The following is a 144179-nucleotide window of genomic DNA, read 5'->3' as shown; positions in this document are numbered from 1 at the left end:
GCTCAGGATATCAGGAGGGAAGAGATTCAGTGGCATTGGGCAGTAACAAAGCAGATAAAGTGGCTCAGGAAATGGCTATGCAGGAGCCTATCCTGGTTGCAGGCCTGCAAGAGACAGCCACTGAGAACTAGGATCGGACTAAGGGATGGCCTCACTTAGAAAAGGCCCAAATTGCTTAAAAGATAAAGGACAATGGCACACTTGAGGGGAAAGCTATACTCCCCCAGAGAACAAAGAAAAGACTCACTTTGCCAAATACAGAAATGGACTCATTTAGGAGATAAAAAGTTTGTCCAAGTAGTTAAGTGTATGTAACAGACTTTAAGATTTTAGCCAGAGAGGCAGTAGAAAGTATAAGGTATGTCAATAAGTGAATGCTTAGCAAGCAAACAGGGCAAAGAGACCTAGAGAGTTTGGTGAAAAGTCGAAGTGAACTTCATTGAGATAAAACCAGAAAAATATAATCACAAGTATCTCCTAGTGCTTGTAGATACTTTTTCAGGTATAGATAGAAGCTTTCCTCACCAAACAAGAGACGGCCTCTGCAATCATCAAGAAGATACTGGAAGAAACCTTCCCCCGATTTGGAATGCCCAAGGTAATCTGGTCAGACAACGGCCCTACTTTCGTTGCCAAGATAAGCCAGGGTGTGGCCAAGTATTTAGAGGTCGATTGGAAATTACATTGTATTTACAGACCTCAAAGTTCAGGACAGGTAGAGTAAATAAATAGAACTCTAAAAGAGATCCTGACCAAATTAACCATGGAGACTGGCGCAGACTGGGTGACACTCTTTCCCTCTTGCTTTCTTCAGAGCAAGAAATACCCCTTCGAGATTCAGCCTTACCCCCTTTGAGATCTTAAATGGGGCCTCAGCCCCCCTGACTGTATTAGATGATGTTACTGAACCAACATGTCATAGTGCCATAGTAATAATGATTTGTGTGCCAGGCTAAAAGACCTACAGGTGATACAGAAAGAAATCTGCTCAGAGCTGGCAGCAGCCTATGCCCTGGGGACCCCTGAGACATCTCACCAGTTCCAGGTCGGAGACTCGACTACATACGATGGCACCGAACCCAGATACTCACTGGAAAGGACCGTACCTGGTGCTGCTGACCACCCTGACAGCCATCAACTCTCAGCCCTCACCAGCCGTGTACTAGCTGTTGGGGCTGAGAGCTGGGGCCTAGAGGGAAACTCAGATCTTCAAAAAGCTCCCTAGACTTAATTTCATGTTTGCCCCGGGGTTTTATCAAGATAGGTGTGGGGATAGGCTTGATTTCTATTACAAATGATGTAACATTGCATATGTTAGTACTCCTAACACTTCTTGGGACTGTGCCTCAGGGATCACAATCTGTATAAGTTTAGAAGTTCTAAAAGCTAGTCATGACCTTGGTGTGTAGGTTTAGATAGTGTCCAGATTGGAATCCTGATGCTAAAGACTTAGTAAAACACAAAAAAGGAGTTGAGAATTACTTAGGGCTAAGGCTATCTAGGTGCTGCAAGGGCAGCACAAGGACATCTGCTGTTGCAATGCAAGGCTTATAGAGAATTCAGAACTGCCATTCAGGAGTAATTAAAGACTCCATGAATAAACTTAGAGAAAGGTTAGACAAAAGGCAGACAGAGAAGCGCATCAGGGATGGTTTGAGAGCTGGTTTAGTAGATCTCCTTGGATGACTACTCTGGTATTTTCCCTTATGGGACCCTTCTTAGTTTTGCTTCTGCTTCTGATTATAGGTCCATGTGTGTTAGAGAAACTAGTTAATAGGTTTGACTCCTACAAAAAGATAGAGACGCTCAACAAGGTTGGTTTGAGTCTTGGTTCACTCGGTCTCCCTGGATGACTACCCTACTCTCTGCTATATGGCTGGGCCATTACTAATAATTTTCTTGGTTTTAGTTTTTGGACCCTGCGTGACAAACAGGTTAATTGCTTTTGTTACAAATCGAGTGAGTGCTGTGCGGTTGATGGTTCTGAGACAACAGTACCAGTCAGTTAGGACAACTGGTGAGACCAAATACGAGACTTGATATCAAAATTCTAAGATTAGAATTACTTAGTAGAAGAAGAGGGGAATGAAAGAAAAATTATATAGATTTAAGGTTTAAAAATATGAAGTTAAAAGAGTATGTTTCAACTCAGGACTAAACACTGTGAAAAGCAAGTCCAGGCAGCCCCGCCCTGCCGCTAGAACTAACAGACCATAAAAGGAAAGGAATGTAGAACAGACCAGGAGTACCGGACCTGACTTCACAGGCCACCTGGCAGGAAGAGATAAGCCCCCAGCCCCCGACATCCAGGATGCCCCAAACCTGCCAATGTGTGTAGTTATACCTTATTACCTCATCATGTGAAATAGCCAATCATATGTGAACATGTCTATGCGCCTCGTTTGAATCCACCAATCCCTGTAACTATGCATCTGCTTCTGTACGCCCGCTTCTGCTTCCCCAATCCCTATAAAAGCCCCATGCTGGAGCTGCTGGGCGCGCAAGTCCTCTGAAGAGACTGTGTGCCCGCAGGTACCTGTGTTTTCCAATAAACCCTCTTGCTGATTGCATCCGAGTGGACTCGGCTCGGTCATTGGGCGCTTGGGACTCCTCCTGAGGGAAAGGTCCTCTCCGGGGGTCTTTCACTATGACATATTGCCTCTCACTGCTCCTGATCAAGTACAACTGTTCTAAATATGAGTCAGAGTTTGTACCTGCTGAGATTTACAGATTTTTGTGTCCTGGAACAAAGAATTGGATCAGGAACACATTAAGATTATAGAAATAGACACATTTCATTAAGAAAGAGAAAGGCACTCCTGAGAATAGAAGTGGGCTAGATGGTCAGGACAGGTCAAAAATCCCTGGTCACATGAATCCAGGTATTTTATAGGTCATTTGAAGAGCTTCTGGCTTCTCCTGAAGCAGGGATCTCGGGCATTTCTCACACATGCTGTTCTGTTTTGTGCAGTCACCAGTTGGGGACGTTTCCAGGCTTTCTCAGCCAACCAAGCCAGCTTGATTCACAATGTTTTTATTTCTTCCAGGCCCTGATGACTTTCATCTTAAAGCCTCTTCCTTTCTCCATGTTCTACTCTGCTGTCCCATCACAGCTATTAGCCCATGTCTTTTCAACCCTTTGGCTAAGTGGGTTCCTCTACTCCTGCACAAAGAAAGCCAGATTCTTGTTCAACAAGATTCAAGTGAATCTTTTGTGTGTGTCAGGGTTGGGAGGAGCAAATATTTGCTCAGAGCCAATATAAAAATTTAGGTGAGTCATTACAGTATAAGGCAAATCAATTAACCAAGTGGTGGGTGGCTCACATCTATAGTCCCTGCACTTGGGAGGCAGAGGCAGGCAGATCTCTGAGTTATAAGACAGCCTGATCTATTTTGTGAGTTCCAAGACAGCCAGGGATACACAGAAAAACTCTGTCTCAAACAAACAATGAAAACAAAACAGAAAGACAAATTAATTCAAAAGCCTTTCCTATAATTTCCTTGTGATCAGTTTAGTGCCCTAAACTTCATTTCCACAGAAGTTGGAATATCCCCCAAACCAGTCTTCATACCCCCCAAACCAGTCTTCATACCCTCAAACCAGTCTTCATTGCACAAGAAGTGGTTTTCCCGTTTGCCTTTTGTCTATCTGGTCTACCTCTCAGGAGTCACAGGTGTTGAGAAGCTGTTCTCTCCTTTCCATCAATAATCCTGACCTCAGTTTCTATTTGCTTTTTGAACTTAAATATTACAAGCTCGATTGGACAGATGAGTGGGCTTGATTGCTTTTCAAATAAATAAATCCTGTCTTGGTGGAACTTGGATCTCTAATCTTTTACCAGTGTGCAGGTACCTAATGCTCAGACAAAAACACTAACAGTGCAAGAACTGAAACTGAGCTTTCTTCAGCTCTCACGTTAGTCTAATACTAGCTGAGGCTGAGGGGGAAAGGAATTTAAATTTAGAAGTTCTTTGCTGGAATCCTGGCTCCCACCAGCATCTCATAACGCATAGTGAGTCAGAAGGAAGTAGAAAGATAGAGTCAAGATGGGGTGAAGGTTTCAGATTCCATTCAAGGTGACAGGCTTTATGTTGCTAAATCATGGCCGATGCTGTAAATACCTCACTCCCTGTCTGCTCGGAAACCTCTAATTTTAACCACTGTACAGAGACAGTTTTATGCATACAACCCAATGCACCACAAGGTATAATTCTTGGGTTGCTTTGTTTCTTTGCTTTTGATCTTTCTCTAAATATAGAGCATCAAGATGCACTCGTGTGTAATCTGGGGATAAGGGGTGGAGGCTCCTTTCTCTGTGATAATTCCAGCTTGTGTCAAGTTGACACACAAAACCAGCCAGTAGAAAGGGCTAGAATATGGTGAACAATCCAGCTCCCAGGGGAAATTCTGTATAGCTCTTCTCAGAGGTTTCTGAGCTCCACATCTCTAGGCAGCTGTTTCCTCTAATAAACATCTGAGGGACTTTTCCATACTTTGCCCCACTGCTGTGTGGTTTTGGATCCCAGTGAAACTTTTGCACCCAAGGATGTCTTCTAGTGAACTCTTGGGACTTCAGAATCCAGATTTTCCTAGAAATCAGGGTGAGGAGTAGCCATCATCCTTGATCTTTGGAATCAGAGTTCCTCTTCCCCATATGACTCATCTGAAGCTTTGCCCTGGTGTTTCAGGTGAACACAGATTTCAGGGCATGGCTGCACAGTACTAGTCCAGGTTAGCACAAGGGGCAAGCAAGACCTGAATGGGTAAATACACATCTTTAAAGCCTGTGCTTTTCATAATGTCCTGATGCTTACTTGGAGATGTTATGAAGGAAGTCTGTGAAAAGGTTAACCTGGAAACACTGTGTGTTTCCGAGTGTTTGGAGAAGGGCAGTTGGGATGGAACAATATTTCCATGTTGTATTTCCAAGGTTGCTGCTAACGATTTGGCCACTTTAGCTCTTCATGGTTCCTGAAATAGCACTTGATGCCTCTTCTATTAATTGCTGGTTGAGAAAATGAGAACTGTAGTGTCTGGCAAATGCATAAATGAAGCCAAATGGCTGTTGAGACACGATTAGTGCTGAGACAGTGAGGAGCTCATATCTCTGGTTCCGTGAACTTGCTTGAGCTAAATAGAATCTGCTTTCTTTTAAAGTGGATCACCAATATATCCTGAGTTTGAGGGTCAGGCTCAGGTAGGGCCTGGCAGGTAGGCTCAGGGGTCTGACTCTTCATGCATGCTATGATTATATGCATGGACCTCTCTGTAGCACTAAACCACAAAATCTAAGGGGCTCCAATCTGAGCCTTCAACACCAGGTTACTGCTCTTGTGTCACCTGTCATTATCAAGTCATTGACACATCCCCAATGACCTAAGAAACACCCATTAGGTCCTAACTCTTAAAGTTCACAAAGCATCTCCCAATATCATTACCCTGGAGACCAAGCCCTTAACAAATGGGCCTTTGAGAGACACATATTCAAACCATAGCTCTTCTTTCAGTCAAACAGCTAAAGAAGGAAAGGATGGTGGCTCTGGGCTATGGACCTAGGTAATCTGACCTAAATGCTTCATCTTTTCTCAGCTAGCTTTAAGTAGGGTACCAATAAGTGGTGGATATTGCCATGTCTGATGCCATGCTTGCCAGCCTGAGAATGGTGAAGTTTCTAGAAGAGCATTTTCCCACCAAAATGTCTTATTCACTTGGGCAGCTAGAACAGACCACCATAGACCATGTGGTGTAAACAACAGGCACTGTAGTTTTTAAAGCTCTAGAGGTGATGTATGGCTACAGGAGATCGAAGGACACCAGGGCCCTAAAGGAGCATGTGATGCTGTCACTGAGGACTGGAGAGTTCTTATCCAAAGTCTATATGCCTGGGTCACCAACAGCCATTTTTGATCTGTGCTATGTGTTGACTTCAAAGTCTATAGATTGGAGCAAGAACAGACCAAAAGGGATAATTTGAATAAGATGACTACCAAAAAAGTGGCAGTCACATGCATCTATGTATGCCTGTGGGAGAATCAAAGGTAAGTTAGAAAACATTTTAAAGAAGCTAGAGAAGAAAAACATATTACCTCTAAGAGCAAATCTGTGTAACCAAATGTGAATGTATTGTTAGAAATGATGGGAGTCAAAGGGTGATGGAATTTCATCTTCAGGATTCCAAGGGACAGCCAACTGCAGACCTAGGATTCCATGTCTAAAGAAAAAAAAATCCCACTACTTTGAAAGCCATAGAAAAATGAAATCATTGTCAAGCAAACGAAATCAAAGAATATCACCGTCAAGAAGGATTAGCAAAGGAAATGCCAGGTTTTCTGTTGATAAAGGAACACAATCCCCAAAAAAAGCAGAGATACAAAAGAATGATAAGCACCAGAAAGAGAATGTGTGCCCCAGTATAAATAATGTCTCACTGTACAGCAGTGATAATGATGTTATTTGGATTTAAATAGGTATAGAATCAAAATACATGATAACAAGAGTATATAAGACAAGAAGGGTTGCCGCAACAAAGGAAAGCATCCTTATGTTGTACAGGAAGTGGTTAGGAAATTAATCCACATTAGGCACTAATGAGTCAGTGATGAATGTTCTAATCTCTAGAGGAGCCATCACAATTAGTACAATAATATATGAGAATTTACCAAGAAAGGAAAAGATGGAGTCATTTTTGAAAAACAAAACCCAAGAAAATAAGAAAGGAATAGAAAACGGATAATTATAAACCTAAATAGATTTGTAAATTCTGTAAGTATAGCCATAGTGAATATTTCTGTAAAGATACAGATAATTAGACTAAATGGTGAAAAATCTGCCCATAGAAGATACCTTCTGGGTGGGGTGGCACAGGACTGTTAAAAGTGACAGGATGGGTGGAAGGGCATGGGAGAATTCTAAGTGAATTGTACCAAGTGAAAGAAACCAGTGTTTCTGCACGCAGCCTGAGTCCAGTGACAAGACATTCTGAAAAGGACAAAACTATGAAGACAATAAAAAGGACCTATGGCTGCCAGGGTCTGGTGAGGTGTGAGAATAAAGAAAGGGAGCCCAAAGTATTCTTGGGGCAGGGACACTGTTGTGTGATCCTCTCCTGTTAGATATGATTTGCATCATTGTCAATTTATCAAAACTCACAGGGCAGCAATGCTAAGACTGACTCCTATTGAAAACCATAGGCTAGCATGGTGATAATGTACAGTCTCTACCTAACCAACGAATGTGTGAATATGGCCCCTACCTCAGCCCATGGGTGTGATTACATATCCAGAAACATGGATACACCTTTACCAAACACATGCTAGGATCCCTATCTAGTGCACGATATAACCACTCTCCTGATATTCTACACCCTTATTTTCTATATGTTATCAGAGGATGTCTCAAGTGCAGCAAATGTAGTACTAAGCCTCCCCCCACCTCATCCCAAATTTTCTTGGGAGAATGCAAGGGAAGGTACATCTTCCACCTGGCTCTTTCCACCTCAAACTTTTCCTTGCCTCAAACTGGAGTCTTTGCAGAGTCTTAGGGAAGGAATCAGAAATGTAAGAGACCAGATTATATCTGTTTCTTTCATTTGAGAAGTGGCTCTCAGATCCAGAGACTGGTGTCATGGTTCCCCGGTTCTACTTATCAAGCCTCACTATGGTGTAAGGCAGCCTTGTATTTCCCGAATATTAAATAGAAGAATAGAAGAAAAAAGGACACTTAAAATTGATTCCCTGTGCACCCAACACACATATCATGGCTCACGTGGGGAGTTAGTCCTGGTACCCTCAGCTGCACCTTATAAAGGTTTTTGTTGACACATCACCATTTTCTTGTCTGCTTAAAATGATTAGTCTCTCCTTTTCTATTGGATTATTGAAATGGTGTCATGGATGATCTTACAACAAACAAAACAACGTTGGCACCCCTGTTCACCTTTTATAGACCTGTCAGCAACACAATGGGTCACACATTTGTTCAGCAACATGTGCTGCATACCCCTTGGGTCCCACATTCTCCTAATGTCCTTCCCTCCTCACCATCTCTCTGTAGCCTCGGCTGCAAACAATCCACACTGTAGACACCAGCACCAAGGACATCTCCGGTGTATCTATCTTCTCTGAGGTCCACCTTCGTTGTGCTCTAACTGCTAATGGCTTTCATACTTAGACACAAAGCCAGCCATCCTCTTATCCAATCTTGACCTCTTTGCTTGAACTCCCAGCTGCTGTCTCAAAGATCTGAACAGAGATAGAAGCCTTGACTCACCTTTTCTCTGCTGTCTACATCTAGATCGTACCCATGCATGCCCCCCTTTAACCTGAGTGATATACAAGGCAATTCCTTCCCCTTAGCATATCATGTTACAACATCACAAAACACCCAGAGTCATCATGCTTCCCCAAGGCAACCTGTTCCTGGGACTACTCAATTCTCCACAACAGTTCTAGCTACTCTCACGTTGCTGAATAAGTTCTTCTCTAACCAACAACCACAGTGATTCATAACAGCTCATCATTAAATTCAAAGTGTGAACAGCCAGTCTGTGAATGATACTTCTTCAGTGATGATAAAACTTTATAATCTTATTTTATTCCATATACCAGGAAACAAAATTAAACAAATAAGTAAATATTTTCATACTGAATCTCAATTTTAAAATCCTCACTGGTAATGTTCCTTCATTTCTATTTTGTGGAACAGTTTGAAAATGTTGTTATTAAATCTTCCTTAAAAATTAGATACTGGACTGGGAAGACAGTTCCATTACTAAAGTGCTTGCTATACAAACATGTCAGCCTCCTTAGATGTCCAGAATACTTCCTTCCCCATCATACATGGGGTAGAAGAAAATGGATCCCATGATTTAACCTCCACATGTGCATTATGGCATGTATGCACATGTGTGCACGTACACACACACACACACACACACACACACACACACACACACACACACACCATATGTATACAATAATAATGTTTTAATTTGGAAGAATTCAGTAGTCAATCTGTCTAGTCCTAGGTTTTCTTTGTGGAGATATTTTTAATTACTACTTCTATCTCATTGTCCATTCTTTGGTCTGGATTTAGTTGTGTTGGTGGGTAGTACAAATTTAGAAGCTAATCCATTTCTTCCAGGTTTTCTAGTTTAGAGAAATATGTTTTCAAAGTATTACTCTCTAATAACCTTCTTGCTAGTTTTATTCATTTGGTCTTATTCTCATTGTTTTTGCAATTGTTCATAAGGGTTTGTCAGTCTTGCTAATATTTTCAAAGAACCACGTTTTTATCGATTCTATACTTAAAAAACTAAACCCATTTCTCCTCCTAGCTGCTTGATTTCCAACAATAACAACTCTGAGACTAGTTGTCTATTAATAAATGTCTAGGCATACACGTTGGCTTGTTCTCTAACTTGCTCTTAACTTATTGTCCTTTTTATTCTAACCTGGGTTCAGTTATGTGCCTGGCTTGCTCTCCTTGTCTTCTCACATCCCTCTCCCCAGAGTTACTGAAGTAAATCTTCCCTTCATTCTATCCTGAGTTCAAGTACCTCCAAGTTTATGTCTGTCTTCTCAGCATTCCAGGTAGACTCTTCCATGCCTCTCACTCTTTCCAAGAATTCTCTCTATCCCTGTTGGAAGTCCCGCCTCCTATTTCCTGCCTCAGCTCATTGACCATAAATGTTTTTATTGATAGGTGATGCATATAAGAGATTCTCTGTTTAGTACCCTTGTTCCTTTACTCTAGTTCATTAATTTATGTCCTGGTCTTCTTTGTTTATCGTTTTGAGTTTGGCTTCTTCTTGCTTTCTAGAGCCTTAAGTTGTATAATATCTCCACGATCTTTTTAAAATATAGGGAGTGTAAATTTCCCTCTTAGACTGACTGATCTGTGACCCATAGGTAGACTAGACTGTTGTCATTTGTAGCTAAGAATTAGAAAACCCTCTCTATGATTTCTGAGCTTTCTCTTGCTTCCTATCTTATTCTACTCTGGTTTGATAATAGTCTGACAAGGAATAATCTCCCCTTTTTAGATATTTAGTAAGTTTTGCTTATAGCCCATGATGTGATCAATTTTAGAGAAAATTCTATGTGCTGCTGGAAAAAATGTGTATTCTCTATCTGGTGGATGGAATATGCTAGAGATATTTGTTACTTATAGTTTATCTATAGCCTATTTGTCCTATGAAGCCAGTATTTCCCTAATACCAAACCAGCCAAAACTCTAACAGAACTGAAAATGGCAGACAAATTACCCTAATGAACATAGATGTAATTTTTCATCAAAATTCTTACAAACTGAATTCAAGAACACATTAAGAATATCATATCCAGGGCTAGAGAGATGGCTCAACTGTTAAGAGCACTGGCTGCTCTTTCAGAGGTTCTGCATTCAATTCCTGATAACTCCATGGTGGTTCACAAGTATCTATAATGGGATCTGACCCCCTCTTCTGGCCTGCAGGTATACATGCAGACAAAACACTTATATTCTTAAAATACATGGATAAATAAATATTTTTTTAAAAAGAAAGAAAACCATACACCATACTCAAGTGTGTTTCTTCCCAGAAATACAAGGTTGGTTCAACATACACATATCAATAAATTTAATATGCCACTTAAATAAACTTAAGGACAGAAACCACATGATCTTCTTAATATTTGCTTAAAAAACATTTGACAAAGCTCAACACACCCTCATCCTAAGTCCTGAAGGGATGGTATGGGTATGTGAATGGCTATGCAGAATGTTTACTCTGCATCTACCTAGCTTAAACCCCCCATACTGAAAACAAAACAAGTAAACAGCAAAAACCCTCCCACACTCATTGTGGTCCACCAAAAACAGTCCAGCAAACAAAGGTAATGCTGGTGGTGTGCGTGGTTTCGGCTGTTTCCCTACATTCTAGTATCATTCCTACGTTCAGCCTACAAAGTTCTCTAACACGGCCATGCAGACAAGTCCTTACAAGAGTTTTTCTGAGCATACTACCATAGTGGTAAATATTAATAAATGAACCTCTACCATCCCACGCTGCTGCCAGAACCCCTGGGCCACATGGCATCGGCAGGGGTATTTTCATTTCAGTCAGCAAAGCGTCTCACCCGCTGGGCTCCCAATCTCCATCCCATGCTAGTCTCTGAGCCCGGCAGCAACCTCTCCATCCATCTAGTTCCCAGGGCAGGTCACTGCCATGCCACTTTCATACAGAGACCACTTGTCTTGCGACTCTCTGTGGTGAACTCTGTTCACATTCCCAGTATTCGCCCACTCTGGGTATAGTCACAATTCCTAGAAACCTATCAAAATCAAAACTCAATAAGCTTATCATTTAGCAATCAGATTTATATCTTAAATTCTCATTCCACAAAACGTCCACATAATAAACTCACAACTAATTGATAATGATATAAACTGTCCGCCTAGGTAACACAAATTGCCCTATAAAATATATCTCTTATGAAATATTCATAACTACCTGTGGCCCTTTAAGACCATACAGATCTGGGTCGTCCTTCTCTGTCTCCATCTTGGTTCCCTCTTTTTTTATCCTCTCTCTTCTGCCTTACAAAAACTCTGTCCCTGCCTTACTTTTTCACTGCCCAATCACAGGCCTTGCCTTATCTTGTGGCTGCCCTCTTCTGCATAGAAACAACAATCTACACACTATGAACCTCGGAACCTCCCTCTGACTCCTGGGCACACCGTCCAGATGACGTTCTGATTCCACCCTAAGGGATACAGAAGAGCATTGGTGTAGATTGGGCTTGACAGCCAGTAGCTCCATTATAACGACTTCTCACAGATTAGAAAGATTCACAGCCAAGGTCTTTGGTGCTCTACGGATCAGGGTCAGAGGTGAAGTCTTCCCTGGATAGGTCAGTAAATAGGAGCCGCGCCACTGGTCAGGCTAACAGTGGGCTAGCTTGAGTCAAAGCCTTTCCCTGTGTGAGACTGAGCAGGGGTTACACCAATCTTGCCTATTGTGATCTGATTTTAGTATAAAAGCTGACAAAACAGGCCTTAGACACTCAGTATCTAGAAGAAATTTCACTGAGTGCTTAAGGTAAGGCATACCATATTAAAACACTCGTTTTCAAATAACGACAGTCAAAACACATTCATCTACGTATTGTTAGCCTTTCTTTCTTCAGGGACCCCACACCTGTGGCTTCATTCAACCAAGCACTAAACAGAGCTGTCCCACCTCCCATTTATTTTGTAGTTATATATGTCAGCCCTCAACTGCTTCTACTCCAGTGAATTTCATTAAATTTGAGTGGAAACTGTTTGAGGAAAAAGCATTTGAACTGAGCACACTCAAACTGTCTCTCTTGTTATTAATCCCTTAATAATGCACCATAGCAACGATCAACAACTGTACCCGGTATGATAAGAAAAGCCTCTACAGATGGTTTGAAGTGTATGGAAGGAAGAAGGTAGTTTCTCTGTAGTATTGTGCTGTTTTATTGAAGGGACTTGAGCATTCTCATATTTTAGTGTTCTTGGGAGATTCTGGAACCAGTCTTCTGTGGACAGTGAGAACAGCTCAAAGAGAGAGAAAACTGCACCTGAGGGAGAGAGAGAGAGAGGAGAGGGCTGTTGCCACAGTGATGAAAAGATACAGTGTGAGAGTGAGGCTTGATCACTGGAGAGACGCTGAGGAAACAGAGGGCGGGCTGCATGCGGGGCACAAGGAACTAGGCATGGACCCAGAAAAGTAAACAGTGGTGAGGCCATTTATTCTAAGGATACACAGGAAGAGAGTAAAGGAACATTCTATGTTAAATGTTGGCCTGTCCTCTGTGTACCAGTGAATCACAAAGGCTGAGCTCAAAGGAAACTCGAGGCCCCTAAAAAAACATGGGGAGGCATTACTTCATCAGAAAAAAAAAATACCAGTTTGTGCAATGCAATGGACCATACCCACAATGCAATGGACCATACCCACAATGCAATGGACCATACCCACAATGCAATGGACCATACCCACAATGCAATGGACCATACCCACAATCTGGAACTGTGGCCCGGGTCTCAAAGTAGTTTTAAGGGTTTGGTTCCTGGGAACTTAGTTTTTTTTCTCCCCAAAAGAGACTGGAGCTGTCAGCCTCAGGGTCACTGTGTGCTTGGTCGGTGACACCCTTGAGATAATCTGTGTTGCCTTGTACAACACTGCTTCATTAGCTTCCTACTGACTTCATCCCATGTTCCCCCTGGAAATGGTATATAAGATGTTATACTTCTTAGTAGTCTGGCTTGGCAGAGGATATAGCATGTGCAAGGTCTCCCAAGCCTATCTATCTTCTTCCTCTCTTGTCCCTTGAACCTTCTTTTTCAGGACCCAGTTACTGAAGAAGGACCTACTAGTCCAGATCAGATTAGTTCATCCAGAGGGTACATGTGCAACCCCTTTGCCATGGCTGTGATATTCCCGATGGGAATGTCGTCAAGAACCCGAGAAAGTCCTTGACCAACAAACATAGGCCTTGGACCTTGTGTTTCAGGAGAATGTTCTGGAACCCATCTGCTAAGTGTAGGATAAACCAATACTGTGCAGCCAGCGGCTCCCGGAGGGGACCGCCATTTGTATAGGAAAGGGGCTTCGCTTAAGGTTACTGCACATCAACATCCAGAGAGCCCACCTGTATCTGTATCCAGATGACTGCTGGATCCTTTCTTCCAAGCTGACGCCCCACCCTCATCCTCCGCTGGGTCTTCCCATCTTTCTCACAAGAGGCATCTTTCCGTGTGGGAAAGCAGTCGTTTTCCAGTAGATTTGGAGCACCAGGTAGCATGAATCAAACTTCTGGGCTGCTGGGGAGGCAGAACGGCTTCCGCTCCAAGAGCAAAGCCATTTGGTTTAAAATTCTCATAAAAGTAGCAATGTTCATTTCCTATATTAGGTTGTATTTCCTAATTACTGTCCCCAAGGAGAACCTAGGGAAGCGGAGAGGGGAAGAAGCTCGCCCTGCAGCCTTTGCTTGTACATTTAAATAAAGTGTAATTTAAAAGCACACCCTTTGCGTTTCCCGAAGTACTTACCTTCCGTCCACGGCCGCTGCCCGTGAACGCAAAATGGAATGGCTTGAGAAAAAAAAAATTATTAGTTCAGCTTGAAAGTAATTGCCACTTATTTTGTTTATAAGACAGACTCTGCTGGTGACATCAGATTAGACTTAACTGCATCCTGTTTTGATGGTAACTAATATTTGCCCTAATACTAAGCATAAATAAGTAGGAATTTCTCCTGAGACACCACACATAATACATCTTTAATGGGACCTAATAGTCAGAGGCAAGCCAACTGCCCTGCTGTGGGATTATAATTATGAGTGCTCCCCCCCCCCGCCCCTTTTAAATTTCATGAAGAGAAAGGAGTACTCGAAGCCATTAAGCTTTCTCCAGAAATACGGGGTAAAAATAAAACCGTCCGTGTGCAAACTCCTCTGTCATCTGTCCCGGAAGGGGAAGGCAGACATTTGAATGTGCCCTCAAATGCATTGCCTGTTCCCAAGGCTTCCCGGTACTAAACTAGTGCCACTGTCCCTGGAAGGAGGTGGCAGTTGGAAGCGTGCCCTCCCGCTGAGGCTAGCAGTCCAAGCATTCTGTAATCGCTTTGATGCCTCCGATCTTGCAGCACTAGTGTGCAAGAAAGGTTTTCCCGCTCTTGTCAGAAATTGCACATGTTTTAAATTTTATCTTGTTTTGTTTTGTTTTATTTATTTATTTATTTATTTATTTATTTATTTATTTATTTATTTATTTATTTGGAATATGAGGGTGCAGGGTGCTGGTATTGAGAACCCAGAAGTCCTACCTCAAAAGTCCTACCTCAAACGTGCTTTATTTGAATAAACCACTTGAATAAATAATGAAGAGCCCTAACTGGGCGCATGCTCAGGTTCCTCACCCAGAAGCTGTCCTTCAGCCCTGCCTGACCAGGCGACTAGGACCCTGGTTCCCAAAGACCATGAACATTATGAATCCTTGGGAAATAGAGAAGCACATGAAGCAAGTTGGTTCTAAAACTTCCTAATGTTACAACCCTTTAATACAGCTCCTCATGTTATGGTGACCCCCAACCAGAAGACTACTTTGCTGCTGCTTCATAGCTGTCATTTTGCTACTGCTATGAATCAAAACGTAAACGTCAGATATGCAGAATAGTCTGATAGGTAACCCTGTGGGGATCTCGACCCACAGGTTGAGAACCACCGCCGTGAAGGCAGTTAAGAGCTGACAGATATCACTTTAAGAAAGTGGGAAGCCGATGACATGATGAAGAAACGTGCTGGACTCTTGGCCCCAGAGGACTTCACTCACCTCAAACCGGAGAAGCGGTGTACCTAGGGGCCAGCATCTATCAGCCTGACAGATTGGAGCTGGGCCTGGAGGGCCATAGAAAGGCAACTAAACCCTGAAACACCTTGCTTTCAGGCCTGTTCCAGAGACGGTGTCTGGAGACAGTGAGTAGCCCTGAGATCAGCCACAGAGCTGCCCAAGCAGGAGCTTGGGGCCAACAGGGGAGAGCAGAGGATGGTGCTAGTGCCTGCTCCTTTCCCTCCACGGCTAGTGTCCCTTGGTCAGCTTGAAAATAGCTCTGGGGGGCACTGTTTCTGCAGCCAAGAGCAAGCTTCCATTTTGCCTTACTAAAGATTCCTGAAACTGACCTCCTGTCATCCCTACACTCTGCTCTGCCTGAGGAGTGCTGGTAACCCGACTTCCCTCATGATTTGGGTCCAGAGGAACTTACAAACTAAGTGAGCCCATTTCCAACCGGGGTCTTATAGATAGGACTTGGCTAACCTTTTCCTGGTTCTCTTTTCTCTAGCCCCCATCAAACTAGGCTCTGGTTACTGCATCGACTCGGTCTGTACCTGGCATCAAGGAGTTTGGTAAACATAACTATTGCTCAATTATCAGTATCAATATCAATAATCAATTATCAACTTGGAGAATCATACGTGACCCTGGCATTCAATCAGAAGGGAGGGGCTGGAGAGATGGCTCAGCCGTTAAGAGCACGGGCTGCTCTTCCAGAGGTCCTGAGTTCAAATCCCAGCAACCACATGGTGGCTCACAACCATCTGATGCCCTCTTCCAGTGTGTCTGAAGACAGCTAAAATGTACTCATATAAATAAAAATTAATAAAAAGATTTTTAAAAAATCAGAAGGGAGGCAGATTCCTAAGGTGGAGCTAGGCTCTGAGTGTGGCACAGGGTGAAGGAGAAAACATTCCAGAAGAGTTTGTCGGGGACAAAGACCTGGGCTTGTAGTGGGACTTGGTGGTGAGACAGAAGCCCAGTGTGTATGAGGCTCTGGATTCTGTCTCTAACACTGCAGAGCAAGCAGATAAGACCAGCAAAGGTGACAGAGGAAGAAGGAGGGGCAGGGAAGACACAAATGCTTGGCTCTTTGAAGTCTGGCCTGGACCTAGGAGGCGACCACAGAGTGACCACCTTTGCCCTGGGAACAGATGTGGCTGGCTGGGTGTTTAGAAAGGCTGACTGGAATCAGTGTTGGTTGGAGAGGTGGGGACAGAGTGGCCGCTGAGCACGGAGAGGCTGCAGCAGGGCTGGGGTGAGGGTGGGGGGGTGCTGCAAAATGCAGTTAAAACTGGATGAGTCGGAAGACCCGCTTACAGGAGCACAGCCTTGGGCCATCGAAGCTGGTGAGGAGCCTGGTGAGCCACCTTCCTAAGCTGTCCCCATCCAGTGAAACCAGTGAGAACTGCCGGCCCCTAATAGGCTGCTACATGCATCCCTTCTCACAGATGTCTTGATAGTTTGCCCTAAGCCAAGTGTTACCCCTATTCAGTGTTTAAAATTTCAAAATACTGAAAATCACAAGGAGCTGTGCTCACAGCCCAGACCCCAGAACCAATCTCTGTTGACAGATTTCCCCCGTCTGCTTTTGTGCTTATCTATACTTTTAAAAATTTGCACAAGTAACATTTTAAGCCAAATATAGAAAGTTTTAGCTAAAATTAAGTTCCTTTACCCTTACCCCAAGTCAATGGTCACATCTCTTATGAGTTCTGTCCTGCCGTTAACTTGAGTTTATGTAAGAACCAAGGACTTCACATCCACTCAACCAAGCACAGACGGAAACTAATTGAACACATACAGATTTATTTTCTTGTTGCTATTCCCTGAGCAGTACAGCAGAGCAATTATTTCCATAGCTGTCAATGTCCTGGGTATTACAGTCCTGCAGACCACGCACTATTTCAGACAAGGAACTTAAACCATAAGGGAGGGATCTGAGAGCCTATCCCCCACCAATACTGAAGGATAACTATATCTAGATACCTACGTATTCACGAAAAGCCAAAGCATCAATCAGAACATTTTTTTGTAGTTTTTTTCCTTTATTGGATTTTTAAATTTACATTTTAAATGTTATTCCCTTTTCCTGTTTCCCCTCCAGAAACCCTGCTATCCCATCCTGCCCCCCTACTTCTAGGAGGGTGCTCTCCCACCCACCCATTCCCTCCCACCTCCCCGCCCTGACATTCCCCTACACTGGGACATCGAGCCTTTATAGGACCAAGGGCCTCTTCTCCCACTGATGCCCGACAAGGCCATCCTATGCTACATATGCAGATGGAGCCGTGGGTCTGTCCATGTGTACTCTTCGGTTGATGGTTTAGTCCCTGGAAGCTCTGGAGGGTCTGGATGATTGATGTTGTTGTTCTTCTTATGGGGTTACAAACCCCTTCAGTTCCTTCAGTCCTTATGTATTTACAACTGGGCTACAAATGAGTTTTCTGGACCCGCTTTTTTATTTTTTCACTCAATGTTAGGCTGTTCGTTTTTCTGCATTGACTCTGGCAGCCTCACAGTCTTGTCTTTTGAAACCCTACAATGTGTTCCCAAGGATCATGTTGCTTTTACTCTTCCCCCACCCAGGCTGCCTGCAGGGCATTGCAGTTTACTGTGGCAGAGGTTGTTGCTATGTGTGTCCTGGGTGTCTCTTGTCTAATCTGCCCAATTGTTCCGCTTTCAGGGCTCTGAAAGCCACTACTCTGAGAAAGACAGCTATTCCATGGAAGATGATACCCAAAGAGAAATCATTGAGTGACGGGCTCCATGCACTTTAAATCCCCTCTCTCCTGTGAAGAGATTAAACTGGCCACACACATTCCCAAAATAAACCCCCTTAGAGTTTAGAAAGTTTAACTGTGCTCTCCAGAGGAGGTGGCCAAGGGGCTATCTGGGAAACTAGATTAAAAATCTGCTACAAGGATAAAGCCATTAGGCCACTGCTTACTGCTGGTGTGGGCATGAGAGCTCACTCTTATGCATTTATGCTTTTAATTGCAAGCACGATGTAATACGTTATCCAGTGTGGGAAGGGATAAAACACCATCCGCATAGAATTGGGAAATCATAGTTTTGTTGTATCAAGGCGAAGAGTCTTCTTTCTGTTAACTTGTCTTAAATTGACACACAGAAATTCTCCACATGTATGGGGTGCGGTGCATTTTGATACAAGTACGTAATGTGCAATAATCAGGTTGGAATGTCTGTCACTTCAGATAAACATCATTTCTTTAAGTTGCCACATTGAAAAGTATCAGGAAGGGCAATATTCAAACAGTTCTTTGTGGTCAGTCAATGGTCAGTCTACAAAAGGTAGAGGTGAAGAGATAATAGGGGAAAAAAGATGGAAAATTTTGAAACCTGATTAAAACAAGTCAAGTGGATAGGAAACCAGGGGAGACCGAATGTAGAGTGTTCGAAATGCTGCTTAGAAATTCTTATGCAGCCAACGTGACCAGGACTAAATCCAAAGTTCAACACAACTTCAAGATCAGGAAAGGGAAGAAAACCCGATTAGCCGATTGGTTCATTGACATGTGACTCAGCAGATTATTATCTATTAATGCCACTGTTTACTGGGATGCTTAATCATTTCAGATGACGATGTCAGTGAGACAAAAAGTTACACAAGGTCCGACACCGCGGTGCCCCAAGATATCTGGTAGACATCTTCATCTCGGTCTCACCCGCTTTGTTCTATCCCATATCACACTGCTGATGGCTTCTCTCTGAGCCTGGCAACAGTCTCTCTACCCATCTAGTTCCCAAGGCAGGTTGCCACCATGTAAGAAATATACATCCCAATGCCGTGGCGGCCCAGTGTCTCCAGCCACCACATACTCTCTTAGACTTAAATCGCCACATTAAAAACACACAACACAATAACCTCTGATCCAATTAGTAAGATATAATTGCTCACCTAGATAACATACAGTTTGCCCATCTAGACACACAAAGTCCTGTATACATCCATCCCTGAAGAATATTCATAACAACCTGTAAATGTGCAGAGAGGTATCAACATTTGCCTCCATGTTCTCTTGGCTGCTTCTCTCCTCCCCTCACTCCAGTCTCCTCCCTTTAAAAATTTTCTCCTGCCTATCCTGCCGTCTCATCCAATGACAGGCCTCATTCTACCTTGTACCTGCCTTCACCTGCATAATAACACCATCCTACATAGGAAGACCTTAAAAGGGAGATCTTAAAATTGTGATAAAGATGTAGACCTTCACAGTTGGCTCCTGGCATGGGGATGGGGTGGGCCTCAGTTTTCTTTAAAGAGTTGGCCCAATGAGTATATGGGCAACATAAGTTGGACTTGGTGTATTACTCTTTGGGGGTACAAGGGTAGAAGGGTGGACCTGGAAGGGATGGGAATTAAGTATGATGGGGTGCATTATATGAAATTCACAAGTAATTAATAAAAATTATGTTGGGGGAAAAACAAATAGGGAAGGGGGAAAGGAAACTGAGCCTTGCAATGTGAACTAGAATGAATTAGAGACAGCAGTGTAAGTTTCTGGTTACAGATTTCTCAGATAAATGAAAGAGCTAAGTAAATATATAGACACACTCACCCATGAGTGGGTGTGTACATTAGCATCCCAGTCTATGATACAGAAGCACGACATTCTTGTAGCAATGAGTGTACCTGGACCCACACCCTAATATCTGCATACCATGCGACTTACAGAACTAAACGAGCATTGCTTAGTTAATGAGTTGATTCCAAGGCCAGTATGATGAGACTGCAACACTGTAGGCTAGAAAGTACCAAGCAAGTATGGGGTGATATGTGTAAAGACACTGGGTTGAGTGTGATGGGCTTATACTAATGTAATAATCGGAAATGATTAAACATCCCAGTCAATAGCACTAGTAGATAATAACCTGTGGAGTCACGTGTCAGTGGTAAAGAGAAATCCCTTAAAGAAGAAAGCCAATGAATGTAATGATTGTAATGGCCATGAAGAAATGAAAGATAGTTGTCAAAAGTAGGAGACATTTTGACATTGGAAAAGATATTACTTGTCAATCATCATAATTCATCAGGCAGAATTTATCGGCTGATGCTAGAAACTACTGGGCGAGTTGGAAATGAAAAGATATTTAGATACTCAGTGTATCTCGGGGGGAAATAATATTTGACAGATTCCTGGGTGATCAAAGAACATTTCTATTCATGATATAAGTTCAGATTGTGTATATGCTGGTACAAAACACTAATAAAAACACACACTACTTCCACAATAATCCTATAAAATATGCTTCACCTAAATCTGGTAATGAGGAATATGAGAAGTCTCAAATTGAGGAACGTTCTCCTGTGTTCTTCAAAACTGTCAATGGTTTCACAGAAGATACGGGGAGATTGAGAAAATAATACTAACTAGCTGAATTGTCTAATAATTGAGTGTAACAGGTGGTTTTGAATTACTTTTAAAATAAATGCAGACAGGGTCACAAGGTCATTGTTCCAGTCACTTTAGCCACTAGTAGGGAACGATCTGAAAAATTAAAAAGGAAGCCTGAGGAGACAGTTCGGTTGGTAAAGTACTTGCTTCATAAGCATAAGGACCTAAGTTCTCATCCCAGTCACCCACATAAAAAGCAGGGCACAGTGATATGCCTGTCCTCCCCCTGGTGGGAAGCAAGTGCAAGACGTCCTCAGGAGCTTGTTGTTTGCCTAGCCAATCGGTGAGCTCCATGTTCACTGAGATGCCTTCTCTCCAAGATTAGGCTGGTAAGCAATTGAGGAACACAACCGATGTCAACCTCTGGCCTCCACCTTCATGCACGTATATGAACACCCATTCACACCCATTCACACCCATACACACCCATACAACATACACACACAAATAAGAATGGAACTTCTATGTTACCCAGGTTTACCACTTCTGGGTGATTCCTGAAGGATTTGAGTACAATACGGCAGTGCCTGCACACTTGTGTTTTTGTTCAACTACTTAGACTAGTCAAGATAAAGAGTCAAATCATCCCAGAACCCCATCAACAGATGAATGGGTTTTAAAATGTGCGTGTGTTTGTGTGTGTGTGTGTGTGTGTGTGTGTGTGTGTGTGTGTGTGTGTGTGTATGTGTATGTAGTAATGGCTAATCTTGATGTAAACTGGTGGTACATTTAGGAAACAATCCTCTAGGTGAGAGCTTTTCCACATAGGATGAGCTGAAGAGGAAGCTGCATCATAATTATGGGGTGCCACGATCCAGAAACTGGGGTCCCACACTAAATAGAGAGGAGAAAGCAAGCTAGCATCTGCATCCATCGCTCTCTGCTTCTTGGCAATGTGACCAAATAACTCACACTCCCACTTCCACAGCCATAGCTGCCCTTCCTCATGCTCCTCTGCCTGACAGACTATACTCTCACACTGAGCCAAAATACACCTTTCCTTCTTTATACTGCCTTGGTCAGTCATTGTGCCACAAGCAACATATTAATGTGTGTGTGTGTGTGTGTGTGTGTGTGTGTGTGTGTGTGTGTGTGTGTAGGAACACATATCCATGTGCATGATGTATGTGTATATACATATACAATGAATTTTCGCTATGAAAAAGAATACATTTTGAGGATTTTTTTTTTCAAGAAAGTAGAAAGAACTAGCGATCATCATGTCAAATGAAATGAGCCAAGTTTACAAAGACAGATGTCAATTTTTTTTCATATATGGGATCTAGGAGCAGGGAAGTTTGTGTGTAAGCTATTGGGATTAAATGATAATAAAGGAAAATAGAGGGGTGGGTGAAACTAAAGTACATTGTACCAATGTGTACACATGTATAAAAATGTTACGAGGCCCAGCAAGATGCCAAGCCTGACAAACCAAGTTGGATACCTGGGCTATTACCCACACAAAGGAAGGAAATAAATGACTCCTGAAGATTATCTTTTGACCTCCACATGCATACCACAGTGCACGCATGCCTACACACACACACACACACACACACACACACACACACACACACAAATGTAAAGAGAAAGAAATGTCATTAATGTGACCGTATTGTACAACTTCTTTGTTTGATTTCTTTAGATTTATTCATTGTATGTATCTAAGTGTCTGCCTGCAGGTACATATGTGCACCACATATGTGCCTGGTACCCAGGGAGATCAGAAGAGGATTAGATCCTTTAGAATTAGAGTTAAAGGTGATTGTAAGCAGCCATGTGGATTCTGCGACCAAACCTGGGTCTTCTGAGAGAAAAGCAAATATCTTACTACCAATCCAACTTTCAAGACCCCCATTTGTTTACTCTTTGAGATGGTCTCAATGGAATCCCTTGCTGGCATAGAACTCAATCTGTAGCCAGGCCAGCCTCCAAACTTGTAGCAACTCTCCTGCCTCAGCTTCTCAAGTGCACCACTATGCCAAGTTTTATGTGTTATCAAACCCAGGGTTTTGTGTAAGCTCAGCAAGAACTCTGCAGCCATACTACACTCTCAGTGACCATTTCTTGTGTAAAAAAAAAAAAGTCATCAAGTCTGATTAAAGGCTATATATTAAATTACCATGTCCAGACCAGCTTTAGAATTTGTAGGGCCCAGGGTGAAAATGTGAGCACCTTCTTCCAAACATATTAAGAACTTCAAAATTTTAACAAGAAGGCATTAAGTCAGACATGGAGTCCTTCTGAGTGCCAAGACACATATGACTTCAGGTCACATGACCACGGTGGTTATGGTGTTGACTTCCTGGTTGTAACCCATGGACAGAAGGTATACAAGAGAAAGGCTTCATTCCATGGAAATACTTGATGTAGAATTCGGGGGTTTAGAGATAGCATATCAGAAACTTATTTCCAAATGCTATAGATGAACGTGATCTGTATGAGGTGAAGGAGGTTGAAGAGAGCAATGGGGGAATCACGTCAAGTTCTGGGATCGTAGAGCAGGAAGAAAAAGAAGTCCCTGGCTTGTCTGTTTGTCTGAAATCACAGAAAATGTTTTTTGGTTTGGTGCGTGTGTGTGTGTGTGTGTGTGTGTGTGTGTGTGTGTGTGTGTGTGTGTGTGTATACACTGTTGCTGCCTTCAGACACCAGAAGAGGGCATCAGATCCCATTACAGATGGTCGTGAGTCACCATGTGGTTGCTGGAAATTGAACCCAAGACATCTGGAAGAGTAGTCAGAGCTCTTAACAACTGAGCCATCTCTCCAGCCCCTAAAAATGTTTTTTTAAAGATACATATGAGAAAAATTATTCATTTTGCTGACTGTGACTACGGCATGTTGAATTGAGTTTTAAGTGTTGGGAACCAGTAGGCCTTTTACATACATGTGAATTTTACATACGTGTGAAGCAATTGCTGTGAAGGTTGCTGATTCTGCTCACTTATCAGTAGTTTGTGAGTAGGAGGTCACTTACCTTGTCTGCTTCTGTGAGGTCTGTAGTGTTCCACAATACAGATGTTTTAAGCTATTCTTAATTCCATCTGGCTGTCATTTTGTGAATTCTTCTTCAGCCCTTGGAGTTATGTGCATATTTTGTGCTGGGTACACCATTTAAATCTACGGTTCTGATTTTGATGTTGTCAGTCTTCAAAGCCTGTATATTAGTTCATTAGCCAGTGTCCCAAATCATCCTTTCGCTGTTGTAACTGTAGCTCTCTTGTGTGGCACACTCATACATACAATGTTTTCCCCTCTGTACAATCTCCACTTAAGAAAGATTACCAGGTATAAAAACTTCCAATCATAGACATGATCTTTTTTTATGAATCTTGAAGCATTCTGCCAAATTGCTTTCCTGAAAGTGGTACCAATTCACACCGTATGGGACCAGGAGTTTGTACTGATGTTTCAACTGGAGCTGGGGTTCACTCCATGCACCCTCCTCATTCCTCTTTTGTGCATTGTTCTGTCTCTCCACCTCTTCTGGGGGTGGTGGCTGATGTACTCCCAAATCTGCACCAGGTCCTTGAGTAATAAAAATATTACACCGGAGCACTATGCTTGCCTCCCCACATTTATCCGGGGACCTCACCTCCAGTGGAAGGACAATGCAGGGAAAATCCAGGACGTCCTTAGGCATGCTACCTCTCACAGGCCAAGAACGACTTCATAAGCAGGTGAGGCAATCAATTGTTTAGAAACAATTGAGTTTATCTAGAACATAAAATATTATAAAACAATCTCTTGAGGTAATTTTCCAGAGATGAAAAAAAAAAAAAAAGACTAGAAGCCTGGACTATGTCTTTATCACTGAAATCATTAGCTTTTAAAACAGCCGAACCAGTTTTCCCACTGCTTTGTTTCAGTCGAGTCAGAAAGGCTCGTGACTTAAAAAAAAAAAAAAAGTCATTATGATAACTTAGTGAAGTTAATTCATAGAGGAAAATGACCTGGCTTCTATTTCTACAGGGAAACGATTTGGCTGTGCTTCTGTGGGGTGGATTAATGTTTAAATCACCCAAGCTGGAACAGGCAGAGAGATTGCAGACATGGTCTCTGGCATCCACATGAGTCTCAATAAGTAGTGGGCATTGACTAAGTATGCTATGTACGCCTAAGCCATAGACCCTGATGGCCATCCCTCCACTCCAGGGTCCCTCCTCATCCTCACTTCCTATCTCCACAGTGCTTACTACTTTAGCATGTACCAGTGTGCGGCAGAGTGAGTGCTGGCGGGAGAAGCAGAGTTCTGTCTGTCTGAAGTGTTTGATAGGCAAATGGTGGTCTTCTTAAGACCAGCAATTCCGGGCTGGAGAGATGGCTCAGCGGTTAAGAGCACCCGACTGCTCTTCCAGAGGTCCTGAGTTCAATTCCCAGCAACCACATGGTGGCTCACAACCATCTGTAAGGAGATCCGATGCCCTCTTCTGGTGTGTCTGAAGACAGCTACAGTGTACTTATATATAATAAATGAATAAATAAATCTTTAAAAAAAAAAAAAAGACCAGCAATTCCTATACCCTCTGTTGCATCCCAAAAGGCAATAGAGATTACTGGAGACCACCCACCTTCTGCCACTTGGAATGCAATGCTTCTTTTGTTAGTCAGATGGTGTCCCGCACGACCTCTCGCCAGCAAGAATACGCGGGAACACACGAATCCTTCTGTAGCCAAAATGCTTATTATTTATTAATAATAGAGAGGGCCGCGGGACGCCAGCATGGCACGGCTTATATACACCTTAGCGCGGCGCATCCACACCTGATTGGTTGCTTACCCATGATCTCATTAGGCACGCCCTGGAGTGGGCAAAGACCTGGCACAAAGGCACTCTTGCACATGCGCACACAGTTAACTTCCTGAAAGGAAGTCGGCTGGCGCAGCGGAGGCCAGCGCCATCTTGTAATGGTGAAACTATCTCGGCCTACCACGTGGGGTGCAGTGGAAGCCAGCGCCATCTTGTGGTGGCGAATGTTATTGCGGCCCTCTACAAGATGGCTGCCATGTTAGGGGTTGCTTGAGTGCCAGTTAGGAGGCTGGGCACTATTCAGAGCTAGGAACTCTCTCACTGGCTGCTCAAGGCACAGGATCTCTCTGCCATGAGGAGCACAAGTCCATTCATACTCGAATTGTTTTATGAACCTCATGGAAGCAGCCCATATGTGATACAACCCAGCATGTGAAACCCTTGTCCTCTGGGAAAATCCTCTTTTCTCCCAGTCCACTCCACATTCAACCATCCAGGGTCAGGAGATGTAGTCATCTGTTTTCCTGGGTACAGCCACACTCATATGTGTACATATTATCTCGGGCTGCTGTTACAACTTAGAGACAAGTGAGAAGAATACATAACCCACACCTTAAAAGATGGATTCCCTGACCCCTTGAAATAATGTGTCAACCTTGGCTCCCGATGTCCTCTGATAGAAGTTCTACTTCTGAACTTTCCTCCAGGCAACTCTACTTTCACAGCTCAGGTACCAAAGAAAGCCATTTGCTGTTTTCCGGCTTCTGGCTTTAAACTTACACACTCAAAGACATTCCTGTGTTCTAACTTGTAGAGTAATTTCCATTAAGTAGAAAGACTGTGCATTCATCAAGCAAAGACCTATACCAGCAAGCCTATCCTCCTTTGAAGGCAGCACAGAGGGGTCAAATAGAATAAAGAGACACTTTAGTTGGCTTAACCTCTGGATCCCTCCCTTCAGCCTTCTTGATACCAGTAGAGTGGTTCTAGGTGTCCTCACTTGGAAATAGATGTGAAGAGGCCAAGTTGGAGTGCAGAAGAAGCAAAAGCCCCAGAACTAGAAGAATTAACCTGAGAGGTGAGTAACTGTGCAACTCTGAGGCATCCAGCTACATGAGGAAAGGTTCTAAATACATGATCTCTATAGGGAAACCCTGAAAGGAAAGCTAACTCTTATGTGCTTGGCCTTTCTAGCAAAGAAAAGTAGAGTTTACCTCAGCCAAATATTCTGTCCCAGATGGAATTCAAAAATGCCCAAAAGGATGTTTGACATCTCTAACCATTGTGGACATGCAAGACCCCAGTGAGACACTGGGTCAAGCCTGCTGGGATGGCTGCTAGTCAGGACAAATGCTGGTGTGAGTATGGAGAACGGGGGAACTCTGGTACAGTGCTCATAGGAATGTTCAGTAGTACAACCACCTCAGAGGACAAACTGGAATTTTCTCAAATGATCACTCATGTATTGGTGATGTGAATCAGCAATTCCACCCTGAATTATCTACCAATGATGGACTGTGTTCCTGCAAAAAGAAAAAAAGCCTTGTATACAATCATTCATAGAAACATTGTTCACAATAACCCAAAGTGGAAGGAACTCAAATATCCTACAACTAATGAATAAACAGAGATGATCTAGTATGTCCATACAATGGACTATTATTCAGCTATGAAATATTAAAGCCTGTTGCTACAAGGCACTCTGGAGCTGATCTTGCAAACAAGCTCCTGGATGGTATTTCTTCACACATCTCCCATTCTAGAGAGTCCTGTGGGCTGGAAACTGTATCTCTGAGGCTCCTTTGTAGATGAAGTTTCCTGTGTGACTTAGTATTCAGTAACTCAATTCCTCGAGATTAAGGAAAATAAGGGAACACAGAGTCCCTGGCTACACACCAGCATATACTGTCCAGAAAGCCTATGGACTCTTCTAGGCAGCTGTTGTGGCTTCTGGGTGCCTTGGGGACCTGGGTGTGGAGCAGTGGGTGGTCACAGCAGTGGTATTTGGCTAGAAAAAGCTATGCATTGCTTGAGCAATTTTCCTGGCTGTGTAGCAGCCGAGGTTCATTCCCTGGCATCCCAGGAGATCTTGGAAGCAAACAAATATGATTTTAAAATCTGCTTTCTGATTAGACTAACTAGTATGGATCCTGTCGCCTGCTCGTAAAAAGTCTATCCAAACAGGTGGGGAGCCCAGGGCATGAAGAGTTCCTGGAGATGAAAATACCTCAAAAATATTATCCTCTTAAAGTGTACTCTCTGAATCCAAGCCAAGTAAACTCATAGGCATCTTGCTGAGGCTGTGAGAAAGAAATAACAAAAGTTTCCAGAGGAGACAAGATGGCAAATGAAATTAATTACATGCCTCCTGCTATCACAAATTTATAATGTATAAGAGGCCAATGATTGTGTCTCTGTTTTACCATGTTGAAGACTTTTTTAATCTACAAATAACAAGTGCATTATAGGCTCATGTATAGCCTCAAACTTCACCCCAATTTTTCTTAAAAGCTTCTCAACAAGGGGGTTTCAGGGGAATAAGCATAGAACCGGGCACGGATTCCAAGCTATGCATTGCTAAGGTGGCATTGCCCAGCAGGTTTAACTGCATATGGCACAATGGTTGCACAGTTGTCTTGAGCCACAGTGAGAGGGAATCTGGAGATGGAAGAGTTCTTCCAGCCATGGTGTTTTGCAACTCTAGAGATATTATAAGCTCTTCCCTGAAATGTTATCACTCCACCAGATTGCCACTCTTTCCCACCCAGGATGCCTCTCTTACAGAGCTCCTAGATTCCTGTGCATGGCCAGCATCTGAACTCTTCTAAGAGCTGAGGACAGGGGTCTAGGGACTCAGGGTGCCTTACTTAGCTCTAAGTTGATCTCACACAATATGAAGGCTTTCTTCAGAAATCAGGCAGATGAGAAAGTAGCCTAGTCATCTACCACCACTCTGTGAGTAAATTCCACAAGGAGAAAAAAAAATGACCCTCTCCATGGGGAGAAGCCCATGGTCCTGCCTACCTCACAGTCTCTAGAGGCAAAGCAGGTTCCCAGCACTGATTCGTGGCCATGGAACCCCTCCCAGGCACTCCCTTTCATTGTGCTTGGATTTTATGAGAATAGCCAAGAAGGAAAGGCAGATGTGACACTTTGACCAGGTCACCCAGGAGCAGATGGCTAGTGCATAGTTGCAAAGGGCTGAGTGAGAAGCTGTGTATCTGAGGACTTCCCTGAGAGCTTCCTTGCTGGTACTATACGCTGTATACAACACGCATACCCCTGATGAAAGGCACTTTTGGTTTTCTGGACCCAAGACTATGCCGGCCTCGCTAAGGCTCAGACTCAGCTACCGTGGTACCTGGTGACATACGGGGCAGCAGGAGAGACCACAGAACAGCACCAACATAGGAAATGGAATTCTCCGGCCTCACCTTGGCATTGAGGGACTGCTGTGAGCTGTGCTAGGCATCACGATCCAGGTCACCATTTTGACATTTCTTCCCTCGCACTCCAGCCACAACGATACTCCTCTAGCATTCGAAAGCCGTCCCTCCCTCGGCCGTTTATACTTAACACTTCTTCCCAGCTCTCCTCCATCTATTGTCTGATCGGCGGCTTCACTCTTTGGGTTTCTGCCCATAACAACCCAAATTTGTACGTCTTTTGTTCACTACCAAATCCATTGCTCCTAAAGCCGTGACCGTTACGCGGTAGCTACCAGGGAACACCTGTTAACCAAGAAAACCATGAAAGGGAAAATGTGAAAATAATGACAGAGCAGAGTGGATTCTCACCCTCTGGTTTATTAACACATTATTGGTTGCTTTGCGTCATTGTGACCAAAATAACCGGACAAAACACTAATGGGAGCAAAGATTTACTTACTCTGGCTCACAGATCCATCATTTGATGGCTGGGCAAGACATGGCAGAGTCCACGAGACGGAGAGTGTGGGAGGTGCCTCACATCACCTACATCACAGCCAATCAGACACCAGCCAACCAGGCATCAGCCAATCAGACCCAGCCTATCAGACCCAGCCAATCAGACACTAGTAATCAGGCACCAAATCAGACCTAACCTGTTAGATTCAGCCAATCAGATACCAGCCAACCACAAAACAGTCAATCATACCCAGCCAATCAGACAACAGCCAACCAGGCTCTAGTCTGTACTATGCAAAGGTCCAGCCTTCCGGACCTATTGTACTAGGTAGCTCCGTATCTTCCCAAAATAGTGTCACCAGTACATAAAGCTTGAGATTGTGGAGTATATTTCAAATTCAAGCTGTGACACAGTTGAGGGAAATTTGCGGCTGGTTTATCCCTTTTATTCTGCATTTCATCCTGCTGACCACAGGCATGCTCAGGCCGTCTTTGAAACTAAAGTGACTCAAGCTATTGCAGTAATCAGAGCTCAGGGTATTGAGCCAAAGCGGCTCCTTTTGATTTCTTTCAAAGCCTTCATGGCGGCCTTGCTCACCCCATCTTCTCAATTGATCGCAGAGGACCATTGCTCCGGGACATTAAGAAATCTGCTTAGTGTCTCAGTTCCTGAAAACTGCACAGCTCGCTCGGACTCTGAAAACCGAGCTCAACCTTTCATGTAGCAGCAGCAAATAACTCTGGAGTGCTCTTGGAATGTACTCCTAGCGGCAGCAGCCCATCATTGGGTGCCTTCCCGGAAGACTGCATAGGTTGACAACAGGCCTCTAAGAAATGAACTGTGCGGCTAGCTTACAGATCCAGACAGAGCCAGTAACTCAGGCCTATAGGTCTGGCCCTAGCCCTGAACACCAACACTGGGTCACCTTGGGATAGACCACTGGCCTCCCCTGGTCCCAGCAACCTCATTTCCAGGCGGGAGAAGATGGCAGTTGAAGTCTGCTGACAGTTCCGGAGTGCTGGGAGAATTAACTAATAAATGATTGGGAAGCACTCAGGAATGTAAAGTGCTATATAAATGCTTCATTGTAACAACCACCCTGTCAGGAGTCCAGGGCTGCTTCTGAGCTCCGTGGTCCCTGTGTAATGATACTGAACCCTATAAAGTGCTTTACAAACAGTGAATAATTCATTCTCAGGGCACCCCAGGGAAGGGAGAAAGTACTCCTCTTACTTCAGAGGAGTTCAGATCCAATATTTCCTGGGGATGTTCAGTGAGGAGGCCTTGCTGAGCCAAGTTTGGATTTCTGTGGCCTCTGGGTTAGGCCAGGCTGGGCCCAGCTGCTTCAAGCTAGGAGGGCCAAGCTCAACCCTGCAGGCGGGCTGATGCTCCCTGGGGCTCTGGTCAGGCCCTTGAAGCTAATGGTTGTGGCTTGGAAGAATGAAAAGCGTGAGAGATGAATGAGGATAGCCTGGAAACAGCAGGCACAATGGCCGCCTGATGGGAACATCCAGGGCCTTGCAGTAGCTAGCAGTCAAGGTGAAGGCTCAGAAGAATGAGATTGCCAAGGGGAGAAGGGGAGAATACAAAGACTTTAGCTACCTCATCTGAGGCCGGGGAGGGGGGGTTCCTCTCTATTAGTCAGAGGCTGACCATGTCCCTGGCCTAATGACTATCCTTGGTTAGAGTGACAGACCTAGGAGCAACAGGAAAGGTCATCTTCCCGGCACCAGGGGGAACATTTCAGGCTACAAAAAGACTGCCCAACAGCAGCAGTCTGAGATCAATGGTGGCTTGGACAGAAAGCTGAATAAAGGCATCCTAGAGCTTGATCTGAGGGCCCGAGGAACTTGAGGATCCAGGTCTCTTTGGTCAGAAAGGCCAAGAACACGGCTTGGATTCTTTTCCCTAAATCTTGGAGTCCAGACACCCATCCACCACCATCCCCAGAAGCAGAAAACCACTTGTAGCTGCAGGGTCAGATGTGACCCTGCATCCCCACCATCTATGATACTGAAGACGCAAACAAGGGATCTTAGGCCAGAAGACATCGAGAGTCTCTGAGGCAGATCCCTGAGCTAACTGAAGATATTAATAACTGTTTTCCTGCCAACTTCCTGCAGCAGCACGTGGGCTTGGGAGAACTTCTCAGCCTCCCTCCCAACAATAACACAAGGGCCACCACTGCTGTTGTGTTGCCACCCCTGCAGAAGACAGATGCCCTGACATGCTGTGAGTAGCAGCGCCCTGGTGTCAGGTCAGCCCTGGTTCTAGGGCAGCACTCGGATCCCTTTTCCCAAGTCCAGCATCTGTCACATCCAATGGCCAACAGTCCTAAGACCTCGGGCCCAGCCATGGCCTGTTAGCAATCTTCTAGCAGGTGGTGTTTTTATTGTTGTCCTTCCCTATGGGACAGGACTGGAAAGCAGCCAAGAGAATGGGACAAGGCTCAGGGCTGAGTCTCACATGCATGACCTCACTCTTCCTCACAGATACGAGGAAGCAGGTGGAGGAGTGAGCTGCTAGCCCCAGAGTTGCTCAGCTGACCAGACACCGTTCTAACCAAGGCTGCTTCCGCTCTGCCCTATGAGTGCAAGGGCTGAGAAGAACTAAAAGAACAGGCCAGCCAGAAGTGAGCTCAACAGAAAGTGAAATGCCTCCCCTAGCATAGGAGGCAAGATGAAAATGGGAGTTCTTTGGGTCCTCTTTTCTGTCAGGAGCCAGAAAGGGCAGAATCATCATGTGTTTTGTTTTATTTTGGTTTGGTTTGGTTTGGTTTGGTTTGGTTTGGTTTGGTTTGGTTTGGTTTGGTTTGGTTTGCTCTGGTTTGCTCTGGTTTGCTCTGGTTTGCTCTGGTTTTCTTTGCTTTGCTTTTATACATCAAATGAAATCCAAAGCCTGGTGGGGTGGCACATGCCTGTAATCCCAGCATTCCTGAGTTCAGGGCCAGCCCGGAATACACAGCAAGTTCCTGTCTCAAAAGCATAAACAAGACAAAGAAGTTGGAAATGTATTTAGCCTGACCAAGAATGCTAACCATTCAGTGAGTGCTGTGTCTGTGTCCAGGCTGGAGTGGACCCCAGGCTGACTCACAGGAGAGAATGGCGATCAAACAAACAGACCCTGCAGCAGACAGAGAAGGAGTAACACAGAAGAACTGGATCAGAAGAGACAACTCTAGCCAGGAGACCTGGTAGGCTGCCTGCAGATCTTCACCTCTCCCTCCCTCCTTCCAAGCCTTATCCCCCGGTGTCCGCCCCCCAGCCCCATCTCTGTAGCAAACCACTGGCTGCAACCTCCCCCTCCTCTCCACTCATGTCCAGCAGATCACACAGATCTTCTCTTCCACCCTTCCTCCCCACTCACCCTGTTATCCCAGCCCTCAACTGCAGCAGGCTTTCTCTGAGAACATGCTAGGCAAGCCCGCCAGAGAAGTAAGTAGGACAGCAAAGCAGATAGGTGAACTTTGGATCCTCACTCTTCTTCCTCCCCTCCACATCCAGTCCGCCAGCCTGATCCTCAGGCCTACAGCAGACTACCTGTCATGTGGCCTCACTCTCTGCTCCCATTCCCAGGGGACTAGACAGATTCTGGTGGAACACTCTGTTTTCCCCTCCTGTGTACCCTCTCAGCTCCAACACTACCCCTAGCTCATCCCCATTCCTAGGCATTAGCTCCCAATAGCTAGGAACACGTGGTATCAGAACCCCCAGTGCTCACAGCCATCAGAATCCCAGAAGAATTTCCTACAGGTACCACCCGCTCCTTAGAACCATTGAGGGCAACAAACAAGGCAGGTGATATCCACCCAACAAAGACAAGAGCACAAAGCATCCAGAAAGCCTGAGGCACTGTGAAAAGATGAAATTTAAGAATAAAAGGAATAGAGGAAGGAGAAAAAGTCAGTTCAAAGGCACAGAAAATTTTTAACAACATCATAGAAGAAAATTTTCCTAATCTAAAGGAACCACATACAGCACATAGAACACCAAATAGACTGGACAAGGAAAGAAGTTCCCATTGGCACACAATAATCAAAATACTAAATGTACATGACAAAGAAAAATATTTAAAGCTGCAAAGGAAAAGACCAAGTAATATATAAAGGATACCAATTAGAACAATACCAGACTATTCAATGGAGAAGTCTAAAAGCCAGAAGGGCCTGGACAGATGTGCTTGACTCTAAGAGACAATAGATGTCAGCCCATATTACTATACCCAGCAAAACTTTCAATCACCACAGATGGAGAAAACAAGACATTCCATGATAAAAATAATTTAAGCAATATCTATCTACAAAGCCAGCACCACAAAAGATGCTAGAAGGAAAGCTCCAAACTATAGATGTTAACCATATCCAGAGCAGCAAATCAAAAAAGGACACACCATCACTACCATCACCACCACCACCACCATCACCATCACCACCACCACAACAATAATAAAATAACAAGCACCAACAAACACTGTTCATTGAGATCTCTCGACATCAATGGTTTCAATTCCCTAATAAAAAGACACAGACTATGAGATCAGTTGTGAAAACAAGATTTATCCTTCTGCTGAATCCAAGAAATACACCTTAATATCAAGGCTGGACATCACCTCAGGGCAAAGGGATAAAAAAATATATTACAAGAATATGGACTTAAGAAGTTAGCTGGTACAACCATTTTAATATCTGATTAAATAAACTTTAATTCAAAGCTAATCAGAAGAGATGGGGAAGGATACTACTTACTCATCAAAGGAAAAACCTGCCAAGAGGACATTGCAATTCTTAACATCTATGCACCAAACACAAGGGCACCCAAGTTCATAAAAGAAACATTACTATAACTTAAATCACAAATTGACCCTCACACAGATACAGAGAGACTTCGATACCCAACTCCTGCCAAGAGACAGGTCATCTAGGCAAAAACCAAACAGAAAAAAATGCTGGGGTAACTGATGTTATAAGTTGCCCAAATGGCATAACAGATAATTATAGAAGATTTTACCCAAATGCAAAAAACTATGCCTTCTTCCCAGGACTTCATGAAATGTTCCTCCAAATTGACCACAGGCTTAAAGCAGATCTCAACAGACACAAAGGCACAAGGCAAATCTCACCAGATACAGGAACACTTACATAAAATGCTGCATCCTATCTGGCCATGAGAAATTAATGCTGGATATCAACAATGACACAAAGCTTACAAACTCATGGAAGCTGAACAACCCACTATTGAAAACGGGTCAAGAAAGGGATTAAAGATTTTCTAGAACTGGATTAAAATGAACATACAACTCACCCAAACTTAGGGGCACCATGAGGGCTGCTCTAACGGGCAAGTCCACAGCACTAAGTGCCTACATGTAAACACCTGAGAGATTTCATCCTAGTAATTTAACAGAACACCTGAAAGCTCCAGGAGAAAAAGAAAAAAATCATATCCAAAAGGGATAGACCACAAGAAGTAATCAAACTCCAGGCTGAAATTAATAAAACAGAAACCAACGAACAATACAAAGAATCAATAAAGGAGTGGATTCTTTGAAGAATCGGTAAGATTGACAAGCCCTTGGCCAAATGAACCAAAAGGTGAAGACTGAAGGTCCAATTTACAAAAGTAGAAACAAAAAGGAGACACAACAACAGATACCTAGGAGATGCAGAGAACTGTACTTTAAAAACCTGTACTCCACCAAACTGGAAAATCTAAAAGAAATGGGTAATTTTCTCGATACACACCACTTGCCAAAGTTAAAGCAGATCAGATAAGCAATTCAAACAGAATTATAACTCCGAGCAAAATAGGAGAAATAACTAAAAGTCTCCCCCTCCAAAAAAAACAAAAAAAAAAAACAAAAAACCCCAAGCCCAGATATTAAGGCAGAATTCTATTTAGTGTAACACTCTACCAGACTTTTAAAGAAGAGTTAATGTTAATATTTCTCAAATTAGTCACAAACTGGATACAGAAGTAACACAGTCCAACTCATTTTATGAGTCCACAGTTACCCTGGTATCCAAACCACATAAAGACTCAACTTCCCTTATGAACACTGACTCGAAAATTCTCAATAAAATACTTGCAAACCGAGCCCAAAAACGCATGATAAAGACGACCCACCATGATCAAGTTGGTTACACCCCATAGATGCAGGGATGGTCCAACGCACATAAATTGATAAATGTAATTCGCCTTATAAACAAACTTAAAGAAAAAAAAAGACATACGCATCTCATTAGCGGCAGGAAATGCCTTTTACAAAATCCAAAGCCCCTCACAATTAAAGTCTCAAAGAGATTAGGGATACAAGAAACGTACTTCAATGTAACAAAGGCAGTCTACAGGCTCATGGCCAACATTAACTTTAATCGAGACAAATTCAAAACAATTCCACTAAAATCAGAAACAAAACAAAGTTGCCTACTCTCCCTATAGTAGTTGGAGTCTTGGAGCAATAAAACAACTGAAGGTGATCACGAAGATACAAAATGAAAAGGAAGAAGTCAAAGTGTCTTTATTTGCAGTTGTTTGATAGTTTACAATAAGTGACCCTAAAATTCCCACTGGGAAACTCCTACAACTGATAAACACTTTGAGCAAAGTAACTGGATTAAAAATTAATTCGCCAAAGAAATCAGTAGCCCTCCTACACACAAATGACCAATGAACTGAGAAAGAAAAGGTGAAAAAACGTCTTTCACAACAACCTCAAATAATATAAAATATCTAGGTGAAATTCTAGCCAAGCAAATGAAAGACTTGTATGATTAAAAAGCTTAAGACATTGAAAAAAATTGAACAAGATATCAGAAGATAGAAAGATTCCCCCATCTCCCATGCTCATCAATTGGTAGGATTAATATAATAAAAAAAATGACCCTCCTACCAAAAGCTATTTATGGATTCAAGGCAATCTCCATCAAAAGTCCCACAAAATTCTTCACAGATCATAAAAAGGCAATCTTCAGTTTTATGCAGAAACACAGAAACTCCTGGGTAGCTAAAACAATCCCAGGGGGGAAAAAACCTATTGGTGATATCACCACCCCTGATTTCAAGTTGTATTACAGAGTCATAGTGAAATGAAAAAGAAAAAAAAATCATGATATTGGCAAACAGACACATCAATCAGTGGAATTGAACTGAAGGTTTACACATAAATCTGCACACATACGATTTTTATTTTAAAAGTTCCAGAAATACACACTGAAAAAAAAGACAGCATCTTCAACAAATCTTGCTTGTCAGACTAGATGGCATCATGTAGAAAAATCCAACTAGACCCACATGCATCATATCACCTCACACAAAACTTAACTCCAAGTGGATCAATGACCTCAACATAAAACTAAATACACTGAACCTGTTAGAAGAGAATGTGGGGAGTAGCCTTGAACTAATGGCATGGGAAAAGACTTTCTGAACAGAACACCATTAGCGTAGGAACTAATCAACAATTAATAAATGGAACCTCATGAAACTAAAAAGCTTCTGTAAGGGAAAGGACACCATCATTCAACAAACCAGCCACCAACAGAATGTGGAAAGAGTTTTACCAACTACACATCCAAGAGAGGACTGATATCCAAAATATATAAAGAACTCAAAAGCTAGGTATCAAGAAAACAACCCAATTAAAAGTTTAGTACAGAACTAAACAGAGAATTCTCAGAAGAGGAAACTCAAGTGGCTTATAAATACTTAAAGAAATGTTCAAATTCCTTAGCCATCAGGGAAATGCAAATCATAACTACTTTGAGAGTCTGTCTTACACTTGTCAGAATAATGGAGATCAATAAAACAAGTGACTAAGTGACTGCTCAGGCCGGCGAGAATGGGGAACATGAGGAACACTCATTCGCTGCTGTTGGGAGTGCAAACTTCTGCAGCCACTATGAAAATCATTGTGGCGGTTCCTTAGGAAGATGGAAATTGATCTACCTCAAGACTCAACTGTACCACTGTTGGGCAATACCCAAAGGATGCTTCATTCTACCATAGAGACACTTGATCAACTGTGTCCATTGCTGTTCTATTCATTTTATCCAGAAATTGAGATCAACTTAGATGTTCCTCATTGGAAGAATAGGTAAAGAAACAATAATACATGTACACATGGACTATTATTTAACCAGTTAAAAAATGAAATAACAAAATTCACAGGTAAATTGATAGAACTAGAAAAAAAATCATCCTGAGTGAGGTTACTCAAGCTCAGAAAGACAAAAATGGTATGTATTCACCTAATGTGGATATTAACTGTCAAGTCAATGATAACCAAACCACAATCCATGGAACCACAGAACTTGAGGGTAGGGTAGAGTAGGTGACCAGGGGCACAGATAGATCTCCCTAGGAGAGAGAAATAGAAAGGTATCGATGGATGCAGTGGTGGAGACAGAAATGGAAGAAATCAAGTGGAGAGGGAGAGGGAAGAAGAAGACTGAGGAGGATTATAGGGAGAGACAGATAAAATTAAAAGTCATTTGAAGGGTAGTGTGGAAACCTAACATAGTAGAAACTTCCTAAAACATATACATAAAAAAGGCAATCTAAATAAAATTGCTAAATAATGAAGGAGACGGAGCCCCACCTGGCTATCTTTTGCCACTGAATAAAGCTTCCAGTACTAGGATTGAGTTACATATAATTGTGTTGTTGGCTAAAGGTGCCACATGGAAACCCTCAAACAACCCAGGCTGTCGTCAGGACTACAAATGGCTCTCCACAAGCTGAGGGCAAGGCCCCATTGCTGAAGACAACACCTTCACAACTCACTGAGCATGGAGAGGTTGAGCTGGTGTCTACATAGAGTCTTCGCCTCTATGTGCTGGTGTTTGGTGCAGGAAGTTACGCTACATACTACTAAAGGAAAACCAGAAACACCAAAACAACCAAAACCCCTTTGATCGGCAATGACGGCATGCCTTCAAATGGGCTAGTGCAGCGGTACACAAAGCTGTGGGTAGAACAAGCCAGTGTCTGATTCCACTGAAGACCTACTGTAGAAGATAGAACCCATACCTGACACCACTTAGGTGACCGAGCACCTGAAACTAGACAGCCCAGGGACCTAAGGTAAAACCAAATACTACTGTTCTTAAAAAAAATCACATTGAAATAAATGACTCCTAGTGACATTCTGCTGTACTCATAGATCAGGGCCTTGCTCAGCCATCATCAGAGAAGCTCCCTCCTGCAGCAGATGGGAAAAAATACAGGGGAAATTATCCCAAAAGTGAGAGTCCTTGGAATACCCAGACTAAAGGGATGTCTCCATTAATTCCTCCCTTTGGGCTTCAGGGAAACCTGTAGAAGAGGAGCAGAAAGAGTGTGAACGCCAGAGGGGATGGAGGGCACCAAGAGATCAGACCCTCTAAATCAACATTATCGATGAAGACACGGCATCATGGAGACCGAGGGCCTGCATGTGTTTGGACTCTTAGGGTGAAGACAGGCACCTATCCCTAACCCAGAAGCAATTTCCAACTGATAACCATGTGCAAATGATAAACTAAACAAAATTAAGAGGACTAAACACTGTGAAACACTGACTAAACACTTCCCTCTCCCCCCTCTCCCCTCTCCCCTCTCCCCTCTCCCCTCTCCCCTCTCCCCTCATCGAGTCAGGTGGCTCGATGCCAAACAGAAAATACTCTGACTTACCAAGCAACTTGCAACATTTATACAACAGACACAAAACCCTAAAAGGCAGAGCCTATTCATTCAAGATTCTAAAATATAGTACAAGGAGAAACCGTGAATGAAATTATGTCTAAAAGTTAGTTAGGAGATCTTACTGATTAGTGAGTCATAGATTTATAACTGCAGATTCTCGGGGAGAAACAAACCATGGAATTTCAGAGATCACACCTAGAAGCGGGAAAAAAAAATCATACTTTCTTTATAGCCTTACGTACATTTATTTTATGTTCTGTGACAAAATACCTTGACAAAGGCAACTAAGGAAGAAAGGTTTGTTTTGGCTTCAGTTCCAAAGAAGAACACTCCATCACAGTGGGGAGGACAGACAGGGAAGAAATGATGACAGGAGCAGGAGCAGGAGGCTGAATGTGTCAAGTGTTGAACCACTTAGTCCATGGGGGACATGTTATATCTAAGTCACAATACCACAATAATCCTTTAATCCTTTTTCTAACTTTGCTTTGTGGGGGGGGGGGGAAGGGAGGGGGAGGGAGGGAGAGAAAGCATACAGAACATGCATGGGCCATGGTACATGTATGGAGGTCAGAAAACAGATTTGTGAGTAGGTCCTCCTAAGGCAGAGTCACCCTTGTTGTTTCAGCCATTCTGCATACTTTGTAAATGTATGTAAATCCAAATGTATGACAAAGTAGCTAGCTCACCTGCAAGCTTCCAGACAGTTCTCTTGGCTCCGCCTCCCATCTGCCTCAAGTTCCAGGGATTGAAATCTCAGGTCATCTGGCTTTTCCAGCAAGCACTTTTATCCCTGAGCCATCTACACAGGCTTTCAGCCATCCTTTTATATAAATGCTTTAATTATATACTTTAAAATGAAAGCTAAGAGGCAGAGAGAAGGCTGAGAGGCTAAAAGCTCTAAGTGACTACCTGAGTTCAACTCTCAGGGCACACCTAGATGGCTCACAAACACCTGTAATTGCAGCTCCAGGGGATTGGCTCTTCGAGCCTCCAGGAGCAACCTGCACTCACACACACACACTCACACACGCGTGCACGCACACAATGTTTTAAAAATCGAAGACCAATGTAAATCCAAAGTATGACTAACAAACCAAAAGCATACAAAGAGAAAAGTAGAAGCTGTCAGAATAAAAGCAGACATCAGTGCAACAAGCAAAACGGAGGAGCATAAGGGAACCTGCTAGCATAGAGGGAAGCCAGCCTCCAGAAGTCTCTGGGAAGGCTGGGGAAGAAAAGAGATGCACACTAAATCAGCTGCTTGCAATGAGATCTTTTGAGAGACAGCCGCTGCAGTTGTAAAACTTCATATGCAATCTAACTCAAGCAAGCAATACCATGCATATAAAACCAGCAAATAATTAATCTAATTATTAAAACCATTTTAGAAAACTAGGAACCCCAGGTGGTAGTGATATTCATTGTCGATTTTTTTATTTTTTTTAATGTATATGTATGCACTGTAGCTGTTTTCAGACACACCAGAAGAGGGCATCGGATCCCATTACAGATGGTTGTGAGCCACCATGTGGGTGCTGGGAATTGAACTCAGGACCTCTGGAAGAGCAGTCGGTGCTCTTGACTGCTGAGCCATCTCCCCAGCCCCTCATGTCTAACGCTTTAAGATTTTTTTCAGAGTAATTTTTCAAGAACGTCATCCTTAGATGGCCATGACTACATGCTCCTTGCATGTTTCCCAGGAATGATTAGTCCCTGTGTCAAGTAAACTCTACTTAAGGGTTCAAAGGCACTGTGTTCATTTTTTTTTTAGTTAATATAAACTTAAAATTAATACTTGACCAATAACACACATACGATCACTTCAATGTTATATAGACATTTAAAAAAGAAATGGCACAAACATCCTTCTCCTAACCCTTTACAGAAACACAGAAGGACTCTGTCCTTGGCTTAATCTCTGATGTGACCACCTTGAACTCCTTAATAATGTTTAAGCTGAGCTCTCATCTTTTGATTTTGTATAGGGCCCTGAAACATATGTAGCCAATTCTGTTCTGTACTAGAAAATCAATATCATAGTAAAATATAATAATCTCTCACTTAAAAATGACTGCAGGTAAGGAAATAGATTAAATACAACAGTTTATCAATGACTTGGAGTAAATGTGAGTATTTGCACATTCTAAAAAGGCATGGTTGAAACTAAACACAAAGTCGGCGTTTTTGCATGAGGACTGGGATTTAGTGCCTGCACTCACATGAAAAACTGGCTGTGGTGGCACATGCTTGGAATCCTAGCTCCGTGGAGACAGAGATAAGCAGGTCATTAGAGCTTGCTGGATCTAGTGAACTCCAGATCCCAGCTAAAGACCCTGCCTCATAAAACAAGGTGTGGCCAAGCAGGGAAGCTTTAATCCCAACATTCCATTGAAGCAGAGGCAGAATTTGAGGCTGTCCTGATCTACACAGTGAGTTCAGGTCAGCTACCATTGTGTAGAGAACTGTCTCAAAGAACAAAAACAACAACAACAAAAAAAAAAGTGCATAACTCTTGTGTTAACTAGAACCTGCCACCCTCGCTGGCCCAAGTACATTCTGGATTGGTCAAAAAAGAACCTTACTACAAAATAATTCATTAGTAGGCGGCTTTGTTACCTTTTAAATAAAATGCAACAAGAAGATACAAAATAATCTTTAGTAGAGAGCTTTGTTACATTTTAAATGAAACATAGAAAAAAGTGGGAGAGGGGAGCACCGTGGTACACATTGAAGCTCACATCTATGCTCCTGGCTATAGGAAGGCTGAGCAGGGCGAGCATGTGAGTCTAAACGCTGTAAAAAGCAATTTAAGCAACATAGTAAAATCCAGCCTCAAAAATAATGAAATGTGGGTAAGGAAAAAATAGTTCACTTGGTAAAGATCCTGCCAAACAAGCCCGAGGTCCTAAGTTCGGGTACCCTGCACATACATACAAAACTGGCATCTGTAGCCCCAAGGCTGGAGGGGGAGATAGAGACAGCTCGTTGGCCAGCCAATCTAGCCAGAGTGGTGAATGTCAGATTAAGTGATAGACTGTCTCCAAAAGTAAAAGAGGAACTCGAATTAGGGCAGACACTGGCTGCTAGCCTTCAGCCTTCACCAGCAGGCATGCGCATATCTACACAGCCGCACTAAAATATCTCAGCCAGAAAAGGAAGGGAAGAAGGAAGGAAGGAAGGAAGGGAGGGAGGGAGGGAGGGAAGGGAGGGAGGGGGGAGGGAAGGAAGGAAGGAAGGAGGGAAGGAGGGAGGGAGGGAAGGAAGGGAAGAAGGAAGGAAGGAAGGGAGGGAGGGGGAGGGAAGGAAGGAAGGGAGGGAGGGAGGGACGGAGGGAAAAAGAAAAAAGGAAAGAAAGTGAAAGGAAGTCTTTCCCACCACGGTGAGAGAGCACAAGCATGTGGTCCAGGCTGGCACAGTATGGCCCAGGGGACAGAAACAGGATGCTTCCGGAGAACAAGCTAGGCATTAGGTCATTATAATCAACAGAACTGTAAACTACCAAGACTCAACAAGACTGGCCAATGAACTGTGAACCCGTAATATTGCTGGGCACAAGAAGAATAAACACAAATGAAGAATATCATAAATACAAACAATAATTATTTAAAAGACTCGTCCACTAGTTTTCATAGCTGTGACAAAATTCATAAGGAAAACAATTTAAAGGAAGGAAGGGTCTGTTTGGGGTCGGTGTCAGAAGCTTCGTGACTCCATTCATTCTGCACCGTTGGTGACAAGCACCATGGGAATGAATGACAGAGACTTGCTGGATCAGAGCCAATAAAACCAGCATAGTATCAAAACGACTTCCTCTTGCTAGACTAATAGATCCCTGCTTTCCGTTGGTTTGATTTTATTGTTTTTTTGTTTTGTTTTTGGTTTGGTTGAGGATGTTTTACTTCCAAGCCTTGCCCAGGTTGACCCTGAACTCTCTCTCCCAATCCTCCTGCCTCAGGCTCCCACCTGATGAGATAGTAACTTGTGCATGATAACTAGGTTCGGACTAAACATTTAAAGCAGGAAAAAAAAACAGCGCAGTGCCTGTGTGTCAACAGCACAAATAACTGACAAAAGTCAGCAGAATCTATAAAGTACTATTTTAATATATGAAGAAATGATATTGCAAGTATATTGCTAAGCTGCCACAGAGTCCCATTAATAGGCACTAATCGATGAAAAAAGAGTGAGCCGGTGCTCACTGCTCTCCTATTACACAGTGAATAGAATCCCTACCAAATACCAGTGGAATTGTTTAATGAAACAAGTATTTATAAAATAATTCTAAACTTAAAAAAAAAAATAAACAAGTGAGAGAGGTTGGAAGCAGTTTTCAAAGGCAGGGGGAGTCGCCTTGCCAAATTCTAAAGTGTGCCGTGAAGCTCCAACCATTAAGTGTTCCACTGGCAGGAGAATGTGCAAACAGATCAATAGAACAGGCCGAGCGTGCACAGAAGGGATGTGAAAAATGTGTGAGACTCAGAGGGCGATAGAAGGAACATCATACCCAAGGGAGAAGGAGCGGGTGAATCAACAAATGGTATTTTTATTTATGGAGGAAAGCTCAGGGTGGGGGAAATAAACACATGTCAACTGTCACTGCAACTGGGGTGCAGCCCGGCTTGCAAAATCAACAACAGAAACAGCGCACAGGAAAACGCGGACATACTAAGCCATGGAGCCTATGAAGATTTATGTCCGTGTGGTATCAGAAATACCTCGCTTCAAGTAGAGGTGAGAACGTGGATTCTAGAGGATGGATTGGTGATGAGGCAGGTGTTTTGTATTTAAACAGCCTTGGGTTCTATTTCTAACACCCACACAAAGGGGAGGAAACTGTAAAAATGAAAATGAAAGTCCAGCTAGGACATGTTGGAAAGAGATGATTTTCAACAAACACACACAAAAGTCAGATTAAAAACTAACCGAAAATCTAGACACGAGTAGAAGACCTGAAGGCGGTGTCCAGTACACGGTGAGCAGATTGCAAGATTGGGCTGTTCTATCTGTGCCCCAGTGGCCATGGGATGGAGCTTCCATTCTTCTTGGTTTTAAGGTTGGGTGTGACAATTCAATAATGCAGGTTCTTGTGGGGTGTGGTGGCACTTGCGCTCAGCACGCAGATGGATTGTTTTGTGTTTAGGGCCATAGAGCTTTCCAAACCAGCCCGGGATACAGAGTGAGACTCTTTCCAAAAGCAAAACAAACAAAACAAACAACAACAACAAAAAAAAAAAAAACCTTCCAATGAATGCACACATTTGGGAGCCTCAAAACATGTCTCTCTACATAATTCCATTTCTTCATATCTAAGCTTTAAAAATGTGAGTACACCCTCCAGAGATGGGAATCTGGCCGTAGACGGCCCAGTGCAGTTATGCTGCAAATAAATACCTCTACCGTTGGCCAGCTTAATAAAGTCTACATTGACTCAGTCCTTTGGACCAAGGCTTGTTTTTCGTTAGTTTGTTTTCAATGTTTAGAAAATTGAGAGTCAATGCAATGACAAGATATACTGCAGAGAAATCCTTCACTTCACTTCCCCCGGAGTATCGTGTTGTATGACTGTAGTAATTGGGCAGTGGACATGGGACAGATAAAGAGGAAAGGTTTTGGGAGACAACTGCTATGACACAGACTCTAACCCTGTGGCTCTCCTGAAGATCAAAGGACGATGCTTTGAAGCTTTCTTACCTGAATCCCTCCCCTCCGGAGAGCGGACTGAGCCTCTCCTTCAGCTAGAGTCTACAAGCCAAGTGGAGGAGCGTCTGCCCCAAAGCGGATGTGCTTTATCACCAGGGCAACTCCCTAAGCAGAGAGATGGGGTTGATGAGACATCCAATGTGTGGCAAGCTACTGTACAGGCGAGGTCCCCCTAAGTCATTAGATGAGCAGTCTGTTCCCTTCCTTGCCTTGCTAACAGGACTGTAGGTCTTCACATTAAGGGCATAACAGACCCAGGGTGGACAGGATCCGAAGCCATCTGAAATGTGTGAAGAATCAGCGGGAAAGTTGTAAGGATGCAGACTCCAAAACAAAACTTCCACAAACAAACAATAATAACAGAACATGGAGTTCATTTTGTTTTGGCCAATGACTCCTGGGCACAGGGTGCAGTTGGATATACCCAATGACATTAAACATAAAAAGACAGGAAGGTGGGGGTCACTGGGGGGATCTTGAAGGAATAAGGGGAAGAGAAAAACATCATCGAAATATATTGTGTTTAAAAAATAATTTAAAAGGGAAGATTCCTGGACATGGCTTTCTGGAGATATGATTCCTATGTCTTTGCCCCAGGCAAGTCTGCTGGGAGCTATTCCCTGACCACACTCAGAAGCACTGCTTGGGGCCTGGGACGACACCCTAACCCAATTCCTACCCCTAGCCACACACCCCTGGTTAAGCAAACTGTTTCAAGCCTGGAGAAGTTTAGGCATTTCACAAAAATGATGGACTCGCTCACTGACAAAGTTAACTTCTACATTTCTAGAACTGTTCTGCAAGAGGTTTACTGGAATACCAGATTTTGGTAGATATTGCTGTTTGGGCCATTTCACCTGGCCATGCACCTCCACCAGGAAGCAGCTATTCAGACTACCCCATCATAGGAGAGAGGCTCACCCCACACCCACAGTCTCACATTCTCAGGATCCAGGCCCTTTAACCAAACTGCAAAATGAAGTGCTGGTTGACCTGTAGGATCTGGGAGATCCACGTAGACAAGAAGACTCCTTTCGCCCACTGACTTTCTCTAGGATTGAGTCTTTGTGTCTAAAGACATGATTACCACCGTTTAAAGGTCTGAGAATTTTATTTATGATTCTTTACTAAAGTACAATAGATACCTGGCTCGTCAGAGTAGGAAGAATGGTGAAGGCAAAAAATAAAAATAATTTTAAACTTTAAAAGTAGATTGGCTCTTTCCAAGTTCCCAAGAGCATCTTGCTGAGAAGGCTAAGACAGATGGCGCTTTTCTTCGTAGACAGAACAAGATCTTTCTGAATTATAGCCATGGGCCTTGTGTTTTCAGGAAAAACTGGTGTGTGGAGGGATCGACAGTTTAAAGCTTAAAGCTCAGTTATATGGTACTTGGCATGGGGGACGCCATGTTGATCTGACCCACTGGGGCCCGCACAGGAGCTCAGTTCACAGCAACGCTCACATAACTGGTTCAGCACTAGTGTAAAGTACTGATGAACCACACCCATTTTCATCACATGCATCTCCCTGTTCTTGGTAAGGCTCCGGGCAGATAGGTTCTGCAGAAAGGGAAATGATACAGACAGTATTTTCTGACTCCTCACTTTCCCAGTCTGTGGCAAATTTGATCCAAGGAGCCTACCACGCTCACAGAGTGGACAGTCCTACTGCAGCTGCTTGAGATCACAATACCAGCAGAAACTCAGCATGCCACGCTGGTCACTACACTCGGCAGAAGAGGAACTGAGCTTAGGCCTTTCGGGGCTTGAAACCAAGACTCAACCAACCTACCCCATATGTACTATATCTTCTTGCTTCATCTAGAAGTCCCATCCCCAACCCCAACTTCCTCATGATGACCAACACCAGCAGACTCAGTCACCCCAGGACATCAGGAACTTCACATTTTGAAAGCACAAAACCCCTAGGTACCCACTCCCTCCTGGAGCTCCAGCCATCACTGTAAGCTCTCTGTAAGTAAAGGCTCCTTGAAAAAGGACTAAACATGGCTTGTCCTACAATGGAAACAGTGGTTGTCTCCACCCATTATCATTCTCCCTTTCTCCCTAGTCACAGAGCCTTGGTTTGTTCAACCAAGAGAAAAGGCAGTGTTAAATGTCACGGGCCCTCTCCCTTGTACTTGCATGGTAACCATGTAACTGAGTCTGGCAGATTGAATGGAAGTGAACTGTTTGTGGGACCACTAGAAACCCACCCAGAAGAGCATTCATGGCCCTTCCACTTCCCTTCTGCCGAACCTGGAACTCAAGCTCGATGGTTGGAGCTTTGTCACCCAACTTGAAATATAGTGTGACCTTGAAGAAAGCTCCTTGAGCGTGCAAAGAATAAATGGGGGGAGGGGCTTCTCTATGATGCCACCATCAGTTTCCTGTTGCCGAGCTGCTTGACCCAGATGTGTTTAATTCAGTAAAATGTTTGATTTCTTTCTTCTGTTGTAAAGGAGGCTGACCCCAAAGGATCTGACCTTCCTGATAGTCACCCAGGAAATACTGGTAAGTTGTGTGACTTCCTACTCCCCTGTGACTTTGGGGGGTTTTGACAAGTAGGGAGAATCTTCTTCAGGCACTGTAAACCATCTGCCAAATATCCTGAGTATATGGTCTTCCCTCAGGTGGTGAGAATGATGGCTGGTGTTGGAGAACACTTAGTGATGCCCCGTGAACCCGTTCTTCACCTCCCTCCATCTGCTTTCCACGGGAATAAAAAGGAAAGAGTTACTAGGCGAGTGTGTGAATCTGTGTGTCTGTCTGTTATGTCTGTGTGTCTGCATTTGTGTATGTGTGCCTGAGTGTGTCTGTGTTGTATGTGTCTGTCTGTGCGTGTGTATCTGTGTGTGTCTGTGTGAGTCTGTGTTGTGTGTGTCTGTGCATGTGTGTCTGTGTGAGTCTGTCTGTGTCCATGTGTGTGGGTATGTGTCTGTGTGTTTGCATTTGTGTGTATGTGCCTGAGTGTGTCTGCGTGTGTGTCTGTGTTGTTGTGTATCTGTGTCTGTGTGAGTCTGTCTGTGTCTATGTGTGTCTGTGTGTATCTGTATGTGTCTGTGTGTATCTGTATGTGTCTCTGTGACTGTGTGTGTGTGTATCTCTGTGTCTGTGTGAGTCTGTCTGTGTCTATGTGTGTCTGTATGTGTCTCTGTGTCTGTGTGTGTGTCTCTGTGTATGTGTATGTGTATGTGTATGTCTCTGTGTCTCTGTGTATGTGTATGTCTGTCTGTGTCTCTGTGTCTGTGTGTGTGTGTGTGTGTGTGTGTCTCTATGTGTGCCTGACATGTACAATGCCAGTGCTCTCCAACTGAACTCCATTCCCAGCCTCTGAACTTAATCTTGAAGCAAAATAGAACAGATCTTTATGCAGTCCTTATGCTACTGCTTTCCATTACAAAAGAATTAGCCACCATTAATTATGATAGTGATAATTATACAATACATAAAATATACTGTGTAGATCAAATATGCAATTAAATAATTACCATTTTATAAGCTTTTATGGGATACTGAGCAAGGTTAACTGCAGAGGAAGATGGGAGCTTCTGTTTCATTCTTTCTCCTTTTCATTCAGGTCAGGACCCCAGCCACACTGGTGCTACCCACAGTCATGATGGGTCTCCCACCTCAGCTAAAACTCTCTGAAAACACTCTTCCAGATGCCCACAGGCTTGTCTCCTGGGTGCTTCCACAGCTTTTCAAGTTGCAAATGTGTATTAACCATATGTGTTATATAGTTTTTTGTCACCTTGATACAAAGCAGGATCATCTGGGGCAAGGGAGCCTCTCTTGAGAAAATTTCTCTATCAGATTGGACTGTAGGCAAGTAGGTGGAACATTGTCTTGATTGATGGTTGATGTGGGAGGGCACAATCTACTGTGGGTGGGCGGTTCTGGGTTGTATGCCAAAGCGGGCTGAGCAAGCCATGAGAAGCAAAACGGTAAGTAGTGCTTTTCCATGGCTTCTACTTCAGTTCCTGCCTCCAGGTTCCTACCTTGAGTTCCTTCCCTGATTTCCCTTCACTATGAGCTGTGACCAGGACACAAAGCCAACCTTTTTCTCTCAAAGTTTTTGATCACAGTCTTTAGAAAGTAAACGAAGACACTGTCACGGCAGCTTTCCACTACAATTTATTGTTTTCAGGCCTCCAATAAGAATATGAGGTTCATACTTCATGCTGGGATCATATTCTGTTGTAAAATGGGTAGGAGGGAGGATGGGGGGAGTAGGAGACAGAGAGGGGGGGAGGGAGGGAGGGGAGGGGAGGAGAGAGAGAGAGAGAGAGAGAGAGAGAGAGAGAGAGAGAGAGAATTAAGTCTGAGGTAAGACATACTTGAAGGACTAGAAATACCCCCAACTGGCTTCCATATCTTTTGAGTTCCCACTCAGACACCCGCCACAGTGACAAGCTAGAGACCAAGCGTTTAACACCCAGGGAAGTATTCCATCCTCAAACTGAGCATGGGCTCAACTGAGGGAGGCTCCAGAGCCTCAGCTTCTGAATCCTAGAGTGCTCTTCTGGTAGAAATGAAGCCATTTCTTCTAGGACATGGGGTTTGATTTGAATGGCTGAGATGATTGTCTCAGGACAAGAGGATTCCTGTCTCCTTTGTGAGCTGCCTGGAACCCTTTTCTTCCACCATTCAAACAGACTTCTATCTTAGTTGGGTTTTACTGCCATGAACAGACACCATGACCAAGCCAACTTTTATAAAGGAGAATATTTAATTGGGGCTGAATTACAGGTTCAGAGGTTCAGTTCATCATCATCAAGGAGGGAGCATAGCAGCATCCAGGCAGGCATGATGAAGGCAGAGCTAAGGGTTCTATGTCTTCATCTGAAGGCTGCTAGTGGAAGACTGATTTCCAGGCAGCTAGGGTGAGGGTCTTAAGCCCACGCCTGCAGTAACACATCTACTTCAACAAGGCCACACCTCCTAAGAGGACCAATCCCAAGGCCAAGCATATATAAAACATCACAGCTTCTTAGAGCACAGAAACTTAAGCAATCCATCCAACCTTCCATAGGTCATGGCACACATATGACATACCACTAAAACAGAGGAGTTACCTATAGCTGTCCTCTGCTATCTCTCAGGAGAGATATATACATAGCAAACCACTGGAGCACATGTCTTTAATCCCAGCATGGGGAGACAGTGTGGATCTCTGTGAATTCAAGGCCAGCTTGATCTACACAGTGAGTTCTAGGCCAGCCAAGGCTACATAATGAGAACCCGAGAAAGAAAGAGGAGGAGGAGAGGGAGGAACAGGAGAGGGAGAAGAAGAGGAAGAAGAGGAAGAAGAGGAAGAAGAGGAAGAAGAGGAAGAAGAGGAAGAAGAGGAAGAAGAAGAAGAAGAAGAAGAAGAAGAAGAAGAAGAAGAAGAAGAAGAAGAAGAAGAAAAGGAAGAGGAAGAGGAAGAGGAAGAGGAAGAAGAAAACAAGAACAAGAAGTATTTGTCTAGTTTTATCTTTCCTTTGATGTCAAAGGCCTCAGGGCAAATGTTCTGAGACCCTAGATTGAGGTGTCTGAAGACTCAAAAGTCTGGAGTGAACAGCAGGCCATCCTTTACCTGGGATGTTCCCACACTCAGGGCCAAGCATGATCAATCTGATGGAAGGTCTAGTATTCCTTCTTGACACTAGTGACGAGCTTTGCATCTACCATAGCAACTGCATAGAAAGGATTTGAAAGAAACCAGCCTGCTGGTTTCTGTGGGTATGAATGGACTGGATGTGGTTTGGGGCAGAGACTGCATGGATGTCATCCAGATGTGCTTCCTCATACCACAAAGAAAGAGAGGAGGGTGAGGGTGAAGGTGGGAATACCCTTCCACCTATAACTGAGCTATTTCTTTCACATTCCCAGCCTCAATGAATGTCCCTGTGTCAAATGAGAATATGACATCACCATTAGCAAGCATCTATCACCATTAACAAATATATTTTAAACCAATACTAAAGAGTCAACTGCCAGCACCATGACAGTGCTTCCCTCCAGCCTGGCCCCGATACTACACAGCACTACTCGCCCAAGGACCTCTAGGTTGGGTTTGCCCCAGACAGTAGAACACAGACAACAGCTATAGCTGGTAATGCCTCTGCTAGGTCAACACATAGAACTTAAAGAGCCCTGAGGTGCCAGTCACAGACTTGTACAGCTCATCCCCCAAGGCCAGTATATCTAGTGGTCCCCACAGTCTTGACTCCATTTCCTAGGTGTTTGTACTAAGATAGTTCTCTTTGTCATGGCCCTGAGTTGTTTGCCCTCCAAGCCTATGAGATCTATAAAAAGAAAGACTACAGGTAGCTGCCTTATCCAGAGCATGAACAGAGATGTGAGGGTCTCTCAGGCAGCCTTGGAAGGTCTCAGGGTGTCAGCCTCTCCACAGCCTTTCACGTCATATCTGAGGCCAGAACAAGTACTTCCAAATCCTTAGGCTGTAGTTTAGGGGCCATTCCAGTTGCTTAAGACATATTTAGTCACTGTCAGATCAACTCTACAACCACAAAAGCATTGCCGATTTCCCATATTCATCTATCACGCATGCCAGAGCAGCTAGTATTCTGCTAGCCAGGGGTGCAGCAGAGTGTGTAGTAGGGCCCTGACCTGCTTGGCTCTTTCAATCCCGACCAGAATTAAAGCAATGACTTCTCTCAAAGACAAATGAACAAAGAGTCCAAGCACTGTTAGGGTCAAAGAAGACTACAATGACCAAAATATCAAGAGATACTATGGTGTGCTACCGAGAGTCCCCTTTGAGGGAGAACCTGATAACCAGGTATTCAAGATGCTATTGGTGAGTGGCCCTTTTGAAGGCATCTCCCATCCACTGATTGATGAAAGCCCAGGGATAAAGCACTGGCCACTCTCACCCAACCCAAGACATTCTGCAGTCCCCTCAACCACAACTCTCAGGAGTGTTGACTGAGTCTCCCCCAGTTAAGATCATAGTGGATTTCTCCCTCTGCCCACGCCTGCCCCTTGCCACATCCTGCCACAGGGTGGAAGTGTGGTTCCAAGGACCTTCCTTAATAAGTATTTTGTCTTCTAAATCCACGTCAGTGGTGGGAGCCAGGGAGAGATAATAAAACATTTTTAAGTTTTTCCATAGAGCTAGAGGATTCTTGAAGTATAATTTTAATTGATCAGAGATTGTATATGTGCATATAAATATGTTTTGATCAAATCTACTCCCCATTCCCTTTCCAATCCCTCCCCTAGGCCAACTACCACCATTCCATCCCAACTTTGTGTGTTTTCAAGACCACTGAGAAGTCAAATGAGACTAAACACACAGCAGCATGTTGGTGAAGAGAGCCCAGTCAAAGTGTTGGGTAACCACCACTGCAAGTGGTGTGGAATGAGTTGCATTACTTGGGAAAGAGCCTGCTGGCCCCCGTCCTTCCCCAACCACGAAGTCTATTCTCCGCAAGGGGTGCCCACCCCAGACAGAGGTCTTGGGCCCTTTTGGGAGAAATAGTAAGAGAATTTCAATCCTCCAAGGATCCCCAGGCTCCTGTGTACCAGTGTCTGTTGCTGGCGCAAATGTGGGGTGCTTCATGATCCCCAGGCCCATCTGACAACGTTCCAAGTTGCACTGAGCTCTCACAGACTTTGCAGAAGAACCCTTCACTCCAAACCACTAATGAACTTCTTTCAGCCCCAGCTTTAATTAGTTTTCATTGCAATATTAATGATCCCAACAAACCATTTCAACTTTGCTGGTGCACAGCTGGAATTCCTTCATCTGGCATTTGGTCTCTTTATAAGAGACTCCCAGGCGCCTCCTCCTCTCCGCTTGCCCCAGCGAGGGGGAATAAGCTCACACTCTTACTTTGCATATCCCTCGGCCAGCCCAGGGACAGTAGCTTTAATAATTCTGAAGCTGGGAGCATTAAACACATCACAAACTGCCATACAAGTAACATATAATATAACTCCAGGATTTTAATTACAGTGACTAATATATGTACCAACTCTGAAGTCTCAACGGTACCATTAGGCCACATGCACGGACATTATTGGGAGGCTTAAAATGTGCACGAGGTGTGCCATTAGTTGATCCAAGACCTTCCAGGTCTAGAGTTCTCATCTGGGACCCGAGATTCATTTCTTGGGCAGTTTGAACCACCAAGCCAAAGGCAGTGTTTCTTTCATTAGTGGTGATGAAAAATGATTAAACTTGGTCTCCGGCTCAGGTCAGCTGTGTTGAACATGTCTGGGCTGTGTGGCAGAGCAGTGAGGTGTTCTAGGTGGGTTTCTCTGGCTCCTTATTCTTCTCTGGGGGAGAAAAACAGCAACAAACCGAAATGGAACTGTGGCCCCCTGAACCTTGCCAGCAGAAGTGACCTGGACTTCTATGGGAATTCACGAGTGTCCAGTGTGGCATCCTCCCAGACATAGGGCAGAGCTGGATTAATCCCTGAATCAGTCCATTTGCTCTTGCTGAAACACAGTGCCCGAGGCTGTTTTTTTGTTTTTTTGTTTTTTTTTTTGTAAAGCAAAGGAGTTTATTCAGCTCACATTTTAGAAACTGAAAGTCCAAGATAGAGTGTCTCCATGTCTGGACTATGGTGAGAGCCCTGGTATTATAGCATGACAGGAAAGAGAAAGAGAAGCTACAGTATCCAGAAGGGGAAAAAAAATGCAGGCGACCTCACTAGGAACAACAAACTCTAATGAGAGCTGACCTTTGAAACTAGAACCTATCTTTCCAAGGCTGGAGCCCTACGGCCTAGTGACCTCCCACCAGACCCACCTCTTAAGGTCCTCCACCACTTCTCAACACTCAACATGGAGACCAAGGGTCCAGCACAGGTACCATATTAAAACCACAACGACCCCCACTGGGCTTTCCAGTGAAAGGCCAGCAGTCTCAGCTCAAAGTCTAAAGAACTTAGAGAACTCAGGTTTGGCATGGCCGACATCAGCATACAGCAGCCATGCTGTGGGGTCATCAGTAAGAAGCTCACAATGATGGTATGAGTCCAGAGGTGTAATCAATGTAGGTAGGTCCCAGACAGTGCCCAAAAGGGGATCAGAGCAAGGAAGGCAAATTGGCCACACATAGGAGGGCATGGAGAGAGGGACGGTCACAGAAGCTCACTCTGGAGCAGACATCTCCAGAGTCCATGCCAGAAACAAAAGAGCTTCTCCCACTCTCCTAGTAGTAGAAAAGGTTATTGCCCACAGCTTTGGATGTCTCCCATCAAGATCATTGACATGATGACCATTGACATGGCCTCCATTGTAAGAAGCTTCCATGACTCATCTGGGTAGGGGCTACAACAAAGACAAGTCTCCAACCCAGCGTCTCTACATCCTCATCCTCAGAGGAGCAGAAGCCAGGTTATTCCTCACACATGACCCTTTCCTGTGACCTCTAGAGACCCACTAGTAGGGGCATCCTGGCTCCAAAAAACCATCATAAGAACTGTTTATCCAACTTCCCAGGTCTTGGAAATAACCCTATAGCTCCTGGTAAGCTCCCAGTAACAGACCATAAAAAGGAACCTATGTACAAAGTGTTATAAAATATTTGTTAATAAAATGCCATGTAATGTACAAGACCTACTTTATTAAATTGTTATTTGATGATAAAATTATTAAACTATTATTCGTCCATTTTATGTGTGTGGGTGTTTTGCTAATGTATGTATGTGGTGCATACCTGGTACCTGCAGAGGCCAGAAGACTCTGGGACTAGAGATACAAATAACTGTGAGTCTCCACGTGGATGCTAGGAATTGAACGTAGGTCATCTGGAGGAGCGGTCATTGCTCTTAACCACTGACAGCCAAGGAAAGAGAAACACATTTGACATCTTGGAAAAACAAGCCAAAGTTGATTAGAGACTTACATAATGAACCTAAGCCATAAACATCCTTAGAAAGGGACTAAATCAATCCAGTCTAAGCCCAGGCAGACAATATTTGACTTGATTCCCAAAGAACAATCCATAAATGGGGGGGGGGGGAGATACCATAAGCAATTATCAGAAGTAGAAGCTGCCCATGCAGAGCCTTAAAAGAACAAATGGGTCTAGGGAAAGCATCTGTATGTGTAAGAAAGAACTTAAAACTAATTAAAGAGATTTCTACACATAGCGGGGAAGGAAATAACTCAGTCAAAGATGGACAGACGTGAACACGGTTGCTTTGCCAAGAAGAGTGTACCCATACCCATACAACTGCAAAGAAGGTCATGAGAAGATTATATGATTTCAGAACCACAGGGGATATGTGAAGGAAGACACAGCCCACCGTCTATAAGACCAAGGCAATGCGGTCTGTAGAAAGTAATGGAGAGAATCGGGTCCCTCACAGGCTGCCACAGGTCATGGGAAGTGGGGTGGTTGCTTTGAAACTTCAAAAACAGACCTCCGTGGATACTTGTATAGAAGCACCTTTATACAGAACCCTGTACAAGGAAGCCTGGTGCAAGGCTTAGGGAGGGTGTGGTAATGTGGAAACTGAACAGTCCCAAAGGGGAGTGACAGCAGAGGGGAGCTGCAGAGCTCTGTCAAGGAGGGTTCAAGCTTGACACCTGCCACGTCCATTTCTTGGACTCCTCTAGCCCCGTACCCCAAAACACCTTTTTAAGAGGCGCTGACAAAGTGTGTGTGTGTGTGTGTGTGTGTGTGTGTGTGTGTGTGTGTGTGTGTGTGTGTTTCTATTGCTCATGTCCCTACTGCCTCAGTCTGAGGCAGTTACGTTCCACTTGCTTCAGGGGCTGTGAGTCCTCCTGTTGGCCCCCTCCTAGGTGCGTCTCACTTCCCATCTGAGACATTTTTCTGGTTCAAGGGCAGCTGGACACACCTGTGGGACCCTAGTGACACCCATACCTCAAAGTCTCAAATACATGGGTGTTTATATCTAGGGTCACCCTTGACCTATGGAAAGATGGGTTTCAAGTGATGAAAGAGCTTCATCTAAGCAACCCCCAGGTGGCTTTTATGCCGGTTCAAGAAGCTATTAGGAAATTTGTGCCAGATAGGAGTGTAGTCCTACATATTAGCTACAGAAAACCCCCAACTGCAACCTTGAACTGAGTTTCACAATCTCTCAGCCCATCTTAAACACTACCTCCTTGGAATTTGTCCCAAATGCACTACCTGTCTCAGGCCTTTGTCTTAGGCTCTGACGAAGGTACCCAAGATGAGATAACTCAAAATACTTAATAAGTGCTAAGAAGGTTGTCCTGTTCCCTGTTGCCTTGTAGAATTGGTCTCCTTGGAGAAGCTGGTACCAAAGTGAGGAAGGAGATAATGATGGAGCAGGTATGGTGGGGAGTTGGGGTCTGGGCTCTGAGCCTGGCCAAGGTGAATATGAAATTCAAGTGAGAGATCAGAGGCACCAAGTCTTGATGGTAAGTGATCTTCCAGCATCCAAGTCAAGGTCAAACCCTCATGTGCATGGCAGGTTAAATAATGGAATCAAGGAACTTACTCAAACACTGCTCTGGAAGGTAGGGTATGGCTGGGTTTCTATCAAAGGTCTCTGAACAAGCTGGCCCACCCTGGATCTCCACTTGTCTTAAATGACTGGCACTAGACGGGCTGGCACCTGGCATCCAGGGGCTCTGTAGCTCATATGAGAAGTGAGATGTTGAGAAGGCAGGTGACATTTTTGCTTTGAGAGTAAGACAAGCCTCTTCCATGATAGCTGGTTTTGTAAGTGAGGATTTGAGCTAGCCCAAAAGCTTTAAGCTCCTGGTAGTCACTCCAAAGCCAGAGGGATCCCTCACAAGAACAGGGGATTTAGTAAGGCCATGGCCTTCCTGATCCAGTAGGTCGGAAATTCATATTAGTTTCTTTCATCAGAAAAAAAATTTCATTAGAAACTCCTAGAAACATCATATATACTGTTGAGCAAGGTAAAACATCCTGTGAGAAAACACAAGTGCTAGCAAACTTAAAAAACAAACAACAAAACAAAACAAAACAAAAAACCACTAGCCCAGGGGCATGAAACAGAACAGGAACCTTCAATCACATTTTATGAGCAACACAGAGAGTCTGAATAAAGACCAATGATCACTAGTCCATCCAGCCTTCCATCTACCTATTCACCTGTCTAGTCCTCCATCTGCCCATTCCCAGGTCTGATCAACACGTGCCTCCATCCATCTACCCACCTATCCATCTGTTCACTTACACATCCCTTCATTCACCAGTCTCTTGCAGAGTTCCACATCTACCCATCCATCCCTCCCTCCATCTATCCACGCAACATTCACCCATCCATCCATCCACCCACCCATCTCTCCATGCATCCATCCACCCACCCACCCAACATCTACCCATCCATCCATCCACCCATCCATCCACCCATCCATCCATCTACCCATCCACCCACCCAACATCCATCCACCCATCCACCTACTCATCTACCCCTCCACCCATCCATCCATCCTTCCATCTACCCATTCTTTCTATGATTCATCTACACATTCCTTTATTCAGTAGTCATTTTCAGTGCTTCCCATGCATCCAGTCCATCCACCATCCATTTACCCATCTGTCCATCCCTCCTTCCGTTCCTTCATTCATCAGGCCTCTGCAGAGTTTCAGGGACCCACATAGATATCCATGACCGACCCATCCTCATCCTCACATAACTCATGGCCTCTGAGGGAATGAGCTGTCATACTCAGGATCTCTACATAGTAAAGTGCTCCTCTTGCCCTCTCCACGCACCCCACGTTTGCCTCATGGAACAGTATTGCAACTGTTTACTCTGGAACCTACAAACTCCATGACAAGTTAACACACATTGCACCATCTCGGAACTCTCTGCATGGATTAGTGAATGGCCACCTGAATAAGTAAGAAGTACAGAGAGCACAGGGAAAAGAAAACCCAGAGAGGTAAGTCAATTTACCCATGGTCACACAGGAAGCTCAACCTAAATACTTAGGCACTCGATCATGACCTTTGTTGTCCAATAGGAGAGCAGGCTGGAGCTCTGTTTAGTGGGGAGAAAAGATCTCAGAACCTAGAGTAGGATCAGCCCATCTAGGCCTCAGCAATGTGATTCTGGGAAGCCAGACATCTTACAAATGAGTACAAGGTACATCAGGAAGAGCCCGTATCCACAATCTGGCATCAGAGCAGAGGAAAACAGGGGACAGAGGGGGGATGGGAAGGGAAGAAGATGGAGGGTCAGGGTCAGAGGAGAGAGGGCCTGAAGCCTGTGGTCTGGGTGCATGGCTTGAAAGCATGTCAGGGAGACCCAGGCTACCGGGGCAGGGCTAAATCGGAGGGCCCAACGGTAGTGTAAAATAACATTCAGGCTGAGGAGGTGACAGACTCAGGGCTTCCAGCTGCTACAGGACCTGGATACAGCCACAGGTGGGGAAAAGCCAACACATATATGACTTAAAGGGGGTGGGAGAGATGAGGAAGTGAGGAGGTGCCAGCCAATATGATGAGAGAAGGATGCTGTCCCCCTCCTGAAGCCAGAGCAGCCATTGTGTGCCTCCTGTGTGCAGATACAGCCCACTCCACTGCTCTAGGAGATCCAGCCTGGAACCCCAAACACTACTGTTGGGTAGGTCTGTGCCTCCTCATTTAACTGGAAGGAAACTGAGCCTTCCCACAGGCAACAGTGAGGGGCAGAGATTGCAAGCTCCAGGCACCATAACACGACACCCAGGTCACCTGCACTAGGCAAAGAACAGGGCACAGTGACAGCTGATCAGCTCTGTAAGCATTGAGGTGGCAGAGTGCCAAGCTACAAATCATACCACATCATCAAGAGAGCCAGAGTAACCAGCAGGCGTCTCCACGTGGCCCGCTGACTCCAGCTGTCTTAGCTCAACCGGATCTATTGACCATTCACTAATCCAGCCGATAGCTGGACAGCTGACCCAGGAGCTCCACCACTGTCCAGCCTAAGATGACACCCAGCCTTCTCCCTAGCCCTGGGATTAGATGGTGTTAGTCACCATTAAAGAGCTGTCTTCAGAATCTGCACTACCTAGGCAACCCCGGGGCACCCTAGACACCATGGCAGAGGAGACACAGGACAGAGGCACCCTGCACTCTCACTCTGGATGGATCTATGTCCTGTGCTGGTTTTCTCAACCTTCCTGGTTTGACTCACCTGTCAGTGGCCATGGTAGTAAATTTCATTTTTGACCCACTACAGTGAATTGAATGGTGACCCCCTCCCCTCTAAAACCATGAGCCTAGGGCCCAGACTCAGGGACTGTGACCTTATTTGGGAAAAGAATCTGTGCAGGTATGATTGCGTGACTGAGCCAGCACTCACCCCAGTGGCATGCGTGCTTTCATAAGCAGGAGTGTGGGGGCATTTGAGGGAGACAGAAAAAAAGAGGCACCTTCACAAGGAACCCAAGGTCAAGGGGACAGTGGGACCACCAACGCGGGGAGCAGTAAGGAAATGTCCTTGCATGGAGTCATATGACCTTGCTCGATTTCTAGCTGCTACCCCCCATAATGTAAGGAAATATAGCCTTTGAGCTGGCTGTGTGTGGTCATTTATGGCAGCACTGGGTGGTTGTCACACGTGGCTGGCAGCATCTGACCGAGTGAGCTGCTATTTTGCAGGAGGACCTAGAGGAGCTGGCTAGACTCTGCTCTGTCTGTTCTTGGCGGGGAAGGGAATCCTGAGGTTACATCTGCCAGGGTGTGGAGCCCAGGGCAGGGGCAGATGAGAAATGGGCCTATTTATAAACAAATGGAGCTGGAGGGCGGGCACAGGGTCAAGAGAGGGCTTCACCAAGGTCAGAGGCCTGGTCCCAGGAGACAGGGGACTATGCAGTGAAGAGTCAACACCGAGAGGAAGGCAGGGGCGGAGTCAGAGTACCCTGTGCCTCCCAAAGTGCTGGGCCATGGTCCCTTTCTGAACAAGAATGTTCATCCAGCTTCCAAGTCATATCTGGTGTTGGGCAAAAGGCAGGCTCCGCTGGGCTGGGCATGAGCAGATTCTCTCCTGCTATCTCATTGCTTCTCCGGGAAAGGAAGCAAGAGTGCCCTGGAGGGTGCCCCTCTGTGCCCAGTCTGTGGGCCCTTGTGCCTGCCCTGCTTCTGCCATTTTAAGAGGACCACCATCACAGTAAGTGAACCATTATGTCCTCAGGGTGGAGGGATTTGATGAGAGGAGTGATGTTCAGTCTGGGGTCACTGCACAAAGGACTGGGTGCCGGGTGGCTTTGCCTAGCACTGGGTAGATGTGGGTGGGGAGATGCTCTGCTCTGAGGCTCCAGGGTTCCTGAGAGCCAGCTGCAGCTTTTTCCACAGCACCAGCAGCCTCTGGGCAGCTAAGAGTCTGGATTGGCTTCCAACCAGAACCTTCTATCCTGGAAGCACTTCTCCCTGTAGCAGCCCAGGCAGAAAGTATTGTGGTGCAGACTTAGCTGCACAGATCCAGGTATGATAGGGTTAATCAATGAATCTCCAATTCTAATTCGATCCACTGGGCTGTGTTTCCCACAGTAAGTCACTTAATCTCTCTGAGTTTAGTTTCCTTGTCTGCACAGTGGGGCTAACAGGCCTGCTTCACTGAGCTTGTGGGGGCATTAGAGGGAACTGCAAGTGTAAGCAAGGTCCAATATCATTAGAGGATATCTTTGGACACTGTACTATCTGTTTAGTCTTCCTTGCTGAGAAAGTGTGCTAGGATTGTCAAGATCCACCCCCCCTGAGCCCTCAGCAATGCCTGAGGTAACTCAGTAGGTGGAAAAAGTTGGTAGAGGGATTCAGACCCCCCCTCATGACTCTGGACCCACCATAAGCTGATCATAGTCAAAAGACCTGAATTCTGGACATGAAACAAAATCATACCTTCATCTGCTGGTGGCCACAATATCCCCTGTAGAAGCTCCTGCTGAAGTAGGCACCAAGTGTGTGTGTGGCAGGGTCATCTATTAGAAAGGACGGTCACAGGGAGATACAGAGTGCTGCTTCTAGCCTCTTACATAGTCATGGATAAGACTGAGAGCTGTCATGTCATCACAACACCCATTCAATACTGAGCCAGCAACAGTTCCCATCCCAGAGGACACACAAACGAGCACAGGCACATGTACAGACTCATATACTCAAGACATCCCCTCTCACCCATTAATATAGATGCACATATACTCACATACATCTGCATAGGGGCTCGTATACACTAACACACAGGGACACACCTCCAAAGGGACTCATACACATTAACACACAAGGCACACCTCCACGGCAATTAGAGATGAAAACAGACGGAAGAGCCTCTGTAGTCCAGATGTGCAAGCCTGAGGGTTCTTCACCACTGGACTGACTGTAGTCTCTCTCTCTCTCTCAACCCCACCAGACTGCCAACCTATGGGAGGGGTTCAGTGTGATCATCTACAGTCAGTGTGTGGGACTGAGTAGGATAACCTTTGCACATTGGGAGAGGCTGAGTGGGATAGCCTGTGCACATTGGGAGAGGTTGAATGGGATAGCCTGTGCACATTAGGAGAGACTGAGAAAGGAAGCCTGTGGGGATGGTTCCATCTTCAACTGTTGTACCCAGCACCTGAGTGTAAGATGTAGTGAAGAGTCTGATGCTCAAGTTAACCTCGAAATGTTGCCTGAGTGCTACTCATCCTGGGATAAGACATCCCACGGAGGCTCACAGAATTTTACCACTAAGGAGGCCTTGGAATAGACATGGCACTGGGCAGAAAGGAAGACTACCCAGTCTACCCAGTCTGAGCCCTGCCCATACATCCCACTCTTTGGACCAAGAATAAGAGGACTCCACAGAAAGGCAAACTCTTGGGACTTACTCCAATCCAGCCTTATCACCAATTCCGACAAATTGAAACTCCATGTCTACAAGCCTTTCTTCCTCACAGTCGATGTTATTCAAGGTGACTGCCCCCGTCAGGCAACATGCTGTCATCAGGCATTGAAAAAAAGGGGTCCTGCAGTGCTGCCACCAAGGAGACAAAAGCTGGAGTCAGATCTCACTGTCACCCACCTGGCCTCTGTACTCCTGACCCTGACGCCAGCATTACAGGATTGGAACCTGGACTTTGATGCAAACACCCACAGCCATGAACCACAGTGAGCTGGGAATAACTGGGAATTGCCAGGGAAACCCTCAGCTCTGCAGTCAGAACTACGGTTACAGCAGCCAACCAGACCTTCCCACATCCACCTCCAGGAAAGGCAGCAGCTCTCGTGAGCTCTTCAGACCTGTCAGAAGCTCTGGTCACAGTGTGGGGGACCATGTACTGTAGGAATCAGGAGGGTAGCACTCCATGGACCATGGTGGGAAAGGAGGCAGGTAACCCTCCTTAGGAGCTCAGGAACCATCTCTAGCAAAGGGAAGCCTGAAGCAAGCAGGGCAAGACTTAGGAAGGTGGTGGTCTGGGTATAAGTAAGACATCCCCGAGGGTGGATGATGGGCCGGGGCAGCAGAATCAGAGGGGCTGGAAGTACCAACACCCCATTAGAATTGGATCTGCTGGTGGAGAGGGAGGACTCAGGACCAGCCTCCAATGGTGACCAGGCTTGAAAGAAAAGGCAGGAAGGAGCCAGTGCCCTCCAATGGTGCAGCGAAGCCAGTCATGAACCGATGATGCACATTAGAACATATTTTTGGACAAAGTAGACACCTAGAGGCCAGCTGTGTTGAGCTTCACCACCTATGTCCTTCTGAACTTGATCAAAAGGCTTACTTTTCTGGTTAATGTGGGCCAAATTATGGCTAAAATATATACCCTAATCCTTCACCAGGATTCTGAGTGGACATGTATGTGGGAAAGGAATGTTCAGTTGTCTTTGCTTGAGTACACTTGAAACGAATAACGTAATTGTCAGGGATGTGGGTTTGTGGTAAACATTAAATTCACCTTATGAAAGACACACAAAGGAGGGAAACACCAGGAAGAAGCTGCACGCAGATAGACATCCAAGTGGTAGGAATCTGGATGCTCCCTGCCTCAGGGCCTTCATGGGGAGCGCAGTCCTGCTTACAACTTGGTTTTCAGACTTCCAACCTCCAGCCCTGTGTGGGTATAAACCACTGTTGCCTTCAGCCCCCTGGCTTTGGTGATTGTTACAGCAGCCACCAGAGACTCATACATCATCAACAGTGGAGAACCAAACATTTATCACCTTCCTTGTCTTTTTCTGTCTCCAAGTTCTTCTCGATGAGTCTATTACTTTTATTATGGGGACAGAGGAGGGATGGGGAAAAGAGCTGTCCTTAAAAAACATCTTCCTGTGTCTGTCACAAGTGTAGAAGCCATCTGAGACCTCCATCTTCCAGTACCCCCCATGGGGAGATCTGGCTGCTCTCCCGTGTCATTGGTGAAATCAGAGGGCTTTGTGAGGCAGCATGTCTGAGAACAGGCCTGGACATGCAGCACAGCCTATCCGCCCTGGAGCCCAGAGGAGGAGGCCATGTCCTCCAACCAGCAGACAGGCTTCCCTGCAGATGCTGCCACCACCCTCCTCTCCTGACCACGCCCAGCGTCTGGCTGTGTCCTTCCAGTCAGATGGTGGGTAAATGTCTCAAGTGCCCTCCAGGCAGAGATAAATATCAAAGAGCAGGATCCTGGAATCTGGCTTCCTATTTTTAAATGGAATGGAGGATAAATCATCTCTGCTGACTGTTTTCACCTGGCTGCAGGAAATGATGCATCACCATTTTTTAAAAGAAAATTAAGCCTTTAATTCCATGACATGTGTAATAAAATGGCACTTCAGCTCTCTGCACTGAATATATGGCCCATTGTGTCCTAATTTACTATTCTGACACTACCTAAAATGTTCTGAAGTTATTAATGTGGCAATATATTCAAGCACAAAACCCAGCCTTCATACGCTATTGAAGCACTTAATTAACGCAATGGATGGCTGTGAGGGAGCAGAACAGGGTAACAGCAAGAGGTGCCGGGTACCTTCTCGCCCTGCCATTGATGCTGAGGTCGGCTGGAGCCCAAGATTCTCATTCTGAAAGGCAGTGGTGACAGCACCTAATAGACCTGGCTGTCCTCAGGCCCAAGGCACCGTTGTTTCTCTGTCTCCACTAAGACTGCCCTCATGCCGTCTCCTTATTCTAATGCGGAACACAATCTCTTCTGCTTATTTATAACCCTGACCGATGTGGCCAGAGCCAATGTCAACTCACCTCGCAACCCCCTGCCCCTTAGCAATGGGAGCATCCACTGCATGGGCACCTCTGGACATATCCACGGGATAACTTGGAACGACTGCCGTTCTCTCTTGCCAACCACCTGAATGAGCTCGCAGATGCCGCTGGGATCTTCAAGGTCAGACGCTCCAACTCAGCCCCAAAGCAAAGCGAAAATCCCATCTCGTCCTGTTCAAGGGTCAGGTGATTTGAATGGTTGATTTCCCTTTTGGGAGACTCACAGAGATTTGAAACTTCACACACGTTATGTTCTTTAGCGAAAGGCGTGAGCATGGTTCCTGCTAGTGACCAAAGTCAGTGGCCCGAGAAAAGGCTACTGCTGCCAAGACTGAGTTTCTGAAGGAGACATGGTGCCACGTTATTCGCCAAATGACTTAAGCAAATTCTGTAACTAGCAATAGCACCTCCCTCGTAGGGATGCTGTGGTCATTCAAAGTCTCCCATAGTCTTAGACCCACAGCTGACATATAGACACAGTAGCTACGTGTTAGCTGTGGGCTAGCCCCACGCCTTACACAGTGGCTTGCAGAATTACCCAGCACTTGAATAACCTCCCATGCTCCACGACGTTAAGTGAGTGTCCAGCAATACATAAGGCTCGTGTGTACCTGCACCTCTTTGTCCCTCACATTCAAGCCTTCGGCAAGCACACTCTCGCTGAGGACAGTTCCACTCCCAGTGCCCTTCAGTCCCTTCCTCTTTCTCACCCAGCTTCCTAATAGCCTCTAGAGCTCTGATTCTGTGACTAGAGTTTGTGTGTGTGTGTGTGTGTGTGTGTGTGTGTGTGTGTGTGTGTGTGTTAATGCACAGTAGGTTTATAGACCCTTGCTTGAATCTACCATCTGCTTCCTGGGAAACTGCCTTGGCCCTCAAGACTCCAGGAGATCTAGTCCTATCTGCTCGACTCCCCTCTCAAACCAATGTCAGACCCCGAGTTTAAGTTCCGTGAAATCAAGGACTCAGACTGCCTCCTTGGCTGCCTGTGGTAGCTAGAAAGCAAGCACTCTTTAGAAATAATGAATGGTCAGATCCCTGCAGTCTATACGTGCGCCCTCTGCACTACTCAACAGCAGGAAAACGTGCTAACAAAACGTGTCTGTTTAACTAACCTTATTGCAATCCCTGCACCATGCCAGTGAGCGAGTAGGAATCAGGAGGGGAAGTACTTGGTTCAAGCTCAGGCTTCATCTCTAAGAACCAGAACGGCCCTGGAAAGACCACTGAGCTCAGCCACACAGGCTCCAGACTGCTGGGGATTTAGCTCAGTGGTAGAGCGCTTGCCTAGGAAGCGCAAGGCCCTGGGTTCGGTCCCCAGCTCCGGAAAAAAAAGAAAAAAAAAAAAAAGAATGCTCAGATCAATAACCAGAAAGCATAACTTGACTGTCACATGAGGAAGAAGACACCTGGAATGCAGACAGGAAGAGGAGACACTTTGGTGCCATCGAATCGAGTGCAGCTTTGAGCCCTGTCACTGCTGTTTACAAGCTCTGTGTCCTTGAGCCACCACTTTTTAGTCTTAAGCTTCTAGCACCTAGACACCCTAGAGCATATGGCCTTAATTCAACTAGATACCTGCACGGGCGGCTGATGGGGAGATCCTTAAGCAGGTCCTTGTGGTGGTGACTGAGTGTGTGTGAATTCTGGCTAGAGGAGGCTCTTCTCTTCACCGACAGCAGCATGTCCTGGCTCCCATTCCCTCACCATGGTGGGAAGCATAAAACACCAGTATTCTTCCCTGCCCAAGGGGTCAGTGGATTCCCATAGTCCTTTGCTGGTGTGTGGGAGTAAAGAGGTGAATAGACAACAACCTCGGCCCTCCTGGCAAGTCTTGCGGCTCTCACTCAGCCAGGCTGATGCCTGAGACGAGTTGAGGCACAAAAGCCAATTGCTCGGTTCTTCAAGGCAGCCACAACACTGTAGCTCCAAGCCAGTGTTCCAGTCCCTCATCCCGATGTTCCTCTCTCCCTAGTCTCACCTGCCTTTGTGGGGTCTGAAGAGAGATGACTCTTAAACACAAATCCTCACCTCGTGGCTGGACTTGGCTGTTAAGCCAAAGGCTGCCGTAACACTGAGACCAAAACCTGGGGACAGTGCTGCTGACAGCCCCGATGACAGCCCAGCTGGGAGGACAGCTATATTTAGCACATGCTTGACCTAAGATGCTATCTACCAGGAGCAGAAGCACAACGAAGGGGCAGAGGGGAGTAGGGGAGAGGCCCTCCTACACTCACAGGGCCCCAGCCATGGAACCTCAATTAGCTACTCCGGCAAGTGTCAGCTTTCCAAACACAATTTTGTTTGCAACATTAGAGAGGCCTTATGACTCACCAGGAGGCCTGATTGAAGAGTATAGTGACCTTGTTAGGAGTGGAAGCTAAAAGCAGCTGGCTCTGTTTGCAGGATGGGGAAATCTCACAAGAAGGTTGATCAATGGGCTGGCTCTGGTTCAGCAAATCAGTTTCCTCTGGCACCTGGGAGATCGTAGTAGGGGTCCCAGGTGAGCTGGCCTTGACTGTGTTCTTTGGGAGAAAATTAAGATCTGCCAATCCTTTCGGGTGCGTGGTTCTGGATCCATCCCCATCCCACAGACAAAGAGACAGAAGGTATTTTACAGAAATTTCACCAAAGGCCTCAGCAGTACTTGGACTGCAAACATATTAATATCTCCCACCTCTGGGGGTGACCCTGGAAAAGCAGGGTTGAGGTAGGGGCCTTGTTTCCCAGAAGCAATCTTGCCTCTGCCCTTTAAAGTGCCTGAAATTGACCCGAGACTGTCCCTGTCAGCACCCTGCAGAAGGCTGCTGAAAGCTCGGTTGGCGCCTGATTAAACAAGAGGCTTCCAGCCTGCATCTCAGGCGCTCATCCCAAGACAAGGAGTTATGGGTTGCTCACCTTGGACACTCACATGAATGTGGGTACCCTAGACTAGGCCATCAAAGGACACTTAGAGCTGCCCTGAGACAAACAGTGTTGCCACTGGGGCTCTGGGCCTTACTGCATTACTTAGCTTTTCTCTGTGACTACATACCCAAGAAAAGCATCTTAAGGGAGGACCTTTTTTCTGGCCAAAAATTTCAGACAATTAAGTTCATGGTCACCTGGACAAGACAGTTGACATTCACGTGGCCCATGGGCCCATGGGTAAAGACTTTATCAGGCTGTGAAGATGGCTTAGTTGATAAAGTGCTTGCTGTCAAGTTTGAGGACCTAAGATCAATTCCCCAGCATGCACATGAGAGCCATATGGAGGTGCATCTGTGTGCCCTGTGCAGGGAGACAGAAACGGATGGATCTCTAGAGCTCACTGGGCAACTAAGCTAGATGGCCGGTGAGCTCCAGGTTCAGTAAAAACAGATATAGAATGACTGAGGAAGATAGGTGCTGACCTCTGGCCCCCACACACACACAAATGCACCCAAGTGAACACACACATACAAATGTGCTCATGTGTACACACACATACATATGCACCCACATGCACACACACATACATATGCACCCATGTGCATGCACACATGCATATTCACCCACGTGCACACACACAAAGGATTTTTATTTATCTTTTTCTAAGGTCATATTTTAGGGTAGTTTTATGCTTGTAGGAAAACTGAGCAGAAGGTTTATACCTACCTTGCATACACCTATCCCACACATGAACTAGTTTTATGCTTGTAGGAAAACTGAGCAGAAGGTTTATACCTACCTTGCATACACCTACCCCACACATGAACTATCTTCCTTCTTCTATGTCCCAGAGTGATAGGTTCCTCACCTTCTTTTGCTTCCCCCTACAACTGTCTATAATGAGAAAAGTACACTTCATCAAAGATGAATGAATAAACAGAAAGAGAGAGAGGGAGAGAGAGAGGGAGAGAGAGAGAGAGAGAGAGAGAGAGAGAGAGAGAGAGAGAGAGAGAGAGAGAGAGAGAGGTGGGAGAAAGGACAGGCAAAAATGGGTCCTTGGCCTGGAGTAAGAAGCCAGGCAGGCTCTTGACCCTTCGGAGGGTGCTTTCCAGTTTCTCCAGCTGTAGTAACATTCACCCATTAAAGTGTTTAAGTTAATTCACCTGTCCATCTACCACCATGGAGAAGAGATCACTTCAAGGCTTTCTCAATTCCAATCCTAGCTCGCCCTGTAGGCGGAATACTTCCTGTCTACCTGCTTTGGTAGCTAAGTCCATACCAAGAAGGGCTGTCCCACCCAGCTTGGCTGTTGGGGAAATGCCAGGATTAGAGCCTCCCTTATGCATGTCAGACAACCTAGGAAGGAGTAGAAATGATGGGGTGTGGTGGTCAGTCTAGAAGTCCAATCTACAGCTCTCCTATGACCTGAATACATAAGACCCCCCACCCCAATGCCAAATGCTTCCAAAACATAAGGCATCTTCAAGCATTCACTTTGTACATCATAAAATCCACACAACTAATTCACAATGAGATTCTTAGTGGACTAGTCGCTCCACAAAACCAAAATTCCTTCCCTTTTTGGTGTGATAATACAATGTCTATATCACACAAGCCTGTTATCTCTCTCTCTCTCTCTCTCTCTCTCTCTCTCTCTCTCTCTCTCTCACACACACACACACACACACACACACACACTCACACATACTCACACACACACACTCACACACACAATCATACACTTTCATCCCTCATGTATTCAAATGCATACATGCACATTCTCTCTCTCTCTCACACACACACACACAAACACACACACACACACACACTCACACATACTCACACACACAATCATACACTTTCATCTCTCATGTATTCAAATGCATACATGCACATTCTCTCTCTCTCTCTCTCTCTCACACACACACACACACACACACACACACACACAGTACACATCCCCCCACCCCCACCCCAGCACTATAGATGCACATGGGCAGTATTCAGGAATGAGATCACTCTTCAGAGCTTAAAAAGGGAGCCCTAAAGCCTGGGTCTGAACTGATAGGAGACAGCATTAGGGAAAAGGGCGACCAGCTCTGAGATGGGGTTTAAAATAGATCATAGAGGTTCAGGTATGGTGGCACATGCAATCACAACACTTGGTCTGTGGGGCAGGAGGATCAAGAGCTCAACATCATTTTTGCAATGTAGGAAGCTTAAGACGAGCCACTCTCTTCTTCAAAACAAAACAAAAACAAACCACACACTGTTGTTTTAGGCAGCTTGAATGATGGTGGTATATTCACTTGAGGCAAAAAGACTCCATTTCCTGTTGCCAAAACCACCTGCCTACATTCAAAGGCAATATCCGACAAACAAACAAACAATCGAAACACCGTGTTTCAGGTAGTACACCACTCTCTAAGGCAGGCTGCTTCCTCCTGAACCACGGCATACTGGTAGAGAAAATAAGCACTTCCCACGGACTAAGTCTGTTGACATCATGATACCGACTGTACACATAAGCCAAGACCAAGGGTGGAAAAAGGGCTTCACCATACCCACAGGAAGAGTCTAAGCTAGAAGCTAGACACAGGCTTTGCTCTTCTCTGCCTGCCTCCCGGTGGGTGCTGGTCAGTGTCACCGTCATAGTGGTTAGAATGGGTATGGAAGAGGTACCTAACAGTTCCCAAAGTCACCCCTGTGTCTCTCGGAGGCCAGTCTCTTGCTGTATTCAAAAGGTCTCCTCCCTACTCTGGACTGACCCAGCATTTCCGCAGCAATAGCCATTAAAATTGTTCCCTGGGGTGTGCCCTGGCCTCGGTGGCTTTATTTTGCTCCAAATAAAACTATGGTCACTGGCAGTCCATTTCCCAGTGGACATCGCTCTCACTGCTGCCCTTGGTGCTGGTGACATCAGATCTATATCTGACCTGTTTCCTTATGCAACCCTTCTTCCTCTGTACTGTCTTTGCAAACTCGGAACCCCGGCGTGTGGAGGGGGTGTCGTTAGGTGGAGGTCGTCCTGTGTTGTGCGTGGTTATTCCACTGCTCTCCTTCCCAGTTCTTGCAGCCAAGTCAGAACCAGGGTCAAGACTCTGAGGAACATCCTCACCCAAAGCCTTTGTCTGCAGTGTTGTATTCAGTGGAAAGGAGGTCCTGGGAGGAGTCTTTCTGGACTTCCAGTCCTGTCTCCACTTTCTCCCTAGCTTTGACATGTCACAGAGGGAAGGACCTCAGTTTCCCCTTCTATGTTTCATGAGCATGGATGAGGTATGAAAATGTTATGTTCAGCCCAGCAGTTACAAGACAAGCAGTTCCCTGCGGGGCTAATTGACACAGGGGCTCTCCGACACACTGAGTCCAAGAACTCACATTTCCAGCCATCTCCAAGCTTCTACAGAGTGATGCCTGAGTGTACTCGGTGTGCCCTGGGATGAGCGGCATCATTCTATGATACAGGAAAGTGGGCAGACAGCCACACAAACATGCCCACTTCACCCAGGTAGTGTTTCCTGACCCGACATGAGCGCCACATCCCGGGCTTAAAAACAAACTGGAGCAGATGATTAGGCCTCCATCCAGGCTCAGGCAACTGGACATCCCGAGGGAGATAACTGGTAATCCTCTTGGTGATGGCCTCCGGGAGAGAGTGCTCACCAGCCACGCAGGGGCAGACTGCAGGCACACAACATATTCTGTTGGCAACAACCGCATGTGGAAGGAAGTGGCCCGCGTCCTTTTCACATAGGAGTGTGACCAAGGAGCCACGGCATGGTCTACCTGATGTGAAGGACCCCTGCAACCTTTTTAATGCAGACCTCCTGAAGCTGGGAGCAAGGCTTCTCTGGAATGTTTATGGTGACATCCAGGAAACTATTTAAGAAACAGGCAGGCTTAGGCGGGCTTCCTGGTGGAACCTACTGTCAGCACAGGATAATCTGCCCAAAGCAAGGTTTATCCACACTAATCCCACACTACAGAAACCGGAGCCATACATTAAACTCACCTGGGAGGCTTCATGCTTCCTCTACCTAAGGCTGAGCATCAAGCCATACCCATTACCCAGAAACACAAGGGGTGGGTGCCACATCTGGGCTGAAATGCTTCACATACCACAATATGCACAGCGCTAGCTAAGAAGCCGGGCCTCACACCCAGGTCCCTAAGCCCACCCTGGCTCACCTGATGCCTCCCAACAGCGCAGAGAAAGACAAGCCCCATTTCCATAAGAAATCCCTATTGATTTCATGACTAAGTCGTGTTTACCTGCTTCTTTTTTTTATTTTCTTAATTTTTATTGGATTTTTTTCAATTTAAATTTCAAATGTTATTCCCTTTCCCAGTTTCCTAGACATAAGCCCCCTATCCCATCCCCCTCTCCTTCTTCTATAAGGGAGCTCCCCTCCCCATCCACCCCTCTTCTCACCCCCCTGACATTCCCCTACACTGGGGGTCCAACCTTGGCAGGACCAAGGGCTTCTCCTTCCACCGGTGCCCAACAAGGCCATCCTCTGCTACAGATGCAGCTGGAGCCATGGGTCAGTCCATGTATAGTCTTTGGATGGTGGTTTAGTCCCTGGGAGCTCTGGTTGGTTGGCATTGTTGTTCATATGGGGTCTCGAGCCCCTTCAGCTCTTTCAATCCTTTCTCTAATTCCTCCAACTGGGGTCCTGTTCTCAGTTCAGTGGTTTGCTGCTAGCATTCGCCCCTGTATTTGACATGCTCTGGCTGTGTCTCTCAGGAGACATCTATATCCCATCCATATCCGGTTCCTGTCAGCCTGCCCTTCTTAGCTTCATCAATCTTATCTTACAGTCTTGGTGGCTGTATATGGGGCACATGTGGGACAGACTCTGAATGGCTGTTCCTCAGGCTTTGTTCCAAACTCTGCCTTCGTATCCCCTCCTATGAATATTTTTGTTCCCCCTTTTAAGAAGGAATGAAACATCCACACTTTGGTCGTCCTTCTTCTTGAGCTTCATGTAGTCTGTAGATTGTATCTTGGGTAATTCGAGCTTTTGGGCTAATATCCACTTATCAGTGAGTGCATACCATGTGTGTCTTTCTGTGATTGGGTTACCTCACTCAGGATGATATTTTCCAGTCCCAACCATTTGCCTACGAATTTCATAAAGTCGTTGTTTTTGATAGCTGAGTAGTACTCCATTGTGTAGATGTATCATATTTTCTGTATCCATTCCTCTGTTGAAGGGCATCTGGGTTCTTTCCAGCTTCTGGCTATTATAAATAAGGCTGCTATGGCATAGTGGAGCATGTGTCCTTGTTATATGCTGGAGCATCTTTTGGGTGTATGCCCAGGAGAGGTATAGCCTGTTTTCGAAAAGATGCTCAACACCACTAATGACTGGGAAGATGCAAATCAAAACCACAGTGAGAGTTCACCTCCCACCAGGATGACTGCAATCAAATGAATAAAAAAGAAAGTGAGAAATATCAGGTAGAAGAACAGAAGCCTGTGCAGTGTTAGAGGGAGGGACTGTGAGGCCGTGTGTGTGGGAAACAGTGACAGTACCTGGGAAAGTTCAACAGAATTGTCACATGGTCTAGCAGCTTCAGCATAATCTCTCTGTCTCTCGGTCTCTCTCTGTCTCTCTCTGTCTCTCTGTCTCTCTCTGTCTCTCTCCCTCCCTTTCTCCCTCTCCCTCTCCCTCCCCCTCTCCCTCTCCCTCCCCCCCTCTCTCTCTGTGTTATGAAATCAGGCATTCAGATATTCCCAGCAGCCTAAGGGTAGCCTTAAGTGCAGAGACGAAGTGTGTGGTAGGGACAGGCAATGAAGCACTCTTCTGCTTGTAGGCGGAAGAAAATCCTGACACATGCTACGAAGAGAACAAACCCCAAGGACATGTAAGAGAGCTACACTAACCACGGAAAGACACTGTGTTACAACACACATACGAGAAAAATGTGGGAGTCAAATCCATACAGGTGGGAAGAAGGATGGAAATTTCCCAAGTGTTGAGGCAGGAAGTGAAGGTATGAGTGGATACAAAGTACAGTTTCACAAAATGAGAAAACTCTAGAAACTGGCTTCACAGCCTTGTGTGTGACACCGTCCCGCGAGTGGAGTGTGCCTGCCGTGGTAACATTTTATGTTGTGTGTACTTTGTCAGGATTCATGAAGAATGCAGTGGCTTTTCTGTTGTTCTCTTTTGTTTTTATGAACCAAACGTTGATAAGCCAGGATCAGTAATGAGAGGGATGGGGAGCCTTTGTGTATCAGTTTTCAAAGCATCTACGGAAGGTGCAGAGCACCCAGGGGGCATCTCACCATCTTCCCAAACATAGACATTACCCACCGGGAGAGCATTGTAACTGAAGAAAATGAGTCACGGAACTTCCTGCTGACCACCAGACATGGCCTGCATGGTGCTTCCTTCATTGACTCCTATGCCTATCATTTGTTTTCTCCTTATAAGGGCCAGGCTCTCAGGTATGCAGGGGCAGAGCAGGCAAGGGCCCAGGAGACAGAAGAAGCAAGACCAGCAAGAGAAAACTAGGAACAGGGATGGCCGCACATCCCCACTGCCGATGAAGGAGAAGCCAGGAGGACCAGGCTCTCTTTGGTCCTGGCACTGGGCACTGCTTTCAGGGGATCCTGGCTGCAACGGCTTCTCTTCTATGGCCCTCATCCTGAGACACAGTAGGGTTCCAGCAAAAGTTGGTTTGCAGCAGCCCACAGTGGGGCTATGCAGATGTTTGCCCAGATGGCCTCCAGAGAAGTCTAGCTCCCCCTCTAAGACCACTTTGGAAGACGGGATCTTCCCGTTCTTACAGCTCCTCTAAGCCCACTGTGAACCCTTTTCATTCTGCAAAACCCAAACCAGGCCCAATTTCTGATCGGCTTCGTTTTTCAGGCTCATTCAGGAAAAACAAAATCCATTAAAGTCTCCTGCTCCCCTGTGAGAGGCACGGAACCCCCATGCTAGTGAAGTGGGCTCTCTTGAGGGGATAGACTCATTTGATGGAGATCAGTGTCTGGCTTATTGAAGGTGCTTAATAAATATTCGATCATAACAATCTTAATTACTGGATTACATCATGTCTGTCCTAGGGTGGGATATAAATAAATAATACCACCGTATTAATGAGCCTTTCGGGGAGTACTGCTCATTCTGAGCTCCCGCCACTACACAGGAGGTTTTAATAACTTCGGGCAGCTTTCATATTTCACGGGAAGATATCTCTGCTCACCACAGGTGAACACTTAGTTAGCAGCAACATGTGCAGAATGCTTCCTGGTCGCCGGCTTGCCACACTCACGTTCAACTTAACATAGGTCGGAGGCGCTTAGGGCCAGTATCAAGGATGGTGACCAGAGCGGTGCTACAGCACCTGCAGGGGGCGAAGGTGAGCTAGTGACATTGCAGCCTAAGCCAGGACCTCGTCAGGCAGATAGCCCCAACCCAGCGGTCCTCCAGAAGGTTCTATGGCCCCATAAAGCACCAGCCACTGCCCTAGGAGGGAATAAAACCTAGAGGTTTTTCCATTTCCCATTTAAAAGCTGAGTAACATACAGCTATCGAAGCACAAATCTCACTTGTAAATGCTAATCACCAAACCGTACTCCTCCATGGAGCACTACCTGGGACGTCATGGGCCTGGTCTGGCCCTGGGCTAGAGGTGACATCAGAGACTAGAGCTGAGAGCCAGTGTTGTTGGACACCAAGAGCAGACAAGAGCAGGAAAGATCTTGGCCTAAGGCTCGCCCATGCCAGGGAAGGGATAGCACCAGCCCTTACCCCATATATGAAGTTACCAGCATGCCTGCCGGCATCAACTACAGGGGAAATCCTCACATTATAGAAGGAACTTATTTCAAAGTTATATAGAAGTATCTGGAAGCTTCCAGAAGCAATGCTAGTTTTCAGGAGATTGGACCTGAATGCCTGATGTTGACTCTGGGGGGTGAGTGGGTGACCTATAAAGCCATTTCTCCTAAGAACACACATTCTAACTCTACACAGCTTCATATGATGCCTGATCCAGATCTGGTCTCCTGTGCTCTGAAACCGGACAGGAGAATGGGAAGGAAGCTTCTCTAGTGGACTTTAGGGTGGGGAGGGCGGCCTTGGCAACCTCCATGTCCCTAAAGGAAGCCCCACATCTCTGACAGCAAAGTGGTCGCTCTGAGCATCTGTCTGTGGACCTGAGTACCCACTGCCCTCCTGTAGTTCCAGGACCCCTGGTGCAAATGCCAGCCGACAGCGGAAGGACCCTTAACTGGTCCTAGAGAAGAAGTAGAAAGCGCATTGCTCTCTCATGACACCCCATCACACTACACCTCCATTCTGAAAGCCGTCACTCTTCACAGCAAAGTTAGCCACTAGCCAGCCCTGTGTGGTTTCAGCCCAGGGAGCCACATGGGGTAAAGACTGTAAAGAACCTCTTGTCAGTAGCAGGACCTGTCTTAATTACCCTGCTTCACATCGCCCGCGTGACACACACAGCATTAATAAACACACACGTGTATGCACACACACACATACATACATGCACACATACACACACACACATGCCCAGCTTACAGAACGATATCCACTGCTTCTGGTTGCCAGTTACCTCTTTATTTAAAACAAGACCACAGAGTACTTGAGGCAGACTTGGAGGCGGTGGTGGTTGTTGTGTGTGTGTGTGTGTGTAACACACACATATTTTTCGCTTCCTTTCTTTCTTTCTTTACATGCGTATGTAGAGTTTTGTATTAGAATATGTAGTCCATTTTTGCCTGGTTATGTAACAATGCACACTAACGATTTTCTCCCATTTCAGTTTCCAAATTTGGAAGGACGGCCTCAGACAGTTACACTCTCCACTTGGACATTTAACTGTTTCTGATGTTTTGTGAGCTTGCCAATATTTGTAGAGATGTTGGCCTCCCTGAAGCCACTTAGTGTCAGATAACCCCAAGTGAGGTTACCAGACAGCCTGGAGTCTGCAGGACGGGCCAGGCTGGCCCAGGTGCCACCGTCTCTGCCACATGGCAAGAGGAACAGACTCAGCTCTGCCCCATCGTGGTCTGCCTGTGTTTCTGGATGCCTGATTGTCTCTCCTTCCCTGAACCCTCAGCCTCCACCTATTCTGTGTCCTCCCCACCTTGGCTTTCATTTTCTTCCTAATGCAGGGCATTTCAAACAACTGTATACATATCTTAAAATGGGCAAACAAATGACCAAATTCAGACCTTTTCCTGGACCCCAGACCCTGTGTAACTTTGAAGTCCCAGATACCACACACAGTTCCACACACAGGGGTTTCTGCAGTTCCCCCTGCGTGCTTCCTGCAAGTTTATGCAATTATCATGCCTAAAAATCTGCAGCCTTTCTTTAACATCAAATCTCCAAATAGAGTCATTAGTCTCCCTACTGTTTTGGAGAGGTTTCTGGGAGTCATAGGTAGAGTGGTCTATTCATGGTGATCGGCGATCTTTTTCTAGCAGCCTTTAATCCATCACACACCCTGTCTGCTTTGCTTTAAAACTTTGCTATACACGTCTGCTCCCTTCTCTTACCCCATCGTTTCTTCTGGGGAGTTGATTATTACTTTTTATCATCGATCCAAGTCATGGGTTCTGTGCTTTCAAACATGTAGGAAATCGGTCTCTTTATCTACAGACCTTCCCACCGGTGCTTTCCTGGGCGCGTCGTGCTGGCCGTGGCCTTTGGCACCACTCAGCTTCAGGAGTTTTCTCTGCCTGTGCCCTTGTTTTATATGGGGGGGGGGGGTGCTAAACTAGCTTTGAGGATCTTTTCTAATGAAAATCAAACACCTCAGTGTGTTTCCACAGGCAGCCTCCCGAGAAGAGTTTTCACCTGTGCTTGACAGTTGACAATACTCTATTTCCTCCCTCCCTTCATTAGGGAAACTTTCCTTCACCCATTCTGTGTTGCCTGGGACCATTGATAACAGTTCATGTGTGCAAATCAGGCTATGTCTGCTGCCCTGTCCCATGTTCCAGAAGGGTAAGCTACTCCCTGTGTTTGCCAAAGAGAACTTGGAGGGCTGTATGCTTAACCCCACACCCCACCCCCACCCCCGTGCCAGAGTCATTATGAACTGATCGCTTTAAACAGGTTTGAATTGCTTCTTATTTGCTGATGGTTTTATTCTTAACCTGCCATCATCTCTTTCCCCAGTGAGAGCCTCTTCCAGCCAGTCCTCAGCATATGATCCCGGAGGGTTTTCATGACCTGCCTGGCTTTCTGATGTGACAATGTGTTCCGGGATCTGCTTACATGTTTTCTGGTTTGTTTGTTAGTTGCTTTTTTTCTTTCTTTCTTTTTAAATAAGAAAGGGTGGTTGAGGCGAAAATCTAAGCATAAATTATGAGCATTGCTATTCTGTCAGCTATACGATGCTTTCCTTTCTTAAAGATGGTCATCAAGAGAAATTGCCAATATTCCAGGGCAAGAAGGCAGGGCTTCGCTCGATGTCATCTCTTATCATGTCCATCTCCTTCCTCAACTGCAAAAGCAAAGCAACCTTGCGTTCTAACGGCATCAGCAGGCCTTCGTGGGCTTTACCTTTATGTACAAGCACATTTCTAAGAACAGCTTGGGATTTTATTTTATATTTGATTTGCTAGATAGAGGCTAGGTCAGATCACTGTATTTTAAAGCCATCCCGTGTATTTTCTCCAATGTATTACCTACACATTGAGTTCATTTATCATGTTTTGGTATGTTTGCTCTTAGGTTGTTGGGATTAGGAACAGAACTCGGGACCTCTTCATGTGAGGGAAACATTCTAGGTCTAAGCCAAATTCTGAGCACTCCCATTGGTTTGCCTTTATTGAAACAAGTCGTTCTTAAGTTTCCAGGATCTGGTGTGTGTGTGTGTGTGTGTGTGTGTGTGTGTGTGTGTGTGTGTGTTGGATTAGAATTCCATAAAGTATGTTCATGGCTTCAAGACAAAGGTGCCCAAGAAAGGACAGATTCAGAGCAGTCCAACTTCAATCTTCTCCCTACATCCTGTGCCTTTCCTTCCCCATAGGTAACTCAGTTTCCGGTTCTTGTCTACTTATGACTTCCTTTTAGAACCAAAAAAAAATAAAGTGCCTTCTTTTGCAGCCCCTCGTTGAATAGATAGTAAACACACTGTACCCTCAGGTCTTTACCACAGGGTTTCCAGCTCCAGGGGTCCTTACCTCTTCCCATAGCTGTGTAGTGTTCAGTAGCAAAGAGGCACGCAGCTTCTCACCAATTCCTCGGCACAAAGTCCTAAGGCTGCCAATCACTGCAGATCTCCTGCCACCATAGCCGAAGTAGTCTCTTTATGACAAAATAAAATCATGATCTGACACACCGAGCCACGATTCTATGCCATGTAAGTGCTTGCAAAGCTTGCTCGCAAAGTTCCGCAGGTACCATGTTGAGGAAAATCAGGATATGGGCTTAGGCTTGTCAGCCGTTGGTGGCCTGGGAAGAAATTCCTTAAATCTCTAAGGCCAAACCTGCTGTGCTGGTAGCCTGTGCTCACCTGCGTTTTGCATTCCACCCTCAACTCTTGCAGCCAGGCTTCTCTATTGATTCCTCTCCCCCTACACACACACACACACACACACACACACAGCCTCTGCATTGAAAGAGTGTATATTTTAAGAAGGCCCTGCTTTTTCATGGGTATGAGAAGGATGCACCCCAGGGGAAACAGGGTTCCTGCTTGAAGTCTTGGATTAGAACCACTGCTGACTGGGATACCAAGATATTCACCATATCTTAATGCCACACCCCAGGGTGAATCAGTCTGATGGGGGTAGGTGGAAGTCTGTGACCCAGAAATGAGCCGGTCCAGCACCAGGCAACACAGATAAAGTCAAGACGCATGGGTCAGTTCAAATCTCCTGAGAGCGTGACAAGTGCAAGGAAATGGACACAACTTCTTAATAAGTCATTAAATTTGTGGTTTGACAGTTTTGTACATGTCTACAGCACATTCTGGTTATGGTTACCATGAGCCCTCTCATCGCTCTCCCACCCCCACAACTTACTGTCCACCTCCTCTACCCTGTGGGTCCCTTTCCCTTTATGTCTTTCTGCTTTAAACTCACTTGAGTTCAAGCAGGGCCATCTGCGTGGCCCTGACGTTGAAGCTTCCCACTCGAGCCTGGCTCAGCCGTGGGTATATAGCTGAAGACAAGGCTGCCCATCTGCCAGACTCCATCAGTAACCTGAGTTCAGCAGAGAGGAATAGAGTCCCGTGAACCCGCCCATCCTATTTCCGTGATTGAGTGATTGACAGCTGTCAGGACCAATTTTGTATAGGCCTGCAAGCTCAGGTTTTCAATGGCTACATGGAAACAAAGTCTAATGATGCATTTTATTAAACCCAAAATATCCAACATATCGTGTTACCCCAATTTACCATGAGATTGTGATCCAACAAGCGCGTGCTCAGTTGAAATTCTCAGTTGAAGAACATCAGATGCAAAACAGCCAACCTGGCAGAGCACACGTCAGGTGAGTTGCCCCCTTCGAGGTGGCTGAGCGGTGTAGCTTCTTGTCTCTGCCCACCAGATACTGCCAGCCTGGGAACGATTAGGGTTCATATTGTGAGGCTGACCACCAGACACATGCCACTTTATCAGAGACATAAAGCGGAAAATCTCAAGCAGGACCATTGTAAGTTATTTATACTATCATCCCAACATGTGATCGATACAGGACGTGATTGAAGTGTTTGTGTATCATGGGATTACTAAGCCTCTCTCTCTCTCTCTCTCTCTCTCTCTCTCTCTCTTTCTCTCTCTCTCTCACGCACACACACATTTCACATTCTTCCATTGTGATGAAGCCCTTACCAAGGAACCCTGGAGGTTAAGCCTCAGGGGGCTATCTCACCCTTAAGCCAAGATTTCACTCCATCAGCTAGGACATGTCCCGACTGTATCCAGACAGGAAGAGCAGCAGCCTCATGGAAGTGTCCTCAGCCACCTGGGTCTGTGAACTGTATCCAGACTGTAAGCTACTAATAGAACACTCCTTTTAAGTTCAGCCCTTGGTGTCAGACACTGAACCAGCATAAGCAGTCAGCATCCTCTGTGTGCACACAGATCTCATATTCCCAAAAGGGCATTGTGGTTTTGATCTGAGACGTGCCACATAGGCTCATGTTTTGAGCATTCTACCCTAGCTGTTTGGTCTCAATGCTGCCCCTACTCCTGTGCTAAGGATTGAACCTTGAGCCTCGTACATGCTAGGCACGTTCACTAAACTAAATCACCAGCCTTCCTTTAATTTATTCTTTGTCTTAATTTTGAGACAGTATCTCACCAAGTTGCCCAGGCTAGCCTTGAACTCATTCCATCACAGAAGCAGGTCTTAAACTCGTGAACCTATTGCCTAAGCCTTCCAGGCTTACCCCAGCAAGCCCAGCTGTGGAATGACTCTGAAGGCTATGGAGCCTTTAGTGGGTATGGCCCAGCTAGTAGAAATAGTTTACTAGGGGCAGTGGAAGTGTTTTTCTTCCCTCTGACTTCTAAAGCTCTGATGGAGCAAAAGGCTAGAATCAAGGGTGTGTAGTGTGTAGCTCACTACTGTAAGGACATTGACTGGTAGGAGGTACAGTGTAAGAGTTCAGTGTGTACTGGTTAGCTTTTTCATTTTATTATCAAGCCAGGAAGATGCGCCAGGCTCCCAAAGACACTGATAGAAATGATTCCCAAAGAAATCTTGGTGCTGGAAAAAATAATAATAAAACCCATGTCCAGGCCACAAGGGTAGAAGAATCAGGTGCATTACCTCATAATCTTTGCAGGGATGTGAGTTTCAAAGAACCAGAGCCAGAAACCAGCTATAGAAGCCATTGTGCCCTGCCCTTGCTCTCAGCTTTTAAACCATGTCTCCTTAACACAGACGCAGCGCAGACTGAAGTCACTGTAAGAGGAAGCCAGTGATCACGTGCATTGGGGCCACAGTGCGGCCATTTTTTTTTGCTCCCACCATTAAACGGATACTCTGGCCCTGCTGTGAGCTGTCCCTGCAGGAATGGAACATGGTTACACACTGCCTGAGGACAACTTTATTTATGTTCCTGTTGAACCGAGAAGTGAGCCTTGTTTTTCCTGACCATTCAAAGCAGGGTGGCTCACATAGCACCCGTGAGTCTACATTTAGAATGGTGTCTTCATTCACATTCTTTCCACGAAGCTCATGGCTCCTGGGCTGGAAGGCAGTGGTCACTTCTCCTTGGCCAGACCCCAGGAACCATGCCAGCTCTGGGCTATGCAGACCCTGTGTTCTTGGTCCAAAGCCCAACTGTTGTCTTTGCTAAGGATGTTCAGCGTGTGTGTGCCCATGGAAACTAATACGGATGTGGGATCCATGGCTTGTGGAAGCTTTTCCTGGGGCAGGTGGATTCTGGGGTGGTCGCTGTGGTCTGGTTAGCTTGCTCAGAGGTTCTTGCTAGATGGATGCCCCATTTTTCTCTCCCAGCTTTGTTGACAAAGCTGCTCATCGCTCCTGCCCACCCCCCCTGAAGGTTCTCCTGGTCTCTTGTCAGTCAGCCACGTCAAGTAAACAGTATCAGCTCTTGCCTCGGAGCGCAGGTCACTGTTTCTGTGATCCCAGACCAGACATGACGTCATGCTGGCCACCTGTGAGGCATTAAGAGCGACTCTGACAGAGGAGGGCAGGGACGAGAGCTGGGAAGTCAGAGGCTTCGCCGAATGCTCCAGCTCTCGTTGCTCACTCAACCAAGGCAAATTCCACAGATGTGAGGTTTAGCGATTGGTGTCGTCTAATGTTGGGATGGAGTGACGCTGGCCGTGTACAGAAGGCAAGGGACTGACTATGAATTTGCTTGTATGTGTAATGGGGGAAAAGATCACTAAAATATCAAATCTATGGTTGTCTTTGGCATTGCTTAATAGAAAGCTCTATTTTTTTTTTAAAAGCAAGTTGGACTAAGTTTTATATAAAGGGAATTAACAAATGTCACAAAAATCGCAAAAAAATAGTAAAAACATTGCTGATACTTGGGGATCTTATCAATATACAATCTTGTATATATCTGAATTCCTTTGACCTTTAACCCCCACAGAGCAACAGGTATTCGTTCCAGTTTATACATAGGTTAAATTGAAGCTTAGCTAGGAAGAGTGTTTGGCTGTCATTAGCTAATGGAATCAAGGTTGCCTGAGCCTCTGTAATGTTCTCATTCCAATTTCAAGTTGGTACCAAGATATCTTGGCTGGGATGGATAATGCTAGAAGATTCATTCTGGGTCTTCTTCAAACCATCTCTGTGTGCAGAGCCAGGAAAGTATAGCTGTGCCCACCTCAAGGTCTGATGTTCACAGACTGAGGTTCAAGGATAGGACAGAGGTGGCTGCCCTTGAGGTGCCCACAAAGTCAGTTCACAAATAGACCCAGAAGTATAGTACTCTGCAGGGCTATCCCTAGGGCGTTGAGGAGCCCTGTATCTGACAGGACTAGGTAACTTTAATCATTCGAGCCACAGACCAAGGGAGCACAAAGGGGGTCTTTAGTCACAAGAGAAGACATTCTTGCATTGAATCTTGACAGTAAGGGAGCTTTCATGGGACAAGCTTGAGGAAGGTGAGGAGAGCAATTGGGAGCTAGCACAGCACAGGCTGAGAAGAAGAAGAAGGTGATTGAGGGCCATATAGAGGTAGGGAAGATGACCCCCAGGCCAACCTAGGAAGCAGCTATAGAGAAGGCAGGTGTGAACTTATCTTGGGACTTTGGGGGAGGAAGCAGAAGTCCTTCCCAGAGAAGGAGAGGGAAGCCCTGGGCTGACAGAAAAGGTTTGTCATTTGGTGCTGAGGTTTTGCAAACAACAGGGCCAAGTTGTCGAGTGGACACTTACCTCGAATCTTCCCTGATTATTTCACATCCTTCTGCACCTCTCTCCTTGAAAAGATCAGCCTTCCCCAGCCTGTGGCTGGCAAATTATCTTGCTCCAAAAGCATGGCACAGTATAGCTCCTTACTCGAGGAATGCAGGCTGTGGTTGTCCAGAGCCGATGATGAAACAGGCTATTTCTGCTCTGGGACATCAGCAGGCCTCCAGCACTGGCTCCAAGGCGTATGCTATCATGTTCCTAGCGTTTCTTAAGACAAATGTTTTCCTTCCCATCTTGAGATATTTTTATTCGAATCTAGGTTCTGGGATAGCCTAGGAAATCACTCTGAACTGAGGCTCGAATCGTGGTGAGGGTCCAGCTAATCAGCAAACAATTTTCACTCCCCAAGTTATCTATTACTCGTGGCTGATCTGGATGTAAAAATAGCCTCTGGGGCTGTTTGTTTAATCTGACTGTTACTTGACACCACGCGGGTGTTAACTGCAGAGCTAGCTGACTGTTTGCCTCTTCCCCACTAAGAGCACCGTTTGGTTTCCCCGGGCCAGTCTCTGCTTGGGTAAGCTTCTGAGACTTCCATGTCTAGCAGCTTTTGGCCACTGATTTTTACTCAAGTAGGTAGCCTGGTGAGGCTTGGGCAATCTGAGTGCTGAATCCTCTTTCCTCTCCTCTCTGGGCAGCCTGGCTGAGGGGGAAGAAGTTTGGGCAACTGGGCAGAGCTGTGCACCCTCCGGATCCTGGGAAGGCCTGTGGAACCAGCAGCTGGGACACTTGCACGGAAAGAACAGAAGGTACAGTTAACACAGTTGAGGGAGTCTCAAGCCAACGGTAGCAGGGTGTCAGCTCTGGGAGGGGTCTAAGTGTGAAAGTGTGCAGCCTGGTGTCTTCGGGGTAAGGGCACACTGAACGCTTGGGGTCTTAGAGGTCGAGCGTGTCCTGTGGGCCATGAACAGAAGATTTAGAGCATACGTGTGTGACTTTGTCCTCCCACGGACCTGTCAGAGTACTCGGCTCCTACAGGGCAGAGTGAGCACATGTTTGTGGGTGTCTGACCCTTTCGGTGCCAAATGGGACCACCAGGGTCCCTGGGTTTTACAACAGAATTGAAGGGGGGTGATTCCTTTGTCACTCGGCTACCACAGAGAGAGGCGCTGGCCATGGGGACACTTTCTGCCATTCTGACTTACGGGCTTTGAAAACACGTGGGTCTCCAACACAAAGCCCTCAGCAGACTGCCTGTCCTCGTGAACCCCGGGGAGCCTAGCCAGATCCCTACAAGTCAGACTGGCCCGATGGAAAGCCATCCTTTCTTTCCGGATGGAGAAGGATTGGTAAGTGATAAGGACACTTATGAATAGGAATATATGAAAGTTTCATAGAATTGAGAAATATTATTTGGCACTTTAAAAATACCTCTATAAATATAGGAATCAGATGTGCATGTCAAACCACGTCTGCTTCTCCAGTGTTTGGGGACAGTGGTGCCCTGTGACTGGGAGCCTGGATTTGTAAATAAAACTCCATTGGCACCCAGCCCAGCACATTCATTTGCATACAGGCTGGCTGCTTTTACACACCTGCCCGGAGCATGCACAGTGCAAGAATGAAATCAACTGTGTGGTCTTTTGCAGAACAATGTTGTTGACTGCTTGTGGGGCACGTGCCCTCAGAGCCGGGTAGAGTTTTAATCCACATACACCCACAGCAGCAACACAGTTCGCACAAGCGGGCCTGATTAAAGTCAAAACGAACACGCAAAAGGACATGAAAGTGAGAAATGTGAGGCATGATGTTGTCGGAAAAGGGTCAGCAGGGAGGGAAGAGGAGCAAGCTGGTGTAGTGAGTGCAGAACTAATCAAAATATATTATGCATGGTCAAAGGATTAAAATTTAAAAACAAGATTAAGAAAGAAAGAAAAAAGGAAAATCTTGGGACAGGCCTGTCATGGCCAGCAGCACCCGGACTCTGAAGTCTCCTCCCCTAGGCCTGCTTGTCACTTGTAGATCACACCGGAAGTGTTTAGTTTTGCCCTGTGGGGTTGAGGGTTACCTTAGCCTTAGAGGCACCAGTTGTGTGGAGCAGCCGACCAGAGTAGATTGTGCTTATTTCGGAGTTTATAAATAGCCGGGTGACCCGAGTCCATCCTGTGTCTGCCTCTAGGTCTCTGAGCTGAGAGCAAGAGCGCCTGCTTGTTTGGATGACCAGAGGCTGGTAGGGACCGGAGCAAATGCTCACATTAAAGAGGAAGTGGCCTGATAAAATGCTAGCTGGCCCAAGGCAGAACCATCAGAGTCTACCAGGACACCAGGCAGCTGGAGCTGTGAGAAGGCAACAGGAAAGGCAGCCTCCTGCCTCAGAGGAAGAGCCCATCTCTTTGGCGGTGGACCTTTTCTCAGTGAGCCTCTGTGCTTCCTGCCTCTCTGCTCTTGACCCGGACTAGCAGGGGGAAGCCCCGTGTTCTGAAATAGCTTACTCCTCCAGTCACAGCCTGTCTTGGTAACTGAGCCCTGCTGTGACACCAAGGTTAGGCTGCCTTCCTTACTGCCTTTTGGGGCTTTAGTCTGTCTGCCCAGGGGTGCTGCACAGGAGAGAGGGGCTTTAAGAGAATGTCCCTGGGGGGATGGTGCATGAGGCTGATGTTCCCTCGAAGATCCAAGCAGGCTAGAGTGTGTCTTGGCTTTGTTTCTATTGGTAAATTTAACCCCATTTCACCAAATCCAGCCAGACTATAGCCCTAATAATTCCATGTATTTGTTTGTCTGTTGTTCCTGCTTGTTGATTTTAAAACATAAACCAGCCTTGAACTCTGAATCCTCTGTCTTTAACCTCCAAAGTGCCAAGTTCCGAGGATACAGGAGTATGCAGCCACGCCCTGCCCATCTTGGGTTTCATTTAGTTAGCTGAGAAAACTCCAAGGGCCTCTTGGCCTCTGGTTGATTCCCAGGGGCTTGCATGACAGGAGTTGATGATAGTGGCTGGTGGGGAAGCCAAGGGATCAATGGAGGACAGAGATCAGGACCCAGTAAGGAACTTGTGGAGTTCGTGCCAGGGTTGAGGTGTATCACACAATGAGGTGCAGTGCCTGTGTGAACCTAGCTGCATATGAGACGAGTACAGTATGGGGAATATACAGCCGCCTGGAGTCATGGGAAGGCAGAGGATATTCTTGGCTCGAGGACCAGCCTCGAGTGGTGGATGGATCTAAGGTGGGGCAAAACACATTCGATAGGGGCCTGAGTAAGCTGACCTTAGAGGAATCTGACAGCAAAAGAGTTTGAAGAACCCAATGTGTATCAGTGCTTCTCCCGGGACTTGGGAGAGCGTTCTCACCCTGCTCTCCAAGGTCCAGCTCAGACGGGATGTGTGCAAAGGACAACATCCAGAAGGGCTCTCAGAAATCCTTCCCAGTGCTTATACCCTGGGCTCTTGGCAGTATACTGCAGTTCTCTACTGTTGTGGTTGTTGTGTTGGTGGCTGTCGTTGTTGATGGTGGTGGTGGTGGTGGTCTTTGGTTTTGGTTTTTTTTTTCGGTTTTGTGGGTTTGTTTGTTTTGTTTTGTTTTTCTTTGGGAGGTCCCTTCTGCAACTCCTTGGCTAGGTGGAGAGACAGATATCACCTCAGCCACCTTACAGCCTCTGCCCAAAGGAAGGAGGGAGTGCTGGGCCTCAGTCAATGCATCTAAAAGCAGGGTTTCCAAGGCTGTTCGGATCTTTCGCCAGCCTCTCTGCCACAATGGAAGCTGCTCTCACACCGGGTACTGCTGAAGCTCACCTTTGAGGGGCAGGTGATATTGGAGCAGCCCCTTAGCTGGCTGTCCTGAGACTACCAGGCTACAAGGAGCATTGTGTTCGGGGGAGTGGGGGTCAAAACCTAGACATTGGCAGCTCTAGCAAGGTAGGCCAGGCCACCTGTCCTCAGTGGACCAACTAAAGAAATAAGTTCTGGTAAATAAAAGAAATTTAGGCAATGGGGCCACATTGGAAGGACAAACAAAGAGGCCTGGTGATATGCAAAGCCATATTGTGAGTCCTGATATGAAGTTGAAGTTTAAACATTATGTACAAATCCAGCTAGCTCTGTCAGCCCAATGAGAGGCACCTAAGTTTAAAGATAAGGTTTAAAATCATTGACTGGTCACTGTCTAGCTCTGTCCTCTAAGGCAATCTAAGTTATCATAACTGTGTGAAACCTCCCTGAGAGACCAGATCTCCCTCTGGCTGACACTAGGCTTAAGCCTTTCCCTTCTGCTAGCAGGAACTTTCTGGGAAATTTTCAATTCCCTAAGAACCTGCGTTTCAATATTTTGATAGCCAAGAAAGGGCAGAAGTGTCTTTCTCTTTAGAATTCCTTTATTCCTGCCTGAACCATTACAGCACACACACACACACACACACACACACACACACACACACACACACACTCACACACCGGTATGACTTTGTCTGACTCTCACAGGAGGTAGAAGACAAAGGTCAGAGCTACAACACATGAAGCTATACCCAGTCCTCAGTTTTTCCCATACCATAGCCACCATTCAGTGGCTAGCTACATGTTCCCAACTGACAAGGCCTTAGCATGTCTAGGTTCATGTTGAGGTCACCCAGCAACATAAATCCTGGGCTTCCCTTCATAGAAGCAGACATTGAGTCTTAGAGAGGTTAAATAACTTGCTCAAGGATGCACAACTAACAAGGGGTAGAGTAATCAGACCAGAGAAGGCCAATGGAAGAGGCCTATCCAACCCAGAGAGAGGCCTCTGGCGTTTTGCTCAGCTCCAGTTCAGTGGAGGAGTGCTCCGTCACTGCTGTCCTGATCCATCACAGTCAGGGTTAAGAGTAGACGTGAACTTGAGATATATATATATATCCAGGCCACACAGTATCTTGTGATGAGGATTCTTGTGTACTGAATCCTCACTCCACACAAATCTATTGGAGCTCTTTGCTCTCCACCTGTTCCAACCTCCCAGGGAGTTGAGGGTTGCTGCAGTAAATTGGGCAGAGGCACGGAGTGATGAGGTGGACTGACCAGGTAACTCCTCAAGTGCTCACAGGGCTGAGAGGTGGGACCACTGGTCAGGCGGAGCTGTGCAGTGGAGAGCCGTAGGTCTGAATCTTGATCTCTACTTCCTAGTAGAGGGACGCTACGGGACGCTAAGGGAGTTAGTTCTTCAGCCTCTCTGAGTCTCAATTTCTCTTTCTAAAAACTTTCAGTACAAAGCTGACCTAACCTCCTAATTAGAACTGCAAACAAGGTCATGTATATGATGTGTGTGGTGAGGATCTGGAGTTAAGTAGACAGGTTCAAGGACAGATGGCCAGGAGCTCCCTTAGAGTGCTGGTGCCATCCATTCCCCCAAGGGAAGCAATGGTCCTCCGAGAGGGTAGGGAAGACTCTGCTTTCCCCTCTGCTTTGCTGAAGAGGTACTTCTTGGGCCAACTTCTCTATTCAACCTGGCAGACTCTGGATTCTTTCAGGGGTCTTGTCTGGCTGCCTTCTAGAGCTGGAGAAGGTATGGTTGCCGGATAGTAAACTATTCCCAACGTAACCACATCCTCTCCTAAAGAATCATCCCCATCTGTATCAATCTATGACTATGCCACAGAATCGGAAAGTACAGAATCAAAAGTAGTCCCCATGGAAGCCAGGGTGCTGGGTACCAGCATGCCAGCGTAACAGCACCAGATGAGGCTTAGACAAACAGAAGTTTGTTCTAAAGTGTTCTAAAACTGTAATCCCTCAAGGTAGTGTTACTGTCTATACAAGATGCTAAAGAGTTCCAGAGACTTGGAATCTCATGTTTTGGAGCCTGGTGGGTGGGTGCAGGGAAGAAGGCATCCTGTGGTCAGAGGTCCAAACCCCACGTCACCAGCTAGCTAAGCATATCTAGGCTCCACATTCCTTCTCCATAAATAAACTGCCCCGAGAAGTCATTGTATTAAATGACAACAAATATTGATGAGATCTGGTGCCGTGTTGGGTTGACCTTATGTTAGGTGCAGAGAGTAGGAATGTCTCTCATCCATTCATTCGTTCTTTTGACAGGTAAATGTCTTATCCAGTGCTAGACACATTCTCTGTGGGGATTGTGAGCACACGTGCACACAGCCCCGCCCGTAGACTAGAACTTCCATCAGGCGAAGCTTCTCTGACCATGTCAGTTACAGGGTTGGGACCTCAGGCTTCCAGGCCCCACTCGGATGAAAGTCGTCATAAATGGAGATAGTTTGTCCTGTCCCTATTTTACAATGATGGACAGGAGACGTGTGCAGAAGGATACTGTCGTAGAACCAGGCTTCTGGTTCTTCCCAGTGCCCAGAGCTGCCTCTGAAGCTTCTTTCCAACACCGATTCCTCCATTTTGAGTCCAGGACAGGATGCCCATGGAGATGGTGGAAGGAAAGTGTAGATGAATCTGGAGTCTATTCACGGACAGAGCCAGACGGCACCCCCAGGGGACGTTGGTCTGCAGCGACCAAGTCAAGAAGCCATGCTAGAAATGCCCCCACAAGGCATCCAGCATCAGCTCCACAACTCAGGAGGAGACTAAGGCTCTAAGATCGTGGTTCTCAACCTTCCCAACGCTGCAGTCCTTTAATAGGCTCCTCATGCTGTGGTGACACCCAACCATAAAGTCACCTTTGTTGCTACTTCATAACTGTAATTTTGCTACTACGACAAATCGTGATAGGAACATTCATGTTTTCTGATGATTTAGGACAGCCCCTGTGATAGGGTCATTCCATCCCCCTAAGGGGTCTGGACCCACAGGTTGAGAATCTTGGTCTAAGACTTGTAGTCATGCTTTTCAGTCGTGGTTATATTGTTGTCTTGGTTAGGGTTTTACTGCTGTGACCAGACACCATGATCAATGCAAGTTTTATAAAGGACATTTAATTGGAGCTCGCTTACAGGTTCAGAGGTTCAGTCCATTATCATCAAGGTGAGAGCATGGCAGCATCCAGACAGGCATGGTGCAGACAGAGCTGAGAGTTCTATATCTTCATCTGAAGGCTGCTAGGGGAAGACTGGCTTCCAGGCAGCTAGGGTGAGAGTCTTAAGCCCACGTCCACAGTGACACACCTACTCCAACAAGGCCACACCTCCTAGTCGTGCTACTCCCTGGGTCAAGCATATTCAAACCATGACAATTGTTAAGCAGCCCTGCTAGGCTCACACCAAGGTCCCATGTAGAAGCCTATACTGGTAGACCCTGCGTGTCTCACCAGTGGTGTGGCCCTCCTCTGGTGACATACTTGGCTTCAGGCACACAGTTTGGGTGAATGGCAAGGTGATCAGGTCTTCTTTGGAAAGTGTAGGTTGATCAGGACTCCCCCTGATTCTGACAAAAGTGCATGGAAGGGGGTCACAGATGGGCCAGAGGGCTTCGGCTCTGCCTTTGATGCTAACTCCATCACTCCTGGAAAGGCAGATGGACGCCTCTGACTCTGAAGGGAATGGGGAGGCCCCTGAGGCTTGGCATCTGCACCTGCAGAGATGTGGAGGGGGGAGCACCGCCAACAGGATGGCAGTGACAGTCATATACTCCTCCCTAATGCAGCAGGAATACAGAAACTGGGCTCTGGCCAAGTCTATCAGGCGCTCAGGGGACTGACATCTAGTGCCGCCCCGTCTGAGGTAGGCAAGAGCAGTGCGAGAGTGCAGCTGCTCGCTGGAGGGCAAGCTTGTGCAAGTGAGACTCCACTCAAGAGCGCGCACAGCTGGAGCCTGCTGGGACTCAGAAGTATTCCAGATTCCCTTGCACCTTGCAAAGCTCGCTGTGCACATCTGGTCCCAACCCTGCTTTGGGGACATCGGGCTGCCATCAGGAAATGGGCCAATCAACAAATCAGCACATAGAACCCAGAGAGCAAATCGATAAACAGTGCTTGGCCTGCAATGGTTATCAGGGATCCGGAGTAGAAGCTGAAAGAAGACAGATTGAAGGAGACCCCTCCATCCCAGCCTTGCTCTCTCTCCCTTCCCCCTGACTACTCATTCCTCTTGAGGCTGAATCCTTCCTTGGGTCTGTGATGCCTGGAATCGGTGTCCTCCAGTCCTGGTTACACTAGCTACAGACTCGGCTCCAGGTCTAGGCAATGATCATAAGTTTCTGGAAAACCGGTCCCTCTAGACATTGTAACCTGGCAACCCAGACAGAATGAACTTCATGCAGGCTGAGCTGTAGGGTGGAATGACTGCCTCCAAGTTATCCCCATCAACTCCAGGCCTGAGGCAGCCATAGAGACTGCACGAGTATAACCAGTACCCGGTGTCTGGCAAGTTCTAGTCAACTGCTGTCTTCATCCAAGATCCCAACCGTGTGTTGAGTGCTTTCCTGCTGCGGGGCTGAGAGACCCATTCATGTGTGATTGTGGTTAGTGAGAGATTCAAACTTGAAGCCATTGGGACCGGGTACCAAAACTCTGAAGGAGTCTTATACTCACTAGAGCCCTGGGTCAGTTTTGAGAGTTCCTGGTTATCACCACTTATCTCTTAGCTTGAGGGCTGCTCAGATCAGGCCAGGCCTTGAATACTATCCTGGGTCTGCTTTCTATTGTTAGGATAAACACCGTGATTAAAAGTGACTTGGGGAATAAAGGGTTTGTGTTATCCTACAGGTCTCAGGTCATTCTGGAAGATGCCAGCCCTGCATCTCATGGAATTCAGGAACCTAGAGGCAGGAACTGAGGCAATGGGGGAGTGAGGAGGGGGTGTTGCTAACTGGCTTGTTCCTTGTGGCTGGTTCAGCCCACTTTTTTATACAACTCAGGACCACCTGCTAGGGGTTGTGCTGCCCACCCTCCCACATAAATCATTATTCAAGCCAATTTGATGAACTGAGGTTCTCTTCCTAGATGACCCTAACTTGTGTCTAGTTGACAAGACACCAGCCAGAACAGGTTAAAAGAAGTCAGATGCAAAAACTCTTCTACAAATTAATGTTGTGTGTTTATACACATACTTGACAACCTCAGAGTTGACAACCTCAGAGATGATAGATAGATAGATAGATAGATAGATAGATAGATAGATAGATAGATAGATGATAGATAGATAGATGATAGATAGATAGATGATTGATAGATAGATAGATAGATAGATAGATAGATAGATAGATAGATAGATAGATAGATAGATAGATAGAAATGAATGAAAGACAGAGACGGTCTAATGCCGTCCAAAGTACAAAGCAACCCATACCAAGATTCCCAGTTCCACAGGGAAAAGGTGCTGGTCTCAGATCAGTCCTGTCCAGACTGTTATCTCCAGCATATACGCTCCAGATAGGGAGCATATAGTAAGTCCTCTACCAGCACTAACTGGCTGAACTCATGCAAAGGCTTGAGATGCCACTCACAAGAGCTTTTTCTCAGTCAAGCCTACATCTCTGATTTTTAAAAGTTGAAAGGGATTGCAAGGGCACCTCCATCAGACTCCAGGCTGATAGTGGAAGAGAATCATCATAGCACCAGAGAGAAGGACTCAAGGCTAAAGTTAAGGTGTTACTCAGATTCAGGACTCCGGTGCCTTAAGCAATGACCTTGGAAGCTTTCCCCAGTGTAAGGTGGAGGAGAGGAAATCCACTGAGATCTATCAGTGACTTAGCCAATATTAGGTGTATACAAAGATGTCCCAGGCCCCCTACCCTGTGGACACCCTGCTTCTCTCCACCTTCTCCCCACTCCTGAAGGAGCCCTCCTATTTGGCCGTTTCATCATTATCTGGTATGGACTGGATGTTTGTGTCCCCCAAAATGTATAAGTTGAAACACTGACTCCCTATGGGCTGGTGTTTAGAGGCAGGCCTGTGAGGGATAGTGTACTTAGGAGGGCGGAGTCCTCATGAGTACCTTTAAAAGAGAAGACAAGAGAGACGCCACCACCGTGGATAGATAAATTAAGAGGATATCCATTCACAAGCAGGAATAGCGCCTCACCAGATAACATGCACCTGACCTTCCCAGACATAAGAGCTTCAGTGTCGGTGCTTAAACCACCCATATGGTATCTCTGCTCAAATAGCCAAGCCAACTAGGCCAGTCTCCTCCAGAAGCATAGATCATAGAGAAGGGTCTCTGAAGCAGCAGGGCTGCTGGGAATTGCACAGGGAATGGGAGAGCCTGGCCCAGCAAGTCATGAGCAGCAGCAAGTCATGGCCCAGAGTGAGGGGCTGGGCTAGGCTAGCGGAGGCTCTGTATGTGCTTAGGCCGAACTGAGACTTCCAAACTGGAGACAAATGAGCGAACTGTCATGACTCACTCTTCTAAATGACTCCTTGTGGTATGCATGAGCCAACTCCTCCAAATAGCACCCCAAAAGCCCTGCAAGAGGAATCAATTCCAATTTCCTGGGGCCTTCTGGGTGTGATAAAGTTAACCTGTCATGCCTTCTGTCTTCCTGCTTCCCCTCACTGAGAACGGAAAATACCATTCAATTAAGGCGATTACATCCCCCCAAAGATGTTGGACTTGGAAACCACACCACAGGCAAGCGGTCAAACCGGTGGTAGAACAAACCCCAGAGGCCTCCTGTGGCAAGCAGCAAGTCTAGGGAGGAAAAGACAGCAGCAGTACCACACCCGGCAGCCAACAGAGTCAGCCCCAGCCCCAGCTGGACAGAAGTCAGTCCCAAGGCCCCATCGCACAGAGCCTTCTCCAAGCAGAGGGGCCCATGTTCCCAGCCAGATCAGCCCTTGTGGCTCCCATGAAGAAAGCTGAGATGTCCAGGAAAGTGAAATAAGCAGCCTCCTTTTCTCCACCTATACCTTCCGTTCTTGCCCGAGTCTCACCCAGGAGCCGAGAGTAGCAAGGGAGGCCCCTGGGATGCAGCCACCAGAACCTTAGCCCCATCTGAGCTTCTTGCTGTAGAAAACACAGAGGAGTCTGGTAGTAACTGGAGTGGAATGGCAGCCTGAATTCTCCCTTTTCTTTGCATGCTGTGTTACACTAGGCAGTAGTCTGCACCTCTCTGTGCCTTCTTTTTCTCCACCGGTAAAATGGAGGTGTGGCTCTGCTCAACCCTCCTCAACACAGGCACGAGAACCAAGCAAGATACTGGGTGCCAAAGAGAGCCAAGAGCTAGAAAGCGATGTGTGGGACCGTGCCGTGGTGTGTCATCTCAGGACTGATACGATGCTGGCTTCCTCTGACTGTAACCTACTTTGGCTTCTGTGAGCTGTAAGACCCCGAGTGCCAGACTGAAATACCAAGAGGGCAGTGGAATTCGAATTTCAGAATAACTTCTGGTATAAAACATTTTCCGTGTGAACATACTTGTAATTTAAAGGGTGTTTACTGGCGGTCTGAAATTCCCATGTTACCAGTCATTCCTTGCTTTCATCTGTCCATTCTGTCAGACTAGGACTGTCAGACCTCCCACTGTGTCCCCTGCTCAGTGTGGATCCCAGAGTCATGCGGCCTGGGTGCCCAGCCTAGCTTAACCACCCATCACCTGGACGACACAGAAAGTCTGCGCTGCCTCTCTGAGGTGCTGCTGTCTCATCTCAGAAGTGTGTATGAGTGGTGACGTGTAAGCTGGGACCCCACCCTGGAGTCACCCATCAGGGCTCTGATTGGTCGGACAGTTGTACTTGTCATTGTGGGGTGTGAAGGAGTAACTGGCTATAGGTGGAGCTTCTGGAACTAAAGGTGGACACACACAAGTCTCCACACCTGGTCACCTCTTTTGTTCCCTCTTTCGTTCCCCATCTGGGATGCAGAAAGGTCAGAGCACTCCAGCAGAGGTCAGACTTCGTGGCACTCTCAGGCCTGGGTTAGCAGCTGGCCTGATCCCTGAGGGAAATCTGGAGAGTATGAGGTATCTGAGCTCTCAGCCTGCCCCCTATCTGTGTACCACACACCCAGGGTGCTTGTCAGCACAGACATGCTCCCCACCACGGCAGCTGACAGCTTTTGCACGAGGCAAGCAGGCACAAGGCCCAGGGTGGAGGGAACGTAGGCAAATTGGCCTTCCTCCAAAGATCTCCAAATGTTGGAGAGACAGGTTCATACAGAAAATACGGGATGCAGCAGAGCGTGTAACATAAAAGAAATGGATTCTACAAGGAGTAAGCCAGATGGAGACATGGCGATAGGTTGTGCAGAGGAAACACCACTCAGACAAACCCTGCTAGGATATGCCTGAAGATCCCTCAGCCAGTGGGTGGCAGGCCAGGGAAGTCAGAGCACAGAGCGGGAAGTCACACTGGTCCTTTTGAGTGTGCAAGGGGTCTGGCAGGAAGCAGCAGTACAATGACAGCTCACCTTGAGACAAGGTGAGAGCATCCCATATTTACGAGGCATCTTAGTGCTCAGACAGAGGAAAGGCTGGTGCGGTGTGCACCCTCTCATTTGGCCTCTTTGATACGTTCTTATTCAAAGGGACAACCTTCCAAAAGGAAAAGCCGTAACACCCCCTGAGTGTGCTTCTCTCCGGTGGCTTAGTGCATTACTCACCAGTCCTGTGTAGGTGTGTGGCAGGCAGGGTGTGTTAGCAGTGTGCCATTGTCTGCCTGGAGCTCTTCAGGGTTGACTGTGGCATGTAGGGCACTGTGTATTCTGGTACCCACCATTATATTATACCCACTCGATGACAATCAGCAATGTGGCTGTCAGGTGGGTTTAGAGGGAATCCCCAGACACTAAACCTGGAACCCAGCCACCCTAAGACTAACCCAGTTAACCTCCCACCTCTGACCACAAGGAAACATTGTATGCTTGGAAGCTTAGAATCAAAAAACAAATTAAAAAACCCACTTGGATTTAAAAATCTAATTTGGAACTCAAGAGACTTGTGTGAATCTCAGCTTATCGGTGAGTCTTGGAAAGTAATCTATCCAAGATGATTGGATAAACTGAGCGGTGGCAGGAGCGGGAGATTTGCTCATGTGTGTAACAGACATCTCGTGCTGTGGATGTGAGGAAGAGAGTTTGGGAAGCAGGAGGGGTGAAGCACTAACAGGACAGACACATGCTAAGTATCACATCATGAGAGCCAACGGTTGCAGGCAGGACAGCGTTGTGACAGAGATAATCAGAGCCTGTCACAGGAGTGTGTAACGCAGAGCTCTCAACTCTCCCAATGCTATGACCCTTTAACACAGTTCCCCATGCTATGGTGACCCCTAACCATAAAATTATTTTCCTTGCTACTTCATAACTATAATTTTGCTACTGTTATGAATTATAATTTAAATATCTGATATGCAGGATAGTCTGGTATGAAACCCCTGTGAAAGGGCTCTTGGACCCCAAAGGGGTGGAGACCCACAAGTTGAGAACTGCTGATATAAGGGGAGGCATGAAGTGGCCTCAAGAAGCTGACTTTCTGATGGGACACATAATCCAGGGTTCTGAAGCATGGGTGTGATCCAACGGGGTAGCAGGCACTAGAAGTGAAGACCTCGGGGCAGAGCTTCCCATGGTTTATTGAAGCTGAGGAAAGACCATGAGGGGTGGAGAGTCCAGCATGAGTATTCTTGGAAACCTCAAAGCCACTGAGGGCTCTGAACAAGAGGCTGGCATGCCATACTTTCTTTCTAGAAGCTGGGCGGAGGGTAGGAATATCTACAGTCTCCTGCAGTAGCCCACAAGAGCCGTGGTAGCACCGGGGCCAGGGACTAACATGGAGAGAGACAGTGGCAGTGGGAGGAAGAGATTTTTAAAATAAGTCTCAGGGGTTGAGAATCTAGAACAGTGGGTAAGAAGGATCTGAGTTCAAGTCCCCAGGACCCATGTAAAAAAAAAAGTGGGTACCTACCTGTAATTCCAGTGTATCTACAGAAAGACGGGAGGTAGAGATCTGATAATCTCCAGAAATTCCCAGGCCAGTCAGTCTGACACACGAGTAAGAAAGGTCTCCTGGGATTGTCCTCTGATCGCCACATGAACTCTGTGACAAGCACACACCTGCACTCACACACTTAAATCTACACGCACACACCTACACTCACACACTTAAATCTACACACACACACACACACACACACACACACACGCACGCACACGAATCTCAGGGGCTAAGAAATGGAGAAAATGGGGAACTTGGGAAGAAGGAGAGAAGGAAGTGGCTTGTGTTTCTGAGGCCGGTGGAGTTCCCAGAGGCAGCACCTGGGTGCTTTCTGAAACATGTCAGTTTGGAGGGAGAGAGCCACAGGCTTGGAGCTGGCTGGCAAGTGGCTGGAGCTTTGGGCTGGGGCAGACACTCAGCTGGGCCTGGATAGAGCCTGGTATATAAATGCTCAGGTGTGAGCAAAGTCACAGTTACCAAATTTCAGGGGTCATACCCTGTGTCCCAACGAGTCAAGTTCAGTCATCCATCCTCAGTAAGCCAATCAGAGGAACCACATTAGTAGTGAAAACCAGAAAAGGGAGTCTTATTCAATGTGGCACATTGGGAAAGGGGACAAAAGTACCCAGCAACTCCCCCAACTCCATATTAAGGGGTCCCGGCATGAGGATAGAGTTTCAGCAGAAAGCAAGAGATATGTATGACTGAACAATGTGGCCAGGTGTGGTCCCGGCCCACCATCACTTCAGCTCCAAGTCCCTAATGCAAGACCATCAAATAAGTCATAAAACCTTTCTCCAGGAGACAAACTCCTCCTCAGGGTGACCCCAGGCCTTCAGCCATTTCTTCTTCTGCTGACAATACTTGGGGTCCATTCTTTTGATAATGTAACAGCCAAAGCGGGGAGCAGGTGTCTCTTTAGGATGTATTCCTCCCTGTCAGACAGGTGGGTTACCCCCGTGTCCATGTTACACGGAAAGGAGAGAAACCATAGCTGGAGGCAGAAGAAACACCACAGAGAGGAAGGTAAGGTAAGAAGCTGATCAAAGCAGGGTGAGGAGGAGCCCAGGGAACTTTCTGGAAGCCAACAATCTTAATTGTAGCTGGTTCCGTCAGACCAGCAATCTTAACCCCTTAGAAGATTCATCCAAGAGCAACAGACAAAAGGCAAAGGCAAAGGAAGTGAGCTAAGGTATCCCTGGGGGAGAGGCTGTGCAGGGGCGCATAGGGAAACCACTGCTTTGGAAGGCTAGAGCCACGTGAAGGAATTCACCCCACCCCGCATTCACTTTGTCCCCCATGCACTCATCAGCTCCGATTCTAAGGCCTGGTTTCTAACAGGACTTAGCCCTGCCCAGTGTCCTGTCACCCCAATCATGTGCCAGAGGACTCAGGACCCTAGGTGGGCTTATTTATGGCTCCTAGGAGTGAGCAAGGTGCTGCCATGGTGACCAGTGGGGCATGGAGACCATCCCAGCAGCTATGACAATGAACCTATGAGGCAGATGAGTATGGCGGAGGCTCTGATCACAGAATGGCCGGTCCTCAACATACTGGCAATAAATGCCACCATGTCATTCTCGCCCAGGCCGTGTGCACATGTGGCTTGGACTCCCCTCCCTCCTCAGGAGAGCTGCTGGCCACGAGTTGCATTTTGTTTGGAGGTGCAAGCTAGTCAATCCGATCTTTCCAGATGGTCTTGGAGCCTAAAGTCAGGTCCCTTTGTCACCAAACATCCTATCACCTTGCTCCTTCAACCATTTACATGTGTGTGTGCCTCGGTTTGCCTTGGGTTGGGGTAGAAATCATGATACTCAGTTGAAAGCATCGTCACATCTGTATTGGCGTGCTCAGCGTGCAGACACTTAAGACCCTCGTTCCAGGTTCAAGGCACCCTCTAGTTTGTGAGAGAAAGACTCCATCACCAATCTGTGATCACCAAGCATATGAGTCCTGATATCTGATCTGTCACAGTGCAATGTGCTCTGGGGAAAGTAGTGGCAGCATGCTGTGGGGACAGGAAGGGGACCCATCAAAGCCAGCTGGGGAGTCGGGATGGGCCTCGCCGTATGGCAGTACACACAAATGCCTCTCTGATTCTCTAAAGAAATATGCTCCCCAATTTTGAGTTATTATGATTATTAATATTATTAATAAACTAGCTTAGGCTAGATTAATATCCAGGAGCTACAATCTGGAGAAGGTCTGGAGGAAGCCCCAAGGGTCTGCCTTTAAGATTTGCATAGTGGCTTTATTTTAATTACTTTACCTTCATCCTGAGCGCTCTGGAAACCCTCCTGGGCAGCTTTGGGGTTCTTCTAGCTGTCAGAATAGACGCTCGCACCTCCTGCCAACAATAAATGAAACACCACAGCTGTCTGCTGAGTGGACTTGAATTGACTGTCGTGCACCCCTTTACTGCAAAAACTAAGTTACCGACATAGCTGGGAAGGGGGGGTCTTTGCCCAGATTTTACTAGGAAAGAAGAGGTTAGGAGCTAGTCCACTCCTGTCAGAAATCCCTCATAGGCTTCCCAGAGGTTCCTAGAGATGCCTTAGAAATTCATGAACATTAGGAAGAATATATGTTAACTTTGTATTGGCCTTTACAAAAAAAAGTCTATATTTAAATTTCAATGCATTTAAATATGAATATAAGAGATTGTCAGCCAACTCCCTTATAAGCCTTACTGTTGACACTTAGAGACCGTTTTTCTGTTGAAGACTCCATCTCTTCTTTCACTGAAAACACGTTTTCCTCTCCCTCCTAGATGGTCAGTGATGACAGAAAATTTCAGCATGCAAACATGTTTGAAAAACACAGATCCTAAAAGCCAGGCATCTGTGGGCCCCACTGCTGTAACAGGTAGGAGTGTAAGTCCTCTTCCCATTGCCCCAGCAAACGTCTGAGATGACTAACTCAAGAAGAAAGTCTGTCTTGGCTCCTTTGAGTGTTGGTTCCACGGGTTCAGCACAGTAGAAGAGTATATCATGAAGAAGTAGATGGGGAGGGAGGTAGATGCTCCCTTCATGGCAGCCTGCAAGCGGTGTGGAGGAGGGTCACAGGCTCTCAGCCTACTGGCTTCCCACTAGACCTCGCCTCCTCAGTTTTTAACATCTCCCAGTAGTTCCAAACTGAGGATGCCGGGGGACATTCAAGGTTCAAGTGAGAGCCTAGTGGAACCAACCCAAAAGTCAGCCTTGGGAAACACGTTCTGTAGTTTACAAACGTGCCATAGGTACTCGTGGGGAGGGCGGAAGTGCAGCCAGTGAAATGACTATTCCGTTTGACTCCAGGGATCCTACAGAATTGAAGAAATTATCTGAATGTGGCTGTTGGGCAGAAGTCGCATGGTCATCTTCTGAGCATCTTCCCTGTCTGCGTGGAACCTCACTGAACCCAAGATCAGGTAAGGTTACGCGCAAGCAGCAGAAACAGAGCCTGAACGTACGCATGGAAGTGGTTTGGTGTTAGGAGGAGATTCAGGCCACCTGTGTTAGCACAGGCCAGCGCTTGGTGGGTAGAGACAGGAGGTTCAAGGTCGTTATGGGCTGTGTGAGAACTTGTCTCAAAAAAAAGAGAAAAAGAATACGGTGCTCAAAGTGAAGGCTGAAGCTCGTGGAGTGCACCCTGAGCATTCTCCTGCTGAGAACTAACTCCCTAGCGTACATCAGCTCGTGAGCAACTACAGGACAAACTGAAATGGACGTTTGTCCCTAATCACACAGTCTGAGGAGCTCAGCAGTCACCCTGACATAAACCCCAAGGGCCTTATGATAAACGAGGTAATCCAGAAACAAACGGACAAAATACTGTGTGATCACAGAGTAGACCTGAGGGCTGGGAAAGTAGGGAGGTGGTAGAGCGTTTGTCTGGCACATTAAAGATCCTGCCTTTGAACTCCCAGCACCATAAAAATACGAAGGCATAGCCCTACAATCCCAGCACTGGGCAGCAATGATGGGAGGATCGCCCGTCGTAAGCATTCACAGCCCTCTCATCTCAAAGAAAGAAATCAGCAAAAGGCAAGTAAAATAGAGACCGTAGGAAATAGGAGAGAGATGACCAGAGATGGCTTTAATGGACAGAGTGAAGCTTTTATAAGCTTGAACCACGCTGGTGATAGGATTGTACCGCAAGTGTGTGCTTGACCAAGTTAAGATGGAAAGCTTTATACCGCATACATTTCATCACAGCTTTTAAAGAAGAGAACGTAAAGAGTGGTATAGTTGAGGAGCAGGCAGGTTGATGGAGAGCCAAGGAAGGTGGAATCACTCAGAAAGAACGGAAGCTGGTTCAACAGGCGTTAAGCATGTAGAAGAATGCAAATGGATTGATTCTTATCAATTTGTACAAAGCTCAAGTCCAAGTGGATCGAGGACCTCCACATCAAACCAGATACACTGAAACTAATAGAAGAGAAAGTGGGGAAGAGCCTAGAACACTTAGGCACAGGGGAAATTTTCCTAAACAGAACACCAATGGCTTATGCTCTAAGATCAAGAATCAACAAATGGGACCTCATAAAATTGCAAAGCTTCTGTAAGGTAAAGGACACATTGTCAACAGGACAAAATGACAAACAACAGATTGGGAAAAGATCTTTACCAATCCTACATCCTATACAGTGCTAATATCTAATATATACAAAGAACTCAAGAAATGAGATCCTAGAGAATCAAATATTCCTATTAAAAAATGGGGTACAGAGCTAAACAAAGAATTCTCAACAGAGGAATATCAAATGACTGAGAAGCCCCTAAAGTAATGTTCAACATCTTTAGACATCAGGGAAATATAAATCAAAACAACCCTGAGATTCCACCTCACACCAGTCAGAAAGGCTAAGATCAAAAACTCAGGTGACAACAGATACTGGCGAGGATGTGGAGAAAGAGAAACACTCCTCCATTGTTGGTGGGATTGCAATCTGGTACAACCGCTCTGGAAATCAATCTGGAGGTTCCTCAGAAAACCGAACATAGTACTACCTGAGGACCCAGCTATATCACTCCTGGGCATATACCCAAAAGATGCTCCAACAAATAACAAAGACACATGCTCCACTATGTTCATAGCAGACTTATTTATAATAGCCAGAAGCTGGAATGAACCCAGATGTCCCTCAACAGAGGAATGGGTACAGAAAATGTGGTACATTTATACAATGGAATACTACTCAGCTATCAAAAACAATGACTTCATCAAATTCTTAGGCAAAGGGATAGAACTAGAAAATATCATCCTGAGTGAGGTAACCCAGTCACAAAAAACACACATGGTGTGCACTCACTGATAAGTGGATATTAGCCCAAAAGTTTGGAATACCCAAGATACAATTCACAGACCCCATGAAGCTCAAGAAGAAGGAAGACCAAAGTGTGGATGCTTCAGACCTTCTTAGAAGGGGGAACAAAATACTCACAGGAGGAAATACAGGGACAAAGTGTGGACAGAGACTGAAGGAAAGGCCATCCAGAGACTGCCCTACCTGAGGATCCATTCCATATACAGTCACCAAACCCAGACACTATTGTGGACGCCAAGAGGTGCTTGCTGACCAGAGCCTGATATGGATGTCTCCTGAGAAGCTTTGCCAGAGCCTGACAAATACAAAGGCAGATTCTCGCAGTCAACCACTGGACTGAGCATGGGATCACCAATGGAGAAGTTAGAGAAAGGACTGAAGGAGCTGAAGAGGTTTGTAACCCCATAGGAAGAACAACAATATCAACCAACCAGACCCCCCAGAGCTCCCAGGGATTAAACCATTACCCAAAAAGTACACATGGAGCGACCCACGGCTCCAGCTGCATATGTAGCAGAGGATGGCATTGTCAGGCATCAATGGGAGGAGAGGCCCTTGGTCCTGTAAAGGCTCGATGCCTCAGGTTAGGGGAATGTCAGGGTAGGGGAGGTGGGAGGGAGTAGGTGGGTGGGTGGGGGAGAATCCTATAGAAGCAGGGAAAGGGTGAGGGGATAGGGGGTTTCCAGAGGGGAAATCGGGAAAGGGGATAACATTTGAAATGTAAATAAAAAATATCCAATAAAAAAAAAAAAAAAAAGAAAGCCAGTCTTCTGACAGACTGCGATGCTTCTGGAGCCCAGGGAGGAGCCAAGGTTGCAGCCACAGTTGTAGGAATGAGGCAGGAGGGAGGAGCATCTTCTGGGCGGTGTTCTGAGACAGTGGCAACCTGTGACCAGACTTCCCTGTGCTCCCAAGCACACCGTGTATAACATGTACACAAGGAACAAGGAAATAATGACACTAAGAAGGGACAGCCCAATGGAAGGTCAGAGAAGGACTCTGCAAACACAACCCATCTCAACGTTGGGCTCTGCAGAACCAAAGCAGTAAGATTTCAAATGACAGAAACACAACCTAGGAACGAGCCCCAGCACACCTCCGAGTTCAGCATTGTTAACTACAGGCGCCATGCTCTACAGGACAGCTGTGGGCCTTATTCTCATGAGAAGAAACAAAGCTTTGGGGGCTGACAAGATGGCTCAGTAGGTAGAGCTACTTGCCACAAAGCCTGAGTCTGATGTCCTGCACTCATGATTGAAGGAGAGAACAAAGTCCCAAAGCTTGTCTTCCAGTCCCCACGCACACATGGTGGCACCTGCATGCTCACACACAAGAAGTAAAAGGAAGCGAGGAAATAAATAATTAAAACTTTGCTTTCCATTCTGCCTTGTTTCTAGGAGTTTGGTTTTTTTAGATTCCTCACACAAACGGTATTGTAGCCCACTTGTTGGTTCTTCTGTGCCTGGTTTAGTGCGCTTAACATGATGTCCTCTAACTGCAGCCACGCGGTCGCTAACATCAGACTTTCCTTTGTTTTTTAAGCATGAGCAGTATGCTAATGTGTGTGCATGTCGTGTCTCTCTACTTATTCATGTGTCCATGAGTATTTAGGCTGCTTCCCTGTCTGCTCTGTTGGCAGTAGTGTTGCCCAGAGGGAGCAGTGTCTCTGTAGACCCTGGCTGCATCACGCTGGCTACACACACTTGGTTGTATTGAGGAAGTCTTACAGCAGTGCTTGTAACCACTAATCCACACCTTAACGTACTTACTGTATTTCATGTGCATGAGTGTTTTGCCTGTATGTGCATCACGTGTGTGCCTTGTGCCTGCGGAGACCAAAAGAAGGGATCAGATCCTGAGAACAGGGGCTACAGACAGTTGCGAGCTGTCCTGTGGGTGCTGGGAACCCAATCTCAGTTCTCCTGTTAGAACAGCCTAGTCTTTTAACCACTGAGCCATCGCCTCAGCCCCTAATTTGCACTGTTAAACAACAGTGGGAAGAGGCTCTCTTTCCCTTCATCGCTCTCTACTTTTTCATTTTATTTATTTTGTGTTCTCTGTGTGTGTGTAGGTATGCGTGTGCCATGGCTCGAGTGCGGAGGTCAGAGGCTAACTAGAGAGAGTCGGTTCTCTTCTTTCACAATGTGGGCCCTGGAGACTGAGCTCAGGTCACCAGCCCTGCCAGCAGGTACTGTTACCTGCTGAGCCGTCTTCCCGCCGGCCTCTTTGGGTCATTGATGGCTGGTTTTTCACTAGTTAACCTAACAAGCCTCGATGCTCACTCTGATTTAAACTTGTACTTCCCAGACAATCAGTGCCATTGAGCGCCTGTTGCTATACCTGGCCGCCATTGGGGTTGGCTGGGGGCACAGTTTCTCTACATAGCCCTGGAGATTAAAGGCATGCATCAGCCATGCCCAGCTTCCTTTCCCAAGATTTTTAGTTGCGTTCTTTGGTTTTGTTTTTATAGTGCTCTATTGGTTTCGTTGTTTTGGGGTATGGGGGTTTTGCTGTCTAGCCATAGGCACTCCTTACATGCTTCAGATGCTAATTCTTTACAAGATACTAGATTGCCGTTTTGCTCCGTTGATGAGTTCCTTTGCCACACAGAAGCCTTTTAGGTTAGCCAAGTTCACACACAGCCACTTCGGCACTGGTTGCTTGTCACCTCAGTCACCTTTCCTCCGAAGGCTTTGAGCTGATTAGATGGTGTTCCCTGCATGGCACAAGGTAATCTGCTTCACCTGGAGACTGATTATTTTAATATTAATCACATCCAAGAAATGTTGTCGTGGCAGCGGAGTAGTGACCAGAAACTGTGCACCTGGTTAGCCAAGTTGACACATGATGTTCACCACACGTAGACACGTTTATCCATTTAGGACTGACAACCGTATAGATGAACTAAGCTGGTTGTCCTATTCATACCGTTTGTTTCTTCCATTTACAGAGAGAAAGGAAAAAAATTCAGTTGCCATTTTAACTGGTCATCTCAAAGCTCTACCCTGTGGCAGGTGGGTTTCTCGTTAACTCTTGCCCGAATCTCACCGAACGGCACCTAACAGCTGACAGACACATCCAAACAGAAGCTGACGGAGACGGTCCTACGGAAGCTGACGGACTATGCAGGGAAACAAAAAATGCGCAGATGGGTTCAGTGACACCTCCAGCATCGGCAGCGTGCTGGATGAAGCAGACCGGGAGGTGAGCAACCTCACAGACCGGGCATTTCGGAGTTTGTGCATCTCGGAGGACACATCCTTCCATGACTCTGACCTGGCTCTGTCCCCGGAGATCACCAGCCAGGTGTCAGGGACTTTTCACCAGGAAACAGTGAGCCATGCCAACAGGAAAAGTGGGATTTGGAGCCAGCTTCCATCCCAAGGCACAGAGCATTCTGGCTGGGCAGCCACCTTCCAACAGCAACCCAAGTACGTTCAGGGGGAGGAAAAATACCCCAAGAACAGTCCTCTGCCAACGCCAGTCCAGAGGAGACTGGAGGTGCCCATTTCTGGACTGAGGAGCAGCAGCAAGCCCATCTCCAAAGTCTCATCCCTGATCAGATCTTTTGACAGGACAGAGGCTCAACCTTGTGACAGCCGGCCTCCTCCCAGCAAGCCTCCGGCTCTCAAAAACACCCCCAAGTTTGCACATCCCCCAGAAAGTGGTGTCAACTTCTGCTTCGATTCGGCCTTTCTGACTGTCAGGAGGGTGCCTGCTGGAGTCTCCAGCACCCATCAGAGCAGCCACCAGCCCTGCAGGGCTCCTGGAGAACCAGAGCCTCCCACGAACCCAGAAATAGCCTGTCACAGCTCAGACAGCCTCCTCCGGGCACCCGACCGTGTGGCCGGCTCCTGCGAGCCAAGGTTTCCCTCTCCGTCTCTCAAGCCACCCAAAGCTGAGACCGGAAGAGGGAAGGAGTGGATTTCCAGGGGGACTTTTCTACACAGTGAGAACAGCGCCTTCGAGTCGTGGGACGCCCACCAACCAAAGCTCCGGGAGAGAAAGGACATTACTGAAACTACCCCAGAAAGCAAGGCCCCCAAACATTATGAGGACATGCCCTTGCTAAAGGAGCCCTACCCTGCAGAGTCCAAACTGTCCCCGTGCCAGGGCCGAGCTAACTGTGCCCAGGAAGAGAACAGGTCGCCCTCAGGGATCCAGTCCACGTCTGGAGCCTGGGGTGCCAGGGATTCAGGATCCCAGGTATTCCCTGTAGAGGGAAATGCTTCCCAGATTGACCCTCAGGTGAAGCGGAATCAGGCCCCATGGAGGAAGCCAAAAACTGGCAAAGGAGGGACAGATGGCCCACATGATGCTTCGGAAGACAAGAAACAGCCCAATAGGAAAGGTTTACCTCTGTATTCAAAGCTCAACCCTCAGGGCCAACTTCCTGAAAACGGTGTTCTAGACCTGCCAGAGGAGTCCAGTGACCATTACAGTTCCCCCTTTAACATCAGTAAGCTCCTCACCCCAATTATATCCACAAAGCATGTCCTGGAAACTTCAGACACCCAACCAGTGGAAACCAGCCCATCCCCCCCAGGACAGCTAAATGGATACCAGGAGAAGGAGTCCAGTGAGGCTCAGTCTCGGGATAGTTACAAATCCAAAGCACCCAGTCTGCTGTTCAACCTCAAGGATGTTCGGAAACGTGTCAAGAGTACATACAGTCCCTTACCTCTCCTAAAGGGCTTTGATGAGAAAACCAGAGGTAAGCTTGATGGCAAACAGGAACCTCTGAGCAATGGGGTCACCCTTCCCAATGGGCTTGAAGAAAACCCTCCCACCGCTGAGCTCGTGAAGGAGACGCTGGATGATGCCCCTAGCGTTTTGCACAGCAGTACCCAGAAGGATCCTGCTATGGACTCTAGAGAATCCTTTGCAGACAGCCACCCGACCTTCAGTTCACCTTCAGCTAGCTCCAAAACCCACTTCAGCATCAATGGGGAAGCTGCAGAAAGGAACAGTCATGAGAAGGAAGAAGCCAATGGAGAGTCAGAGCAGGGTCTCTCCGAGGGTGGCTGGCATCCAGACTCCAGGGAAAACCTTCCCCGGAAACATCTCTCCCTGAAACTCTGCAACAGGGACTCTGAAACGGGACAGGCTACGGAGAAAATGAAGCCCCGTCAGCTGGAGAAGAGGCTCTCGAGATCCATCTCCCAAGAGACAGAGCCTGAGCGAGAAATGGGGTTCCAGAATCTACCCGTGAGCCAGAAGTTCTCCCCAGGACCCCTTTCCCCTGAGGAGGAGGATGTGTTTTACAGCGACAGCCAATCGGATTTTACCCCGTGCGTCCAAACAAAGGCTAAATTCAGCACCAGTTCTTCAGATCAATCCTTTGCTTCTTTTGAAGATCAGCAGAAGATGTGGTTTACGGAAGGCCCCCGGGAAGATGGGAAGAGTCATGTGAGTTTAGGTGACAATCAGAAGGACGAGAAGGAGACCGAGGTAGAGAAAGAAGAGCCACAACAATGTGCCTTACATAATGGTGTGGAGGAGCACAGACAGAAGGAAACACAAAGAAAAGCACAAGGTGTTTTGGGAGGAAGACCCAGGAAAGCATCAGCCGAGGAAGTCAGCGTTAGAGGCTCTTGGACGGGGGCTGATAAGGACACAGCTCTTTCACATGCCAAGGACCCAACCCCCTTGCCAGCTTCTACCAACAAGCACAGACTGTTCCCAATTAAAGACAACACACTCAGGGCCACCCCAGTAATAAAGCCTATTATTCTGCCTCTCCTGAGGACAGTCTCCTCAGAGGACTCACTTAGTGGTGGACACAAAGAGAATGAATTGCCGAGGCAACCGTGGGGCGAAGATGCTGGTGGCCTTGGTGCCTCAGAAAGCCAGGAAATGCGTAACACCCCACTATCCAATAGCACACCGAGCACAGAGCAGAAATGTGTAGTGTATGAGGGAGTGGAGGAGGACCCTGTACACACTGCAGCCCAGGATGAGACTTCTCAGCAAACCCGGAAAGGGAGTTTCTCTTTTCTACCACTGGTGGAAGAGGGAGGCAAGACGAAACCACCCCCAGATACAGCAGACGAAAGGCTAGCACACGAGAAGAGCAGATCGGCAGACTCAGGGAAACTGGAGGCTCCACAGCATATCCCAACCATCGCTTTACACTCAGATGACTTAGAAGACTCGCCCCCCTCCCTGCCACAACATACCTGTTGGGAAGAACAAGGTTTCAAAAGCCACTTTTTGTCTGCACCCAGAGCAGGACCTTCAGGAAGAAGACCGGTCCCCAGTGAGGCAGCGACGTCCCCTAACCCCAGCTCTCTAGGAGGGAGCAGCACGTGTTCCCCTGCAGCCAGCAGTATTTGGGAAGACGCTTCCCAGGCCGCTGGGGAACACTGGCAGCGCCAAGAGCCTCCTGGCCCTGGCCCCTGGGCCAGCCCGGGTCCTTCAGGTCCTACAGGGCTCACTAGGAGGGAGGACATGACACGTGGCCTCACATGGGAGGCTGAAGGTTCAGATCCCCACCTCGAGCGGTTGGCAGATTTCAGGACCCTCTCTCCGAGAGGCATCTTCCTAACTGGTGCTGCTGAGAAACCTGAGCCCTCTTCGCTGCTAGAGAAGGCGGCAGGCAAGCCCCCTGCAGTCCCGCCCAAGACCGAGAAAGCCCTGCGCAGGGCGAAGAAGCTGGCGAGCAAAAGAAGGAAGAGTGATCAGATGTCGGAGAAGCATACCGAGGCCTGGGAGGGCAAGTCCTTCACCGAGGACGCTCAAGGGACAGAGCAAAGACCTGTGTCTCCTGGAAAGGGGCCTCGACCCAGGTTCCCTGAGGTCCGCTCCCTGCCCCCGCCCACACACCGCCATTCAGTGTCCTGTGGCTGGGAGCCTGCAGGGAGGCGGCCTTGGGGATCTCAGTCCCTCATACCTCTCCCCCCTTACCCCGCCACCCAGAAGGTGCTCCAGGATCCCCAGTCAGGACAATACTTTGTCTTCGATATGCCTCTCCAAGTGAAAATCAAGACTTTCTATGACCCCGAGACTGGCAAGTATGTCAAGGTCTCTGTCCCATCCTCTGAGGAGGACCCCTCAGAGCCACCTCTGCAGGATGCCCTGACTGCTCCCTACCTACTGTACCCTGGCTTCCAGCCAGTGCCTGTGACTTCCTTGATGCCTCTGCGCTGCTCTTCCCAGCTTGCAGCTCCCACCTTTCTTAGGCAGGGTTCAAGCCACAGGCCCCAGAGTTCCCAGGGTGCTAGACTGCAGCCTCCCCCTGAACGGCTGGGTGAGTCCGCCCAGCATGTCAGTTCTGCCCAGCGCCCCCGTGGGCCTCCCCTTAGTCCCGAGGAAGAGGGTGCGGAAGCCCCAAGCCTAAGTATCATCTCCACAGATGACCTAGAGGACTTTGCCACAGAGGGTGTTTCTTGAGAATTGCACCAGACTGACCTCCCCCACTCTCAAAAAGGAGAAAAGCTTACAGTCACAGACACTCTCTAACAATGTCTATCTATCTATCTATCTATCTATCTATCTATCTATCACACACACACACACACACACACACACACATTTCAATTCATCATTAGACATTTGAGGTCCCTATCATCCAAAAGAATGCTCTGTGTGCTCCCTAGGGCCAAGATTCATTCCCTTCTTCCCAGTCCCCTGGCTGCTCTTCTCTGAACCCGCAGTGGGGTGGACATGGCATGGGACAGCAGCCATCCTAAGAGTAATTTAGCTCAGGGCACCCCAAATTCTCCTTCTCAAGGGTGGGCCTCCTCAGCAAAGTTCCCAGAAATGCTGACCCCTGCAGCTGGTGGGAAGCCCCACCACCACACCCAACCTGGGGTCAAGCATAGCACATAGCAGCAGAGTTTTAGGTCCCCTCAGGTGGCACTGGCTAAGAACAGACTCAAGGCAATCTTGCGGAAGTGATCATTTGCAGAGTGGGTTTTCCTCACAGTGGGAACTTTGTCTCTAAAGAAGAGCTTCTGATAAAGCAAAAGTTAACATTTAAAATGTGAAACAAGTTTGCCTGCGTGGCCCTGTCCCTGGACTCTTGTCTTTCTTCTGTGTGAGTTCTCAGCTAGAAGGTGAAAAGGGTCATGAACCCTGCAGCCCCCTCCCCAAGAGCTGCCATGGCCTTCTTCCTCCTTCCACCCCAACCCTGTACTTTCTCCGTCCCGGCCTGTGCCTCCTGCAGGAGATGTAAAGATGTTCTCAGGAGATGAGCTGAGGAGACCAAGTCAGACATTAGTGAGTGGTTCCTGTGTCCTGCACTCAAATAGGAGGATGGGAGGAACCAGATGCAATCGACCACCCTCCTTCAGTTCACGGGGTGCCACCCACACTGGGAACGGGAGGTTCATGCATAGCTCGTCATGTCTTTAAGAAACAAAACAAAACAGGATTTGAAGCAATATTCTGAGTCAGGATTTGAATTCAGGATTTTGTATCTAATTATCTTCCTAACGAGTGAAGCCACACCTGAATTTCGTGGTGGAAATGCCCCCAGACACTCCCGCCTTTCCATGCCATTGGATTTGGCTACACTTGTCAGAACAGAACTCTCCGTCAGAAGTTCAAGTCACTTGCCCCACAAATATGGCTCCTCCAAGTCACTGACGAGAGACCGAAGACACGCTTGGGTGATGCCACCAAGTCACCTCCAAGGTCCTCTCTGCTATATTCTCATCTGGCTAGAATATTAAAAAAAAAATTATCTCATCTTGAAAGTCTCAAGTCCCCTAGAAAAGAAGTACCTAATCAAAGAGTCCCAAAGCTCAATGCTCACCATGGTTATTTAAAAAAGAAAAAAAAAAGGTCTTCCCACAAGGAAAAAATGTCTGGGGCAATTGTTTGGGGAAAGCAATCTTGGAGGCTGTATCGGCAGGGCTATAAACAGAAGTGAAAAGCTCATCAGGAGGGTGTTTGGAGGTCAGAGTCAACTGCCCTTGGATTTCGTAGAGGAGGAGGGCTTGGGCAGAGGGTGGGGTCTGCTCACATTGGGAAGAAGGTCATGTCATGGACTCCTGGAGACCAGCAAGCCAGTCCTCACTCACAGCAAAGCATCTGTGGTCCTACATTCAGAGGACAGCTTGGAGAATAAAACAAAGTCTCCACCAACTCACTAGCAGTCATCTTTTTGAGTCTCTCCCTGTCCAGAGGGAAATGACAACACTCACTTATGCTTCTCAACTCCCTGCTTTTTCCTTCTTCCTTCCTTCCTTCCTTTCTTCCTTCCTTCCTTCTTTCCTTCCTTTCTGTCTGTCTCTTTCCTTCCTTTATCCTCCCTTTCCTCCTGCCTTCTTTCCTTCCTTTTTTCCTCTTTTCCTCCTTCCCTTTTCAAATCTTTGCACTATGCACTATGCACTATGCACTATGCACTATGCACTATGCACTGTGCACTGTGCACTATGCACTATGCACTATGCACTATGCACTATGCACTATGCACTATGCACTATGCACTATGCACTATGCACTATGCACTGTGACAGACATTTCAATTGGACACCGAAATTACCGTGGTAGAATTTGGTCTCTTCACGATGGAGTTCTAATGTAACTGACAAGGAAGACAATTACCGTCCTGTATGCTCAGGAATTTAGAAGTAGCTCTGAGGAGCACCTAAGTCAGCACAGAAGGAGAGGGGGCTTCCTTGGGCAGATGGCATCTGAGCCAAGCCAAGACATCCCAGGTTTGCACTGGCCCATGAAGACAGAAGGTGTCTCCCAGGGTTTGTTTATCAAAGAGGACATTGATCAAATACTAAGAGAATTGTCATACCATGCCAAAGTACATTGACTTAGCTAATTATTATTATTTCTAATCAGAGTGAGAAGTGAAATTACAGCCTCACAAGAGAGGCTTATTGATATGTGCTTTAGTTTTTGAACTGATATTTTACTCATTAGGTTGCCCCCCCCCAAAAAAATCCCTCCTTTTGCTGCCATCTCCAATAAGAAAGCAGTGAGAGATGTGAATGGGGGCTGTTTGTGGAGACTGCGGATGTTACCTACGTCTCCTGTTTAGTAGGCTGGCCATTTGTCTATGAGCTAGAGTTTCTGTGATTCCTGAGAGAGGACCTAAACAAAGAGCACTCAAGGGCACCACTAAATATTCTGGAACTGTTAAGTAGAATGGCCAAGAGCTTACACAGCATACTGTGTCCTCCCCTCTGAGACTGACCTCAGACCCCTAACAAGTACCTCTGTTGGCCTTTACTATGATGGAAACAGTCTGACAGCCTTAGGGAGGGCCTGTGCCAAGGGCTTGAACCTCTCTCATCACTAGGTGGACATCCTTATCACCTAACTGGCACCGCAGTAAATGCAGTCCCCATACTTGCCAGCCCCACCTCACCAGAGCTCTGACTTGAACCCTAGGGTTTTAGTGTGCATTATCCCTTGCCTAGGTGGCAATGAATTATCTGCACAATGAGTTCTGAGAAGCTTACCCTGGACAGAGTCCAGGTAGGGGCCTGCCTTCCAGTCCGCTACATTTTCTGGTGCAGAGAAAGGCAGCTTACCTGTCTCCTACTTGGTTGGAGGGTGGCAGTGAGGCTGGTTTCAACTCAGTGGGAGAACATCCTCTCCAGCAGCCTGGGCTGCATCCACTTACCATGAGAGTTGGGATTATTGGTTCCTTATGGCAGGAATAAACAACAGAAGCCAAGAGCCTCTTTCCTAGGACAAGAGTGGATTCAGGTATCACAAGGGACTTGACTTACAGCTTTCTATAACCCAAGCTATGTGTAAGCGATAGAAGCTGAAATCTAAACAGAGTGGCCTTAGGCAAATGACGGGGAATCCTTTGCATACAAAGAGGAGATCTCAAGGAAAATCTGAATTGATTATGTGTAAAACATATTCCAGCCCAGACAGTACCATGCAGTTGGGCACAACTATTGTATGGGTCCTCAACAACATGTAGGTATAAAGCTGAGCTGAGCAGACAACTCTGGGCCATACCACAAGAGCTCGTCATCATTAAACTCCATTTAGGCGTCCTCGGTGTCTTATCTACAGGGTTCTCACAGTAGAGCCTTTGCTCTTCCAGGGGCCTTGAAGCATTCATTGTTAGGAAGGAGGTCTTCCCTTCCCAGGATTCTAATCCACACAAGTAGATACTGGGAAAAGAAAGAATTCTCCTGACCTTTGTGACCAAGTGTATTATTCTGTTTTCATGGGGCCTTAAGAAAAGCCCAAGGCTGTGTGACTTACAAAGAAAGAATTTTATCTGGTTCAGAGTTCAGGTGGCTAGGATGTTTCAGACAGCATTGAAGTGAGAGTCCCTGACTAACATCATGGTGGAGAAACCAGGAAAAGGGCTGGAAACAGGCTACAGGCAGAAGGGGCATTGCACAAGAGACAAGAGGTATGACCTACTTCTCTTATGATCAACACAACTTAATGAAGGGAAGATTTATTTTGGCTCATAATTTGAAAGTCATCGTGTCAGGGAAGCCATGATAGAAGAACGAACGTGAGGCAGGTGGCAGTGTTACCTCTGCAGTCATGAAGCAAAGAGAGGTGTGAGCGGGTACTCAACTCTCAGTTTTCCTTTTTATTCAGTCGAGGACCAAAGTGCTGCTTGAATTCGGGGTAGGCCTTTGGTTAAACCTTTCTGGACACACCCTCACTCAGAATGTATCCATGGTGGTTTAAGTCCATTAAGTCAACAGTCAAGATTAACCATCACATAAGAGAGCAAGGCTCAGATCCTCTCTTTTATAGCAATCCTTCTAGACAAGACTAGCATACCCTGCAGGACCAGCACTCAGCCCTTAGGCAGGCCATTACCCTGGTGATCTCACTGTCCCCTATTAGGTCCATTCCTTAAAGCTCCCATCCTCACAGTGCCACGATAATGAGTGCCAAACTTCAAGCCCATGAGTCAATGGTGGACAAGCCACATCAACCACTGTTTCTCTATAGCTGAGCTGAAGTTAGTTCACTTTGTATTTGTTTTAGTACGTCAGCACATTTCTCAGCTTAGGTGGCACTACCCACATGGCCCTTGGTTTTAGCCATCAGTCTTCTTGGATCTAAGCCCTGATTCCTATCTCTCATATTTATCCCTCCTTTGGGTCACTGCAGCCTTTCTATCCCATTCAGATGACTGTCTGTGGAATGGCCCTGTTGGTCCCTGCCCACCTGCCTTTCTGCTGACACACTCACAGCTTCATTCTCCTCTGCATCTGGACATTTCAAGCCCAAATTCTTCTTTCTCATTTCTAATCCCCTGAGTGTTCTGAGTGACTCTAATCTGGATCTCTGTACCAGCTTTCTCCATGAACAAAACTGAGAGTGTCGGCAGGACAGTCAAGAGTCAACCCACAGGACTCCAGCCGAGGCTGCCCTCACTTGTCCACATCTGGCCCACTGTGGAGTTTCACTAGGAAGGAGTCGCTTCACAGAGCAATATGATCTCGGTGGAACTCCACCTCACCTGAAGTCACCATATTGGCATCATCTAGCATGCTGCTTTTGTAGAGGATGCATAGTTTCTTCTTGACTGGTGTTCATCATCACTAACATCAGGAAATGCAAGTCAAAACCACAAGAATAGTACCTCTTTTTTTTTTAAGATTTATTTATTATATGAAGTATACTGTAGCTGTCTTCCGACACACCAGAAGAGGGCATCAGATCTCATTACAGATGGTTGTGAGCCACCATGTGGTTGCTGGGATTTGAACTCAGGACCTCTGGAAGAGCAGTCATTGCTCTTAACTACTGAGCCATCTCTCCAGCCCAAATAGTACCTCTTGCCCATGTTGTAAGCTACCACCAAGACAGCAGCAGGAAGAGGAGGGCTTAGAACCCTTGTACTCCATTGTGGGGAAAGTGAAATGAAGTTGTGGTATGAGTCAGAGAATCCCTCAAGGCCAACTGATAAAGTCCATTGGTTTCTAGCCTGAGGTGACATTGAGAGGTCTTTAGGGTAGGAGATCTAGTTGGAAGAAATAGATTGTTATAGGTGTTGGCCTTGAGGGGACTAGAGAGGTTGAACAAGTTTGTACTCCCACCAGCAATGGAGGAGTGTCTCCCATCAACAATGGAGGAGTGTCTCCCGGTAGAATAGAATTAAAGCTGCAACATGTAAACAACTGTGATGCATGCTATAGTACAGACCAACCTCAGAATCCTGTGGTTGTGAAATAAATCAGCCACAAGAGGACAGATGTGTGTGACTCCACTTACATGAGAGATCAAATACGGTGGCACTCACAGAGAGGGAGCAAACGATGTTGCCTGGGACCAGGAGAGAGAGTAGATAACAGTGGCTAAGTGGGGGAAATGAGAAAGGTGTGGAGAGGGTGGCAATAATTGAGGGCATCTAATTGGCACCAAAATATGGTAAAAATAGTAACTCATGATGCATATAGAGTTAACATAGTTTTAAGTACAATAACACAACACACATATACACATATGCACATGCACATGTGCAGTCTTTTGCCCGCTGTGATGCTGTCCATTCACCCAAGGGAAACATGCCAGCACAGGTTACATCCTCAAGGAAACAACCCTCCCTTTCTCAGTTCTTTTCTACCTCTCCCCCATACGAAGGTGCAAGTTACCAGAGCAGTCCTAGATCCAGGTTTCTGTGCCAAGATAAGGCTCTGCTCACTGACTGACACACACCATGACAGTGGGGGTTCGGGGGGATGAGAGGTGACTGGCCTGACTCCACGGAGCATGTGCAGGAAGAAGCCCTTCTTCCACACCAGGTCTTCTTCCTGACCCCCATGTTCAGTACCTGCACTTCCTGGTAGTCCAGCTCCCTCCAGATGCCCTTCCCACTGCTCTCAACCCAGTCCGGCCACAAATCTGTCAGTTCTGCCTGTAGAGACCCTCATTCATCTGCACTTTACCATCACTCATTAATTACTCCAGCTGCTAGAACCCCTCCCTCTTCCTATTTGCAATTTTCCCACTTCTAAAATATTCTGCAGAATAGCTCAAGATCCCAGCTAGCACAGTACTCTGATCCTCAGAGAGCCCGGGTGTTGATGCTTACCTAAAGAAAGAGTGGAAGTCCTTGACACCTATCAGTCCCTGCAGTTCTCTAAAACCCCAGCTTTCCTGAGCCTTTCTGGACTGACCATACATTGCACATGCAGAATTCTTCTTGCTGAAGTGTTAAAATATGTCCCCACATATTCTTTGGCCCCTCTATTAGAAATGGGAAAATACCATGCCACTCCAACGGGCCTCAGTAACCTCTCAGTTGCTGAAAAGACAGTCCACAGTCCAAGGTCACCCATCTATAAAGAAGTCCTCCAGCATCTGTGGAGCAATGGCCTTGAGAGGCCTTGAGATCATATAGAAGAAGAGGAAAAATCCCCCTGTCCAGCTCCAGTTATAGGTGGTGAGGGTCTCCTCAAAGTCCACATTAAAAAACCACAAGAGATGATAAAATACTGTGGCTTTAAATAATTTTTTGAAGGATTTATTTGTTCATTTGTTTACTGAACGTGCATGCGTGTGGGCCTGTATAAATGTATGCATACCATATGCTTGCAGGCACTTGAGGAGGCCAGAAGAGGGGTCAGATCTCCTAGAATAGACATTATGGGTGATCACAATCCAGTGTGGGTGTCAGGGACGGAACCCAGGTCTGGTGCAAGAGCAGGAAGTGCTCTGAGCTGCTAAGCCTTCTCTCCTGCCCTGCGTGATGTGCTTTTTAAGCTGTGGGGTTTTGGAATGTTGTTACATCACAGCACGTAGTCTTCCACACCATCATCTTTTTGTACCTTCACCCTGTCCCTACCGGTCTTTTGTCTGCTTCCCGTAAGTTCAAACCTCACATCCTCCTGCTACTACCTGTGAGTCACAGCCTACACCCTTTCCCTGTCTGCTTCCTGTGGTTCCATGAGTGTGACACACCCATATGCTCTGTGTAGATCCTGATTACACAGCCTCCTCCTCTCTGTGTTCTGTGTGTCCTGTCCTCAAAGCCTTGCCTTTTCTATTTCCTGTGTGTCTTTCCCTCATAGCCTCCTCCTGCCTACAAAATGGGCGTAAAAACTTTTCTTACACATCTCTTATGAATCTTAACCTTATAGTTTTTGCTTGCCAGATTCCTACAGACCCTGGTTTCACAACCTCTTCCTTATGAGCCCTTATGAGCTAAGTTCACAGATTTTCTTACCTCCTTCCTATGTACCCCACAATGCCCTGGCTTTGCCTGTGAGATGCCCTAATTCCTAGCCATACCTAATTTCCCAAGTCTGCAGGCACTATGGACTTCACGCATTGTAACCATGTACGCAACATGTATTTACATAGCCTGCTTAGAGGTCAGTTTTAAAGGGAGGAAACTGTCTGCATCACCCAGTGTCTCCACAGGGCCACAAGGAGGACTGACAGAAAGCCTCACTGAATACGGTGGAGTCCTTTTAAATTGCTGGGTTGAAGCTAGGTAAAAGAGTCTTTTGGAAAAGTAGCCATGGGCACTCCATGCTATGCCCTTTTCCAATTGTAGGATATCATAGATAAGCCCATGGCAGAGCAAACATTCTGCTGCTCTAATCCCTAGGTTGGATAACCATGCATCCTGTATTCCAGAAATTGGGTCATGACCCAAAAACTATGAGCAGATGTCCCACAGTGTAACCTGTATGCAACCACACGTTACTAATGGTCTTTGATGAGAAATCTATACCTGCCAACCAGAGGAGGCCAGAAAGCCTGCCCAGATGATAGCCAAAACCCAAATTAAAACCCGATAATTATTTGGCTTTGTGATGGTGAACTGATGAGGACATTAGGCAAATTGTATTACGTGAAAGTTTTAAATGTGCCTGCGTTTCGTGTTTATTACCACGGGAGCTCTCGGCATCAGAATCCAGTCTTCTGAAGCATTTCTCGTACCCAGTTGCCAAGTGGGGAGTTAATGCAGGTGAGTTTCAACTTGTATGTCGACTCAGAAGATCCCAGGGGCCATCTGTCAGAATCAGGGAAATGGGTGGAGCTTTCCTCTCATCCCCCTCACCCCATTTAAATGAGTCTGTCTACTTTTAGTTCCATAGGGAGTGAGTGGAGGTTATCTCAGATGTAAATGACGCTAAAAGATAAATCACACCCTCCCCGCACAACTGTTTAAATCTGGAGGAGTATTTGAACACATGGAGCAGAGTTTCAGGAGAGCCCAGAACACATCACAGTGCTGGACATCTTCACAGAGGAGGCCATTTTGAGAGTTGTTGAAATGCACGCTTCCGAAGGTTGCTAGGGACTCAAATCAGCCAGAGGGAGAGCATCTGAATGCCCCCAAAGGTCCAGAAGTTTCTTAGAGCATGCTGCTTTGCTATTGTCTGTCTGCCTGTCTGTCCGTCTGTCTGTTTGAATCAGGGCTTCACTCTGTATCCCAGGTTGGTCTTGGGCTCCCGTCTTTCTACTTTAGCCTGCTAAGGACTAGGTCACAAGTGTGCACCAAAATACCTAGAGCCTGGTCTCAAGGTTCCAACAACTTGAAAGCAGTTGACACGGTTGGGCCCTGACTATGCTGTCCCCCGACAGCATCCTATCTTTCCTGATAGCCCCAGGAAAAACCTTTGCTCCTCGTACTCTTCACATAAGAAGGAAAAAGCCACCAAGGGCAAAACAAGGAAGGGAAGGAGAGAAGAAAGGAGTAAAAGAAGAATGAAAGAGAATGGGAGGTAAAGAGGAAATGACTCTCCAAAAATGCATCACTGCATTTTAATCTAACCCAATTGCTGGAAGCTGTTGACAGGATATGCTAAATGCACATCTTCTATGTAGATCCGGTGCTGTCCAGATGGCCCCTGGAGAAGAATTATCAGGTCCAGTGGGGCTGAGTGGTCTCCTTTCCCTGTCACCGAGGTAAGAATTCCAGCACAGCAGATGAAACGTGACTATGCAAACAGCATCTGTGAGTCCATCCATTCACTCCATCCTGGGTAAACCAAAGCTTTCTGGACCTTTAGGGAAAATTCAGTATCAAAAGAAAAAGTGCTTGGAAATAATTTTCCTGTGGCCCTGAACAAACTCTTAATTGAGTTTGCCAGTAGTTTGAATTACCATCGCCAGCTAAACGGCATGCTATAGAAATAGCCTTCTTCTAGCCTTCCTCTTAACAACCAGCATGAAGCTATAGCTTCGAGTCCCTGAACAGCAGGCAGCACTGAGGTCCTAGAAAGAACCAACTCATTATGGGGAAGCGGTTTCCAGATGACAACTCAGGAAATCTGGATCGGTGGCCACAGAGGTCAGAGTTGAAAGAAGCCGAGAATATGAGCAATGCCAGGGTGATGTACTGGGCAGACGTGGACTTTACAAAAGAAAGCACTGGAAAGCTGCAGAGTGGTTCCCTGCAGTCTTAACTAAGCTGTGATGTGCACACAGAGGTATAAGAGGAATCTACCAAGGCCAGGAAGAGAGCTACTGCAAGAAGAATAAGGTTTCACTGGTTCCTCCCTTAAAAGTCTGCAAAGGAATATTCTGTTAAGCCACAGTGCCCTACATAGTGGACACAAAGCATGCGCAGCCATTTAGAGCTAAATAAAATTAAGGTTAGTCCTTCGGTTAACTAACCCAGTAAAACGTGCTCACTGCATGTGTGAGGAGTGCTCACCACAGAGACCACACAGAGCATAGACCTTTTCTTATAAAGTCAGTTCTAAGGGGTCGGGGATATGGCTCGGGAGTGAACTGCCTGCAGTGTTGTCATGAGAGCCTGACCTCAGATCCATTGCAAGACCAGGGACCAGAGGAAAGAAGACCCCGGGTGGGGGGTTCTGGCCAAACAAAAGGGCATGCATCGAATTAGATGGGAGACTCCATCTCAAAAGTAATGAGGTGATAACCACTTGAGGGAGGCATCGACCTTTAGCTTCCACATCCAGTCTCTTGCTTAGTGTACCCACCCACACATGTACACTGCACACCCATGCAGTAATGATTAAAGAGTTAATTCTAAAGGATCTACCTACCTTCACACAACTTCACCATTCAGAAGACCCCAAAAAAGTCTATTTAAAGGAACACAACAAAACCCAGCAACCAAGAATACAAAAATCTCAACATTCCTGATGCAATCGTATATTATCAGGCTTACAAAGAAGCAAGAAAATAAAATTCATAACCAAGAGAAAAAAACAGGCAATAAAAACAGATCCATCAATGAAAGAGATGACAGACAGCGGGCGAGGGCTTTCAGAAGCTTGTCTCCTTCTTCTCTGAACATTCCAGAATGTAGAAGACAGCACGAGGATGACAAGAAGACAAAGTCAATGCAAAAAAAAAAAAAAAAAAGCAAAAACAAAAGACCTGGTGTGTAACATCAAGAGACGAGAAACAATGTATCTAAAGTGAAAACTGTATGGGGTGAAATCAATAGCTTATTCAAGAATTAGAAATCAGGAGAGTTGGCAATGGGCATCATACACAGTGAGACACAGGAAAAAAAATCTGATTTAACAGTAGCTGTGGCCTGTTATGTAATTTAATATATATTTGACTGAAATTACAAATAAAGGAGAGAAAAGAATAGGAAAAATGGAGATGGGATACTGAGTTTTTTTCCCAAATTTAATAATAACTGTAAATTTAGAGACCTAAGAAGTTTGGCAAAGCCTACGTAAAATAAACATAAGTAGAACTCTTGCCAACAAATGAAAAGGGGAATTTTTAACAATCATGGAAGATGAACACTTTACAGTGCATGTTTTTTAATTAAAGGTCAAAGGTGAAACCCAAAGGTGAAAAGTTCTGAACACCAAAACGGAGTACTTTTAGGCTAGAGTGTAGTTCAGGGTTTGAGCACTAGTCCTGAGTTAGATCCCCAGCACAAAACAGGGAGGAAGGAAATGGAGGAGAGGAAACAGAGGACATAAGGATGGGTTAGCAAAATTATACGTTCTGATAATCCCAAGTGTTGTCGGTGCTGGATAACAACGGCGTTCTAATGCACTGTCTGTCAAAAATTTAACTAGTCCACACAGTGTGGCTATTATCTATTAGCATGTAAGAAAATGAAGGTTCTATGGTGATGATTTGGCAGTTAAGAGCATTTCCTGCTCTTACAGAAGACCAGATTTCAGTTCCGGGCAACCATACCTGGTAGCTTAAAGTCACCTACAATCCGAGCTCCAGAGAATCCAATGCCCTCTTCCAGCCTCTAGGAGCACCTGGACACAAACACACACACACACACATACACACACACACACACACACACACACACACACACACACACACACACACACCTACACAGAGCATTCGCACACCGGGAAAGACCAAGAGAAATGTCTAAATAAATAAACCTTTTAAAGTATTTTCATTTTTCACATTATTATTACTCAGAAATGTAGGCATAGCTTATCTATGTATTCTGATTTAAGGTCTTATGTCAATATATTGGCTGAAGCTAAATTTATCCTTGGTAAAAGGGTCTGAGACCTCTAACCTGGATGCCTAAAATCAGAGCATTAAGGATAACAAACCACTAACCAGGCATACCTCAGAAGCCTATCTCAGGCATTACCAAGGAGAAGAGCTGAGGTCCAGGCCTCTAATCAGGTTGTCTGATTCACCACAACCCCCAACACAAGTGCTACTGACCAAGCACCTGTCACAGAGAAAGGCAATGACGGTTGGGTGAGTTAGCGTGCCCAGTACCTGGACCTACTAAGTGCTCATAAGTGTCAGGCCGTCACCATCCTGCTCTGGTGTCCTCAGCCACAGCCCCTTGCTATCATGGTTTGGGGATAACCTGCTTCAGATTCTGGCACTCACTGAGCACAAGATGGCCCCCGGAAGCAAGACCACACAGATCTCCTATTCTCTGGGACCAAGGTCAGTGTGGGCTGCTGTACATCCTCCAAGCCGGCCTGTGACAGCTGCAAAAGGGAACCTTGAGGAGCTCTAGCCATGAGGTACCTAAGATATCTTGGTGTGCTACATCTGGAGCCTGGCATTCACAGGGAAAGCCCACCTTTAATAAAGGATAATACCTAGAATGAGGGAATCGTGGGGACTTGGACTCAGATGATAAGACAAATGTAGCTCAATTGGTGAAGAGTGACTCTTTCCATCCTTGTACCAGCCCCAAGACCTGCATTGACCGAAGCTATCGTGACAGGGCCAGTGCTCTTGACCAACTCCTGAGTCAATGCCCAGGGCTTAAGTACTGAACAACGTTTCCCTGAGATGCAGGCTTCCAGAGATCTGCATCCTTACCCACCCAGAAGACCTCTCACCTCCCTCTCTCTCTCTCTCTCTCTCTCTCTCTCTCTCTCTCTCTCTCCCCCCTACTCTGGTTTTGTCTCTTTCCATGAAGCCCTTTATCCCAGTCTGCCATGTCCCCTTCTCCGTCCTTTGTCCTCGGTTTCACTCTAGTACTTCTCACCTAGCATGATACAGTTCACGATCAGGTCACATCTACTACTGAATGTCTTTCATCTATCCAGAAAGGGGATAGGTATGGAGGCAAGACTCTCTGTTGGGTTTGTTCCCGCTCTGAACCCAAAGCTTCCAGAAAATAGCACTGCTCAGTAATGATTTGTGAGAGACAAGAGGATGGGAGCAAGAGAGGAATGCATGAATGTTATCAAAATCAAGACAGTTATTCAGCCAAACCTTAGCAAAACAAAAGCGACGAGTCATAGAGACAGAGCCCTGCTGTGAGATCTACCCAATAATAATATCGAAAGAGAACGTCGGAATCATGGCATTGCATAAAATACTTCTGTAGCAATATCTTCCCAGCATATGCCTGTTCAACCATGCCGTCCACTGCATTAACCTTGTAGCCAAGGATAATTGTTTCAAAACAACTCCTGCAACCTTCCTCACTTGTCTTTAAAATACAGTGTAATAGAGGGAAGAGGGGAAATCAGAACAAGAGGATTAAAAGGGTAGCAAGTGGGAGCACAGAGGGGGGAGCATGGGATGAATAACTGACACTAAAGGCCTTTTGAAAGACTGTATGATAACATACCACTGTTAAAAAGCTTCCTAAAATATGAACCTGTGTTAAGGATACTTAAATAGATTCACCATATAATAGGAGAGAGTATATCCCAACTAGATACCATATACTACCAAATAAATCCAGCAGTACGAGAAACTGGTTGCATCTTTTGGGTTGTTACGCAAACATTATAGGCTGCTCCAAAGGTCATCTGTTACCCTCCACAACTTGACAGTAAGACCCTGTTACTGAAAACACCCTGTATTTATGGTGTAGGGCATGGAGAAATCGAGATGGCACTCAGTTGGAAGCTTCACTCTTACTGGCTAGCATTCACAGTGCTAGAAGGTGCTATACACACTCTCAGAGAAGAATCACACCCAGCTATGAACCTTGTGAGCTATGACAGCATCCCTACAAGATATGCCCACTGTTGCAACCGTGGCATGACTGTTAAGGATGTAACCAACCAGAGTTAAGGTCCAGTCTATAAGACAGAGCAATTCCCTGATACTATTAATGCGAGCTAGGAATTTAAGACGACATAGGTCATGAGCCCAGAGAAAAGCCTGCCATCATCGCTCTGCTAACTGAACACAGTGATTAAAGGAATCCTAATAACACATTACTATGATCACAGAGCAAAGCCTCCGGGAAAGAACCTTCTTCTTGACGTAGATGACAATTAGCACAGGGACCCACAAGTCAACAGTGTGCAGAGTGAGAGGCTTTGGAGTGCAGGGCCCTGAGTGGGATGTCTTTTCTACACCCCTCCCCTCAAGGTTCAGGGACAGATGTGGAAGAGGGGCGAGAAGAGGGTAAGGGGAAGTGGTTGTGATGATTTTAAGGAAATAGCATTTTCCTGACACAACAGGTACTCCTGAACTCAGGGAGCTGCATAGAACCTGCACACACTCAAGACAGACAAACATCACAGAATGAAGGGAAGCAGGCACAACGTCTCGTCCTGAGCCAAAAAGCCCCTCTCAAATGATAGCCGCTAGGAAAGAAAAGAAAAGAGTTGGTTTTCTGCAGTGGAATGACATGAGGGACATTGGCCACACTCCAGGGGAGGGCCGGTGCTCTGGGGCAGCTGCCCAATACAAATTGGAGGCCAGTGTTTCTAATGACTTCTTTTCTTTTTCCTTTTAAAAAAAAGAAAAAAGAAAGAACCATGAAATTAAGTGGCCAGGGAGGAGGACATAAAAGAATATGATAAAAAAATACACTATGAAAGTCTCAAAGAATTAATTAACAAAAGTAAAAATAAAATAAAAATGCTTGCTGTCCTTCACCAGCTCATAGCTGTCTGTGTCAGGGGGAAGACCTCCAGCTGCAAAGCTAGCTCTAAGACCCTTAGAAACTCACACAGAGATGGTGGGGTGAGGCGCTCAGGACCCCAACCCTGCAGGATTCTGAGCTCAGTGACATGGGGCCGCCGCAGGGTGTCAGAGGAACCAGGAAGCTTCCAGAGCAGCAGACTGAGGAGAGATTCTTCTCCCCACTCTTTCTCTGCCACAAGATGCCACAGATGAGAGGACCAGCACTTAACGGGCCCAGCGCTTGGCACATGGAACCCACCAGGCAATGAACCCGCAGTTAGAGTTTTGCTCCCTAAAATAGGGTGAATAGTCATGAGGAAAGGGCTGGATCCTTAGACCAGAAGTGGATTCTGAAAGGAAGGCCAAGGTAGGAAGACAAGGCCATCCTGGCTCTCAGAGCTCACTTCCTCAAGCCTTGACTGTGTACACGACAGCCTCCAGTGAGAATTACTGAGCTACTGCCTGTAGTAGAGGTCATTAAAGGGGTCGAAGGTGCAGCCATGATGGCCTCCAAGCTGAAGGAAGGTATGATGCCTTGTGCTCTAATGATTCCCAGAGCCATAAATCTCTTTGTAGGTACTCTATTTTATCAAGGGATGAATATTACAAATATGTCCCATCCTACTTACACATACATATGCATATGCATATGGGTATACATATACATACACACATATACCTATGATATATATATATATATATATATATATATATATATATATATATACACACACACACATATATATGGTACAGTACCATGGAAATGACCCTATGTAAGCCTGAGTCACAAAAGCAGTTACTACAACTTCCTCTCATCTGTGTCTGTCTTTGCAGCCTAAGGCTGCCAAGTAGAAAACCTGAATCCACCATGCTGTGAGGAAGCCTCACTAGATCACATAACCTTACAACCTGGTGAACTCTGGGACAATCTTGGCTAGCTCCAGCCACTGTTTCAGAACAACCACAGGAGAAATCTAGAAGCAGATTCACACAGAGACCCACCACTGTTCAATGTGCAGAGAAGAGACTGGAGCCCTCAGCTCTAAATGGAACATGTGCATGGCACTCCCTTGCCCAAGGCTCAGAGACCATCACAGACGCAGGGGAAGTACGTCTACAGTCAAACAGTGTGCAATGGACTTGCACACACAAATTCACAAAGGTTGGGACCACTTGCGGAAGATCAAGCCAGCAAAATCCCAGCATGAGTGGAGGAGGGGCTTGGAGTCCGTCTCACCTCAGTCTGAGGTGCTACTGGTAACTGAGGGATGATGGGAAAAGGGAAAGTCAGTTTTCCTCAAGAATGTAGTCCCTGAGAGGCAACCCCTGTTCCAGTAGATGGCCCACACCTGTTCACATACTGTTGGACATGGTTTCAGTGCACTTCTTTAAAAAATAAGGCACATAAAGTTTGGCAGGAGAGATGGAGAGTAGAGGAGGGCTGGAGGGGAGAGAATGGATTATTTGATCACAACAATATGAATATATGAAAATATGAAATTCTCTATTAAAAAATACCTAGAGCTAGAAGCACCAAGCAAACCATTCCTAGCTCACAGGCCCATGAGATCAAGCAAGAGTCCATCCCTGTCCCTGACTGGCTTTGGACACTATTGCCTTAAGCTACCAATTCATAGTGTAACTTGTCACTCAGCAATAGATAACCAGATCATTCCAATTAATTTCCACTGTTCCATACCATGCTACTGGGAGTCAGGAAAAGGTAGGGTCTCTATGCTGGGGTTAAAAGGAGAAGCACCCTTCATCGCCTGGGTCGCCGTTCTGGACGAGGCAGCCTGTTAGTAAGAGAGCAGCTCGAAAGCACTCGGTGACTGGAGTGGATGCTACTACAAAAGCTCTAATCAACCAGACTGACTTCCATTCAAGCCTGACTTCGCTTTCCAGAGCCATGGTTCTCAACCTTCCAAATGCCACGAGCCTTTAACATAGTTCCTGATGTCTGGTGAAGCCCTGAGCATAAAACTATTTTCTTTACTACTTTATAACTGTAATCTGGCCACTTTTATGAATGCTAATGTAAATATCTAACACTCAGAATATCTGATATGCAACCCCTGTGAAAGGGTCATTCAAGCCCCAAGGGATGGCAACCCACAGGTTGAGAACCAGTGCTCTAGAAGTACATTAAACCCCTTATCAGTGGATAATCACGGTGTCCATTGTTCCGAAGAGCAATCTACGGTTCAGAAAAATCCCTGACACACCAAAATTATTGTATTTAGCCAGAGAGGAACCGGGAACCTCAAACGCAGGCAGATCCAATGACAAATGCCAAGGTGCATCTTAAACTCAGGATCCTTGAGGCCATCTGTGCAGACTCCGCCAGTGTGAGAAGACCGGGGGAAGAGTTCTGAAAGAAGGAAATTTAGAACTGCCTCAGAGCAGACTTGGCTGGGCTGCCATCCTGCATGGTGGGCTATGTCGCGCGCCCAATGTCCCGCCAGCAAGAACGACGCGCGGCAACAGGATTCTTCTGCGAGCAAGCCTTTACTGTGTTACAGCTCTTCTTAGTGTTACAGCTCTCTTAGTGTTACAGCTCTCTTGAACAGGGACCCCGAGCAGCAAAATCGCTCGGCTTATATAGACAACAGTATGCTAATTATCTCTCAGGGATTGGTGGGGCTTGGATCACCCCACTACTTGTCCTCCAGGGATTGGCGGAGAATGAATCACCTCATTAGCATATTAACGGTCAACTAACACCTGGTGCATAAACCGCACATGTGCAGTACCGCTGTTCACCACTAGAGGGAGCCCTAGCAAGGGGACAAGCCTGCACATGCGCAGTAAGTCGTTTATATCCAGACAAGGCTGGATGTCGGCGCCATCTTTGTTTCGCCGCGCCGCTCTCTACATCTCCCCCTTTTTTGTTTAATAAAATGACTGGTCTAGATCTGGGTGTCACGTCAATCTTGTCATTGCTCCTGTCTTAGGTCGTTCTCATCCAAACTCGGCCTTACCCGTCATAGAGTTACCCTATCGCCACCGGGCCCCGTGTCTTAGGTTGGTCCGAGTTCGAGGAAAGTTGCCCGTCCCTGGATACAATGACTCCACATGACTGTGACAAAAATGATCTAGGGCGAACTCTTGATCTTTCAAAGAGGCCAGCCATATGTTGGGAGAAGCACCCTTTTTAATGGTGGTCATAGCCTGGTAAACAACCATTTTGTGTCTGGCATGTTCTCTTTTTAAACAGCCAATAAGCCAGAGACCTACTCCGCATCCCAGGAGGACAATAGCTCCCCGGGACAAACATGCCCGCCCACTCCTTGAAAAGGGAGAAAGCATTGGTAATCCATGAGGTAAAGTCTTCAACTGTGATGGGGTCCAGCCTAGTGCTGTTGAGGACAGCAATCTGCATCAGCAATTGTCTTGATAGTTGCTCTGCTTTCATGGACCAGTTTCCTTTCAGATAATTCGAGATTTCTTTGCTCTGTTGAAAATTCTGAGAAGTTAGCTCACAAAGGAATAATGCATAAACCTCTAAGGGAGGAAACACAAGACAGCTGTGTCATATGATACAGTGCTTCAATTTGTTCTTGAACTAAATCTATCCTTTGATTGGCTAATAGAAGGCCAGATGCCAAATGGGTATTAAATTCTTCTTGTATCTCTAGCACCACTGCAGTTCTTTCTACAATCTGATTGACAGTCTCAGCCGTCTGTATTTGATTGGTCATAGCGATTTCAGCTGTGGTAGCTGCGGCAGCAGACAGCACAATGGCTGAAATTATGGCTGCCGTAATTCCAAAATCTCTTTTGGCTCTCAGCAAATTAAGAATAGGAAAGCTATCTGGGTTTGCCTCCACTGGGATTGGCACAAAGGAGGGAATCTTAACTATCACTGCGGTGTCATTAGTGCCATCCCAGCATTCAGCTAAATAGCAGACTACATCAGAGCTATTACAATTTAAAGCACCACTGCTTACATTAGTGCTTATCAGAAAAAAGGTGATCTAGCACATACTGAAGTACTAGTGGCAGTATTATTTACCAAGAGGTTATTATATTGAATATTGATCAACCTGGTATCACCTTTTTCTGGTAGCTGAAACATTATACAGCACGAAGTTCTCTCCCATCAACCTAGCAAAGGGGGTCAGGGATGTATATGCCCCTTGCTCATTGGACAGCACCCATTGAAACCAAGACCAGAGATTATGCTTGTCAGTCTTATTCTCAAAACAGTAGAATTGCTATGAACTGGCATGGGTACTGGCCAGGATCTGGCAATAGCCCACAGGGTGAGCGAATTAACCTGTATTACCATTCCCGGTAGTAATAGTAGGGTTCGTAGTCTCATCTTCAGGAAGAGCAGAAGGCAATCTTCAAGTCAAGTGCTCAGGCACCCAAATTGGATTTTCTTGATTCTGCGGAAAAACACAAATCGCTTCCCTAGATCTCGAAATCACGGGATCTGGGCCACGCCATTCATCAGTTAAGACATCCTTCCACTTTACTTCTACATTAGTTATAGGTGTAGTAGCAGCATGGCGATCCACAGCAGAGCGGCCATGCGCATCCAAAATTAAGAAATTTAGAGTAAAAAGAGCTAAAGAAAGTTGTTCTTTTGGTGTTCAGCTGCTGGCAATTCCCCCTTTTTGTTTTTGTATAAGCTCTTTTAAGGTACGATGTACTCTTTCCACAATTCCTTGACCTTGGGGATTGTATGGCAATCTTGTAGTATGTTTGACCTGCATTGTCTGGCAAAATGCCTGAAAGGACTTTGCAGTGTAGGCAGGCCTGTTGTCTGTCTTGAGACTATCAGGCTTTCCCCAGGCTGCCCATGCCTTTAAGCAATGGCTAATGGCATTACGAGCCTTTTCACCAGTCATCAGAGTAGCATGTATAATACCGGAATAGGTATCAACAGAAACATGAGCATATTTTAAATTTCCAAATTGAGATATGTGTGTGACATCCATCTGCCAAAGTTTTAGCAATGGCTAATGGCATTACGAGCCTTTTCACCAGTCATCAGAGTAGCATGTATAATACCGGAATAGGTATCAACAGAAACATGAGCATATTTTAAATTTCCAAATTGAGATATGTGTGTGACATCCATCTGCCAAAGTTTTAGCTGGATCAGACCACGAGGGTTAATACCACATGAGGAGGGTGGTGAAATTGAACACAATTTTGGCAACGTAACACCACATCACAAGCTGCAGCTCTAGAGATTTTTAAATTTTTGTTGAAGAGTAAAAGCAGGTACATGAAACTTTTGATGAAATCCTCTAGCGAGATCAACCGGAGTGGCATGAAAAATAAACTCTCTACGAGTACTAGCATCCACCAGGGTGTTATTACTGGTCATGGGACCAGGCAAATTAGTATGGGCTCGAATATGTTGTATAAAAATTTTATTTTTTCTGGCCCAAATCAAATTTTGTAATTCTAAAAGAATTTGACATACGGTACTACTCGACCAAATTGGCCCTGCAATTTCAAGTGAGTGCACAGCATTAACTACATAAGCAGAATCAGAAATTAAATTAAAATAATCATGAAATCTTTTGAAAACTTTCAATACAATTTTATATTCTGTAATTTAGGGGGTACCTGGACTGTATTGAATTAATACTGGTTCTTGAGAATCAACCATATAGGCACCTACACCTGTTTTGGAGCCATCTGTATAAATATCTAACAAAGGCTCTGGCAAAGGCTCTGAGGCAGTGATCTTAGGAAAGATCACTGGATGTTCAGTAAAAAAAAAATTGTAGCAAAGGATCCTTAGGATAATGATTGTCAAACTCTCCATCAAAACTACAGCGTAATATGGCCCAATCATCTATCAAGGCACACAATGTTTCTATTTGAGCTGTTGTATATGGTATAATAATTTTCTTGGGTAAAATACCAAAATGCTGAATACAAGATTTAACGCCTAACACAGCAAGCTGTGCAACAGCAGAAGTGTAATATTCAAGGGTCTTATTTGGAGAAGTATGGGGATAAATCCAAAGAAGTGGACCTTGTTGCCATAGCACTCCTGTAGGCTGACAAAAGGTTCTTAGTATACACAAAAGCAGATCTTCCTTTTCCTTGTACCTTCTTAGCATTGCCTTTTCTAATCTTCTACTTTCCTCCAATGTTACATTTTTTTAAACCATATCCAATAACTTAAAAGCCAATAGTCCATAACCAAGGCATGTAGAAAATATTCATTCATTTAAAACCAATCAGAAAACAAAAATGAAGTGGCTACACATACCTTTAATATTTAAATCAATCACCATTTTTACTTTTTCTAGCTGTAGTTTTAAGAGAAACACCTTGTCACCTGTTGAGTCCAATAATCACAGTCAAAGATTTTTCTAAGAGAGACAGAGATCAGTTCCGTTACCTTAGAAGCTGTGAAGCTCCTTGTGTCTTTAGGATCGGCTAGTGTAAACATTTAGCCAGCCCCCTGGGGAGCTTGCCCAGCCGACTTAGGCTTCTAGCTACAGATGCAGGCTCCAAAAGCCAATTGAAACTTTTTATTTATTTGTTCCTTTCTTGAAAGGAGTTAAAGCTACATCAATGGGTGAATCAACCAGCATTTAAAATTTTAACCTTTTCTTTTAAACATGAAACACAAAACATTCAAGCAAGGAGAAGCAAAACCCAGACATAAATTGACATACATGGACAGCTTGGTGCACCAAGGACAGACAATAGACACAGAGGAAAAGAACTAGATGGTGTTCCACCAAAAGGACCCAAACATCCTACCTAAAGAACCCAGAACCAGAAATAAGCACTTCTCCAATAGGAGCCAGCAAGGAGGCAAGACGTCTCCCACCTCCTTCTGTTCCCAGGAGAGCTCCAAAAAGTTTAAGCTCATTTCCTTCTTTTGCCAAAGCATCTGTGGAGAGTTCGGGAGGAATGTTTTTCTCAACCCCATTCTCTCTCTTGTCCAGGGTGTAAACTGTCTCTAGTCAGGGTCCAAAGACTAGAAGCATCTATGAGAATCGACTTTGCTTCTCTAGATTTTAACATAACTCTAAAAGAACACATACACAAAAACATTTTACCATTATTACCTTGTCCACTACCACTACCCCAAATCTTTATCTTTGCACATGCTTTCAGTTTCTGTGATCCTTCTGAATTCTGCTTACTGGGGCCTTTAAAATCTGTATCCACCACCTGAGTTCCCATTCGAGGGGTCAATACGAGTCTGGTGGTCGAACTGAGGTCGAGTCCTGCGCTTCCTTTTGTTGCTCTGCGGGAGGCCCGGGACCCGATGGTTCTACCTTTAGTTTCACTTTCTCTAAGCTGTCGGTGATGCTTTCTAGATTGTCTGACATTTCTAAGGTCAAGGCTTTTAAAGAATATATCTTTATATATCAAATGTTTCCTGGTCCTGATTATCCTCTTTTTTTATCTCTGCCTTCTCTCTGTTCCTTTTATCTCCTTTTCTTTTCTTTTTTTCTTTGGAGACCTTTTCTCCCTCTGACATACTTTGTTGCTCTGCAAGGACCCTCTGACCTGTCCTAACGGCTCTAACGGCTTCCTCACATTGTTTATCCTCTAAGCAGGCAGGGACCATTTGCCAAAGAGGTTTTGGTCCGGGCTTAAGCTTGCGGTCTGTGGCTTCTCTATCCCACACAAAGAAAAAAAGAAACAAAATTACCAGCCTTGCCCACAAAGGATCCATAACTTTAGGTTTCTTCACAGTGGCTCTCCACCTAGGCCCATATCTTTCTTCCTCATATATGGCTGCCCCTTCCTCTAATTCCTCCTCCTCGGACTCTGACAACTCTTGCTCAGAGTCACTGCCAGCCAGTTCTAAGGCTTCTAATTCTTTTAATGGATACAAAGTATCCTCTCCGGTTGACTTGTACTTCGTCCTCCGGGGCATACCTATTTTTTCCTCTGGCAGCGTTTCTTCCGCCTTTTGTATCTCTTTCACTTTTGTTTTAGTAACCTTTTTCTTTTTTGCGCGCTCCTAATTTCTCACTCCGCTCCGTTTCTGACATGCTCTGTTAAATCCAAAAAGGGGCATGTCTCTCGGAAGCCTAATTTCTCACTCTGCTCCGTTTCTGACATGCTCTGTTAAATCCAAAAAGGGGCATGCCTCTCGGAAGCCTAATCTCTCACTCTGCTCCGTTTCTGACATGCTCTCTTCCAAAAAGGGGCATGCCTCTCGAAGCTTACCTTTTAATTTACCTTCTCGCAGTTCTGAATCCTCTTCAGCACACTGAAGGGTCCCCTCGGCACCGGCGATGTTGGTTCCCGGGTTTCGGCACCACTTGTCGCGCGCCCAATGTCCCGCCAGCAAGAACGACGCGCGGCAACAGGATTCTTCTGCGAGCAAGCCTTTACTGTGTTACAGCTCTTCTTAGTGTTACAGCTCTCTTAGTGTTACAGCTCTCTTGAACAGGGACCCCGAGCAGCAAAATCGCTCGGCTTATATAGACAACAGTATGCTAATTATCTCTCAGGGATTGGTGGGGCTTGGATCACCCCACTACTTGTCCTCCAGGGATTGGCGGAGAATGAATCACCTCATTAGCATATTAACGGTCAACTAACACCTGGTGCATAAACCGCACATGTGCAGTACCGCTGTTCACCACTAGAGGGAGCCCTAGCAAGGGGACAAGCCTGCACATGCGCAGTAAGTCGTTTATATCCAGACAAGGCTGGATGTCGGCGCCATCTTTGTTTCGCCGCGCCGCTCTCTACAGGGCTAAACCCCCAACTGCTGTCAGCTAACTTCCTTCTCAAGCAAAGTAAGTCCACCCGCGTACCTCACAAACCCACACTCAGCCTGCCTCACTCTGGATCTCTCCACACTTTAGCCTAATGTGAACGCCTCAGCAGTGGGTCAGATGTCCCATGTGTAGGTCAGTTGGGATGCAGACGTAAACCTTGCACCTGGACTCAGCTCCTGCAGGCTTTGTTTGACTTCTGGAGTCACCACTATCACTGAGGACCATTCATGTGAAGACCGTAGTCCCTGGCAATGAGAACGTTCCTTAAGTATGACCACGGCAATGGAGGGTCAAGCAGTCGGTATTCTCAGATGCTTTGGTGACAGTGACAAACTTCTCGCCCCAGATCTGTTTTCAGGAGCATCTCCACACATCAACGCTCCTAGGAGCTTGACATTAAGAGATAGTGCTGGGGAGAGCAAGGAAGGGAACTCGGGGTGTCAAGTGTTCTGTTCCTAAGGGGCTACCAGAGAAAGAAAAAGTGAAGCTGTCTCATAACCACTAGCTACTGAGACTTCCTGATGGGCGTGAGACACAGTCCTGCCGAAGGGATATCTGTGCCCAGCCAGAAGGGAGGGGCCGAGGCTTGACAAGGGCAGCCCTTAGTTTGGGAAGCACTGAGGGTGCATGGCATTGGTGGGTGAGGGAAGCTAGTGAGGGTCCAAGTCTACCCCAGCAAGCTCCCTCACTCCAAAAGCATCCCACTGAGCAAACAGAGATGAATCTTCCCATAAAGAGGGACTCCGACTGATGCCATTACTAATTGCTTGCAATAAAACCGCTAAATAAAGAACAGAGACGAAATGATGCATTTACAGGAGGCACGCCGACAGAACAATTAGACTTGAGAGATGAACCTGTGCTCACAGGCTGCACAGCCAGGCATGTATTAATAATAAAACAGACGGTGAGCCCAAGTCCATACCAAAGGAAAGAGGGCCCCAGCCTCTCCACCCCAAGGAAGCCATCGAACTCTCTTAACCTTGGCACACGGCTGTACCTGAAAGGCCCTAGACCCCTGCGTCGTGCCTGGACCCTGATGATCCCACTTGCTCCTTCTCAGGGTCAGCTCTTCTACCCTTGAATTTGATGTTAGGAGATGATGCTGGAGAGACCTGGGAGGGGACCTGCTACTATGACTCTAGACACTGGATGGGAGCTAGCACCTCTCCGTGGCAGGGTATCACCAGTGGCCATTTTCAGTTAGCTCTGTACCAGGGTTAAGAGATGGTGGAAGTGCCCCCCCCTGAAGCTCAAGAACTTAGGCTGCTGTGTGACCTGAAGACTACTAAGAAAGGGGACATTTGAGAGAGGCAGACAGATAGATAGATAGGCAGGCGGGGAGAGAGAGAGAGAGAGAGAGAGAGAGAGAGAGAGAGAGAGAGAGAGAGAGAGAGAGCCTCCTGCCAGGCAAAGTCAAGGCAGGTCAGGGCCTGATGGCAGATTTCTCCACTGCTGGGGCATGGACGACAAGAGGAGGTGCACCTGAGGCTCAAGGCAAAGGGCAAAAGATTCTATTCACTTTGGTGGAAGGAACAGAGAGGTTTTGGGGGAAGGGAGCAAGTGTCTTGTGTACATTTTAGCAAAGTTGTTTCTGTTAGCTTGTGGCTTTGCTTCCCACAGTGCTGGAGGCTATGAGAAACACACTTGCTGCTGGTGTGGTATAGGACTGCAGCCCTCCCATACCTTGTCTTCTTTCTACCTTCCCTATGGTCATCCTCACTCCCCACTCAGAGGACCGTTCGACTTCATGCCAGCCGGGCCAGTACCCTCACCCAAATGGGTTTCCATTCTCTTAGGGCTGTGGGTCTGAGGCCCCTCAGTTCCTGCCTGGGGCATTTCCTCTGTCCCTACAGAGCTATCCAAGAGAGAGCAAGAGCCTGCACCCAATAGGGAGTTGCTATCATCTTACAGCCCACATTGGAAGCAGTACCCCAGAATTTTGAACTCCTCAGTCCAGTGTACACCTAAAAGGAAGGGACTGTGTAAGAGGCCAGGATCGCTGGGGCTGCTTTAGATGACACATCGCTGCTCGTGCTGGAGAGGCAGGGTGATAAGATAGGGTAAGTGGTACCACACCTTAAAAGGAAGCCAGAGTCTCTTACTGCCTGTTATTAGCCAACTTCACATGACTACAGCAAAATTACCTGGCACAGCTGCTTATAAAGTAAGGAGGTTTATTTTTGACTCATGGTCCTGGAGAATCAAGTCTGAAATGCAGAATCCTCATTGGTCTGGCAAAGGCCACATACCTTTGCAGATGCATGAATATGATGCAGATGACAGGTTCATCAGGAGCCGGGTGGCAGAAATTCTGGAGTCTGGGGTACCATAATCCCCTCTAAAGAAACGCCTTCAGTGACCTAACGGCATCTTGCCACAACCCACTTCAAAGGGCCTAATCTCGCTGTCATGGGCACCAAGACTTTAGCAAATGAACCATGGCATCCTGGCACCCACCTGGCCTTCTAGGCCCAGCACTACTCTGCAGCCCGTGAGATGTGCAGCATCGGTACAGATGCGCACCTCACTTCTAGCTCCACCTAACCACTCACTGTCCACAGCAGGCCTGGGCTGGGTACTCTTGGCGCCACAGTGCCCTCAGAACTGCTCTTTAAACCAACTTGCTTGTACATGCAAAAGATCAAATATTCTATAGGGAAACTACCTCAAAGAGCTGCTGGCCAGTCACGGTTTTCTTACATGTTTGACCGATATGCATCTGCATCTCCATGGCGACCATATTACCACACCGATTGCCAGGTATTTATGGACCACTAGTGCACTGTGGCCTCTAATCCAGGAAGTTTTGCCCCAGCTCCATGCAGAGGACAGTCAGCCTGCTGTTGGTGAGTCCAGGAGTCACCCTAGGGAAGTGGGAAGCAGGATACACAGGGTGACAGCCACCTCCTTTGGAATGGGCAGGAATGAGGGTCCCTGCACTCCATGGCAGGGAAAGGCAGTAAACTCTACTCCAATCTACACTACAGATGGCAGAAACTCTCCATCCCCAGGGAAAGAGGGCTCCTAGCAAGACCCTGTCTTCCCTGGGGGCCAGTAGCCAGAAAGGTAAGGATTTGGAGTTTGTATACTACATGCCCCAAGTGGTCATTCTGGCTGTTGAACTCTCTGGGTAAGTCACTCAAACCTGTGAGCCCATCCTCTCCACTGAAAAGAGAATAAAATAAAATATGCCCCTCTGGACTGGGTGTCTGTCACGATTCCCTTTAAATGAGAAGGGGGTTGGGGGCCTTAAGAGTTGCTGAGGGGGGGTTGGGGATTTAGCTCAGTGGCAGAGCACTTGCCTAGCAAGCACAAGGCCCTGGGTTCAGTCCCCAGCTCCGAAAAAAAAGAAAAAAAAAGAGTTGCTGAGGGGAACCCCATGGGTTGGAATGATGTCTTTATCACAAGAGTGGGCTTGTTAAGAAACAAACCTGACTCACTCACATGCAGAGCCACCAGCCCGTCTCACACACACCATGTGCTGCTTTCTGCCTAGATGAAGTCAGACCAAGCACAGTGGATAATCCCAAGATTTTATTAAATTAAAATCTTCTGCACAGAGAGTTGAACTCTCGCCACATTGCAGAGACAGCCTAAAGAACAGAGAAAATAACTTTGCCAAATACAGAGCAGACAGGATGAGCTGTTTTGCAAAAACTAAACACGTACACAGAAGAAGGGGAAAAGCAGCCCGTCCGCTCATATTCGGGTTAATGAACTGAAAAGATGGCTCCAAAATAAGAAATGAAAATGGCCTGTAAATATTCGGAAAGGTGTTCACCAACCTTCGTTCCCAGGGAAAGGCAACGGAAAATGGCTCTCAGATTCTTGCTTACCTCCATCCAATAGCTCCCATCAAGAAACAAGTGATGAGACTGGAGAGACGGCTTGGCCGTTAAATTTTGGTTCACAACCAAAAGGACAACAAATGCTAATGAGGTTGTGAGAAAGAGGACGCCTTACTCCCTGCTGGTGTGAGTGTCAACTTGTGTAACCACTACAGAAGTCAGCGTGGGGATTCCTCAAGAGGAGAGAAAATAAATAAAACTAAGAGGTGACCCAGCCATTCTTGGGTAGGTAGCTGAAGTGACTCTAAATCAGGATACCATGCACATTCGTGTTTAGAATAGTCAGAACTGGAGGTAGCCTGCATGTCCATCAGCACATGAACGGATGGGGGAAGTGTAGCATGTGCACCCAGTGTGGCCACAGGGAAGGAGGAAACTGTGATATTCTCAGGAAGAGAGGTACAATTGAAAAGCATTATGTCAAACAAAATAAGCCAGACATGGAAGGATGGAGATCACATTTTATTGGTTGGTTGGTGAAAGAAACTTGATTTTAAATTGTTGGACAGGAAAGATGTCACAGAGGTTAAGAGTGTATACAGCATGCTCTCACGGAGGACCCAAGTTCAGTTCCCACCACCCACACTGGGCGCCCATGACCAATTATAATTCCAGTGCCAAGGGATCTAATCTTCTGACCTCCAGGAGTACCTGCAGGCACGTGCACATACCTACACACATATATACATAATCAAAAATAAAATAAAAGAGTGTGTGTGGATTTGTTGGGGGATTGAATGTGTGTGAGTGTGTATGGGTGTATGAGTGTGTATTTGATTGTGTAAGGTAGTATGTGTGTGGTTGAGTGTGCGTGTGTGACTGAGGAATTGTGGGTGTATGAGTGTGCGTGTGTGTGTGTGTGTGTGAGAGAGAGAGAGTGTGTGTGATTGGGTGTGTATGAGTGTGTGTGATTGTGTGTGTGTATGGGCGAGTATGTGAGTTAGTGTGTGTGTGGTTGAGGGAGTACGTGAGTTTATGTGAGTGTGTGAATGTGAGTAATTGAGTGTGTATAGGTGTGCAAACCATGAAACTAGAAAGTGTGTTATGAGACGGGGAAGAAGAGTTTAAAGGCATCAAGAACGCATGTGTAAGGGGAAAAGCAAAGGGGGAACAGCGCTGAGGGGAGCCAGCCGGAGAGAGGGTGCATGGAGGAGGACAGTGAGGAGGCTAAGGGAGGAAAACAAAGTATACTAACCTGTGCGTGGAGGGGCCATGATGGCGCCCAACTGTTTGTATGCTAGCCTAAAAAAATGACTTTAAAAAGAAAAATGAAATCACGACATTGGCAGGGAAATGGATGCGGCTGGGAATCATTGTGTTAGACAAGTCATGCTCAGGAGGCTGGATGGCATATTGTTCCTCAATGCAGAACTTAGATTTAAAATTATGTGGTGTGTGCGAGTGTGTGTGTGTGTGTGTGTGTGTGTGTGTGTGTGTGTGTGTGTGTGTAGGTCCTAAAGCTAGAAATGAGAGATCATGAGAAGAGAGGCCGTGTGCTTAGGGGAGTGGGAAATTGAGCGGGTGGTGGAATACATATAAGAAAAATGCAGAAGGAGGCACCGGCAGGAAAGGGCACCGGCAGGAAAGGGCTGGGAACCAGCAGTTGGGGGAGGGGCATGAGCCAACAGAGAGGATGACTAAGGGGAAGCATAACAATGCGTACATACGAAAATGCCTTAATGAGTCCAGTTTCTTCACATGCTCACCCAAAGAGCTATTAAATGCTGGACCACCGAGATAGCTCAGCAGGTAAAGGCTGCCACGCCTGTCAACCTGAGTTCAGGCCCCAGAATTCCTGCACTTTGTCTTTGCCCTCACCCTTGAGGTTCAAAAAAAAAAAAAAAACTATGAAATACAGAGCTATTTTGTTTCAGAGAGAGGTGGCAGTGTTTTCGTAACCCTTGGAGACAGAGCCCACTGCACAGTGTGTAGGCGCGCTGTTTCCATGCACAGGGTTCACACAGCTCCAGATGCAGTCCAGGAGAACACTCAGTGCGTCCATCTCACAGATGGGAACACTGAGGCTTGGAAAGGTCAAAGGACTTGCCAAAGACATGGGGCGGAGGGATGGTGTGGAATTCTCCATTCCAGGGGAGAGAGCTCCGGCCCTTCTGCTTTGCCTCTAGCCCTCCGCCCTGCCCCCACCCCATTAACCACCTTGCCTGCACCTGCAGGCTGGCCCCTGGCAGCAGGTGTGGGACAAACTGATAGGAACAGGGAACTAATTCAAGGCTGTGGGCAGGGCAGCTGTTCACAGCAGCCTGGGGCCACGCTGCTACAGAGTTCTTGTAGATAAAGTGCCCCACTTAGGAGAAGCGATCACCCACTCTCCTACTGCAGCCATTAGCTCACTGACTCCTGGAAAAAAAAAAAAAAAAAGAACCATTTGGCCCTTGCTGACAGATGCAGCCATTACTGAGACCACTTAGCCCCCCCTTTCTATCCCTCCCGACCTGGGGGAGGGGGCAGGCCAGGCAAAACCCGAGGGACAGTCCGGGCCATTCACTTCCTGGCTCTGCCTCCACTCCAGTCCTAGACTGCGCTTGCCACACCGAAGCAACAGAGACGGCTTCTAACAGTGTAGTAAGCGGCCAATGACCTTGTCCTCCTGAGACCTGTTCCGAAGCTGCCCGTACCCTCCTCATCTCCTTGACTCCTCACAACAACCATATATGCTGGAAACGAGGATTCAAACGGTCACCCCACAAGGGTAGGAAAGGAGCAGAGACGTTGAGTTGCTCAAAGTCGCACAGGTAATAATGTCAACCTTCCGCTCCCCAGACCTGTCCTTCCCCAGCTCCAAGTTGCCACAGTCCCACAGGGATGCTAATGCTATGGGGACTTCAGAGTCCAGGGCTAGCTCGGGCCATGTCTCTGAGTCAGGAAGACGAAATGAGCTGCACCGCCTGGTTCTGCAGGGGGAAGGGGTCACTGCTCAGGATGGAGAAAAGGCGGGTCCAGAATGTCCCACTATTTCTACTGAACAGCCGTTGGTGGTGCTGCTGCTCCATAGGTCCGCCCTCCCCTGCAAGAGCTTTGTTGTCACTGGGAGGGCCATCTGGACACGGGTGGGCAGCTGAGAACAGCTCATAGGAGCAGCTGAGTGTTTCACTGCCACGGGGGCCATGAGCCGCCTGGATCTGGGCAGGCACCTTACACATTTCGTGCTTCTGCATGGGTCTGTAGCAGTAGCCAAGCTAAAGTCTGTGGAAATGGATTTCCTGTGTCCCCACAGAGTAGAGCTTGGTCTGAGGCTGTGCTCTTTCGTTTTTTTAAGTGGGTATGGGGGAGGGGTCAAATAGCCCAGGCTGGCCTTAAACTGGCTGTGCAGTAGAAGACAACCTCGAAGTCCTGATCCTTTGCTGGTAACTCTTGAGAGCTGGTCAGACAAGCACCACAGCTGCCTACATTTATGTGGTACTGGGAATCAAACCCAGAGACTCCTGCATGCGCAGAAAACACTCTGCTCTTCCTCCGGAGCCCCCAACTGCCATTTTATACATGGTTCTCTGAAGTCTCTCTTTAAGGAATGTGAGTATCATCCTTGTGGTTGTTAGTTCCACCAGATCTGTGCCATCCCCGACCTCTAACGCCGCCTGCCCTAAAAGGGCACACTCGTTTTCTCTATCTACATCCCTAGGAACTGCCTTCCCTTCAGATAGAGTGGAGCCTGGGCAGCCCTGATGGGTAGGCCACATTCCATTGAGTCAACCCATCTGCTGGGCCCCTAGCTGGGCTGATCAGTTCTGCTGCCCAGTTTTGGGTAAACTTCCAAAACCACCAGGAACCAATCAATGCCCAGGTGAATGAGTCTGATGAGGGGCGGCCAAAAGGCTGTGCTGCTGTGCGGGGGGTGGGTGGGGGAGCAGCAGAGAGCAGAAGGAGGAAAGGAGAGACCACACACACACACACACACACACACACACACACACACACACACACACACACAAAACTGCCTAGTTCTTGATACTGCCCCCTGAAGTCCAGGCTGAGTCTGAAGTCATCTGGTATCCTTTTGACTTACTGGTTTCAACTTAACTCAAAGCTAAGAGGCTGTATTCATGTGTCCCCATTATTCCTGGACACCGTTCCCACCCTCTCTGTGCTGAGGGGCAGGTACAAGCTTTGTCACATGCTTCCTTCTGGAAGTCCTGTCCTCCCATGAGTTCTGCCGGAAAAGGAGTCTGGTGAGCTCTTGGACCCCCTTTGCCCTCGTCCTTCTTGGGAACCGAGGTTTCCAACCAAGAAACATCTTCCAGCCCCAATCCCTGGAAGGCTCCAGCCATCACACTGCACTTCCTCTATACCAGGCACCATTTAGAAATGGATTCAACCATCGCCTTCAAAGAACCCCATGAGCCTGCTGTCATGGTTACATGTGAACTAAAGCACAGAGAGGTTAGATGACAGCCAGAACCACACAGCCAAAAGAGCTGGGATTTCAAACATGTTAAAATGTGTACCTTAGTAAGGCTCTGAACCAGTAAAACTTTTACACTTTCTAGGGGAGCCCAAAGGTTTCACCATGTATATCAGTGGTGTTCCAACCTGTTTTGCAGTAAACTCCCTAGAAAAACCATCCCAGGAGCCTAGGAGCTTTCACACCACCAGGGCTGGAAATCCTGCTGTGTCTATCCCAAGACAGACATGAGCACACCATACTGGCCCAGAGGTAGACCAAGAGGGGAAGGCTGGCCTCTGCTCTGCTAGGCTGAACCCAAGGAGGTCTCCTCCCTTCCCACAAGCCTTCAGGCCAGAGTCCATAGACAGCAAGCAAAGCGGCAAAGTCGGACTACTATCTGTCAAACTACTCACCTGCTCTCTCAAGCCACCGGTGCCCTGTGCTAGGAGGAGGGCCATTAAACACTGCCGTTTGCCCAGCAGTGAGCCCCTGCTCCTCCTACTGAATGTCACCAGGCAATGTCACGTTAGAGAGTCTGTCTAACCTTGATGCCCACAGTTTTTATATCCACCATATGGGAATCCACACAGACTCTCTCAGATGCTTGTGGCCAGAAGTATTTGAGATTTGCAACATTTTCGAACATTGAAATGTTTTTTTTTTCCTATAAGCATTATGACACGCTCTGGGGAAAGGACCCAAAGAAAAATCACAGATCTCGTGTTTCATAAGCCTTTTACACAGTTGTTTATGTGATTCTGTGTGTGACGTATGGGATGGAACTTTCCACTTCTGTAATGTCAGCGCTCCAGAGCTTTAGGGTTCTGGAACATTTCGGACTGTGGATTTTCAGATAGGGATGTCCTCGAGGTGAACTTACCTCGTGGGTGGGGTGTTTGTTGTGGTGATGCTCTAACCCTGAGGAATTCACAGACAACGGGACGATGGTGTGTAAGGGAGTCGGGAGTCGTCTCCTACACTGGATATTCCTAAACAAAATGCAGACTGAAGGAGGAAGGAGCCTCCTGGGAATGGCCCGGCGTCCTTGCCCAGATCACCCACCATGATCCCACATGGCCCACTGTTGCGCCCCTTCCCAGGACCATCACCTGACCTGGCTGGCCACTGTCCCTATGATGGCTGTGGTGGCTTTTAAGCCCTATTATCATAACCTGCAGTGCATTAAGACACACTCTTTGGAATGTTTCAACTAATAAATTAGTAATAGTTATTAATCAATCATCAATCAATCCCTCGGGCCTGAACCTCCTTCCCAGACCAAAGCTGACTGTCTTTTTATAGTCATGTTATGAATTTCTGCAGACTGGACATCCCACAGGAGCTCCAACTATAACTGCCCCAAAGAGCACTTCACCAATGATGGCCCCGACGAGGACAAGGTGGGGCAGGCGGCCTGGGCCCTGAAGACCTAAGGGTGAGCTCTGGCTTGCACGGGGACCTCCAGCTTGCCCCAGCATCTGCTAAAAGGTTTTTGTGCCAGAGGCTTCCGAGTCTGCCTGCAAGTTTCAAGAGCATTTCCATTTGCCAGCCGGCCAAACTGGAGTATTAGAGAGCACAGACTCCACCCAGCCCAGAAGCTTAGGGATCAGGGACCAGGAAGGAGAAAGAGAAGTCAAGGGAGGTCTTTAAAGTCTAAATTTATTCAGGTGTTTATACGAACAGAAACGACATCATGCATCGGTTACCTTTTGCCCTTTTGTACAACAGAACTTAAGTGCTCAGATATCTCTGCAAAGGTTTGGCTCTTGCTTTTTTTTTTTTTTTTTTTTTTCCTTTCTTTCCAGAACGTCAGGCAGACTTTTCAATGTTATCCAGTTTTGCACAGTCACTGGAGTGTTGCGTCATGAATTATTAAATCAGTGCTTCGTGGTAATACATAATTTCTTATCAATTATTCATGCTAATGTGTGTGTAGTTTACTTAATTGTGTTATTGACGATCAAAAGTAATTTCCTGAAAGTCCTCAAGGACACAAAATTTAATCAGCATAACTACTTTTCGGATGCAATGCTGTTAAGTATTCTTAATTTGCCCAACAGTTCACTTATTTATGTACCTTTCTGGAGGAAATACGAGTTTAATCAAACAATTAGATTGAAGAGTTAGTGTGCATGAGGGCTGGAGCGTACATCGCCCAACCAAACCTTCGTAATTACAGGGAAATGGGAGCAACTTGGCCGCTTTTTGGCAAATCGCTTCATCTTTGTACTCAACAAGCAAAATACAGCAAGAACGGGGGTCTGGCTTTTTTTTTTTCTTTTTTTCTTTTTTAAAGGAGACAGTGTGTTCCATCAAATGTGTTGCAGTAACCGTAAGTGAGGCACGATACACTTAGGAGTATTACAGGGGAGGGGGTGCTCCTGAAGAGTTAAGGGGAGGCAGAGCGCCTGGGAGCACAGCGTCTCGATTATCAGAACTGAAATGAGAACAGCCATCATGAAAGCAATATCTGTTTGCGTGGAAACATCATCAGCCAAAGCCACCAAACAACCACAACCTTTCCAGGACCCGGGCCAGGAGCGGGGCTCATGCTATTGCACATCTCCCTCTGATCTCTCCGAAGTCACCATCGCGTGAAAGAACACAGCCACGCTAGACTGCGGCAGAAATCTCTGTGAAAGTTGGCCCTTTGGACTCCATTCTCTTCTGCCACACGGAGTCATCTTCCTGGCTTTCCTGTCTCGTCAACCTCTCGACATACGGGGATAGGAAGAAGGGCAGCTCATCTGGGCATAAGTATTTAAGGGACCTTCCTAGGGATTTCCTACCGCTTCAAGGACTCTGGTCCTTTCCTGGGCCACAAAGCTACATTCTGATTGGTGAACTTCCCATCACTCTTCTGAAGAGAGGCGGGGCCTGCAAGTGAACACTCTAATTGCAGGGAACCCACACACAGAATCAGCAGAGCAGCCCCCATCCCCGAACTGACAACCTGCCTGACTGGACCAGGTCAGATGTGCCCAGGGAGATCTGCTAGGGTCAGGACCACAATGTCTTCAGCCCATATCTTGTCACTTCCTAGCCAAAACCTCAGCTAATTCCTTTAAACAAGACAAAGGAGGCCGATGCCAGTCCTGGCTGAAGGGAGTGAGAACTGGCTGATAGTCCACCAGTTCTGTGGTTCTTAAGCAATATGGGAGTGCCCGTCTCATTT

The 144179-nt window shown here is 46.4% G+C and overlaps 2 protein-coding genes and 2 long non-coding RNA genes across 25 annotated transcripts in view; 1 reads left to right on the top strand and 3 right to left on the bottom strand.

The window, feature by feature from the left end:
- Window positions 1-12461: 12461 nt before the first annotated feature.
- Window positions 12462-13831, bottom strand: LOC148000372 (uncharacterized). Its single transcript, XR_015640222.1, has 2 exons — window positions 13660-13831; window positions 12462-12585 (listed from the first exon to the last, which is right to left on the bottom strand). It is a non-coding gene; the product is annotated as an uncharacterized LOC148000372 (long non-coding RNA).
- Window positions 13832-48891: 35060 nt separating this feature from the next.
- Window positions 48892-82787, bottom strand: LOC102547142 (uncharacterized). Of its 17 annotated transcripts, none has more exons than XR_015640211.1 (9): window positions 82698-82787; window positions 79234-79396; window positions 78017-78140; window positions 67646-67740; window positions 66271-66461; window positions 65052-65345; window positions 63919-64110; window positions 61565-61710; window positions 48896-48973 (listed from the first exon to the last, which is right to left on the bottom strand). It is a non-coding gene; the product is annotated as an uncharacterized LOC102547142 (long non-coding RNA). The 17 variants fall into 17 exon arrangements; XR_015640208.1 differs by having other exon boundaries at window positions 65052-65257; XR_015640206.1 differs by having other exon boundaries at window positions 66271-66413.
- C16h10orf71 (similar to human chromosome 10 open reading frame 71) lies at window positions 59756-109809 on the top strand. Of its 5 annotated transcripts, none has more exons than XM_087588898.1 (6): window positions 59756-59868; window positions 83372-83482; window positions 99252-99346; window positions 99778-99890; window positions 103187-103219; window positions 104740-109809. In XM_087588898.1, the coding sequence occupies exon 6, from the start codon at window positions 104913-104915 to the stop codon at window positions 109179-109181; it is 4269 nt and encodes a 1422-aa protein (XP_087445024.1). In that variant the 5' UTR covers window positions 59756-59868; window positions 83372-83482; window positions 99252-99346; window positions 99778-99890; window positions 103187-103219; window positions 104740-104912; the 3' UTR covers window positions 109182-109809.
- A 32836-nt stretch (window positions 109810-142645) lies between these two features.
- The window catches only part of Drgx (dorsal root ganglia homeobox), a 30637-nt gene continuing 29103 nt past the window's right edge, over window positions 142646-144179 (bottom strand). The window contains 1 exon segment of one of the 2 annotated variants that reach the window (NM_001436744.1): window positions 142646-144179. This exon segment is cut by the window's right edge and continues 712 nt beyond it. The gene's annotated coding sequence lies outside the window, so the exon portion shown is untranslated. 2 annotated transcript variants of the gene reach the window in all.

The sequence above is a fragment of the Rattus norvegicus genome, chromosome 16 (assembly GCF_021556685.1).
Source record: "Rattus norvegicus strain SHRSP/BbbUtx chromosome 16, alternate assembly SHRSP_T2T, whole genome shotgun sequence".
NCBI classification, from domain to species: Eukaryota; Metazoa; Chordata; class Mammalia; order Rodentia; family Muridae; genus Rattus; species Rattus norvegicus.
The sequence above is the reverse complement of the archived record's forward strand: the minus strand, read 5'-3'. Positions and strand labels throughout refer to the sequence as shown.

Excerpts from the sequence above, each read along its gene's own strand:
- C16h10orf71 (XM_087588900.1), top strand. The coding sequence starts at position 104,913 with ATGCAGGGAAACAAAAAATGCGCAGATGGGTTCAGTGACACCTCCAGC.